Source organism: Capricornis sumatraensis, chromosome 11, assembly GCF_032405125.1.
Source record: "Capricornis sumatraensis isolate serow.1 chromosome 11, serow.2, whole genome shotgun sequence".
In the NCBI taxonomy this organism is placed as follows: Eukaryota; Metazoa; Chordata; class Mammalia; order Artiodactyla; family Bovidae; genus Capricornis; species Capricornis sumatraensis.
This window is the reverse complement of record NC_091079.1, coordinates 45305986-45443299: the sequence shown is the minus strand read 5'-3', so window position 1 is coordinate 45443299 and position 137314 is coordinate 45305986. Positions and strand designations below refer to the sequence as shown.

The 137314-nt window shown below is 42.2% G+C and overlaps 1 protein-coding gene and 2 pseudogenes across 1 annotated transcript; 1 reads left to right on the top strand and 2 right to left on the bottom strand.

The window, feature by feature from the left end:
• Window positions 1–17458: 17458 nt before the first annotated feature.
• On the bottom strand, window positions 17459–82658 carry RAB2A (RAB2A, member RAS oncogene family). Its single transcript, XM_068983350.1, has 8 exons — window positions 82350–82658; window positions 57795–57866; window positions 49337–49404; window positions 41371–41453; window positions 40851–40943; window positions 34757–34868; window positions 20780–20848; window positions 17459–18766 (listed from the first exon to the last, which is right to left on the bottom strand). Exons 1-8 carry the CDS (start codon window positions 82393–82395, stop codon window positions 18671–18673), a joined length of 639 nt encoding a protein of 212 aa, XP_068839451.1. The 5' UTR covers window positions 82396–82658; the 3' UTR covers window positions 17459–18670.
• Window positions 82468–92365, bottom strand: LOC138088306 (elongation factor 2 pseudogene; annotated as a pseudogene).
• A 43661-nt stretch (window positions 92366–136026) lies between these two features.
• On the top strand, window positions 136027–136580 carry LOC138088604 (large ribosomal subunit protein uL22-like; annotated as a pseudogene).
• Window positions 136581–137314: the final 734 nt, after the last annotated feature.

The window sequence follows — 137314 nt, the reverse complement described above, 5'->3', positions numbered from 1 at the left end:
CTCCCCACACTTCGTCCTTGGTCACCAGGCCTCCTTCGTCTCCAGCGAAATGCTGGCAGGGAAGCCCCTCAAGTGAGCAGCATGCAGGGCGGCACAGTGCCAGGCAAGCCCAACCCACTGAGTCCCCCTGCCACCAGTGGGTGACAAGCACGGCCACCATCAGTGTCTCACCAACTCAGGTGCCCAGACAGGCAGGGGAGACCCTCTGCGGGCCCCACAGAGAATCATCTGGCTTCTAATTAACCAGTGGTTGTCTTTTTATTTACGTGGTTTTTCTTTTTTTTTTTTTTTAACAAACGTCCATAATTAAGCTATTATCGTCTGATATTTCTCAAATCCAAGTATTAAGAAAAATATTTTACACATTACAGTTGCTGTTAGGTGACTAACAAGTCCCTGTGCTGTGCTTACTCATGTCCAACTCTTTGCAACCCCACTGACCGCAGACTGCCAGGCTCCTTTGTCCATGGGGATTCCCCAGGCAAGAATACTGGAGTGGGTTGCCATGCCCTCCTCCAGGGGATCTTCCCAACCCAGGGATCCAACCCAGGTCTCCTGCATTGCAGGCAGATTCTTTATCCTCTGAGCTGCCAAGGAAGCCCCCAAGAATACTGGAGTAGGTAGCCTATCCCTTCTACAGGGATAGAAGGAAGTTCCCTACGGGGGAACTTCCCGACCCAGGAATCGAACTGGGCTTTCCTTCATTGCAGCAGGATTCTTTACCAGCTGAGCTACCAGGGAAGCCCTACCTGCTCTCTCATTTCTTCCTGTCCTAGTACCTCTTAGCATTCCACATATGGCCACCGTCTCTTCCTGGGCTCCAGCACACAGCCAGATTCTGGAAATTCGGCCTTCTTTCTGTGATCCGCAGCCTACGCGGGGATGCTGGTCCCCGGGTGCCTTTCCTTGTCAGTGAGTCCTTTCAGTCTGCCCACACTCCTTTTTATTTGTTTATTTATTTATTTTTGGCTGTGCTGGGTCTTCATTCCTGCATTCAGGCTTTCTCTAGTTGGAGTGAGGGGAGGCTACACTCCAGTTGTGGTGCACAGGCTTCTCATTGCGGTGACTTCTCTTGTTGCAGAGTGTGGGGTCTAGACGGTGTGGACGTAACAGTTGCGGCACACAGGCTTAGTTGCTCTGCAGCATGAAGGGTCTTCCTGGACCAGGGATCAAACCCGTGTCCCTTGCGTTGCAAGGTGGCTTCTTAACTGTTGAACCACCAGGGAAGCCCCCTGCCCAGACTTCTTAAAAGTCTTTCCAAAAAGCCCAAATGAGTGTGCCTCTTCTTTGCTCCGTTCTCTCCCACCTCCCACATCCATCAGGACCTGGCCCCAACCCACTCCTCCAGTGTAGCCTGTACCTGGCCCTTTCTGTATCCTTTCTCTCCCACAGTAAACTCCTCTTCCTCTTCCCCACATACTTGGACCCTTGAGTCCACTCCTCTTTCTGTCCCAAAGACACTATGAACACAACCTGGGTGCCTTCCACATGTGCTGTCGCTCCTGTTCACTGACCACATCACATTTGAATTAATGTCCTACCATTCCAAGATGGAGGTTCCCTGAAATCAAGAGACCACGTTTTATTCACCTGTGTACCTTGGAGCTTAGCACAGTGTGGAATGCATCAAGAACATCAAGAAACTGCTGCTAGACCCCAGCTGAAAAGGTTTTGTCTCCTTGATTGATCCATTCGGGATATCAGCTTTCTAGCTCTTCAAATTTTAATCAATTCAAAATTGAAGAGTCATTTATTTCAAGTATAAGTATGTGTGCATGCGTAGTAAGTCGCTTCAGTCGTGTCTGACTCTGTGTGACCCCACGGGCTGCCAGATTCCTCTGTCCATGAGATTCTCCAGGCAAGAATACTGGAGTCGGTTGCCATGCCCTCCTCCAGGGGATCTTCCCCACCCAGGGACTGATCCCACATCTCTTTTGTCTCCTACACTGGCAGGTGGGTTCTTTACCACTAGCGCCACCCGGGAAGCCCAATTATATCTTACAATTAATATTCACATGATAGCATGCTCACACTGTACACAACAGACATGCTCTCAAAGCTTGAGTAGATTAATATTTCTAATTCAAATGTTTAAAATTTAAGATAATGTGATTTATTAGTGGTGAGGCTTTCTATTTTTCTTTTGTAGAGCAAATAGTCATACTCTAGGTTATTTATTTTGGAAATGCTATTTCTCTTACATCAGATTTACCTTAAGAAAAGTAACTCTATGTTGTACTCTACAACACTACAAGTAGACTGAACTGAGAAGCGTCATTTTACTGTAAATATAAAAGTAAAGGTAACGACGTAACAGTTGTATTTTCTCTCAAGACAGCGCATCATCTGTGTGTGTTGAGCAGTTGGAGAAGGGCGGGGGCACGTGCCCCTCTGTCCCTCCCCGTGCTTCTCCATCTCCAGCAGAGACGTTTTCTGTAATTGGTTTTCCACATTTGCCAAGAGTCTGTTTCCTCTTAACATTTAACACGTTTAACAGAAGTCTTGTAATAGTTCCAAAGACAATAAAACCGGTCCCAGCCATACAAATGATACACATACACAACACGTTGGGTTGTTTTTTTGTTTTTTTTTTTATCATGGCTTTGGTTTTGTTCTTTTCAATAATTTTCAGTGTCAAATCATGCTACAGAAGTAAAAAGTCTTCCTTCACAGTAACAAAAGCCCCGAAAGAAATGCCATCCGAGGGCTGTCTGTACAGAGGCCGTCCGGGACAGAAGGCCTCTCACTGTTCCACCCTTCTTCGTAATGATGAAGTGGGGTTATGGTTCAGTTTAATGCTGTCTCATCAGAAGGAACTAAAACTTGTTTGAGATGCATGCTTCTGATGCATTGGTAAGGCAGTCCTTAATTTGACAAAGTCCATTTCTCACACTGTCAAATGTTAGCATAAAAAAGCAATGCTGTCTTCTATTTGATCCCACCCACCATCACTCCTAAGAAGGGGGTTCAAACATCCCTAAAACAAGTAGATGTTGGACAGGTGAAAACAGTGTAGATTTCTTTTTCAATTATGATTTGATTGAAATATTACAAGTTGTATTACTATTAAAGCATCTTTATTTTAAGTGCTCCAAGGAGCTGGATTTAAGAAGGGCTTTGAAACCCCAGAGAGGAATCAGAGGTACTGACAAGCTGGAAACTGTGGCACTGATAACAAGATCTCCTCGATCTCATGCAAGGCATTCTAACCCTGTCTTCATTAGTAAACTGGAATCTAAAAGATAAGACTTTGGCAATAAAAATAAATAACCCTGGAGAAGGGATGTTGTCCCCTGTCACTGCAGCAGGGAGCGTCCCAGAGCTGGCAGGGTTCTGTACGCCCTGACTCAATGCATGTCAGGGAAGCCCGTTCTTACACTCCCCCATCCAGCCTGGCTGTTCTCTCAAAGAGCCCAGAGTTTTCTATCTGACCCCAATGGGCCGTGAACTAAAAGCCCTCTGGTACTCCAAGCCTGCTGGGAGTGACCGACAGTACAGCATCGGGTGATCAGTGGAAATGCAGAGGCTCGGGTGAACCCCGACCTGCGGAATCTGAGCCTGCATCTGAACCTGGTCCGCGGGGTACCCCCCACCCCGACCTCCCAGCTGAAGACCAAGCAAGAGCTGGAGAATAGGGAACCACCCCCTCTCCGCTCCCCGCCTTGGATCCTGTGGGTGTCATGTGAGCAGCCGTGGCCCAGGAGTGGGAGACTTGAGGGGGAATAATAAAGGGGTACTTACCTCACAGCGCCCCATCAATACATGGAGTTCAAATTATATCATCACTCGCAAGGTCAAAAACAAGACAAAACAAAGAATTGGCAGGCGCGCTTGTCAGCTAGTGGAGAAATCTAACATTTCAAACCTGCACCCATTTCTTAGGGTTGCTGTTTTAGCAAAGAACTGGTTGACTCTGCAAGCCCAGCTTCTTTTTTGAAGCCAAGGCGCTGGTGGGCGGGGCCGCTCCGCCCTGGGCCCTGGGCGCATGCGCGCGGCCTGGTCCAGCACAGTGGTTGGTACCTGCGGTCCTTGGCTCGCTGCCCCAGCACTCCCTGCTTTGTCCTGGGTGGCACGTAGCCTCTCCTGGGGGTGTGCTTCTTCACAGGCTGTTTTCATCCTCTGGAAAAATACAGTCGTGTTGGATTAAGCTCCCCTCCCGATCCCCCAACCCTAGTGTGACCTCACATGAAAATATGTCATTTTTAAATAAGGTCACGCTCTGCCAGCCTCGGGGATGCGTAGGTGAGAATACAGGGGAGAGGGATGTGGGGGAGAGGGCAGAGCAGCCTGAAAGTCTTGCAGGATGTCTTTCCAGCCGGACTCTATGACCGCCCCCATTTCAATCCTGTGGCCCTGGAACAAGCCCCAAGCCACCCTGACGCAGACAAAGCCTCACTTGCCACCCAGCACCATGGGCTCCAGGATCCTGGTGGGGGGCCCACCTTGCCAGCCCGCACTGCCCCCCAGCTGGGGAGGCCCCAAGGGTGCAGGCCTCGTGGGGAATCATTAGAGTATAGCGACAGCGACAAGGTCGCTTAACCGCATCCCGACGCACACTTTTATTGTTCTGAGGTCCCTACACCAACCTCAGTAGTTTCAGGATAGAAGCTGTTCACTGACTCATCACATATTTTTTTTCTTTTTCTTGGCCTTGCCATGTCACAAGTGGGATGTATTTCCCTGACGAGAGATGGAACCTGTGACTCTGCATTGAGATTGCACTGGACTGCCGGGGAATTCCCACACTCATCAAATATTTGATGCAGAGTTTGTGCAAAGCCTTGTATTCAGTGCTGCAGGATTTGAGGGTTTTGCTATTAAAAACAAACATCAAATTAAATAAATTTGAGAAATTAATCCAAGGTTGCAAACAATTTTTTTTAATTTTGCCAATTATATTTAAAAATTGCCATCATAAAAGCAAGGACTTCAATTACTTTATTTTTATTTAAAATTTGCATTTCTTTGAACAGGTGATAGGAAAAAATACTAAGGATGATCATGAAAAATAAATGTACCTCCCACAGGGGCAAACACTATTTCTTGAAAAGAGCCATTTCAACAGCAAAGAGATAGGAAGAAAATATTCTTAGAGAAAAAGAGATTTTTCAAAAAAGGAAACAGTTGAAAAAAATATATGGATGAATAAAAATATAAGTGGGTGAATAAAAAAGGGAAAATATATTTTTTCAATATATATTTTTACAATATACTTGTATATATACAAAATATATATTTCAATACATATTTTTACAATATGTATATGTATACATATTTTTTTTCCTTTTTTCTTCATCCATTTTTTTTTACAAATATTTTTTACACTCCTCTTATGAATGAGGCATTGTTTTAGATGAGGAGATACATCAGAGATCAAAACAGTTAAAATAGCATTCTCTGCCCCCTTGGACTTTATGTTTTGGTGAAAACTGAATCTGAAATTGAGACACAGGAGTTCAGGTAGTTGAGGCTATAGGAAGAGCATGTCTCTGGCCAAGAGCCACCTGGTGGCCTGCGGGCCCACGTGACATGACGATGGTGTGAGTTTAGAAGTAGCCCCCCTGCCTTCCCCAGGACTCGTCAGAGCTAGGCCAGGCGGGCCAGCTGAGAGTCTTCATGTGTGGTGCTGAACAGACTCAAGAAACAGCATCTGACAATTGGTCCAGGTGTGAGTGAAGATGCAGGAAGTGGGTGTCGAGGCGGGGGTTGGAGTGATATTATGGGGCCGGGAAGAAAGTGATGTTTAATGTTTTGATGGGGTTTCTGCACATGCAAAGAAACCAGCTAAATCTGTCTGCCATTTGCATGCTTCCTTCTTCCTTCTTCAAGCATCTGGGTGGGGCTTTAACCTAGGGAGCAGTTAAATTGTGATGATTACTAGGCTCTGCCTGTGATTCTCCCATCAGGAGATCTGGTGAGAAGCATGCACCTCACCCTTCACATTTTAAAAAAATTAATAGACTTAAAAAATATATGTTTTAATTGGAGGCTAATTATTTTACAATATTACAGTGGTTTTTGCCATACATTGACATGAATCAGCCATGGGTGTACATGTGTTCCCCATCCTGAACCTCCCTCCCACCTCCCTCCCCATCCCATCCCTCAGGGTCATCCCAGTGCACCAGCCCTGAGCACCCTGTCTCATGCATCAAACCTGGACTGGCGATCTGTTTCACATATGATAGTATAGATGTTTCAATGCTATTCTCTCAAATCATCCCATCCTTGCCTTCTCCCACAGAGTCCAAAAGTCTGTTCTTTACATCTGTGTCTCTTTTGCTGTCTCGCATATAGGGTCATTGTTACCATCTTTCTAAATTCCATATATATGTGTTAATATACTATACTGGTGTTTTTCTTTCTGACTTACTTCGCTCTGTATAATAGGCTCCAGTTTCATCCACCTCATTAGAACTGATTCAAACGCATTCTTTTTAATAGCTGATTAATATTCCATTGTGTATATGTACCACAACTTTCCTATCCATTTGTCTGCCAATGGACATCTAGGTTGCTTCCATGTCCTGGCTATTGTAAACAGTGCTGCAGTGAACATTGGGGTACACGTGTCTCTTTCAATTCTGGTTTCCTTGGTGTGCATGCCCAGCAGCGGGATTGCTGGGTACTATGGCAGTTCTATTTCCAGTTTTTTAAGGAAATAGACTTTTTTTTTAAGTAGAAAGTTTAGGTTTATAGAGAAGTTTCCATGTACTTCCTCAGCCATCCCCATGTCCCCTATTAGCATCTTGAGTTAGTGTGATAAGTTGTTACAACAGATAAATGCATACTGATATATTTATCATTAACTAAAGTCAGTATATTGGGGGCTTCCCTGGTGGCTCAGATAGTAAAGAGTCTGCTTGCAATGCGAGAGGCCTGGGTTCGATCCCTGGGTTGGGGAGATCCCCTGGAGAAGGGAACGGCAACCCATTTCAGTATTCTTGCCTGGAGAATTCCATAGACAGAGGAGTCTGGCAGGCTAGGTCCATGGGGTCAAAAAGAACTGGACATGACAGAGCAACTACTGCTACTTCAAAGTCAATGGATTACATCAGGGTTCACTCTTTGTATTGTACATTCTATGGGTTCTGATGAATGTGTAACGACATGTATCCAACATAGTAGTGTCATACAGAATAATTTCCCTGCCCTAAAAGTCCCCTGTACTCCATCCTTCCCTCCCCAAACCTCTGGCAATCAATGATCTGGCTCTGTAGTTTTTGCTTTTTCCATAATGTCTTATCATTGGGACTATTCAGATATGTGGCTTTTCAGATTGTCTTCTTTCACTTAGCAATACACAGTGAAAATTCTTCCAATGTTTTTCCATGCTTAATAGCTCATTTCTTTTTAGCATTGAATACTCTTTCATTGTCTGGATGTCTCACAGTTTGCATTTCCATTAATCTATTAAAGGACACGTTGGTTGCTTCTGTGTGTGTGTGTGTGTGTAGGTCACTCAGCTGTATCCAACTCTTTGCAACCCCATGGACTGTGGTTCACCAGGCTCCTCTGTCCAGGGGATTTCCCAGGCAAGAATACTGGAGTGGGTTGCTATTTCCTTCTCCAGGGGATCTTCCCAAACCCAGGGATCGAACCCAGGTTTCCTGCTTCGCAGGCAGATTCTTTATTGTCTGAGCCACCAGGGAAGCCTGGTTGCTTCTAAGTTCATAAAAGTGAATGAAGTGAAGTCGCTCAGTCGTGTCCGACTTTTTGCCACCCCATAGACTGTAGCCTATCAGGCTCCTCCGTCCATGGGATTTTCCAGGCAAGAGTGCTGGAGTGGCTTGTTATTTCCTTCTCCAGGGGATCTTCCCGACCCAGGAATCGAACCCGGGTCTCCCGCATCACAGGCTGACGCTTTACCGTCTGAGCCACCAGGGAAGCCCTCTAAGTTCGTACATTAATGAATAAAGCTGCTATGAATATTTGTGTGTAGCGTATCCGTATGAACGTAAGTTTTCAACTTATATGGGTGAGTTATTGCAGGATCATGTGATCAGGTTATGTCTCACCGTTATGTTTTTCTTTCAAGAAATTCTTTCCTTTATATAAAATTTCAAATACCCCAAAAAAGCAGCATCACATTTTTATCTTAAAACATTATGTTGCATGCAATCTCTTCCTTGATATGAGTGTGTCACTATTTGATATCAAACATAGAGCTAGAAATAAAATGTCCCCCTTCATCATTTTATGAACAAGTAAACCTTTAATCTGAGATGTTACTAAGTATTTGTATTTAATTTCTGCAGCACCGTGCATCATTCAGGATCTTAGTTCTCTGACTAGGGATCGAACCTATGCCAGTGGGAGCGTGGAGTCTTGACCACTGGACTGCCAGGGAAGTCCCCAGAGAACCCATCTTTACATTGTCTCTAAAGTGGAAGGATGGGCCGGGGAGCCAATCAGCGCAATTTGTCCTGGTGACAGAACTAAAAGAGCCCACCTGCTGGGCAGGACACCATGTGGAAAACTCAATTAGGCCATAATCGAGGACTCCCATAGTCATTACTTTTCAATGATTTGGAGGCTAAATATGAAACAATATCTCATTATATTATCTAGTAGCATATTCATATGATTCACTCTATTTACTTGGCAAAAATGCAGTATTTGCTGCATGTTCATTTACATTGAATTGAATCAGGTGCACACTGAGTGAGTATCTGCTGTTTATTCCTGGATGACATTTCACAGCAAAAAAAATGAAAGGCTGTATTTTAGGATCATGAACCAAAAGAAGTATAGAAGAGAAAACAAATAGTCGAAAAATAAACATAAATGAGAAATGATTAAAATAAGTGGAAATCATAAAATGCCTAAGATTTGATCAAATAAAAAGCAAAATGAGCAGAAATTTCCTCCCTAAAATGCACTGAATTTAAAAATGCAGAAGTCAGATTAATTTTAGATTTTTGAAAACAAACTGAGCTCCTTAAACTTCTGTTTCTGGAATGAATGTCATTATCATAAAAGTCCTTGCTGCACAGATAGACATATCTTATTCCTGGATGACAGCATTTAATCTCATAAAACTGTGGATTTCTGTACCAAATTAAACGGTACATTTAAAACACTCTAAAAAATTTTAAAAATTCCCCATAGAATTTTGGGAGGTTTTGAGAGATGGTGCTAACACAGAAATGGAGTCATCTATGACATGATAAAAATGTCAGAAACAAGTCAAATACGCACATAAAAACTTTTGTCTGAAGTCAAAGCAGTTAAATGGAATGAGAGAAAGAAGAACTGCTTAATATATGACACTGAAACTAGAGATTTTCAAGTTGCCAAAAGTGTATTTTTTAAATGAAAATTCCCACTGTCAGTAACTGAGTACAGGAAACAGGGAGCTCTCATGGTCTGGTGGGAATACAAATTGGTACATTTCTGGGGGGAAATTATTTATAGAAAAGCTTTAATAAAATCTATATTATTGTTGAGTCAATGGGCATGAGTTTGAGCAAACTCCTGGAGACAGTGAAGGACAAGGAAGCCTGGTGTGCTGCAGTCCATGGGGTCACAAAACAGTTGGACACGACTGAGCGACTGAACAAGAATTTCTGCCTAAGGGCAAGTGTGCCTCGTCCGGGGCAGGCCTGGGAGCTGAGGTCCTGGCAGCAGTGCTCACCTGTGAAGGAGGGGCCCTTGGCTGGGGCATGTCCTTCTGTTCCTCAGAGGGTCCCTGGTGGGCAACGAGCCTCGGGCACTTGCAGCAGCAACACCTCTGATAACGCTGCCCATTGCAGGCATGGTGTCCTCTCCCCTTCGATTCTGCAGGTCTTCACTATACCCCCGACATCCTCTTCCTTAAAACTCTCTTGTAACCAAATCTCTTCCTTGTGGGGTATCCAAACTTGGAGAATAGTTTCACAATTTTCTTTTGTTTACATTTTCTGCAGCAAATAGATTGCACTTTAATGAGTTATAAAGGAAGGCAAAGTTTTTTGAAAAAAAGGAATTCACTGGGGACTTCCCTGGTGGTCCAGGGCTTAAGGACTTCACCTTCCAATGCAGGGGGTGTGGGTTTGATCCTTAGTTGGGAAACTGAGATCCCACATACCTGGAGGTCAAAAAGCCAAAACACAACCTGTAACATATTCAATAAAGACTTGGTCCACATCAAAAAAAGAAAAATCTTAAATGAGATAGATTGAATACATGCATTTACCTCCTCCCCAGTTAGTTAGTCATGTTGCTCAGTTGTGTCTGACTCTTTGCGACCCTGTGGACTGTAGCCCACTAGGCTTTTCTGTCCATGGGATTCTCCAGGCAAGAATACTGGAGTGGGTTGCCATTTCCTTTTCCAGGGGATTTTCCCGACCCAGGGATCGAACCCAGGTCTCCTGCATTGCAGGCAGACACTTTAACCTCTGAGCCACCAGGGAAGCCTTACCTCCTCCCCAAGGTCTCAGCAAATGGCATTAAAGATAAATGGACAAGCACACAGGGCAAAGAGGAAAGGAAAGGAAATTGGCCGTGTACAAGAAATGTCCACAGGACTTTGACTGAGTAGAGGGAAGGTCTGTGAGCAGGGAGCCAGTCACTGGGGAAGGGGAGCTGGAGGCACGAGGCTGGCTCCCATCATCTCCCACTGATGCTGAGCCGGGGTGCCCATCTCCATCCCTCTGAGCACAGGGCCTGGAGATGGACAGGGATGCCAGGCACCACAGAGCAGGCGAGGAGCAGGGCTGAGAGCTCCAGGGAGGGGGTTATCAGAAGGGGACGGGTGGGATGGAGGATGGTTGTTTTTACCTATGCCTTCTAATACTGTTCGTCTTCCTTTTTCATTATGTATTTATTTTTGGCGGTGCTGGGTCTTCACTGCCGCACGGGCTTTTCTCTAGCTGCAGCAAGTGCGGGCTGCTCTAGCTGCAGTGCTCAGGCTTCTCATTGGAGTGGCTTCTCTTTTTGCGGAGCACAAGTCCTAGGCACGTGGGCTTCGGTAGCTGCGGCACATGTGATCAGTAGTTGTGGCTTGCCGGTTCTAGAGCATAGACTCAGTAGCTGTGGTTCATGGGCTTAGTTGCTCTGCAGCATATGGAATCTTCCTGGACCAGGGATCAAACCCATGCCCCCTGAACTAGCAGGCAGATTCTTATCCACTGAGCCACCAGGGTAGTCTGACTATTCATCTTTTAAAAAATCTATGTGCAAGCATCATTTTAATACTTAATAGAATGTCGAAGCCATGTTTTTGTTATTTAAATGCAGGAAAAATCAGAACTAGGTTGGCGCCAAGTACTATCAGATCATCAGACTGATTCACACACACACACTTGTCCATCGTAGATGTCGTCACAATAGCCACAAGGTGGAAACTGGCCAAATGCCCAGCAGTGACTGAATGGACAAGCAAACAGTGGTTGATCCACTCGATGGAACAGTATTCAATCACAACCAGGAATGAAGTACTGATGCATATTACAACGTGTGGACCTCAAAAACACACTTAATGAACAAATCGGACACAGATGGGCACATATCATATGATTCCATTTATACGAAATGTCCAGAATAGGTAGATTCACAGCTACAGGACACAGATTAAACGGTCACCAGGGGAGGGTGGAGAGGTAAGGGAGAATAACAGATGAATAGGTATAGGGTATGCTTTTGGGAGCGTACTGGCCTGTTCACGCCCCATGTGACCGCCAAAGCCTAGCTTCATCATAAACACAGGTGAGGCTGATTAAAGGGCCAATTGGCTCCCTTTCTTACTGTCTAAAATCCACAATCCAAAACCACATTGGTTATGGACTTAATTGTGTAGCTCCCCTCCCAAATTCATGTTGAAATCTTAAACCCCAGTGTTTTAAGATTGAGTGTGACCTCATTTGGAGATACAATCTTTACAGAAGCCATCCAGTTACAATGAGGTCATTAGGGCGGGCCTCAATCTGTAAGACTGGTGTCCTTGTGCAAGGAGGAAGTTTGGATTCGAAGACAAACACAAAGCAATGATGATGCGAAGAGATACAGGGATGACAAGGCCATCTACAAGACAAGGAGAGAGGCCTAGAACAACCTTCCCTTACAATCTGCAAAGGGGATTAGCTCTGCTGACACCTTGACCTTGGATTTTTAAGCCTCCAGAACTGTGAGATAATACATTTCTGTCACTTGAGCCCCCTAGTTTACAATACTTTGTTATGGCACCCCTAGCAAACTAACAAAACATTGTATAATAATCCTTTTTACCTTAAAAGGCACATTAGTTGCATAAACACATCACCTATCATGTAATGGCTGGTTGCATGGAATAAACTCGTGGTCCCCTGAGACAGTAAGTTTCCAGTGGACAGGTTCCATGAACAGGTAGTTTTGTGGCCAAAGCCCCTGAGAGAACCGTCTCTGACTGCAGTCCTTAGCAAAGGCTTTCATAATTCTGACCGCAAAGAGGATGCTGAATTTTAGTGCTTTAACATAAATCAGCACCAGCTTGAAAGCCAGATATGACACGAGGTATGTATATTTGTACTGGCCACTCCCAACACACACACAGGTGCATGAAAAGACACAGCCAAGGGCTCACTCTGCGGCCAGTTTCCACGTTCTTATGTGAATTCAGTATAGCGGCTCCTGGGGACTGGAATGTGGCAATTTGAATGCAAAATTGATTGTCAAATATAAGACTGCAGCGGTCTTCTCCCTAGTGACCACCTCACCCTCCAGCTAGTTGTTTTCACTCTTGTTCTGGATGCTCTGTACCTTGTTGGCAATATTCAAATGATCAAAAATGATCTCAGGATCCCAAACAACCCCTCTTGATCGGCTTGAACCCCCTTTTCATTTGTTCTCCCTTATTTTCACAACAGGAAGGATGTCATTGCTGAACTTGCTTTATCTCCACTTCCACAATCATAAGATCACTCTTATACACATTTGACAACTACTTCAATTTTAAACTGAATTCTGGGCTTAAGTAACATTAAAAACTGTATCTTTAATATCGTATCAAGGAAGTCCTGCATTGTATCTGATTTTTCATGCAATCTCTATGTACAAATGTTTCATATTTTGAATAGCAGCCGAATGCGTATTCCAAAGCAGGAAAATGTAAAAATAATATTCTGCTTCTCTCAGGATGACTTTTACGTGTGCCACACAGTGAAGCAGGTGGTACGTTTCCATGACTCCAAACTTCAGCATGACCTTTCACCGAAGGGACACAGACAAGCCGTCAAAAAATGTCTTGATTCATCAGATATAAGGGATGTATTAATTTCCTAGGGCAGCTGTAGCAGAGTGCCGCTGAGTGACTTGAAATAGCAGGAACTTACTCCACAACTGTGGAGGCTCAACCCCTGAAGTCAGGAGTCGACAGGGCTGTAATCTCTCTGAAGCCACAGGGGACTCATCTGGGCTGCCAGTGGTTTGGTAGCCATCTCTCGGGCTCCTGGGTTTGAGGCTGTCTCGTCACACAGCCTTCTCCCTATGTCTTCACATGGCCACAGTCCTGCTTTCATATGACTTCATGTTAACTCATCAGATCTGCAGCCATCCTATTTCCAGAAAAAGACAAATTCTGAGGGACTAGGGGCTGGAACTTCAGTATATTATGGGGGCAGGGATAGGGAGCACGATTCAACCCTCTGAAAGGGGATAGGGTAAACTTCACATATGTAACTTTTGAGGGCAACTCATAAGGCAGCATTTTTGTTTGATGGATACAAATTCTTATTTACAAGAAAGTGCATACTGCACATTGTTTAGTTGCTAAGTCATGTCTGACTCCTTACAACCTCATGGACTGCAGCCCGCCAGGCTCCTCTGTCCATGGGATTCTCCAGGCAAGACTACTGGAGTGGGTTGCCATTTCCTTCTCCAGGGGGTCTTTCTGACCCAGGGATCGAAACTGTGTCTCCTGCATTGCAGGCGGATTCTTTACCACTGAGGAACCAGATTAGCCATACTGCACACAGGTACAAAGAATTATAAAGCAAGTACCCCTGTAACTCCCTTTCAGGCCAAGAAACAGAACACTGCTACACCAGAGATGCCCCGCACACCCCTCCATCAACACCCCATCTAGGACTCATCCAGCACCCCACATTGCATCTAGTTGTCATGTTCGTCTCTTCCAATCTGTGGCTGTTCCTTATCTTTCACAGCCTTGAATTTTTTTTTTGGCTATGCCACATGGCACGTGGGATCTTCCCAGATCAGGGATCAAACCTGCACCCCCTGCAGCACAAGTATGGAGTTTTGTAAATCATTGGACCACAAGGGAAGTCCACAGCCTTGATAGTTTTGAAGCGTACCGGCCACTTACCCTGTAAGATTTTCCTGTTTGGGTTTGTCTGAGGTTTCCCCACGGCTGAGGTTATACATTTTGGGCAAGAATTCCACAGCATTGTGCCGTGTGGTCATGTCACTTTTTCATACTATAGAGGTCCAATCATTAGTTTTTATTTCGAGTTCCTGGTACATTATGCTTGACTTTGGTTATTTTCAGAGTATGTAAAATATTACTATAGTTTTGAGTCAAACAAAAATGTATATTGAAAGGTGCTACTTGTCCCAAATACCCCATTCCAGTTCCTCTTTACTTGCTACTCTGACCATTCTCTGTAGGTAACCAGTCTTTTTAGTTTTTAGTTTATCCTTGTATTTCTTCTGCACAGATGAGCAGGTACATACATGTTTTCTTCTACTGCCTTTCTTATTAAAGGATGGCAAACTGCAGACATGCTTACATGTTGCTTTTCTCACTGAACAATATATCCTGGGAATGATGACATGAGCGCGTAGAGCTCTCCCACACACTTTATACAGCTGTGGACTGTATCCTGTGATGTTCCAGGTCACTGAATCACTATGTGTAGACATTTAGGTCAGTTTCAATGATCTTGTCATCACAGCCAATGCTGCATTGAGCAACCTTGTGCACATGGGCTTTCACACTGCTGGAAGGTATCATCCGCTATCTTCCTAGAAGCGGGAAGGCCAGGTCAACAGCTAAGTGTCTTCTAGTTCCATAGAGATTACGAGTTCCTCTCCAGAAAGGGAACGTTAAGTCTGCACTTTAACCAGGAACACAAGACATTTCACCGACAGAATGTGTTGTCATACTTGTGTATTCAACTTCTTCCAATCTCATAGGAGAGAAATGTTATGTTTTAATTTGCTCTTCTCTAATTGTTTGAAGTTTATTTTTTGGCAGCACCGTGCAGCATGTGGGACCTTAGTTCTCTGGCCAAGGGTCAAGCTTGTGTCCCCTACATTGGAAGCATGGTCTTTTTTTAATTTGGCTATGACGCTTTGACACAATGGGTCTTCACTGAGGCACGTGGGATGTAGTTCCCTGACCAGGGATCAAACCCAGGCCCCCTGTGTTGGGAGCAGAGTCTTAACCAGCGACCACCAAGGAAGTTATAAGTTCCGTTTGAATTTTGAAATACATTTTAGGGGCACTTCTGTTTATCTTTCTTTGGTGAACTTTTTCCTAGCAGGTTTTTGCTTCTTGTCTTTCAGTTTTTAAGAGCTGACCTGATGATTTTCCAAAGCTAATGAATGAACACCAAGTATATACACTGGCACCTTATTTCCTATCCTGACTCCAAGCAAGTGAGCCCTGTTGTCTAGTATATACCAACACGACACGAGAAACTCTACTTCTGGGGTTAGGCTCTATTCTCATTTGAATACCAAAGCACGTGTGAACTTTTTCTAAGAAACACAGGGAGGTATATAGTCAATTAATATCATGGAAGAGGGTCATCTTTTCCATTATTATGGTTTCCTTTTTGTATTTTTTAACTCACGGTCAAACCTTGGGCTGCCAACTTTAGTACTGTGCTTCACTAGCTATGAGAAAATAAATGTTTAATGTTTTCCAAAGCCAAACAGAATTTTTGGAGTGATTAGACATTTTAGTATCATATAAATTCCTACTTTCCTATTAGAAGAAAATTATGGACTATTTTCCTGTGACAGGGCTACTTTTAAAAAGCATATATACACATGTATGTGTAACCAAATCATTTTGCTGCACACCTGAAACTAAAACAGTACCTAAATCAACTATACATCAATAAAAAATTAGTAAGTGTATGAAGATATAGTTTTGCTTTCACATATTGTTTGAATTATATATCTAATTATATGCTACTCTTTCAAAAATTTGGTCTTCAGTTTTGTTAAATCCAGAAGGCAAATTATAATGCTGTCTTTATGAAGATTATCACTTTGTAATGTTACATGTTGAGATATTAAAAGTTGTATTTTTTAGTGACTGATTTTCTAGCTCTTAAAACATGTCCATGGATGCTACAAAAATTGATCAAAGATCATCTGAAGACTCAAAGTTTTAAAAGGTTCGGTTCCAGGCATCACCATTACATTATTTGTGAAACAGGAAAGCAGAAGCTAGACAGTAATGCTGCTTTGTTGACTGAAGTAAAGGATTTACCACACATTTCTTACTGGCAGGTGAGGTGTACAGAGAAAGCGGTGTTAACTACAGAGAGGCCCCTACATGCCCCTGCTGCCCAAGTCCCGAGGCAGGGAAGGCTGTTATAGGGGTTGCATTTGAGGGCTCCAGCTCTTCTTAGGGCTTTCCTGGGGCTCAGATGGTAAAGAACTCGAGTGTGACGCAGCAGACTTGGGTTCGATCCCTGGGTTGGGAAGATCCCCTGGAGAAGGGAATGGCAATCCACTCTAGCACTCTTGCCTGGAGAATCCCATGAACAGAGGAGCCTGGGGGGCTGGTCCACAGGGTCGCAAACGCCGGCTGTGACTAAGCACATATGCATGCTCCTCTTAGGTTATTAAAATACATGTGCTTTGTTGTTCTTTTTTACCATTACTTTCTGTTTTTATACTTGATTTATAGAAGAATTAGAGGAGACAGCGTGGGAAAGGAATATGTTAAGCTTCTGGAAAAATTAATGGCAGTTGAAGAATCATCCTCTTCCTGGTTGAGTGGAACAAGCCCCCGTTGTTTCAACTTGTCCTGCCCACCACCGATGAGTGAATGGGAAGACTGGGAATTTGGTAACACCACATTCAGGGAAAAACAAGTATAGTAAAAATACTCAGGAACCTCGATTTCCCCTCACCTTTCCCTCTGCCCTCGAGGAGCTCGTTAAAACTAAGATAGCATTAGGTGACTTCTCCCAAGAGCACTGTCAAAGCTTTGACAGAGCATTGCTGAATCTTCCGGAAAGACGGGCAGAAAGCTAAAGTCAGTGAGTAGATTGAAAATAGCTGCTTTCATTCTTAAAAATACTTGCTTATATATGTCATCAATAACAAAGAATCTTAATACTGTTGAAAAGATTTTTATCACATTCTAGCAAAATTTTTAAAAAGGGTAGTGTTAAAACATTCTGACCCTTTAAAAAAATATGCTTAAATACACATCAAAGCTGCGGATGGACTAAAAAATTAACTTCTAAAAAAGGATGTGGTCATAATAAAAAAAAAAGAACATTTTTATACATAGGATTTTATTTTGCACTGCTATAACAATTTCATTATAGACCAAGGGAGATAAAAGAAAAAGGGTAAAACCACCACACTGAGTAAATTACTAAAGCTTTTCTACATTTAACAGGATTTTCCATCTGGTAGATTTATTGTCATATCCCCTTCAAAACAGACAAGATGCTTACCATATTTTAAAGATTATAGGTTGCCACTGAAAGAAAAATTTTACACATTTCACTGTACATCAAGGTTGAAAAACTGTCCTGCATGAAAAATATACTTAGAAATCATGTGAATAAAAGGAAAAGAAAACATTATTGTTGAAAGAAAGGTTAAAGTCCTCGCAACGTGCCATCTACACATGGACACTCGTTCCTCCTGCAGTCGCTCAGGGGGAGGAGTCCTTGCTTCTGCGCAGCTCTCTCATCATACTGTGTTCCTACCCAATGGGATACATTAAGGCAAACAAATCCTTCTCTGAAGAGGTCTTACAGAAACTGTGGACAAATAGCAAACTTTTGGCATCAAAACAGGTTAACACATACATAGCCTTTAGTAATAATGTACATTTAAGCATATTTCTCTTGGACTAGTGACAAGGAAAAATGAACATGCTTGTTAACAATGTCAAAAAGTTTTAAAATTCAGTGTCCAAGCAATTCCTAATGATGCTTCTGTAGCTTTAAGCTCTAAACAGTATAGAATTTATGCAAATGCATTAAAGAATTCAAGCTTGGCAAATTACACCCAAGCAGGTTATTAAACTATATATACAGAAAGTAAATGATAAATACAGAATTAAAAGAGTCCTTCTGTTTTCCTTAGAGCCTTGAAAATTGACAAACTTTTGAGGACAGTTCTATAATATTAAACATTAGGTAACCACGCATGTGGGGAAACCTAACTCCACAAACTGATTTAAAACTCAGGATGACTCTGTAGTGTTTCATACAATTCAGTTTGTAGGTAGGGGCACGAGACAACATTTAACAAAAATAATCACATCAATTGACCTAGAAATCAAATGCAAATAGATATGAATACAATCTCCAAAATCTGTCTTTTTAAGTGAACATTAACCATTTATTCAAAGTTATACAAGAATTGAAGGATTAAAGTCTTCTGTGACATAAAGCCATTTCAAACAGTTTCATGTCTCAGCTGAGCAGGAGGAGAGGGTGAAAGGATAGGTGAGCAGCCCCTTTTGGGCAGCAAGACCGTACAAACAGACTCAACAGCAGCCTCCGCCGGCCTGCTGTCCTCCCTGACTGCCTGCATGTGTGGCATTGGTAGCAGCATGCTGAGGGCCAATTTTAATGCCATTTGCCTGCAATAAAAGAGAAAAGGATAATATAAAGGTCAAGGTTAAGAAATCCTTTGGTTTCTTAATGGTACAATATTACCAAACAACTAAAATATATTTTTAAAACACATCTATTATGCAAATTTTTGGCAACAATTAAGACAGTATCTCTCAGGGAATGTTTCTTTCTTTTAAAGTAATACTGTGGAAATATTCCTAAAGACTATTCCTTATCACGGTCAGGTACTAGGTTAACAGAAACCGGAGTGCTGCTTTTAAGGGAATTCTCACAATGGAGAGACTGTTTAAAACAAAAGCATTAAAGGAGGAAAACGTGCAAATCTTAGGCCGCTCCCACACAGCGGACAACCTTTCCTCTAGACAGCGTTTCTGCTCCATGTTGAATCAGCTGTACAGGCTAAGGGCATATGAGTGTTCTGTGTCATCAATAATTTCTATGATCCCCAAAGACATGGCAGCTTGCCAGGAACCCACACACAGAGTGGTTCTTTCATTCATCAAACTCACACTTATGTCTTAACCCTCACTCCCTCAAGTGGATTTTACCTAAAAATACAACGCACGGAGAAAAGTAATACAGTAGCTTCAGAAATTAAGCTCTTAAGGAAACTTGACGTCACAGTAAATCTCAGATTTATAGTGCTTGGCAGTTGTTCTGCAACAGTAGTAGCCTTGGGGTTTCTGGCACTGGCTCAGTATTGACAGCAGCTGATGTGGTTTCTTTTCGCTCTTTTGACTCCTCTTTAATAAAAAGCATGCCCTATGGCTCATTGGTTTTGCCCCCTCTGGGCTGGTAGCAACTTCTTGAGGAATCAAGGAGTCAGACTTGGCAGTAGGCCAAATAAATCGCACGGCCTGTTGGCTCCTGACAGCACGTTACAATCAAAGCCGCACCAGGCACAGTAAAGCAGTCAGCTACTATATGAAACCAGACAGACACAATGAATGTGCCCTTTTTCATAGGGGTCCAATTACTGTTCAATTTATACGGCATTAGTCTCTGAATGGTGTCACCGCGAAATTAACTCAAGATCTACTGCCATAGAAACTTTATCACTACAGATGAAACTCTATCACTACAGATTAAAAGAAATCGAAAAACCAAGTACTTTTTGGAAACCTTGGGTGAACTGTTGCTTGTGTTAGCAAAGAACACTGAGGCAAATAAAAAGAGCCTCTTGCATCCTGGCCAAGAGAGACACACATATAATGTCCTCCCAACACAGGGCCTTCCTCATTGCACCTGGGGGAGGTAGAAAGGGTTTTCTCTCGGAAACAAGAAAACCTAACATGGACTGGCAAAAACATTTATGTAAAAGTAAATAATATACCCTGTTCACATAAAAATTCTAAAATAAGGATAAATGCATAGTGGGGATTTAGGTCAAAATAACGGCTTTTGGTAAACACTCTGAATTATTTGCTTCAAACTTTTAATATTTTATCCTAATCATCTTGATCAAATCTGGCTCAGAATAATTTTACAAAGAGAGAAAAGAAAAGCTACCCACAAAAACGAAACAACCAGCGCCAACTGCCAATTACATGTATTAACTTGGTCTCCTGAAAACACGCTATGCCGAACTGGGACTAATTTCCAAATTGGGCATTTCCCTCTTCCGCACCAGACAACAGAGAGAGCATCCTGCACTAGGAACACTGCACATGCACATTTACACACTAGGAAATTATTCCCCAAGGCAGGCGACACCATATGGATGTGTGGATCAAAGTAGATTTTCTTCTCTTTGGAGGATTTCTATTATTTCGCACTGCTTGCAATAAATGGATAGAGTCACTTACTTTAATCTGTTTTCATAGATAAACTGATGCTTTACAAAACATAAAGATTCAGCTATTAAACAACACATAACAAACTTTCAATTACATGATTATAAACTAATGTTTAACTGACAGCACAGATCCATTTTAGGAATTTTTAAAAATATAAATTCTTGACTCCAAGTAATTAAAATTCAATTATAGATTAATTATTAGCCAATTATATGTTTATACCTCATTATTAATGTCAAAGACTCCTTCTTGGATTTTTTCATAAATTTCTTTTGCTGTATTAATAAATGCCTGAAATATAAGATAGAGAAGTTAATTTATTTAAAACCACATAGTAAGAGAACATTATATAAAAAGGTCTATAAAATATCACAATGTTCAACATAAGAAAATCAACCAATGTAACACATCATATTAATAAAGGACAAAAATCATATGGTTGTTTTAATAGGTGCAAAAAAAGCATTTGACAAAATCCAACACCTTTTCACAATAAAAGCATTCAACAAACTAGATATTGAAGGGGACTTCCTCAACCCGATAAGCCATATCTAAGAAAACCCAGAGCCAGTATCAGACCCAGTGGTGAAGTGTGAAAGCCTCGCCTAAGATTCAGAACAAGATGAAGATGTGTGGGAACTAACACAGTCAGCCACAGAGTAGAAACACCACACCTGTTCACCAGCTGGTGAAAAAAACCAAAATGTGGTGCAACTCATACAATGGAATAATATTCAGCCCTAAAAATATAAAGAACTGATTCATGAGACAAGGTGGATGAACTTTGTGAAGTAAAGTAAGCCCAATATGAGAGGTCACATAATACAATTCCATTTACGTGAAACGTGCAGAAGAGGTCAATCCACAAAAGGAAAATAATTATTGGCTGCCAGGGATTATGGGAAGGGAGGAATGGAGTGATGAAAATATTCTGGAAGACAGTGGAGATGGCCGCATGACTCTGAACATACCAAAATCCACTGAATCATACCCTTTAAAAAAGGGTGAATTTTATGATATGTGAATTATATTTCAAAAGAAAAAAAAAATCATGGCTGGGGAAAGGGGAGACCAAAACGTAAGAACAGCACACATATGAAAACCACATCAACTAGATAAGCTGCACAGACACCCATGATGTAACCAGCTTATTCTTGGAGGTCACTGTTCCACATAGGATCCTGTTTGCCTGACAATGTGTTACTTAACAATCAGTTCAGGGGGGAAAGGATCAAAGGGTGCTTATTATAAAGAGATAAAGGCAGTTCAACTTCTATGTCATGTTGAATCAAGTTTCATCCTTTTCCCACATAGCATACTACTAAATTAATTCAGAAACAGCTTACATTTATGTTAAGATAATAAGATATTTTACACATTATTCCCAGTGCTACAGAAGATGTATACAAACTCAGCTTTTAAACCACCAGATTTGAGAGGTAATAGTGTTATTATATTCAATTAGCATTCTATGAAAATTCATAAAAGAAGGTTGTTCTCCACTACTACTGATACAGACAATTCAAAATTTAAAAAGTAAACAGGTCCATGGAGCAGAACACATCATACCTTCCGTCTTTTCTACACTGGCAACAACTGACTGCTGAACTTGCCACCAGAGCTTTTGTTTCCTAATTAACAGGACTGATATGTTTTCACCTTTAAAGGCCTTACAGCTCCCCAGAGTAATCAATCTCCTGCAGCTCAATTACTGCACCAAGAACACACCAGTCGGTGTCGGGACGTGTGCGACAGTGGCGGAGGCACAGAGGTATGAATATGCATCAGCTCTAAGTGGCTGATCGAATCATCAGAGAGGGTCATGAGAACTTGCAGCAAAATAATGAGAAGAATTAATCACTGCAGATTCACAAGGCACTCAGGAAGCCAATGTGCTTTTCATGTGTGCACACTGGAGTTAAAGTGAAGGAGCAATTGGCTTTCAGCCAACTATGAATTGATTCACATTCCTCAAAATGGAGGTTATCCTTATAAGTAAGGGAAAACCTAACTCTATTTCCAATAACATGTCAATTACAGTGATGGCCGGGCTAACTAAACATTAAAAGTCAACAGATTCATAAATTCACAGGGTTATAATCCTTTTCAGGGGCACCACACTGTGTACGTTTCATTAGAATATCAGACAGAACTACAAGGTCACATAAATGAGCTATAACTTCATATAAACAAGGATTTTTATTATGAAAATCACTACATGTGCCGATGGATGTAAATAAATTGACTTTTTTGCCAATCTGTTGATGAATTTACTTAAAAAACTGGCTTAAGAAAGCTACATTTTTATTTATGCTAAATTTTCTAAATCACTATTAATTTTATCATTTAAACAGTACATTAAGCAAGCACCTTCAAGAATAGTTGTACCCAGTAGACGTAGGATGTATTTTATATCTGAAAGATATGCAATTAACTCAATTATAATTAAATATAACAGTTATCATTTATACTTCCTATCATTTCAATGAAATGCTATTTGGACAATACTACATTTACTTGTCATCCAACTCTGATTACATATTAAAGACATGGAAATAAAAATATTTCCCACTTCTTCCAGCACATTATAGAGAGGATACTATATAAATGGCTTGGTTCATTTATACCATACCAATGATTAATAGTTAATATATCTTACTAAGTGATTAATGATTAATTTTAATGATACCTCAAGAGTTTAGAATCAATGTAACAGATGTAGGCAGTAGTATACTTCTTTTATGCACTGAAATTGAGTTCCCAAATATAATGACACATTAACAAAATACTGTTAAGGTTTAGTAGCGATAAAACTTTTAAGAGAAGAGCCTTGCCTGTCACAGACAGTAACTGTCCACTAAAGCTGCAAAGCATTTCAAAACTCAGAAAGACAAGAGATACATTATCTGTTATAATAATTGACTAGAATTTTCTTTCATTGCTCATTTCACTCTAGTCACTAAAAATCAATCTCCATAAATATTTGCCTTTTTTTGCTGGAGGATAATTGCTTTACACTGCTCCTGCTGTACAGCAGTGTGAATCAGCTGTATGTATACACATATCTTCTCCCTCTTGAACCTCCCTCCATCCCCTATCCCACCCCTTCATATATATATTTTTAAGGAACAGATGTAATAGTGTGAAATACCTCTAGAACATAGAAAAAATCGAAGTAATTAAAATTAAATCATTACAAAGCCTTTATACCAGGCTCATGTTTTGCTTTTATTTTTTTTTTTTCGGTTGCACTGCATTGCATGCATGTTCTTAGTTTCCTGACCAGGGACTGAACCCGGGGCCCCGGCAGTGAACGGGCCAAGTCCTAACCACAGGTCCACCAGGGAATTCCCTAAAGCTTATGCTTTAATAGGACAGTCTTAAATTGAAATTCCTTCCAATTTTAGACATCATTTTAACTAGTTTTACTTTTTCTATTCCCCAGGCTACCGAAGCAAATTATGAAAAGGAGGGGAAAGAAGACCGGGAAAGCGAACGAGTGAGAAGCGTGTATCTTGAGTGGCCGGTGGGGATGTGCACGCACAGCATCGGGGACCGAGCCAGGCTCTGGATTGGCTGCGGAGCCGTGGGCCTGTGCAGACCGGGCTCACCGCTCCTGAGGGGAGAGGGCACCTGTTGACCAAGATAGCCCAAGTCATCAAGGAGAAAGAGACTCAGGATTTGCTGTTTAACATAAAACAAAACACATTTTTGAAATGCCTTCATCATTCTTACACATTTCAACGTTACCAGGGAAAGACTGTGTAACAATTAACTTATCTGGAATAGTTATTTCCTTACTCTCAGAAAAATGAAGCAAGATGATGGCAGAACTCCAGAAAATTTTCAGCACTAGTTAATTAACATAATACTTTGAAAACATGACATCCTAAAGATCATTGCAGCTTTCTGCAACACATTAAGTCAGAACCACAAATGTTACATTCATCTCTATTCCATGTTTCAAATAGTCAAATCTGAATAAATAGGTTACAGGACAGGAAAAAAAACCCTGCTGAGAAACTGATGTGAAAGGATTTCATTAGGCCTGTGAGACAACCCAGGCACATCCATGGTTAAGAAGTATAAACAGATTTCCTCGCAGCCAAGCTACCCTGGCGAGGCCTGGCCTCCCATACAGGGCCTACGCTGGCACCTGAAGCCCAACTCTCTCCGTTTCCCATTAGCTCTCCACTCTGCTCTCTTTAATTAATTGCCATGTCCAGTTCCTTACCTTTATTAGCCATTAACTGCCTTCCACTTCAGACACTGATCTTTCAACCCCTGGCAGTAGTTACCTGAGTGATGCTTGATAATACCTTGCCTTACTGAGGTTAAGTTTTCAGGGACTTCTATAGCACAAATTAAAATACACATAACCCCAAGAAATAAAGCGTATATCCCACCTACCACCTGGCCTTTATCTAAGGGTACCTACTCCATTGTTGACTGAGCTGGTACTTCTCAGGGTATGGATGAAAGGTTCGGGGATAAGGACGATGTAGATAGATCCTACTGCTGCTGAACTGAACCAGTTTAGTCAAAAGGATCTCAGCATGAGTCCTGATATTTCAGCTGCAGATGCAGGAAACGTAAACCCTCTGCCCTGACTGACAGAGGGAGGGTGTGTGCAGGGCAGGATGGGGGTAGGGCCGGCTGTGGACAGTGCACCCAGAGTGCCTTCTCAGCCAACAACAGGGAGCACAAAGGGGAACACGGAATCATGGTTTGTTTTTATTAGGGGTTTTACAGTTTTTAAGGCAAAATATTGAAAATAAATTGTCTACAAGAGTAACATTTAAATTACTTCCTTGTGTAACATGCTGCCACCTGGTGGCTAGATAAAAGTTACAGCATCTGTTAGGTGAGAATTCAAAATAAATAGAAGTACCTCAGTTTTACTTAGACATCTAGTATAGATGTAAAGAGCAAAGTGTCCTGTAAAATAAGCGACTCTTTGGTTCTCCCTGAGAACTGGGAAAAGGAACTAGAGTGTTGCTGAATTCTCACCTCCATTGCTTAATCAATGCCATGGACAATACTGGTGTTGACTTGCCAAAGCTTCTATTAACCCATATTTACCAAGTATTTACTGTATGGGCTGGTTACTATGCTAAGTGATTTACACAGGTTCTCATTATTTCTGAAAAGAAGTTCAAAGTATGTATAAAAATGAGGAAGTTAATTTTGTCGGTTGAATCTATACCTGTAAGCTTGTTAGCAGGACAGAAGGTGGGGCTCTGAACCAGGCTTGGGGTTGGGGGGTCAAAGGCCAGTGTCGCCTCTTACCACATGCAACCTCTCTGTAAAATGGGGGCCACAATGATGCCTACGCCACAGACTTGTTGGAGGAAGAAGGTTAAGCACTGAGACCAGTGCTTGGCTTGTAGGTAGACCTTGGCGCAGCTCCCACCACCACAAGGATATGAGGGCAAGGGATAGCTATGGGAACCATAGGAGCAGCAGGTACATAGGAGCAGAACCCCCAGTGAATGAAAACATCCTGATTAAATAAAACTAAGTATCAAAAGGTACACTAGCAACACATAATGTGTACACAGTGAGCCCTCCAGAAGAAAGTGCATTGAGATAAGACTTTGATATTATGCAGAGTTAGGACAGTCTTGTGAAAAGGATATCAGACTAGAATTCAAGATGGGGCAGTTCACACATGAAGCTTCTTCAAATTCTGTGACTGATTCTATCTGCTTTAGCTTCAAGGGGAGAGGCCTCCCACACACAATAACTCCTAACGTGTTTCACGGACACCCTCCGCAGGGGCCACCCCTGGGGGGATGAGTGAGGAAGGAGGCGGCCACTGGCAGGAGAACCAGGGCACAGCGCCTACTGCACAGTAGAGCCATTCTGCTCTTTCTTCTTTCATCTAGCTTCCTGTGTTGTATTAGAAGAGAGAACAGCTGCTGAATCTACTGACCTGTAATAATTCTCACTGTACAAACACCACAGACTGAGTTGCAAAAGGAGAAATGACTTGCCCAAGAACAGGCAGGCAACACTGGAGCAGAAGCAGGATGAAGATCCTGCCCACATTTATCCTCTTTTTATTAGGATTTTTTATCTTCAATACAACTCAAAGGAATTTTTATTTATTTTGCTTACGTGGCCATTACAACTGAACATAAAAAGCACACACTTCTCATATCCTTAAAAAAAAAACTTCTAGCTAGCTAGAAGTTGTTTTGGATGGCTAAGTTTGTTTCCGTGTTACTTATAACACAGAGATATATTCTGTGGTTAATTTAGTTCTTCCATTCAACAAGCACGCTGAACACCTGATTGATACCCAGCACTGAGCATGCCGTCGCATCCTCAGGTACATGCACGTTTTGATCTCAAGGATGTGGCAACACAGGACAGATGTGAACCCAAGACTGGAACACAGCCCAGAAACTTCCAAAGCAGTTGTTTAGAAGGGTAATGTGGCATGACTGCTTCTACTGGTAAAAAAAAAAAAAAAAAAACTGTCCAGAGAAAGCCCTGTGAACAAAGGCCTGAAGGATAAGTAAGCTCCCACTCATGTATTAGAAAAATCAGGGGAGGAAAGAGCACCCTGGACAGAGGGGCAGGTTTTAAGCTTAGTTAACGTGGAAGCTGGGTACAGTGAGCCATGGGAGATGAGGATAAAGAGGTGCCCAGGGAACTCTGAAAAGGGATGAAGTCTGGGGACAAAATCAGAGGGTAGCTTAGAGGAGGACTTAAGAGGAGGCAAGGCTGGTGACAGGAAGGCCAGTAAGGAGTTTAGGACAATAATCAAGGTAAGAGGTGAAGGCCTGACAAATTGTAACAGCGGCAACCAGAATAGAAAGCAAAGAACAAACTTAGTATCTCCTCTGGAGAAATTAACAGGACTTGATAAAGAACAGGGATAAGATGATAAGATGTTTAAGGATGACTCCATCTTTGGCTTAAGTGACTGAGATGGAAGGGTATGTCGTGATTCAGGTTTTAAGGAGGGAATGTAAAGTTTATTTCAGACACATGGAACTCTGCTGCTGCTGAGGAAGCCTTGAGAGCTGGTGATCTATAGAGTCGTGTGAATGTTTAAGTGTGTGACATGCACACAGCAGCATGACTGTCTTCAGAAATGTCTAGCTTCCCTGGTTTAGAAGCAGAGAAAATGGATGTAACTTTGAAAAGTTAGTCTGGTTCTGATCATTCCTGAAGTTCCCTAGGATGATGGCCAAACAGGGGGTGGGGAGTGGAGTGGGGGTGGGGGTGGGGGAAAGAGGAGAAACCTTCTAATCTTTGGAAGGGAGCAGTAAACATTTATTACACTAAATCCCCCTAGAGGGATGCTGGAAACTTGCTAAGGTCAGGTCAGATTTACAGTGAAAAGCCCTGTGGAGAGCACATCATTCGAAATGCCAGGCTGGATGAAGCACAAGCTGGAATCAAGACTGCTGGGAGAACTATCAATAACCTCAGATATGCAGATGACACTACCCTTATGGCAGAAGTGGAGAAGAACTAAAGAGCCTCTTGATGAAAATGAAAGAGGAGAGTGGAAAAGTTGGCTTAAAGCTCAACATTCAGAAAACTAAGATCATGGCATCTGGCCCCATCACATCATGGCAAATAGATGCAGAAACAATGGAAACAGTGAGAGACTTTATTTTGGGGGCTCCAAAATCACTGCAGATGGTGATTGCAGCCATGAAATTAAAAGACATTTGCTCCTTGGAAGAAAAGCTATGACCAACCTAGACAGCATATGAAAAAGCAAAGACACTATTTTGCCAACAAAGGTCTATCTAGTCAAAGCTATGGTTTTTCCAGTAGTCATGTATGGATGTGAGAGTTGGACCATAAAGAAAGCTGAGCTCCAAAGAATTGATGCTTTTGAACTGTGGTGTTGGAGAAGACTCTTGAGAGTCCCTTGGACTGCAAGGAGATCAAACCAGTCAATCCTAAAGGAAATCAGTCCTGAATATTCATTGGAAGGACTGATGCTGAAGCTGAAACTCCAATACTTTGGCCACCTGATGTGAATAACTGACTCACTGGAAAAGACCCGGATACTGGGAAAGACTGAAGGCAGGAGGAAAAGGGGACAAGAGAGGATGAGATGGTCAGATGGCATCACTGACTCAATGGACATGAGTTTGAGTAAGCTCTGGGAGTTGGTGATGGACAGGGAAGCCTGGTGTGCTGCAGTCCATGGGGTTGAAAATAGTCAGACATGACTGAGCGACTGAAGTGAACTGAACGGCCCTGTGGAATTCACGACACTGAGTACAGGGCTAAGGGGTCAGAAAACCCCTCAGTTTACACCCACATTCCAGCTCTACGAAACACCTGTTCTACCACTTACAACACAGCCCAAGGCAAGGAAGGTGTCATCTCATTTGGAATTCAGTCTGCAGATCTCCAAGGACCAGGAGCGGACACCAGTATTAACAAGAGGCCTTGAAACGGGTCTTCTTGGTTACTGAAGTCTTATCGTCACGCGCTTCCCCCCAAGACACAGAAATCCACTGATCCTTCAGGTTAGATGGCCTGGCAGATTACTACAACCTGTCTCTGGGTTAGCAGGCTGTATTTTCAGTTATCATCTTGGCTCTTATCTTTAGTACTTTAGCAGCTAAATCAGGAATTTTCAGCCCTGATTTTTCAATAATTTAAGATATTTTTAATTACTAAACTTTTGCCTCAATTTTTTTCACATTTATGTATTTTTCCTGGTTTCCCACAAATTTCCAATCTTAACTTTAAGCAAAACTGATGAATATAGGGGAAAACCATCCATCAAATGGCTAAGAGACTGGGAAGAATATCTGACACAGTGACAGCAGTTTGACAAATAATATTTCACTGACACCACAGTCACCTTTGGGCCCTAGAGGGAAGGCAATAATGTCAAGTTTTGGTAATTACAACTCTGAGAAAAAGAAATTTTAATGTAGAGAGGAAATACAAAGAAAAAAACAAGGTAGGAATTATAGAAGCAAATATATCACTTCTAGAGCATTTGGACATCTTCAGAAAGTTGGCCTGCTGCTTCTGGGAAGGGGTATTTTCTCTCGCCTGCCGTAATCTTTGAGGCAGTTATTCCTGGGTCTGAAAAACCCTTTCAAACCACAAAGACTCCAGGAAGCTACCAGAGGGAGCTCCCCATCAAAGGAGAAGCCAGTCTATTCATCAGTGTTTTCAAGAATCTCACAGGTTTTAGAACACTTAGGGCAAAGAAGGTTTTGGACAGAATTCCACCTACAGGTTAACAAGCAGGACCAAAGCAGAAGTTGACTAAAGACTGCAGCGAGGGGAGAAGGGCTAAAGAAATTAAGGAAATACTTAACCATCCACACATTTACCTACTGTGTGGGGGAAAAAATGGTGCTAGATATTTGGAGATGCCAAGATACAAAGATGGTCTAGGTTTTCAAGGACTTCTGTCCTTAGTTGAGCCAACGTGAAAAACCAGAGTCGTGACGGAGTCCTTAGAGTGTGAAGATGAAGCCATGGCCAGAATGACGCAGGAATGAGTAAGCACCAAGAAGCAAGCACATCAGGGGACTGTGTGGAGGGCGGGTGACGGTGGAGGGGGCGGGCTGTTTGTGCCTGTCCCATGTCACGGCATTCCATGAGGAGGAAGGAGACTCGATGACATCCTTGGAGGCTCAGGTTGGAAAGGGGGGATTTCAAGTGCCGAGAAAACTTTCTGTGAATGCACTCTCAGTTTAATAAGAAGAGCGAGGAGGGGAGGACTGGCAAATGAAGGGCCTGTCTTCCAAGCCAAGGAGTTTGATTCTGAAGTGGTGGGGAACCACTGGAGGGTTTTAAAAAGCTGGAGAGTGACATTCAATTTTCCTTTTTTAGAAAGGTGTTATAGGCAAGAGTGTGGAGGACTGAAAAATGAAGATGGGGAGTCCAGTTAGGAAGCAATCATAGAAGAGGAGAGTGTGGAGAGATACTCAGATTAAAGGCAGAAATAGTAATACACATGTGGAGAGCAACACATAGTAACTGAGTGTGAAGAGGCAGGGAAGGGGCTGCTCTGGGACACAGGAAAGGGGACTTCGCAGACTAGAGGAGAGGAGGGGCAGCAGCAGTGGAGCTGGACACAGTCTAAGAAGCGTATTCCTGGGTTCAGGTGATAATTTCAACATGGAAATGAAAGACAGTAAAGGAGTCTGGAAGGCACAGATAAAAAGATTATGATTATCACGAGCTAAGAGAAAAGACAGGTTATAGAAGAGTGAGTGGTCGGAAGTATCACATACCCCCCAGGGACTGTTAACGTTAAGAAGAGAAAAGTTTTGTTAGGTGAGGCAACTAGGAGGTCCAGCAAGACCCCGGCTGTGTGGCTGAAGTCAGACTGGGAAGCTAGCTCTGGAAAACAATGAGGAAACGGAGTGCGGTGCGCAGGCTGCTCCCTGCAGTGGCTTCCCACGCAGCGGAGCTCAGAGTCTAGGCCCAGGGCTTCGGCAGCTGCAGCTCTTGGGCTCTGGAACACAGGCTCAGTACACAGACTTAACTGCCCCATGGCACATGCAATCTTCCCAGACCAGGTATCAAACCCGTGTCCCCTGCATTGGCAGGTGGATTCTTATCCGTTGTGCTTCCATGAAGTCCCCTTTTTGTGTGATTATAGATGACACTGTATTTTAAATTTTGGTGTTCACTGTAGATATATAGAAATACAGTAGATTTTAAAATATGCCTTGTATACTATGAACTTGCTGCACTAACTTATTAGCTCTAGTTTATTTTGTACATCCCTTGGCCAGAGGACTGGAAAAGGTTAGTTTTCATTCCAATCCCAAAGAAGGGCAATGTCAAAGAATGTTCAAACTACCACACAAGTGTATTCATTTCACATGCTAGCAAGGTAATGCTAACAATCCTTCAAGCTAGACTTCAACAGTACATGAACCGAGAACTTCCAGATGTACAAGCTGGAGTTAGAAAAAGCAGAGGAACCAGAGCTACCAGAGATCAAATTGCCAACATCTGTTGGATCAGAGAAAGCAAGGAATTACAGACAAACATGTACTTCTGCTTCACTGACTATTCTAAAGCCTCGGACTGTGGAAAACTTGTAAAGAGATAGGAATACCAGACCACCTTACCTGCTTCCTGAGAAACCTGTATGCAGGCCAAGAAACAACAGTTAGAACCAGACATGGAACAATGGACAGGTTTAAAATTGGGAAAGGAATATATCAAGGCTGCACACTGTCACTCTGCTTATTTAACTTACATGCAGAGTACACCATGCAAAATGCCAGGCTGGATGAATCACAAGCTAGAATCAAGGCTGCCAGGAGAAATATCAACCACCTCAGATATACAGATGATACCACTCTAATGGCAGAAAGCAAAGAGGAACCAAAGAGCCTCTTGAGGAAGGTGAAAGAGGAAAGTGAAAAAGCTGGCTTAAAATGCAACATTCAAAAAACAAAGATCATGGCATCAGATCCCATCACTTCACGGCAAACAGATGGGGAAACAATGATGGACTTTATTTTCTTGGGCTCTAAAATCACTGTGAATGGTGACTGCAGCTATAAAATTAAAAGATGCTTGCTTTTTGGGAGAAAAGCTATGATAAACCCAGACAGCACATTAAAAAGCAGAGACAACACTCTGCCAACAAAGGTTTGTATAGTGAAGCTATAGTTTTCCCAGTAGTTATGCACTATGGAAGAATTGGACCATAAAGAATGCTGAGTGCCAAAGAATTGATGATTTTGAACTGTTGTGCTGGAGAAGACTGTTGAGAGTCCCTTGGACAGCAAAGAGATCAAACCAGTCAATCCTAAAGGAAATCAACCTTGAATTTTCATTGGAAGGACTGATGCTGAAGCTGAAGCTCCAATACTTTCGCCACTTGATGCGAAGAGTCAACTCACTGGAAAAGACCCTGAGGCTGAGAAAGACTGAAGGCAGGAGAAGGGGATGAGGATGAGATAGTTGGATGGCATCAATGAATCAGCGGACATGAGTTTGAGCAAATTCAGGGAGATAGTGAAGGACAAGGGAGCCTGGCGTGCTGCAGGACAAGGGAGCCTGGCGTGCTGCAGTCCAGGGGGTCACAAAGAATCGGACACGACTGAGAGACTGAACAACAAATTATTCTTGGGATTTCTACAGAGATAATCATATCATCCACAAATATAAACAACTTATTCCTTCCTTTCTGAGCTGTATGCCTTTATTTTCATGCCTTTATGCCATGTACTTATATCTTCTGGAAGGAACAAAACAGAAGAACAACACAACTTTCTGGATTGCCACTTACTCTCAAACCCAATCTGAGGTATATGAGGCAAAAATAAACCAAGGGAACCCCTGATGCATCGTTCCTCAGATCCCAGGGTCTCTAGCTGGTTGGCCGCCTTCTTGCCACCTTTCTGTCTTCTTATAACTGTTTTACATATAATGCTCAGAGTTTTAGTTGTACTCAGCAGGAAAAGTAGGTGGAAAGTCAGTCTACTCCATGTTCCCAGATGCAGGAGTCCTTTGGTTATTATTTTCATGTTCAAATGATTTCCTTTGGATCACAGAATGGACTTCCATCTTCTTATTTTATCATGAAACATTTTTAGCTTTTAGGTAAGATCTCACATGTTATATTATGCAATGCTTACCTATGAATCCTTTAAAAATGGAATTTAAAAAGATTATCTCTTAATATCCTTGGCTTCTGAGAGGCAAATTAATTTACATGATTAAGAAAAGTGCTGTTCTCTCAAGACTGTGGAAAATTCCTGCCCTGATCAAATTTAAACAATTATTTTCATTATTAACCACAGATAACAGAATTTTTGTAATAATGCTGCCAAAACATTAATGAAATATACTTCATTTAAATGTTCAGTCAAATGACAATAGTAATTTTCTACTTATAAATAAATACCTATTGTGACTTGTTAAAAATAAGAAAATGAACACAAAGGCTTCAGAGTTAAAACTAGAAATTCAGAATTACTTTCCGGTAGTGGCTGTCTTGTCATTTGACTTCATAGGACAGCTCTTTCATAAAATACAAATAGTTCTGGTTTTAAGGTTCTCAAAATCAACAAGAAAATCCACTGTTAATAATCAATAAGGATATGTTTCATATATCTTGAAACCACCACAACACACTAGCCCCTCCAGTTTCAAATCCAACACCTCTAGGAAAAGAATGTATCACTGAAACAGGCAGCTTTCTATTTTAAGTTAAACAAGAAGACAGAATGGATTTCTCTCTGGGTTTGCTGTGTAAAGTAAAACATTTTCATATGTCTTCAAGTTGCAATTAATTGGTAACACAGGTAAAGCATTAGTTGGAGCCTGTAAGAAACATATTAAGGACAATCACAGAGCACCTCATTAAGTGGAGATGAGCAGGATATCTTACCTAAGAATTCTTCAGTGAAAATACCAATGCTGCTGAACTACTACAGTCAACTTCTGGGTTCAACAGGTAATTAGACGAGTATTATTCTTAATAAATATGTATTCCCTGTTTACTATGTGGAAGGCACAGGGCTAGCTGTGTCCTAGGACCCCTATCCTTAAAGCACGTGCTTCTCCAATCATTGCAGAATCCCTTTCTGCAGCTGCTTTTAAAATTCTTACCCAGAAGGCAGAAACTGCAGCATTATGCTGTGCAAACTACATATTTTCTTAGGTCTCATTTCTCCTTTTAGAGAGGATTAACTGCCTACTCCTGCATGTGTAGTAAATAAATACCATATCCCACATACACAAAGCACAGGAAAATATGGTGTGTTCAGAAAACTTCCACAGTTCAGGCTGACAACAGAAATAATTGAGATACCACAAATCTTATTTATTAAATATGGCCATGTTGTATATAATGTTACATAGCAATAATACTTCCTCTATTTAAGCAGAAGTGGATGCAAACAGCTACAAATGTTTAGTGTCTTGAAACACTTCCAAATTTCATTACTGTTCTTTTTTTCCGTCTTCAGCCACATTAAAAAAGATTTTAGGGAAAGTATATACAAAGATCCGTTAAATCATTCTGACTTCAAGAGAAGTGGCAGAATATAATTTAAGAATCTAATATAACATGAATGTTACAAGGTATTTCAAAGGAAAGAAATTTTCTACTTTCAACAACTATCTGTGTCTAAAAAGCTTATGGGGTATAACCAACAAATGATTAACAAATGATTGCTATTATGTAGAATGATAAACATTTTTAAAAGGCCTTTTATTTACCTCTTCTACATTAGAAGCAGTCTTAGCAGAAGTTTCCATGAAGATAAGTCCATGTTCTCGTGCAAAAGCTTCACCTTCTTCCTTTTTAACTTCTCTTCTAGATTCTAAATCACTGAACATGGGAAAGAAAGGGCTCAGTTATCAAGCAACACAGTACAATTAGATTCAAAGTTGTGCTGACCATTCTTCCAATTAATTTTTCACACACAATCATCAACTGCATTATCCTGCGTATTACAAGAGTCGAAGTGCACACTGCTGAGCTTCAAAGAACAAACAATCCAAGCAAAGAAAGATTCTAAGTTAGAGTCCTAGAATGCTAAACCCAGAGAAACTCAAAGGGAACATCAAGCCTTAAATCCCACCTTTGAGTACAGCAGGTTCCGAAAGAAGGAACTATCTTACTCAACATAGTTCACTAGGCTCCTCATCCTGCAGCCAGACTCAGAGTCTGAATATGATTAAAATAAGTCACACAATCCTCAGAGACTACAGGAAGTTGACTGATAAAATTCAAAGTACTACTGAAACATTAATTATTATTCATCCTAGTTGGTTTAATTCCCAATAAAACTGTTAATGAAAGAAGAGAGAGAGAAAAATAGAAGTCTAATTTAGAAAGTTTGGACAGAAGTATGGTATTCATTTTTATCATACTGGAATTGTATTAGTTAAGGTAGGGGTAAAAAGTAGCTGTCTCTTCTTCAAGTATGTTTTATTGTTAAAAAAAAAAATTAAACTCAGTCTGCATAACTGGATGAAGATAATCTATCCAACAGGATCTGGGGACAGACCACTCATCAAATCAGACATAAAACACCTTGCCCCCACCCACCCCGGCCACCTCATGGAGTTTATATTCTAGCAGGAATAAAAAATAACGGTTGGGGTACACCCTCAACAATGATATGGCAGTGTGCTACTGTCAGCTCCCTTTTCTGACAATCATTCTTAAGACTTTTGTTATCTGAAATTAGCCTTAAGTTACACAAAATCTTCAAGAAAATACTTTCCCTTAACTGCCCTTCATCCCATTTTATGTCCAGTTCAGTTGCTCAGTCGTGTCCGACTCTTTGCAATCCCATGAACCGCAGCATGCCAGGCCTCCCTGTCCATCACCAACTCCCAGAGTCCACCCACACCCATGTCCATTAAGTCGGTGATGCCATCCAACCATCTCATCCTCTGTCGTCCCCTTCTCCTACCCTCAATCTTTCCCAGCATCAGGGTCTTTTCCAATGAGTCAGCTCTTAGCATCAGGTGGCCAAAGTACTGGAGTTTCACCTTCAACATCAGTCCTTCCAATGAACACCCAGGACTGATCTCCTTTAGGATGGACCGGTTGGATCTCCTTGCAGTCCAAGGGACTCTCAAGAGTCTTTTCCAACACCACAGTTCAAAAGCATCAATTCTTTAGCACTCAGCTTTCTTTATAGTCCAACTCTGACATCCATACATGACCATTGGAAAAACCATAGCCTTGACTAGATGGACCTTTGTTGACAAAGTAATGTCTCTGTTTTTTAATATGCTGTAGAGGTTGGTCATACCTTTTTTTCCAAGGAGTAAGTGTCTTTTAATTTCATGGCTGCAATCACTATCTGCAGTGATTTTGGAGCCCAGAAAAATAGTCAGCCACTGTTTCCCCATCTATTTTCCATGAAGTGATGGGACCAGATGCCATGATCTTACGTTTCTGAATGTTTGTGTATGCCATGTTTTATTTAAATAATCCCTTATTTGGGGATATTTCAAGTTACTCACAAGTTTTCCCTACCAGTATCTCTGATGATGTCTACATTTGCAAATGTTATATTAGCTGAGGGTTAAGGATGTATACATATAAGGGGTTGTTTGAACAAAAGAAAGTGGCACTTCCTTGTTCAGTTCTTCTGTTTTAGCAAGCATTTCTTCAGTTTTCCAGGCATAAAATCATATTATTGTCTTTGAGTTTTCACCCCATTAATCCCACTCAAATCACTTTTACTACTTAAGTATCTTTCTTTCCTAAACCATTTTCTTAACTTATACTTTCTTGTTTAGGGTATTCTAATCCTTTAACTATTAAAAACTTTCATCTTTGTAGACTCTGCTTTCTAATTTCCTGTATAATCAATTCCCAATGCCACAGTTAAGAAATATCTATGTCATCTGTCATTCTGACTAGGTCACTACCTTTCTCAAATGGTTCCACTGGCTCCCTACAGCTTAATTCACCTAACTCAAAAACGGCTTACTCTCTGTCTCCAGGTTTACCCCAATTCCCCTTATCTGATGATAATCCCATTTATCTCTGTTCATTGCCCATTCACTCTTTGAATGTCATACATTTCTCTTTTTTCTTAGTTTCTTACCTAAAATGTCTTTCCATAGCTAGTGTATCCTAAAGAACTACCCTTCTACAATCATTAGAAACATGTTTGGTATACACTATATTTTGCTCTTTCTTTTCACAACTGAACTTACAGGCAGCAACCAAATTTAAGCCACCTAAGTGGCTTCCCCAGTGGCTCTGTGGTAAAAAGCTGGCCTGCCAATGCAGGGTTCGCTCCCTGGGTTGGGAAGATCCCCTGGAGAAGGAAAGAGCAACCCACTCCAGTATTCTTGCCTGGCAAATCCCATGGACAGAGGAGCCTGGTGGGCTATAGTCCATGGGGTCGCCAAAGAGTCAGACATGACTTAGTGACTGAACAACAAGCTGCCCCAGTCTCGTTTTAGACACAAGGAAAACACTGGTAAGATAAAAGTGTGAAAATTTTCTTTATTCCTCAAATATTCTCCTCTTATTATTTCACACATATGGTAGTATGAATACTTCCGTATTACTGAATACAAAGACCAAAGCTTCCTTCCAACAGCCTTAATCTTAAAAGAATTTTGATATCTGAGGGGAATGACAGAATCAATCCCCCATGGATATGGAGGGACAATTTTATGTTCTCCTAACAGCAAACCTCAATTAAAATAACACTAAAAAAAATTTAATCTACTCAGTATAATATTTACTTGTTATATTACTTTTTTTAAAACAGCTTTATAGCAATATAACATAAAAAAATACATTTAATAGAAAACTTGATGAGTTTGATATGTGTATACCCTGTGAAGCCACCATTCCCCACTGTAATTCACCTGTTCCTTCCCCTGTGCCCTAGGCAACTAATGATCCGCTTTCTGCTATTAAAGAACAGTCTGCATTTGCTAGGGTTTTACATAAATGGAACAACATAACATGTCTCCTTTATCCTCTTTTTTCTTGGGTAAATACTTAGGAGTGAAATGGCTAAGTGGTATAGCAAATGTGTGTTTATTTTCTAAAAAAACTCCTAAATTGTTTTGCAAATTCATTGTATGATTTTATATCCCCACCAGCAGTATGAAAGTTTCAATTTCCTCTAAATCCTTGCCAATACTTGTTAAGTTGATCATTCTCTATGTAAGTAATGTTTGACAAAATCAGAATCCCTAAAATTTAATATGCTTTCTTCTAGAGTTTTTTTAAAAATATCTTTAGCTCTTACATTGAGGTCTATAATCAATTTCCAATTAATTTTTGTATATGGTGTGAGGTAAGGATCAAGGTTAATCTTTTGCACATGGCTATTCAATTGTTCCAGCTCCATTTGAAGAAAAGATTACCTCTTCTCCTACTGAACCATGGCATCCTTATCAAAAAACAAACTATATATGTATAGATTGACTTCTGATTTCTCACTCTGTTTCACTCATCTATGTCTATCTATGCCAGTATCAGAATTACAGTAGTTTTACAATAAATCTTGAAGTCACTTTACTGAAACCAGCAAATCCTCCAATATTAGCTATTCTATGACCTTCACGTTTTTAAAAAAATTTTAAAATCAGCTTGTCAATTTCTACCTGCTTAAAAAAGGCTGAAGCATTTTGATTGGGATTACAATGAATCTGCAGATCAATTTGGGAAAAGCTGACATCTTAAAAATATTTATTTTCCAATCCATGAACATGGTATCTCTCTCCATTTATTTATTTTTTGGACTAAAAGATTCTACAGATAAGAAAGCAGTCATCTAATAGAGGAAGTTTACAAAGACTATGGTAACTACAGTTTAGAACTGGGAAATCAAACAGCTGTGAAAAATATATATTTTTAAAATTGTTTAGGGATTACTTATTTTTTGAGACACGGTTGACATATAACACTGTAAGTTTAAGGGATACAATGTGTTGACTTGAAGCATTTATATAACACAATATGACTACCACTGTAGCATCAGCTAACACTTCCATCACATCATGTGTCATTTTATTTTACGGTAACAATGTTTAAGATCCTTTCACAGCACCTGGTACACAGTGCAGTACTGTTAACTATAATCGCAGTGCTGTACATGAGGCACCCAGAACTTACTCATCTTCTAACTACAAGTCTGCACTCCTTTAACCAGCATCTCCCCAATCCATTTGTTTACACTACTCTCTTACTATCCCTTTAATATCTAAAGGATCTGTGGTGATGATACTCTTTTATTCCCAATATTGATAATGTATGTCTTCTTTTCTCAGTCTTCTCAAGAGCTAGCTTTTAGTTTTACTGGTTTTCTTTTTATTAACCTCCTTATTTATTTTTGTTTACCTTAGGTTTAAATTGCTCTTACCTTCCTAGTTTTAATCTTAATGTAAAGTTTAGGTTACTGATTTGAAATTCTTCCTTATAAAAGTGTTTTGTGTTATAATCTCCCTCTAAGCACTGCTTTAACTGCAACCCTCAAGTTCTCAAGGATTGTAGATATACTAAAGAGAAACTAACTTATGAAAAACAGGTACTAATGCAAGTAATTCTTGTCCATGGAAATGCAAGCTGAGCCCTGGTGGAATACAGCTATCAGTCTGTGAATTTTGTTCAGTTTTGTATCCATCTGTAAATTCACTTCAGCATTCCTTATTTGATTATCAACGTGTGATATTTTGAGTTCTCTTTTGAACCAACTGTATTATCTTACTGGTTCCCTCATTAATGGATGAAATAAATAAAAGCTTTGTTGGGTTCATTACCATGTAACAGTCATGCTTTTACATTTCTAAAAATATTATCTTTTAATACTATTTTATAAACCTGAAGAATGAATGAATTCTGTATCTAGCAATTTTAAAATACTAGTTTTAATTGTTACCACTGTAATTTTCTACTAAATTAGTGAAAAATTTCCTACACTCTTTAAAGTTTATAGAAACTATGGTCAGGAAACTGTTTTCTGATGTATTATACTATCATTAAAAACATAAACACAAGGACATTCATTGTAATTAACAATACCTAGAGATATAAAGTAAAATAAGATTGTGAAAACAATATTAAGATGACACTAATATGTAAGTCCTAGAGGTAGGCTTAAAAGTACTAAACATGGTATCTATTAAGCAATATTATTAATAAAAGTGGTTCAGCCTTCAAGTAGAAATACACCTGATTAATCCATGTATTGCATTAACTCATATAATACATATTATTAAATCATTGAAAAAGGGAAAAAATGTTTTTCTGAGTTCTACACAGATCCTTATTTCTATTGCCAAGTATTCTGGATAATACTGAACTTAGCCACCAAACAAATCAGTGGGTTTTATTTTAAATTACTTATCAGATCTGGTGGCTCAGATGGTAAAGTCTCTGCCTACAATGCAAGAGACCCAGGTTCAATTCCTGGGTCTGGAAGATCTCCTGGAGAAGGAAATGGCAACCTACTCCAGTATTCTTGTCTGAAAATCCCATGGACGGAGGAGCCTAGAAGGCTACAGTCCATGGTGTTGCAGAGTCAGGTACAACTGAGTGAATGCACTTTCACTTTCAATCAGATAAAACTCCACAAAAATATTCTTTAAAATACACCTTCCAACAAAAATTATTTCAAATAATAATAAATTCCAATAAAGCTTATGATCTGTATTTTAAAAACCAAAAGAAACCTCTTATATTCTAAAAATTTCATCATTTAAGAAATCAATTACTTATATTTTGGACAATGTACAAGACAGGCACTTTAACAGTTACCACATAAACAGCTATCCATCTTCACCATTATGCAATAAAGATTTAAAGATATAGTCTTTTTACCTTTTATTTCCAATAAGCATAATGACCATGTTGGAATTGGAATGCTGGCGGGCATCTTCTAACCAGGTTGTCAAGTGGTTGAATGTGTCTCTCCTAAACATAAATGATAATCTGATGACTATTTTCAAAGTATTTTCCCTAATGCTATACAGTGAACAGTATACATTCCATTAAAGATTATTTTTAGCCATATGCAATGATGAAACAAGAAACAGATTTTAAGTACAGTATCTGGAGTCATGGCTCAATGACTTTAGTTCAGTTCAGGAATTAAATGTAACCTCACTTCAGGAAATTCCAATGTATAAATATCATTACCAAACTGATCAACTTGGAATGCTTATTTATATAAGAGAGAAACTAAGTTACAGATTTCTGTAGGAAATTTAAATTTAATTCAAGATACACAGGTTTTAAAGTCAAGCAGTCAGGACAAAAAGGCAAAGTTATACTTTTACTACTGATACTCAGAAAAATTCTCTGCATTGACCACTGAGCGAAACAATCTGCAAGTTCTCACCTTGTAATATCATACACTAGCAAAGCCCCTGCTGCTCCTCTGTAATATGACCTTGTGATGGAACGGAAGGACTCTTGCCCCGCCTGTGAGGAGAGAAGAAAAGGTTGAGAGTTGCCTTTAATAAGCAGTCCTCTACGATTTCTTATTATTCAAATGTGGAATATATGGACAGGGAGAGAGTACATAAAGGAAAAGAAGAAATCCTAACTTCACCAGTCTTAGGAAAAAGTCACATAATACCACTACTGCTCAAGTCAACAAGACGCACATGCAATCCACACCCCCCACCCCCCAAAACAAGACCTCGAAACCTTTTTTGGCAATCCCTGACAACCCAATTTACTGAATGGCTTCACAATACATGAATCATTATTAGAACACAGAATGGACTCCTAGCAACTAAGCTCAGAAGACAAATTTGAAAGGAAGCAAATAACCCAGAGCCTCACATTTGAATTCAATAACCCACTCCCTGGGGCAGCTGTTGACACTAGAATAAATAAAGTCCATTGTAAATAAATGATGAATGACATCTTTACGCCCACCATCTGCTGGTGTAAAGGTTGTTGGAAGGCCAAGGATGCAGATTTTATCAGTTATATCATAAACTGCAGTGAGCTTTCAACAGCGATCAGATGGAATTCTTTGAGCAATCATTTTATTATGAAAAACAGAAAACGGTTCTGAATTTATGAAATTCTTTTCTCTACACTTAATCAATTTTCTCTGTATTTGATATATAATGCTTGTCAAAAGGCAGGAGGGCATAAAAGTCATCTTAATACCCACTTGTGAAAACAGACTTCAGAGATACTAGTTAATTTCTCTCTTCTACTACTGGCACTAGTGTTCTGCTTTTTAAGAAAGGCTGGTGTGGGATATGCCTTTTGCCTCTGAGTTTAAAATTGAGGCAGTTCTTATCGAAAGTAACTTCATTTTTAATCATTTCAAACTTTGAGAAAAAAATGGCATGTAAATTAAGTACACAACAAAGCCTGTTTTCACAATTTTTTAATTAAAAATCTAGTAACTCCTTGCATTCTGAGTTCTGATCTTCCAGCGTAAATATTCAGTCCATCCCACCCTCAGAATGCACACGGACAACTCAGGTTCTGCCCTGTTTTAGTAGTAATACTCAGGTGCTGTTACTGTGGTTCTTACTATCCTCCCAGGGCCTAGTACTGAGTCCGGCACACACCAGACATGCAGAGAAAGCCTGCTGAGTGAAAGAATGAATTCTAATGTCTCAGGCAAACGCACCACACGATTATCACTCCATCCTGATGTCACATCCATACTGATGTCCACCTAAATGAGTGGACATCAGTAGGTCCTAACATACTAAGATTCAGTAAAAAAGAACTCCTCCCAGTGGAAACTAAAGAATGAGACCTTCTTTTGGTAACTTAAAAGTAATTCTGGCACTATGTCTTGCGATAAATTAGATACTGAGAAAGCCATCACATAAAAGGGCTGTAAAAAGAGCCAACTCATTTCACAGAGTTTGAGGTTAAAACACTAGATACTAGCTGGAAGTATGAAACTACTTATAATTATTTTTATAAAATTTACTGGGACACAGCTTAAAAAAATTCTCTCAAATCCAAGTTCCAAAGGCCAGTCTTATGGGAATTTCCTCTTTAACTGCTTAGCATGGGAAAACTAAGGACTAGATTTTTAACAGATTTACTTCACTGTGAATGATATATACCAAGGAAGGATTATGTGGTAAACAATACAAAAAAGGTAAGTATTTTATGTGTTCAAGACAAAAATCACGTTTAGAGCTCTTCTATCTCCCAAGTCTATACAAAGAGCAAACGTAAAAGTTCTTTAGATCGATCTTGGTGGGATCTTCTGTGGGATGAATTAAAATGAATATAGTTGACCTTTGAACAACATGGTTTTGAACTCTGTGGGTCCACTTATACGTGGAACTTTTTCAATGGAAAATAGTCTGAGGTTGGTTGAATCCACGGACATGGAAGAACCAGGGATAGGAAGAACCATGGAGAAGAAGGGCCAACTATATATCCAGATTTTTGACTACGGAGGGTTGGCAACCCTAACCCCACACTGTTCAAGGGTTAACTGTACATTGCTACAGGTCATACAGAATAACTCTTATGAGATCAGCACATATCTGTATATCATTCCCATTCCTCCTAGATTGTTTTACAAAGAACAAACATGTTGCAATATGGAAATAATGTATATTATGCATCACTTTATACTAAATCCACTGGATCTGGATCTTGCCATAATTACAAAATCAAACAAAAATTCAAGCAAAAAATGACAACATTCCAAGTGATTGTTATGAACGCAGCTATGCATCTTAAAATCTATGATTACTCTGTAATAAGCAAACATCAGTATTCACAAGTTTCTTGAGACCTGATTTGTAGGAACAATATTCCATACTCTGGCCTACTAAACAACTAACTGCAGAAAGCTAGCCCAATGGTTAATTATCTTGATCATATTAAGGCAAAGTAATCTAGTCTTTAAAAAACACTTTAATATAAACCTGTCCAAACTGTGATCAACTGATACTGTTTTAAGTGAAAAGAAAATCAATTTATGATATATAGATGTTTTTCATCCTCTTCACTATAAGATGGTGGCTTAAAGAGATTTTAGAAGTTTGAAACTGAACAAGATACAGCATTATTTGCAGAAAGGGACTCCTAAAAGCAGCCAAGGATATAAAGATTCCCCCAAATTGGCTTCTCTATGTGCCTTTCTGTTGATAACAATTTTTGTAGTAACCCGTTTGGTAATTTAACTGCTCCTTCTCTTCTGTTACCTCCATTAATATACAACTCTACATGCATCAAGCTAGCGTTCAAAAATCCTTACCCTGAATGTAAATCCTAACCTCTTGGGCATCTGATTTCTATTTGTTTCTCTAGAATTTTATATTATTTTTCAATAAAAGTCTTATTCATACAGCCATTTTTTCCCTACTGGTTATCTATCCATATTCTGAATTTTCCTGCTTCTGTGCCTCTGTTTTAACTCTTTGTCTGAAAATTTTTCTCTTCTACTTCCCCACTATCTATTCCCTCTGAGGACCAGTCCAAGCTCCATAATCTTCTCACAAAGCTAGGAAGCTCGTCCACCAGAGCCTATACTTAGCCTTTCCCCCTCACAAATCCAAAAACAACTTCATGTGATCATTTGGGTCTAATACTATTGACTAGATAAAATGAACACACTATTCACATGCTTATCTTTTTTCCTCCTTAGATCTCCTTGTCAGATAGCCCAGTTCAGAATAGTGAAGTTTATTTATAGCAGACACTCAAATGTGTCATCTTGAATGATCCCAAACAGCCAATAAAGTTAGAAAATTAACATTTGTGAGAATCAATACTACAGTAATACCTTTTAGTTTCATTGTTAGTCATTTATCTAACAACTCCAGCTACATGGAACACAGCTGAGAGCCAAAAAGAAAAAAGGATTTCTAAGTAGCCAACTGAGCTGTCCAGGGCCCAAACATGGAATCTCAGGTACTTTACTCAACTTAAAAATCTAGACCTGTGATCAAGGACTGCTGTTATCAAGGAAAAAGATTCTGAAGTTTACATGCAAGAGTAAGACTTCTCGTTTGGATGACGGCACAATTAACAAGAATAACAGTAATTTTTAGGCTGTCTTAGTGTCAACAGCCAATGGCACCCCACTCCAGTACTCTTGCTTGGAAAATTCCATGGACGGAGGAGCCTGGTGGTCTGCAGTCCATGGGGTCGCTAAGAGTCGGACATGACTGAGCGACTTCACTTTCACTCTTCAGTTTCATGCATTGAAGGAAACAGCAACCCACTCCGGTGTTCTCGCCTGGAGAATCCCAGGGACGGGGGAGCCTGGTGGGCTGCCGTCTATGGGGTTGCACAGAGTCAGACATGACTGAAATGACTTAGCAGCAGCAGCAGCAGTGTCAACAGCAAGGATGGAGAAAAAGTCAACTGGGACTATTTAATTCTAGGTTTTTAAAGGGAATTTCATATAGAAACTTAAGAAGATTCTAAGAAGAAAAATAAAGGTTGCAAAGATCTAGGAAAGAAGAGGTGTTGAATGCTTTGACAAATTTAAGAATATTTACTTTGAAAAAAGACTTAAGAGGATGTAACTGCTGACTTCAGATTCTTTTAACATTATCATGTAAGAAAAACAGGAGACCACAGGTGGGAGGTAGACACTAATGTAGAGTGACTTCAAGCAAAGCATTTATGCAAGGCACAATATATGAAAAACATATTAAAGAATAATAAGTAGTTTAGTTCACACTACAGTAAAGGATTTGGGTTGCACAAGAATGTTTTATTAGCTAAGGAAGCAAACTGGTTTCTGTAAAACAATCACTTCTGGAAAAGAAGAAAAACTATCAATACAGAAGTAGACAATAATTTCCTTTTGGTTCAGTTCAGTTCAGTTCAGTCGCTCAGTCATGTCTGACTTTTTGCGACCCCATGAATCGCAGCATACCAGGGAGTTCACTCAGACTCACATCCATCAAGTCAGTGATGCCATCCAGCCATCTCATCCTCTGTCGTCCCCTTCTCCTCCCGCCTCCAAATCCCTCCCAGAATCAGAATCTTTTCCAATGAGTCAACTCTTCCCATGAGGTGGCCAAAGTACTGGAGCTTCAGCTTCAGCATCATTCCCTCCAAAGAAATCCCAGGGCTGATCTCCTTCAGAATGGACTGGCTGGATCTCCTTGCAGTCCAAGGGACCCTCAAGAGTATTCTCCAACACCAGTTCAAAAGCATCAATTTTTCGGCGCTCAGCTTTATTCACAGTCCAACTCTCACATCCATACATGACCACAGGAAAAACCATAGCCTTGACTAGACGGACCTTTGTTGGCAAAGTAATGTCTCTGCTTTTCAATACGCTATCTAGGTCAGTCATAACTTTTCTTCCAAGGAGTAAGCGTCTTTTAATTTCATGGCTGCAATCACCATCTGCAGTGATTTTGGAGCCCCCCCAAAAAGTCTGACACTGTTTCCACTGTTTCCCCATCTATTTCCCATGAAGTGAAGGGACCAGATGCCATGATCTTCGTTTTCTGAATGTTGAGCTTTAAGCCAACTTTTTCACTCTCCTCTTTCACTTTCATCAAGAGGCTTTTTAGTTCCTCTTCACTTTCTGCCATAAGGGTGGTGTCATCTGCATATCTGAGGTTATGGATATTTCTCCCAACAATCTTGATTCCAGCTTGTGCTTCTTCCAGCCCAGCGTTTCTCATGATGTACTCTGCATAGAAGTTCAATAAGCAGGCTGACAATATACAGCCTTGACGTACTCCTTTTCCTATTTGGAACCAGTCTGTTGTTCCATGTCCAGTTTTAACTGTTGCTTCCTGACCTGCATATAGGTTTCTCAAGAGGCAGGTCAGGTGGTCTGGTATTCCCATCTCTTTCAGAATTTTCCAGTTTATTGTGATCCACACAGTCAAAGGCTTTGGCATAGTCAAGAAAGCAGAAATAGATGTTTTTCTGGAACTCTCTTGCTTTTTCCATGATCCAGCAGATGTTGGCAATTTGATCTCTGGTTCCTCTGCCTTTTCTAAAACCAGCTTGAACATCTGGAATTTCACAGTTCAGATAGTGCTGAAGCCTGGCTTGGAGAATTTTGAGCATTACTTTACTAGCATGAGATGAGTGCAATTGAGCGGTAGTTTGAGCATTCTTTGGCATTGCCTTTCTTTGGGACTGGAATGAAAACTGACCTTTTCCAGTCCTGTGGCCACTGCTGAGTTCTCCAAATTTGCTGGCATATTGAGTGCAGCACTTTCACAGCATCATCCTTTTGGTTAGAGATCATTAATTAAAATCTCTAGGAAAGAAGGGAGTTTGCATATTTTACTTTTCTCTTTTCTACGCAGTTTTGAAGTCTCGTTGCTTGAGAGAACATAAATCCTGAAAGTTACGAGATGCTACAAGTTGGGGGTGGGGGAAACACTAAGAAATGGTGTATGCATAAATCTGCACTGCAGAAAGAGGAAACAAGGAAGCATAAAAAGAGAGTCCCATATATGATTCTGGAACAGAGCAAGGCAGAAATTTAGGGTTTCGCATTTTGGGATGACTGTGTGGTACACAGGAAAGATAAGGAAACCTAGGTCTCGTGACAGCCTTCAGAAATTTGCTTGGCGTTCTTGAGAATCCAGTCTGTGAGACTGAATATTCTTCAAGGTACCTTCCTTCAGTAACGGCTATTAAAGGTGACAGGTGAGACACTAAGACTGCAAGATTAGGAAGAAGAAGAAAAACCAGGGGCATGCAGCAGTAAAATTCCCTGTATTTTCCATTTCATTTACTAGTTTAGAGACACGCTGTTTGTCGTCTTAAACCTTTTGGGTTTTCTCAACTAGGGTTCAGTGAAGAATGAAATCCTAATTGCCCTAAGGTAGTGGTGCTTACAGTGGGATACCTGGACCCCTGGGAGTCCCCGAGACTCCTGAAGGGCCCATGAGGACCCCATTCCCCAACTACCTATTTGTGTGAGGTTGTATTCTCTTCATCAGTTCAGTTCAGTTAAGTTGCTCAGCTGTGTCCGACTCTTTGCGACTCCATGGACTGCAGCATGCCAGGTTTCCCTGTCCACCGTCACCAACTCCCGGAGTTTATTCAAGCTCATGTCCATTGAGTCGGTGATGCCGTCCAGTAGCATACTGGGCACCTACCGACCTGGGGAGTTCATATTTCAGTGTCTTATCTTTTTGCCTTTTCATACTGTTCATGGGGTTCTCAAGGCAAGAATACTGAAGTGGCCTCCATTTCCTTCTCCAGTGGACCACATTTTGTCAGACCTCTCTACCATGACCCATCTGTCTTGGGTGGCCCTACACGGCATGGCTCATAGTTTCACTGAGTTAGACAAGGCTGTGGTCCATGTGATTAGATTGGTTAGTTTTCTGCGACTGTGGTTTTCAGTCTGTCTGCCCTCTGATGGAGAAGGTTAAGAGGCTTATGGAAGCTTCCTGAGGAGAGAGACTGAGGGGGAAACTGCGTCTTGTTCTGATGGGCGGGGCCATTCTCTTCATAGACTTCAAGAAAACAACACACAAAAGACTTGATGCAGAGGGCGACACAAGAATCCAGCTGTCTTCTACTAAGCAGAGTGTAAAGACAATTTTCAAAATGTAACAAAATGACACTCTTCACACTGGAAAATAGCTTTTTGTCTTGGGAAAATGGTCAACTTCCATAAAAATTGCATTGTTTACCCTAATATACAATGAGCTTAATCAGGGTTATTCTATAATCAATTAATAATGAACTGTTTAATATGTTTCTCAGCTTTAATCTCTAGTGATAGTGATAGTTATAAGCCACATAAGCAAAGGCTCTTTGAGGTCTCTACATATCAAATGTATACAATAAAGTACTTCTCTTTTATGCAGAAGATGGGAAAATAAAGAAAATAGTCATGCAAATAACTTTCCGTGGTTCAGATGAGAAACCGCCATTAAAAACTATGTGATAGGATATTGAACTGGCATTCGATGAATGTAAACGACAGGACTGGGAGCAAAGCAGCGTCAAGTGCTCAGGACTAAATCATACTTTTAGAATAAACTAATAAACTATCAGATCAAGCGACTCTATGGTACTGACATTCATATATTTTAATTCACATGTATACTTTAGACAGACTGCTTGTTTCTCTTAAAAACATAGTTTCTGGAGCACTTCTATTTATATCCCATAGCCTGAGAATTTGCTCAAATATGTTCCCCTATACCTGACACCCAGCATACCTCTGTTGAAAATACTGCATGATAAAAATGAATCTTTTCTGTTACCACATTTTATGTCATGGTTGCAGGAACGTCGGTGTCTAACAAACCATAACAGTCATAAGATAACATTAAAACTGAACAAACACACAACAACGTACTTTTACAAAATGACTTTACTGAGGTCATACAAGGTATTTTCGCTATACTTACCGTATCCCATATCTGAAGTTTTATCTGTTTTCCATCAATAGTTATCATTCGAGCACCAAACTCAACACCTGAATAGAACAGAAAGTGTTTTGTTAGGCAAATTAGTGGAAATATATTTCACATTTAAGGATTTTTTTTTAAAAGGGTATTTCTAGGACATGCTATGCCAAATAATACACAGATTAACAAATACAACTCCCATCCTTAGAAAATGTATAAGTTAAGGCAGAGGTATTCATAAGACATAGGCTAAGAATATAATTTAACACTAAGATATCTGAGTCTTGTGTAGACATCAACTGTGGCCTTCATGTTTTGCAGGCTCAATAATATTAAAAATAACTAGAAATGAGATTCAAGAACCAATTTCTTAAAAACTATTAATGTGGTTTAACAATCACTAAAATGGACAGATGAATTTCAACCTCATAGTCTTAGTTCCATCATGGGTTATCAACTAGGAAAGAAATCTGCAAGTTCATTCACTAGAGATGACCACTGTTTAAACATATTTTCAGACATCTCAGCATGAATAAATACACATAGAAGCATAGTTTTATATAAATGGGAATACATAAATGCTGTCCTGCAATTTGCTTTTCAGTCACTATGTCATAAACATTATCCCATACCACAAAGTACTTTTCAAATAAAAAAATTATATAAAACTATACCATTATTTTTAATGGCCACATAATAGTCCTGTGTGTTATGTATCTTTAGATATACATGCATTTTATTAAGTTGGTACTCTATTGCTACAAATTTTGGTTGTTTTCAAATCTTCACTAAGTAGTTAATGCTGAAATGAATTTTCTGCATATATTTTTCAACTTATGATTATGATTTTTGGCAAATTACAGGAGACAGGATTGCAGGTTAAGGGAATACAAACTTTACACTCATCAGCTTACTACTATGGCTTTTTTCCTTGAATTTACCATCTTTTGAAAATACTCATTCAATCATCAAAATAGGAGGAGGAGAAAAAGAGGGGATAATTTCAGAAGAGCAAACAGCTGTGAAGGAGACTCTGCAAGAAGTCTATCACTTACATTACACCAAATCATTACTGCTTGGAGTGTGTTCTTTCAGTATTTAGATCAGAGTCAGGGTGACGGGGAGACACACATGGTCCCCAGAAACCAGATGTCATCCTGGCAGAAAAACAGCTTTTAGTTGCCCGGGGAAGGGCACACTGCCCAGTGCCAGAATTTCATTTCAGCATCTCCTATAATTCCCCCAACTGTGATCAGGAAGGTGAGATAGAAAGGTGATTTACCCTTTCAGGATATGTAACTTGACTGAGTTTTTATTCTGTATTTTATTATTTTTTCCATACTAGGGGCAAAGTCAATACAAAGAAACTAATGGTATGTTTCTCAGACTCAGAAATACAGGAAAAGCACAGAGAAAAGACCTAAGAGTCAGGATGTACTAGAAAGAAAAATGCAAAACTGTACAATTAACCTCATATAAAACCACTACAGTGTTTACACATCTACCTATCTATATACATACAGTCATATACCGTCTATGCCACAGGGTGGGGGGATACCCAAAACAACAATCCACTAGCTTACTCAGTGACACGAAAATGAGTGGCTGAGGAAAGAAACTAGCGGCTAAGGACAGTACAGATGCTCTTTGAAATGCCCACTATTTAAAAGGAATGTCCTAAAGTACAAAATTCTACAGATCAGCAAGACAGTTGAGAAAATGGAAGCCTTTTCATGAATCTATTGTAGCCACAGAGAAATCTCGGTTTTCCTCCCACTGCCATGGGAAGGCTTTTAACCACTATCCAAAAACATCTGCACTGCTCAGTGGGATTCAAGATTTCTTAAATCCAATATGTAACGTCAAATTTGATGAAAAACAATGGCAAATTAGAAACAGACCCTTGACTGACACCATGGATGGGCAGGCGAGGCAAGCAAGGACCAGCACCCTGAGCAGAGGGATGAAGGTACTCAAACTGACACAACCATTCCGTCCTTTGACGGGAGGATGGCTGTTATGGTTTCTGCTTTCTAGCCTCTTAGGATGCTTCTCTCCTGCCCATTTCCAAGTCCATGTCCCCAACCTCTTGTGAATTCTACATAGAACTCCAGACACTTTAATATCCCTAATAATCTAGATACTCTAATAATCCCTTTGCTTAACTTAATCCACAGTTGAGTTTGGGCATATTTAGCCCTTTATTCAAAGTACATACAGAGACTACTGATGCTTAAAAAGTCTTCAAAGATTTTGCCTCTAAAAACACACTAAGTTTAAAACCACGTTATATGAAAATCAAGACTGTTCCTAAAGCAGGAAAATACAGAAAGATTGCCATTTTAACTTCACTTAATAGGATCAGGACACAGAACAAAAACAAGAAGCCAAGAAACTAGTTTTAAAAGGCTACTACTATATTATCCAGGAATGAGATAAGAAAAAACTGACAAGCACAGTTGATTACTGAAAAACTATGATTTCTGTTTTCCTATCAAGTGAAACAGAAACAAAGAATTCAAGTTTAGCTTCAAAAACATAACTCTTTCCAATTTACCTTCTCATAACTGGGTTCATTCAGTGCTGGCTTTACCTTTGTATTCTATATGGCAAAAGAAAATGCTGAAAGCTGAAGTGTCCTAGAAATTTTAGAAACAAACAAAAACCCCAAACCTTACACATCTCTGGACTGAAAAAATTTTAAATCGTTTTAGTTAGTTTGTATGTGTGTGTGTGTGTGTGTGTGTGTGTGTATGCTTAAGAAGCTTATTTAGAAAGTTTTCTTTTTTTTTTAATGAGATAAACCATCATCCCCTACGCCCTTGAGCCTCTCTTCCCAGATACATTTTCAATTAACAGCCAATTCTGGCTGCCAGAGAAATTATCTGTGGAGCCAAAGGCCAGGCCTCATTTACCTGACACTGTCAGGGAGTGATGCTTATTTTTTCAGATGTTACTCACTTCCAACCCTCCAGGACAAAACACTCTGAGCGTAAATACACACTTTCTAAATTACCTCTGGATCGTGATCATCCTTGTAGAGTAAGTGCTTGCATCCTTGCATAGTAAACATTTATTTAGTATTTAACAATCAATACCAACTAATTGTGTGACCCTGAGAAAGTTACTATATCTCTTCTGTTTTAGTTTTTCTTATGTGTAAATCATATTAACGATACCCATCTAAAAATTTCTTCAAGATTAAGAGTTATTACATATGTAGAATCTAAGAAGTGATACAAATGCACTACAGACACAGAAAACAAACTTATGGTTATCAAAGGGGATGGGGGGTAGACATAGATTAGGAGTCTGGGATAAACACATACACACTACTATATTAAAATAGGTAAACAACAGAGACCTACTGTATAGCACAGTACTCAAGATCTTCTAACAACCTATAATGGAAAAGAATCTGAAAAAGAACACATATATGTATATATGTATGACTGATTCACTTTGCTGTACACTTGAAACTAACTTAACATTGTAAATTAGTTATACTTCAATTTAAAATAAAGTTACCACATGCCTTAGTTACCATATACTTACTGCCTGGCACACAGTAAGTATTTTGCATGGATCCATTATTATTTCATACTATACTCCAAGATTTCTAACTAATGATGACACAACCTCATGAGGTGACTGCTGCTGACAGCCCCAGTGAGAAAGGGCCCCCTGCCAGAGCCAGGGCACGTGGAGGTGCGGAGGCAGGGTGAGGCTCCTCCCCGCAGATGGCACTGCCAAGGCAGACAGCAGGGCTGGTATCAAGTTAACAGCCATAAGGAGCCTTCCTTAGACCGTCTTGAGAAAAAAAAAGGATGTACTCCTGGAACTCAGAAACTGCAGAAGTTCAAAACAGAGACTGGTAGCAAAGAAGGCTGATACTCCTAGAAACAAAACTATAGATACTAGCAAAAACAAAAGGTATAGATATTAGCTAGGAAAAAACTATGACTTACAGATAAGGCCAAAATGTCTACCTAGAACATGCAAAATAATTAAACAGTAATAATGGTGGGAAAAACCTGTTTACAATAGCAACAAAATCCATAAAATACAAAAATAATGTCAAAGCACAAGACCTTATATAAAACTTTACTTAAAAGCATTTTAAAAGCTGGAATAAAAGAAAACATCTTATGTGTATAAACTGCTAATCTTAATACAGTAAAAACATAAACTGTCTCCAAACTAGTCCATAAATTTAATATTTCCTACCAAATTTTAAAAGCCTCACTAAATTTTTTGCCATTTGGCAAACAGACTAAAGTTCAACTGGAGAACAAATATACAAAAATAAGAAAATTCAGAAAATTTTTTAGAAATTTAGAAAATTTTTAGAAAAGGAAAACCGTCAATCACCCATTAAGTAACTAGAAAGTGACTGTAACTGCCAGTATGATACTGCCTCATGAAATAGAAAAAAAAAAAAAAGAGAGAGAGTCCCCAAACAGGCTGACATATATACAGAGATTTAGCACATAACAAAGGCTAAATCAAATAAGAAAGAAAGAATGGCTTATTTAATTAATGATGTGGGGCCACAAGTTATGTAGGGATTAAAGAAAATAACCTACATGACCATATACCAGATGAAGTATAAATTTATAGTATGAGAAGAATATTTTAAAGAATATGTATATAACTCATACACCCGAAAGGGGATCCCTTCCTTAGTAAGGCTTGAAAGTCAAAACAAAAAGCATCAATGAATTTGACTAAAGAAAACTAGCAGTAGAGAGGGCAAAGATAAAACCACATAATTCAAAGAAAAGACACAGAAGTGTTTCTTAAACATATTTTAAAAAGTTCAGCCGCACTAAAAACTAAAGAGTTGAAAAGTCAAATAGCGACTTTTCTCCCTCCAATTCACAAATATTAACGTCATTCACAAGCTGCAGTCAAGGCAAAGGTAAGAACAGGTACTTTAGTACATACGGGGAGGAAAAGCAAAAATGAGAACAGCTCTGTATGTGTGTTTATAATATATTTAAAAACTCTAGAAGGTGATACACATACCAAATTCTTCACAGTGGTTGCTGGAGGGCCAAAGGCAAGTTTACGTGGGGAATTTAACTTTCTTTGGATTTTTACAGTGTTTTCATAACAATCACAAGGAGAAGGCAATGGCAACCCATTCCAGTGTTCTTGCCTGGAGAATCCCAGGGACGGAGGAGCCTGGTAGGCAGCCGTCTACGGGGTTGCACAGAGTCGAACACGACTGATGCGACTTAGCAACAGCAGCATAACAATCACAAGCCGTCAGGAAAGTATCCTTACGTTCTAGGATCAGGAAAATGGTCTTTGTGAGATCTGAACTGGATGCTCAGAAGGTTTTTTAAGCTATCTTCCTAGTTCTCGGCAATGACATTCTAAATAACTTTATCAGAAAACTGAACCCCAAATAAATGAAGCATACTTTTAATTGATCTCTTGTGGGGCACCTGATATGGGAAACAATACCACCTTTTCCCCAGGAGTATACTTTCACTTTCAGCAGTCACTTAGAAGCTGATGTTTTAAAGTGGGGGAGAGAGGAAGCAAGGTGTAATGAACATGTAAATGGCCTAGCTTCTGGATCAGTATTTGTCAAACTGTCCACTAGAAAGAAGTAAAATAAACATAGTGGGAATGAGTGGGCTATAACTAAGAGGGAGGACAAGGCAGCTGAGGGTGTACACAGGGGTAATTATAATGATGTAACTATAAGGCTTAGAATTAAAGCTGGGTAAGGGGAGAAGTAAGAAAGCAAGAGAGGTGAGAGTCCAAAGATGGCAGAATCAATGGATTCTACATCTGATGGGGAAAATAAACTTTTAGTGTTAGGAACCAGGTGTGTGAGCTGAAAGGATGGCAGGGGTGGTCAGATAGCCAGTCGCATGAATCCAATCCAGAGTAGTTCCAGACTCTGGTGACAGAAAGGTCCTGGGCAGGACTGTGCAGATGAGGAGCTCAGTGGAAGCAGGATCTCAGAAGAAGCGCCAAGTAAAGGAAGCGAGGGGCCAGGATGTGTGTGGGCGTGTGCACAGGGTCAACAATATGAAGCCTATTTCCACCTGGGGAATCCACACACATACTCACAAAAGCCACTGATCCAGTGATTCTCAGCCTTTAATGTTCATGTGAATCACCTGGAGACCCTGTTGAGCTGCAGAATGGGAGCCAGTAGATTCTGTAACAACTCCCACACAATGCTGATACTGCTGGTCTAGAGAAACAGCCCCTAAGCCATCCTCTGGATGGCAAGGCTGGAGTCTGGATCCTCAGTGAAATTGTGCCCAGGAAGCTATTGTAGATGGCTCTTTGATTCTGGCACAATTCTCACTGAGATAGCAGTCAAAGGGTAAGGAACATTTTATATAGTCTTCCCTTGCCTTTTATTTCCTCTTTGCTATCAGTTAATAATTCTTCATCACGACCCAACCTTAACCTTGTCACCTTCCTCTATTCATCAAGCAAAAGGAAAGTATGCAGCAGGATCAAGACACTGCCTCATGCCTACTTTAGCAATCATTCTACACTCCTTGAAAAAGTATGTACTAAGGACCTTCTAAATGATTTCTGTGTCAGAAAAAGAAATTCTCGTGATGGGTGTCATGAATATAGTAGTTGGCGTCCAACCAGAAAAATAGAAACCATACTTATGCATTTAAAACAGAGGGGATTTAAAGTACGGAATTGGTTACATTGAAGGAAGGGCTGAGAAACCCAAGGAGCAGAAGGTAATGCAACCCAGAGATCAGTAACAGCCGGAAGTTGCTGCTGTCCCCAAGCTGGGGGTGGGGGGGGGGGGCGGTGTGCGCAGAAAGAGAAACCAGGATTTCCTGAGCCCAGGAACCAGACAGCCAGTGACTCTGACAGGCAGGGGCTTGTACTGAAGCCATGGAGGACACACAGTAAATCCTGGCAGAGAGGGGAGAAGACCCTCAGCTTTTTTTTGCTTTTCTCCTCTGAATTCCCAGGGCCTCCCATCAGCGAGCCCAGAGGGAAGCCGGCCAGTGCAGTCACATGAGTTATGGTTTGCTGAGAACTCCTTCCGACCTCCTTCCCTATCTCTCTTCACAGCACAGCCTATCCTCTGACAGCAGTGAGGCTCAGGCCTATCCTCCCTACAGGGTGTGCTTCAATGAAAAGGAAGACACTTTTGACAGCACCCTATAAAAAAAACAACTGGCTAGCTGTCTCAGGACCTAGTCATGCCTAAGAGGTGGCCTCAAGGTGCAGACCTATTAAAGAACAGATCCTACAAAAAAGGAGCTCACCCAAGTTAAAACGCATCATGAGAACCAGCATGAAAGAGCAACACCTGTCTTACCCATCATTAGCAGATATAATTAAAACTACCAAGATGAAAATGGAATCTGCATGTTCTTACTATAAGTAGCCAGTAAGGAAAGATGTTTAATATATATGCACAAAGTACATTAGGCTTGAGTGAATACCATCAACTGATCAAATAGTCTGATTTATAAACTGTATCTTCGACTTGGTACTTTAAAAATACACAGGACATGAGAATCAACTTATTATGAATAGTGAGTTAATGATACCTATAGAAAACAAGCAGACACTGGCTGAAAACACACACTAAGCTATCAGCTGCAAACTTTAACTAGATTTCCAATTACCTTATTTATACATGGCTGACTAATCTCTATTGCAGCCATAGAAGAAATCTGGATTCTTTAGCTTTCGGGGTATAATTTTTTAAAACAGAGTAAGAACTCTGAAAGAGCACACTTACTTCAAGTTTTTTGTTTTTCACTTAATTTTATACTTTTGCATATTAATGAATAATATCACTAAAAACAACCAGTAGAGCTAACAGTAATAATAGCTAAAATTTGTTGACCATCTCTTACCAGGAACTCTCATTTATTCTTCACAATTGAGGAAACCAAAAAATGCTTGATGGTAGTTTTTCTGGATTAATAATTACAGGCAGGCCTGGAGCACTTACCACACTGCTAGGCACTGCTTCAATGCATCACATTTATTAACTCACTTACTGTTCACAACGATTTTGTGAGATGGTCCTACTACTTTTCTCATTTTACAGACAAAGAAACTGAGGCATGGAGTGGGGAAGGGGTGTGTCCAGCTAGTGGCAGAGCCCTGATCCAAACTCCAACAAACCGGTCCACAGTCTCTGCTGTTACCCAGCCGTCTTGAGATACACTGTCTCCCAATCTTCTGTTCCATCGTTAAATACAATCAAGATCAAGTATGATTGTCTGCTGCATTCCAACCACTCTTACAGAGTTGTGTAATATTATTTTTACTGTAGATACAGTTATTTTAAACCCAGTGATGGAGACTAAACTCTGGTACAGCAACAGATCTAGTTTCACTGATTTCTGACTCCTTATTAATGCAATGAGCTCTCTAGCATATTCCATGTCCACTATCCCAAATTTGTGAATGCGTCTCATCTCTTTACAACACTTACCAATAGTAAGGTCATGCACTGGCTGAAACCTCTTGTCTGTAAACTGTAGCAATAAGCATGATTTACCAACACCTGAAAATTAAAAAAAATAAATAAGTAAGAGAAAAATTCACAGAAATTAAGAAATACTTCATAAAAGCACTTGGAAGAGAGACATTCAGGGTTCCCAGTGCTCTGAGAGCAACGTGCCACGCTTTCTCAGTGCTCTACCACTGATCTGAGCGGAAGGTGGTGACCAACCCAAAACAGCCTTTGCATCCTTCATGTTCATTCAGCGTTTCAACCTGAAAGATGGGAGTGGCAGGAACTCCCGGAAGACAACCAAGCAGCCTCTACCCCAGGATTCATGCAGGGAAGTGTTCCTGCACTCTTGCTTTTTCTGTAGTAGTGAAAACATTTAAAAAACAGCACTTTCCTCTTTTTACAGCTTATTTTACCTTGGTCTCAGAAAACAAAGAAACAAGAAGCAAGTGTCCGGGATCTGCTTCAGTGGGAAAAGCAGCTTGTTCTACCTTCTCGCTGATTCACTTTGAAAGTGAAAGTCGCTCAGTCGGGTCCAACTCTTTGCAACCCGACAGACTACACATTCCATGGAATTCTCCAGGCCGGAATACTGGAGTGAGTGGCCTTTCCCTTCTCCAGGGGATCTTCCCAACCCAGGTCTCCCGCATTACAGGTGGATAGATTCTTTACCAGCTGAGCCACTAGGGAAGCACTGATTCACTTTGGAATCGACTTTAATCTGAATGGTATTCCTTTACTCTTATCATTGAAGTCTTGAATAACTTCCCAATATTCAAATTAAAGGCAAAATTTCTATATATATCCTACTTGCCCTCTGAGAAGAACTGAATATTCATACCACTTCCTACTCATTTTCAGGCCCATAACCTTACAGGAGACCAAATCTGCTTACTTGGTAGCATCGTGCACTTATGAAACACAAAGGCAGTCACCATTTATTCATCCATTCACTTATTCAAAAAGTCTCTGGTGAATGCTAACTATGCACATGGAAAACTGATTTGCTTGCTTCCTTACAGCCCAGCAGAGGGAGAGAAACTGAGCAGAACAAATGCCCGAATAATCTGTATGAACTGGAACTTAAAATAATTATAATAACTGCCATCTGAAAGAAGAAAATAAAGTACTATGAAGAAGGGTAACAGAAAAGACTTCATTTAGACTGAAGGGCTGAAGACGGTCTTTCTTAAGTGACACAAACTGAACGGTTCAATGTCTTCTAGGTTATTCACTCAATGAGAGAAGGACAATGAATACCTTGTCACTTGCTACCTGTCTTAAGGCAGAGAGAAATCACTCAATAATTTTGCTGAACTGTCAAAATGAACAATAACAAATCAAAGATAAATTCTGTGTGTGTGTAAGTTATGTAAGTTCTCTCTCTGTGTGTGTATATATATATATATAGTGCTTTTTTTTTTTTAACTTTTCTTTTAAAAAATGTTTTGGCCTTAAGGGGCAGCATATGAGATCTCAGTTCCCCTTGCAGTGGAAGCATGGATTCTTAACCGCTGGACCACCAGAGAAGCCCCCCATATGGCTGTGTTTTAGGAATTATTTTATTTGCTCCAAGTTTTTTGAATGTTTTAAGATTCTAGTTAACTGAAAATAAGATGGAATTTCAAAACATTTGACTTTTTTTCTCTTGTATTCACAATTTCTCTTTTACATCACAAAAGGCACAAACCCATTAGATTTCTAATACCCCTTCAACAGCCTTGCAGGTCTAGGAGAGAAAGGAAAATTATTAAGTGTTAAAGTACAAAATAGGTGAGCAACTGAGATATGAATCTTCCATTCTGCTTTTAAAAAGAGACTGTATTTTGGGGAGCAGTTTTAGGTTCATAGCGAAACTAAGCGGGAAGTACAGCAGGATCCCATAGCCTCCCTCCCCACGGGAGCACAGCCCCCTTCACTACCAGCCTCCTGCACCAGAGCTGTAACACCTGTCCCAACTGATGAACCTGCCTTGACATACCATCACTCAAAGTCCGCACTTCACATCTGGGTTCATTCTCGGTGTTCTCCATCCTATGGATTTTGACAAATTATCATGTATCCAGTTACAGTGTCACACAGAACTTTCACTGCCCTAAACATCCCCACTGCTCTCTCAGTCCTGCCCCCTCACCACTCATCTTCTTCCTGCTCCGTAGTCCCGCCTCTCTCTGACTGTCACATAGCTGGAATCATACGGTATGTAGCTTTTCCAGACTGGCTTCTTTCATTTAGCAATATGCACTTAAGATTCTTCTTTTTTCTTCATTTCTATTTTTAGCATTCAAAATTTCCCCATATGGTAGAGAAAAAAGTTATAATTAGAAATCACAGATTTTATTACTGAGGGACCTCAAGAATCATCTCACAGTCTGGTAATTACTCTAGTGATACAAGAACCTGAAACCCTCTTATCATCTCACAACAGAGTATGGATTGCTCTGCTAATAGCAATACCACTTACTCTGGCCAAGTACTGACCTCACTTTCAAGACACCACATCCTTTCTTCAGGGAATCAAAGTATCTTTCAAAGCAGAGACTATATCCAAGAGCCACTATGGTGTTTCCCAGGCCTCCTTAGTCACCCACCTACTGATCATTTGTCAGGACCAGTTAAGTTTCCAGATAGCTTGTCTTATTCAACATATGTTGACTTCTACTATTTTAATTCTGGATAAAATACTTGGGGGTTCTGGCTCACAATCACGAACACTTTTCCAAATTGCCAAATTGAATTAGCTAGGCTTTTTCTCAGTCCTCAATTTATTTGACCCAGAAACATGATCTATTTGTGCCATAAAATATTTCTGTAATATTTATCTACCTACAATCTCCTTAAAAATTACCACTTCTGGCTTTTTCAGGCTGTAATCATCTCCTTGGTCCCTTAATTCTGTGACAACTGCTCCTTTTCTTAAATACTGGAGGTTTCACCACCATTTCATCTTTGGTTATCTTTTCTCTTCAGCTGATAGAACTAACCCAGGCCTATAGCCCCAACATACATCTATAAATTAGTGATTGCCAAACACATCTCTCTAGCCACCATCTTAATTAATTTCACTCTCATTATATCCAACTGCCTTCTGAACATGTCTACTTTAACTCTTTCAGGTTGGGAATGCAAACTTGTAAAACCTAATCCATTCTGTTTCATGTTCCTGCCTACCATTCTTCCAACAACTCAAGAGTCACCTTCAGTATTTCTTTATCTCTGGAGTTGGTTCCCAATGGATCACATCAACAAGAAAATCTCTTAATTCCTTTTCTTCCTACAGCTAATGGCTCACCAATCTCATCAGTTTCTTCAGAAATACCTTAAATTCCATGCTTTCCCCTCTTAATCCTCAGTGCTCCATTTCTGGCTCTCAATAAGACATGGTCTTGGCTTCCCTGGTGGCTCAGAGGGTAAAGCATCTGCCTCTAATGCGGGAGACCTGGGTTCAATCCCTGGGTCAGGAAGATCCCCTGGAGAAGGAAATGGCAACCCCCTCCAGTATTCTTGCCTAGAGAATCCCATGGATGGAGGAGCCTGGTGGGCTACAGTCCACGGGGTCGCAAAGAGCCGGACACGACTGAGCGACTTAACTAACTTTCCGCCTTCAACCTTTGCCTCAAATCTATTTGTATAAACCTCTGAAAATTTTTGCTAAAATGCACATATATAAAATTTAAGCCCTCCAAAACAGTAAATGATGTTCTTTGAGAAATTGTTATCCCAACAGATCATATTATCACACCATGGTCTACAGCCTGTGGTTAAGCACAACACATCACCTTCTGTCCTCTGAAATGACACTACATTCTTCCTCTGGCATCTCTTACCAAGGAACTTGTCACTCCTTGGCAACTCTAAACTCATGCTTAGAGATTCCAATGCTTTCTTCACTAAAGCATTCCTGTTCCAAAGATGCTATCAATTCCCATGCAGAACTAATATGGGGATTTGTTCCTTGGCTTTCCATAGTATTTCCTTTATGCCTCAAAATCCTGGTAAGAATCCTAGCTCTGTCACTTACCAGCTGTAACGTGGGGCAAGGAAATTGACCTTCTGAGCTTCAAAATTCTATCTATAAAACTGGGGAAATTCCTATACTTTCTTTGGTGCACTGTTGCAAGAATCAGATGAAATAAATTTAAGAGGGCTCCTGTACAGTAAGAGTTACCTGTGTCCAGTTTACAAATCTTCTCTGAGCTATATATTTAGGACATGTGCCTTTTTCTATAAGCACAATATACTTTAATAAAAATGAAAACACTGTGATGATCTTTCTGATGCATCAGCTTGACTAGGCCTTCCAATTACTGGGTGCTGCTGTGAAGGCATTTGGTAAGATATAAGTCCACCCTCAGTTTCATATGGTCTAAGTTTCATTCTTTTGTATGTGGCTGTCCAGTCTTCCCAACATCATTTAATGAAGACTGTCCTTTCCCCACTGTATATTCTGGGCTCCTTTGTCAAATTAATTGACCACATATGAATGGGTTTACCTCTGGGTTCTTTATTCTGTACCATCGATCTATGTCTGTGCCGATACTAATACCATACTGTTTTGAGTACAACAGCTTTCTAATATAGCTTAAACTCAGGGAGCATGGTGCCTCCAGATTTGTTCTTCTTTCTAAAAACTGCTTTAGCTACTCAACCACTCTTTAATAGAAACTGCTGCACTTAACAGCTGTTAGAGTTTCTACTGTGAAGTCACCTTACCTTCTTCCTTTGCTGCTGCTAAGTCGCTTCAGTTGTGTCCGACTCTGCGCGAACCCACAGACGGCAGCCCACCAGGCTCTGCCGTCCCTGGGATTCTCCAGGCAAGAGTGCTGGAGTGGGTTGCCATTACCTTCTCCAATGCATGAAAGTGAAAAAAGAAAGTGAAGTCACTCAGTCGTGTCTGACTCTTAGCGACTTCATGGACTGCAGCCTACCAGGCTCCTCCATCCATGGAATTTTCCAGGCAAGAGTACTGGAGTGGGTTGCCATTGCTTTCTTTGACCTTCTTCCTTTACTCAGGGTCCAATACACTGTCCTCAGTAGGCCTCAGTGATGTGGTGAGAACTGACTACCTGATTACATCAATGCCAAACAATTATAAGTAACACTCATTAAAATTGTAGATTCCTAAAGCCTCGCCCCAGAGATTCTGATTCAGTCTTTGGTTAGACCCAAGAATCTAATTAATAAACCGCCAGCGATGTTTTTAGGCAATGGAGCCTTCTCCACAACGAGGATTGGTAAAAGTGCTAGGTATTCTACTGAAGTTTATTTTTCTAGTCCTAAACCAACTTCTACCAATTTCAAGATAATTTAAAAAAATTGATGATTGCTCCATTTTAAAAATCATAAGACAGTTTAATTTAAAATATGTGGGGGAAGCAAAGATCTAAAGTTTCATCAACTTTTATCCTGAAATCATAGCTACACACTGTCATCTACGATGTTGGGTCCCCCAAAAGCAGAATGAACCAGATGTTCTACAAATGAATGACCTGTCTTCATGACTAAAAGTAATGCATTGAAGAACTCTATGTTTTAAAGTCATACCAAAGAACTGACAGACCTCAAACACAGACTATGCAGAGAGGTGGCAATCTGGTGTAAATATTTGTGGCTTATTTTGCAAAGAGAAAATTTTATTCTTCATGTTAACATTCCAAACCAAGAAACCCGTGAAACATGACAAAACAATGAGGTCTGCTCTTTTAAACAGAAAATTAATAAACTCAGCAAGATACATTAAAAAGAACATAAGCTTTATAGTTGTGACACCAGGGTTCATCTGCATTATTTCATAACTTGTAACCTCAGACAAAATTCATTATAGAAACTAAGCTCCATTTCCACATTTGTAAAATGGGAAAAAGAAAAACATGGCATTTCTACTTCAAAGGAATATCATAAGGTTCAAATTCCAAACTTTTGAGTTTTTCATATTCAAAATTTTTAATGAAAACAGTAGAGGATTCTTCAAGATGAATACAGTTGAGAAGCAAAATCTCCAACCAAACTGATCTGACCTTGAGTTCACATTTTTAAATATCTAGTTTCTACAACTGAAGAAAATATTCACAATCTATAATTATCTTTTAAATAAAATGACTTCAGAGTTGTTTTCATGCTGCTGGTTTCCCACACATCATCCCCCTCAAATCTGAGACAGCAATCCTTTCATTTACTGCTATTAGATACTGATCTGATGCTGACTGGAGTGGGTTAAAGAGACATGTCTAAGTCCCAACTCCTGGAACTTCTGAATGTGACCTAACTTGGAAAAAGATCTGTTCAGGTATAATTAAGGATTCTGAGATGTGATCAGCCTGCATTCAGGTTGGGCCTAATTCCAGTGATAAATGGATACGCAGGGGAGAAGGTTGTCTGAAGACAAAGGAGGAGACTGGACTTGTGCTGCCACAAACCCAGTAGCCCCTGGAGCCACCAGAAGCTGAAAGAGCAACAAGGATTTTCCTTGGCACCTTCAGAGGGAGCACAGCCCTGCCCACCCCTAGATTTTGGACTGCTGGCCTCCAGAACTGTGAGGGAATAGGTTTTTGTTGTTTTGAGCTCTGAGACAAGTTTCTTAAAATGCTTAAGTAGCGCAAGAAACCCTATAAAAATGCACTCGTGAGGAGCAATTTTTCCTTCCTCCCCTTCCTTGGACTCCTTGGTCTCTCAGTCTTGTTGACTCCATCTCCAATGATTCCTACTGTGGTCAGTAAAAAATAAAGAGACTCAAACACCAGAAATATTAAAATAAGGGAAGAGGCAACAGGAAAGACAGAGCATTTATTTGAGAAACCTCTCAGTGAAGGCTAAGAGGGCAGGGAGGAAGACACTCTGGACCCTTCTATGAAATGGCCAAGCCATCTCCATCTCCAGAGCTCTGATGGACTCTACCAGCACTGCCAGACCTGCAACCCCTAAGGACAGGAACACATCTAATTCACTTTGGAAATTCTTCTCAGAAATGTGCTTTACACTTGGTAAACTTTTACCATTGCAGCCTCCTGTATTTCAATGTGCACCACCAATTTAAGAGAGAAACACTGGACTATATTTGGATCCCACATGTGACAATGGTAGAAAAAGTTGTTTCAGGTCTCAAGGCCTTGTTTGCTTATCATATCACAGTAATCATACATTCACTTTACTCAGAAAGCTACTGCAAGGAATAAAAGAAATGGCACGTAAAGAATAAAGGTAACAAACACATCTATGCTTCCTTCCCTTTCCTGGCACAAATTCAGACTAACACTTCACTGCACGCTGCGGCCATAGTGCTCTCTACACACTTCATTAAGCACCTCCTGTATCATACTTCTATTATCAATTCACACATCTACCTGCCTCCCTTAGGAGCAGTAACATTCTGCATTTAGAAAACCACTCTGCTCTGTGGCCTGGCTTAGAATTAATAGATGCTCAGTGAATGCAGAATTTATGTCCTGAATGCGCGCTGAAAGGATCCAACAGTGACATACTCGCATTTTCTATATAATGACAAACAAGTCTGAATTTTAAGAAGTCAATTTCTCAAAAAAATTTTTATTCCCAACAGTGGCTTTTTCAGGTAGAAAAATGATGTTGGAGAATGAAATCATGACCACGTGACATTAACAACTGTGTCTCTGACACTATCCGCCCCTGATTTAAGTGTAATTTCCCTCTGAAAACGTGAGGTCTCCAAGGAGTGTTCCTCCCACACTCTGCCTCTGTCTTAGGGACAGTGGCTGGGCCCTCCACCTGTGTTCTGTATTCTTCAGAATTCTCTTAGTCCACTTCCCCATTACTCTAACCCCACATTAAAGTCAGTGGTTCTTTATACCAGACTTCCCCTGTTCAAAATTCTGTTTGTAATTTCCATCTCCTACGGACTCTTAGAATTAGTATGATTAATACATCCTTCATCAGAAGAAAATCTTAATTTGGTGAAGCTGAGGGTTTTTTAATATAAGCTGAGTTTAGATATTCTTAAGAAAGACCTAGCTTGTGCAATATTTTCATGAAAACAAAGATAGGTGCAATTTATAACTTTTTAAAACTTAAAAAATAAAATGGAGCACTAGCTAATTTACATAGAGAATAAATGACAGAATATTAAATTTAATAGCAAGTAACATAGCAGAAATGTGGTTAAAAATAGCATCCCTTTCCTTTTTCTCCTCCCACTCTTGGGATTTTCTCGAACTAGTTTGTTTTAATGGTGGAAAATGGCTTAGAGTGAGAAGAATCAGAATGAAGAAACTGAAGTATACCTCTCAGAATCTTAGAAAGTCACAGTATGTCGGAAGCAAAGGGGCCCTCTGTGCAATGTTCTCTAAATAGTAGGTTGTAACCAGTGAAATGAATTTACTGGATTACAACTAGCATTTAAAAAATGAACTAGAACAAAATAGCAAATACTAGACTGCAGGGACTCAATAAAGATCGGACAAGTGCTATATGCAAGCTATTGCCATACACATACACACACACATATATGCACTTACACACATATTTAAACCCTGGGCTGCAATGTAAGATGTACCTCTTATTGTGCTGATAAGACACAAATTTGGAAATTATTCTCCAGCATCTCATCCAATCACACACCCAGGGAAAGAACCCATCCACAATATTTATGCTAGGATTCACAGCAAACAAATCAGCTGAAGAATCTAGAACACTTCTGTTCTCTTTTAATGAATATTTACAAGGACAGGGATCAAGGAAAAAACAAGACTAAATCATCACAGTTGGGAATTTAACATAAACCAACCAACCAACCAACCAACCAACCAACCTACTAGCCAACCAACCAACCAACCACCCAACCAACCACCCACCCACCCAACCAACCAACCACCCACCCAACCAGCCAGCCAAACAACCAACCAACCAACCAACCAACCAACCAACCAACCTTGGGTACCATGAGTCATCTACTAGGTGACAATTCTATTGCATAACCCTCTTTGTAAAGATTTTTCAAACAGGTAAAATGAGGATGACACTGTATCCTTGTTTGCCAGGGACAGGCTTAGTTACCCTGGTGTCCTGATGAATTAGGGATCAGCCTAGATGATGAATTACATGCCTTCACTAAAGCGCTGATTCCCTAAAGTGCGCTTCTCCAGAACAGCAACATCAGCAGTACCTGGAAACTTTTAGAATGCAAATTATCAGCTCCACCCCAAACTTAATGAGTCAGAAACTCTGGGGTGGAGTCCTTAAATCAGTGTTTCACCAAGCTCTTCAGGTGATCCTGATGTGCCCTGAAGTCTGAGAATCACGGGCCTAGCTATAGTCGACTAAAATACTGGTCTCAGTGTCCAATCCTCTTTAGTTTTCCAGCTACAACAAATATGACACCATTACCTGCTTGGTATAACAGATAAGTAACAAAAAATAGTGAAGATATGCTGCTGTACCTTGGTACAGGTTAAGTTCAAAACAGGGTTACCCTGGTTTCCACTTAGAATCTCTGGCGATCACTGAGCTTAGAACAGTGAGACTACCTGATACCTGCCTAATTCCCAAAGGACCCATTTCAATATGAACAAGCAGTTTTTACTGCAGCAATGGACTTCTATAATTGAGTTCAAGCTAACACACTCTTGTCTTAAGTAAAATATATGCATGACTTTTGAGATTTTCATGGTGAAAACAAGCTCTCTCTTCACACACAATCTTATTTGACCATAACAGTAAGCCTATGACATCAGTAAAGCAGGAATGATAATCCCTCTTTTTTTTTTTTTTTTTTGCCACACCACACAGCTTGTGGGATCTTAGTTCCCCAACAAGGGATTGAAACCAGGCCATGGCAGTGAAAGTGCTGAGTCCTAATCATGGCCTGCCAGGGAATTCCTGATAACCTTATTTTAAAGATGAAGGAACAGAGGCTTAAATGACATGCCTCAAGTTAAAGCACAGTAAGAAGCAAAACTGAAACTCAAAATAAGGTTTTAAAATTTACAATATAAGTCATATTTTTCCACTGTACCACCCAACCTCCTGAGTTTGTTCTCTGATACATATTACTACTTGCAAACAATACCTCCTCTAACTAAAAAGAAGCTATCTCCCTCACCATGTATTAGCATCAATAGTAAGATAAAGAAAGGAAATATTCTATAAGCTTAAAGACTCTGACAGAGCAGAAATTTAACAAAGGAAGGTTTTAAAAAAGTAATAGATCAGGTGTGTCAACGTATTTTAACCTGACCATTTTCCTGACTGTTTCATAAAGTAAAGATCTCACAAATAAATTTCAGTGAAGGAGCTTGAAGAGGATACTTTCTCATGATGCTATGAAAGGAAGAAGGTGTCTGGATGTAAATGTACAATATAATCACCATACAGTAAGTTTACTGCACATGATGTCTAAGTAGTATGTTATGATGTAAATGAGTCTCAAAATCAAAGACTGTAAGCAGAACGATCCATTTCTTGCAGTGCTAGGTTAATAAGAAGTACATGATAACAGTAACTAAATCAAGCTCCTTAAATCCCTGCAGACTTGGTATCAGTCGACACAGACAATGTTGAGGCTAGCCTGTTGAATTTAAGTATTGATACGTGAATACTTAAATTCACAATTAAATACTAATATCCTTTCTAAATTCCTATTCTTAATGGAAGATGATTTATGACCTTCCGTTGTGGTCACATTTGACCTCGGCTGAGCCAATCAGATGCACGTGTTCAGAATTTGGAATCTTGAAAGAATGCGTCAATATCAGGAACCAGAAAGAAAGAATCCACAGTGGCTACAGAGGAGGTGCCGGAGGACTGGCATGCACCAGCATCTGCTTCAGCAGGTTGTATTGACAGCAGGAGTCTGGCTGTGTCTTGCCTTCCCTGGTTGTGCCATTTTCAAGCTTGATTATACTGCCTTCCTATCAATTCTATGGAGCATCCTATCTTTCCAATAAAATGCTGCTCTGCTTAAGTTGACCACAGCAGGTTTCTGCTGTCTGCTAGCACAGACCAGGACTAAGAAAACTGAGGACTGACTGAGGTAATAATGATTCAGCTATGCAGGTTTTTAAAAAGAATGAGATAGATTCATTCGTGATATGTTAAGACACCCAAGATTTACCCTTAAGCAAAAAAAAAGGTGAAGAACAGCACAATTTATATAATCATATTGGTGGGACTGGGACGGATGGACATACACACACAAACACACACAGACATGTTTAAAGATGCACAGAAAATTTCTAGAAGGATACACAAATCATTACTATTCTACGTAAAATGATGGAGTATTTAAATTTTCATTTTTCACCATAAACATTCATCGTTTTTCTAAAAAAAAATCTGAGTTTTTTAAAGGATCTATTTTAGCATCAAATACTATATAAGCAATACTTTCACTAGCTCCATCCAACAACCTCCAGTGTGATGTGGCATTTAAATAACTAGCACAACGTCTAGTGTGACCATAAATAGTCACATTAAATACTGGTCTGCTAAGAAAATTAGAAGCCTGAAAGTAAAATAATGCGTTGTGAAACTGAAGATTTTTATTTCCTTTTTTAACTCCTAAAAGCCACTAAGGAATAACTAATCAGTAGTACTTTTATGGCTAAGGCTCAACATTCACAGATTCACATTCAAATCCAATATGACTTATCCATTTCTTGGGTAAATTCTCCAAGAAAGGAAACTGTAAGCCAAAATGGATGGGGGGTGGGGTGGGAGGTGGGGGAAATCAAGAAAGAAAAAAGGTTAAATGGTGGAAAGGCCTCAATAACTCCTGTCAGAAGTCTGAGTGAAGAGTTAGTTATCCCATTCAGAGATGGAGAATAAAGCTTCTTTTATGAAGCTGTACCCAGAGCATATGAAACCAACTCTTTATACCACACAATGCTCTTCACAGTGTGGTCCCAAGATTCCTGTATTTCTGAGCCTCCACAAATTCCAACAAAAAGCTCCATAGGACCACACTCTGAAGAACATTCCTGGTATAGAGTCATCCCACCTTCCTGGCAAAACAGAAGACTGAGGAGCTCAGTTCCATTCTCTGTTCTCCATACACAACAAATACATAAACGGAGGCAAAAGCACAAACTGATTCTACAGGATTATCAGGTAGGGAAGTTCTCAAAGCATCTGTGTCACATTTGACCATTTGTAAAATGGGGTCAAGAGCTATCTAGGATTACTGTCAGCAATGTATGGAAGCTACAGCACAGTTCTCAGCATGCAGTGGGTCCTCAATAAATGTTTACTGCAAACCTGAATGTCATGAGCTGTTCACTCCAGGGAGAATGAATGAGTCTTCTCCATGCTCCTTTGGTACTCTGCATAGACAAGTCTCTATTACACCATCCTGTCATTGTGGCAAACTTGTCTCCCTCTTAGGGTAGGGCAGTCCTGCTCCTTTTTCTTAACTCCAGCACCAGGAATGCCCACATAATACCTTAACTTTCTTTAAAAAGTAAAAAAAAAAATTTGAATCCAATCCCCTACTGGTTGCATAAATTTCATCTTCCATGCCCTAATGTGTCAATCAAACCTCTGCCTGAACAGCCCCAGTAACCGACCTACTCACCACTTAACACTCTTTCCATTTCACAGCGAGTCGTCTACTTGTAGTCCTGATTCTGTCTGCAAAAAGCCACAAAGGGTAAGTTGAAGCCCCTTTTTAATATAACAGTCACCTAAGTATTTGAGGTCATTGTTATATTCTCCTTTAACTCTTTTTTTGTTAAAATGTTTCAGTTATTCTTCCTTTCCTAAATATGTTGGGAAATATGGTTGACACACCTCTGTACCACCCTGACTGGTCTCTCAGCACAGATTCCAATAAGCAGATGTCCCTCTGAAACAAGTTTCCATAACTGAACTGCAGTTGAGTCCTGACTGAGTACAACTACTACCTGCCTTGTTTGTACATTACACTTTTCCTGAGAACCACACTTCTTCCTTTGTGGACTCCTACTGGACTTAGTTATGTAAAACTTCTAAGTTTTTAGACATGTGTTGCTATTTAACCAGCTACCTCCATCTTTTATATATATATATATTTTTTTTTATTTTTTTTTAAGAAAAAAGTATATAGGGCTTTCACTTCATTTTTATTAAACTCCACTTTGCTAAATTTAGTCAGCCATTCTGGATTCTGTCTGGTGTAATCTACACATTAGCTCTTTCAACCAAAGTGGAGTTTATCCAAGTTGTTGCCAATATAAAATGTAAAAATCTAGGATTGAATATAGCAGCATTCCCTCTCCAAGTGGACTAGATGGACAGTACTTAAGGATAGTTATTCAACCAGTTAAAATTCCACTTAGCTGCAAAACCAGAAGAAATTCTTCACCCCATACCAAAGGTCATCCTGGAAAAGTGTAAAAAATATTTTTCTTAAAGGATTGGTCAATTATCTCACCAGGCAAACAACTACTACTGCTTCAGTTTATAACCTAATAACTAATTTCCCTATTTATTAATATCTGTATCAAGTAAAGCTTTTAACATAAGTGACTGTGGACAAATGTACTTTTACTTTGCCCTTTGAAACGGTTAAAACTGAACCAACAATACTTGGGCCAAACAGAGAAGATAACTTTTGATCAATAGATTCATTTATATTGAAGATTCCTGCAGATCTATAGAACTGCCTCTTTCGAAAGGGGTTCAAAATTAAGAGAAACCTTATCAAGGAACCTCAAGACACCATGAGTGAGTATAGGAAACAACTCTCCGTCTTACAACCTCTTTTCTGGACACCAGTGAAAAAGAGCACCTCCTACCCAATATTCTTCTCATCCAAGTTTGGAAAAGACTTTTTCTTTTATAGAGTCCAGAAAGAATTTCAAGATCAAAGAACTGCCATTTTGCAGGTTAACATGTTGTTTTGCTTCTTTCAACTCAAGTAATTATAGTTTAAAGTCAACATGCTGCTAAGTCACATCAGTCGTGTCCAACTCTGTGCGACCCCATAGACGGCGGCCCACCAGGCTCCCGTCCCTGGGATTCTCCAGGCAAGAATACTGGAGTGGGTTGCCATTTCCTTCTCCAGTGCATGAAAGTGAAAAGTGAAAGTGAAGTTGCTCAGTCGTGTCCGACTCTTCGCGACCTCATGGACTTAGCCTACCAGGCTCTTCCATCCATGGGATTTCCCAGGCAAGAGTACTGGAGTGGGTTGCCATTGCCTTCTCCGTAAAGTCAGCATAGTGAATACCTTTTTCCATAGGCAAGACACCCCCTCAAACACACAACTTAATTTTAGGATACTCAACATATAAGAAAAATTATCTCTAAAATACTACCATTAATAAAGTACCCTGCAGCTTCAAAGCATCTGTGTACAAGGTTTATTTCAAGCTAACAAAAATCCTGTGAGGTAGGTAACTTAGACAGTACTACTGACATTTTCTAGATGAGAAAACTGAAGCTAAAGATGCCTGAACTTTACCAAAGCAATGAGTAAGCAGGAGCCACCATGCCAATCCAGATATTTTTCTAATCACAAACAGCAGGCTCTTAAGAAATTTTTAAGAGTGCAGTCTAAGCTAAAATACCCAAAAGGACTTAGAATAACGTATTATTTGCCTCCTAGATGCATAATAGTTACTGCTGCTGCTGCTAAGTTGCTTCAGTTGTGTCCAACTCTGTGCGACCCCATAGATGGCAGCCCATTAGGCTCCGCCGTCCCTGGGATTCTCCAGGCAAGAATACTGGAGTGGGTTGCCATTCCCTTCTCCAATGCATGAAAGTGAAAAGTGAAAGTGAAGTCGCTCAGTCGTGTCCGACTCTCAGCGACCCCATGGACTGCAGCCTACCAGGCTCCTCCGTCCATGGGATTTTCCAGGCCAGAGTACTGGAGTGGGGTGCCATTGCCTTCTCCAAGTAGTTACTGCTAAAGGTGGACAAATGTTAAGGGGGAGCTATCCATCAATGTTAATAATGTCAGAGGCTGCAGAGCAGACATAAATGCACCACTTACACTGGTTTTATCTTATCAATTGTAAATAAATGAAGGGAAACAAACTACTGACACTTGAGTTTCAAAGACAGCTACAAAGTTAGAGGGAAAAAACCCAAAAACTTAGAACACTGGTGGACAACTCTATAGAGTACACTAAGCCAGTAGTAGTACCCACGTTTTACAAAGAGAAAACTCAGGAATTTAAATGAATTGTTCATTTGCACAAATAAGTTGTGGGCAGGTATCCTCTACCCAGATTGTCCTACAAGGACACTACACAAGCCTGGGAGATCTGTCTACCATACTGTTTCCTGTGTGGGACAAGTGTGTCTCCCCAGGAAGTCCACAGCAAAGGGGCAACCTGGGACCTAGGCCGTGACCCCTGCTCATGACTGAACTAGGCTGGTGCCGGATGGCAGGAAAAAATTCAGATTCACTATTGATTACATTCTCCTGGTAAAAGAACCTCTCAGACTGAATTTTTTAAAAAAATAAGAGTACTAGGCTATACAAAAAATAGACTTTAAAAAAAGTGAAATAGTAGGGCTGAAACAAAGATGAGAGTTGCCAGAAAACCACTCTGGAGAAATGAGAGTCAAAGATGGCAGACTCTTTCAAGTTATCAGCTGGCCACAAATGAGCAAGCTATGCAAGGAAGTGAAAAAAAAAAAAGTCAACATAGTAACTATTATGTGAACATATCAGTTCACACGGAGGGTGAAAGAAATGATTTTTGCTATGAACAGCATTATTCAAACACTATATAGCATTGGTCAAGTTTGGTTTTTCAAATGCATATGGGGAAATTCTTGAAGACATTCAAAGAAGTATAAAAATGACAAAAAAGACAAAAAATGAAGACGAACTATTAACCATTTATTTAGTCAGGGTCACACACAAAATCTCATTTAGTCATTTCATTTTATAGATGAAGACACTGAGATTCAGAGACTGAAGAGGCTGCCCAAGCTCACAGAGTTGCTGAGGAGCAGTAAACAGACTATCCTTGTTTTATTGATAGAATATTTCTGCTCAGTTTTGCAGAGTGGAGGTAGTTTCTGTTTTAGTATAAAAGCGAACTGAGGGACTGTGTACTTCCACATCAACTCAACAGACCAAGCAGCTGATAAGCCAACACAAGAGGTATGATATGGAATATGTGGGAATTAAATATGTATGACATGGGAGAGAGAGCATGGCCTTTGGAGTCAGAAAGATCTGGGCTCAAATTCCAGCTTGGTCAGTTAACTAGCTGTGTGATATGACAATCAGTCCACCTTTCTTCACTGTAAAGTAGAGCCTTCCTCATGGATATAACTGTTCAGATTCAATGAGTTGTACCCCTAGAAAAGGCCCCATACGTTCAAATATGCGAGTGTGCATACTAAGTCACTTCAGTCGTGTCTGACTCTGGAGATACTATGGACGGTAGCCCGCCAGGCTCCTGTGTTCATGGGGATTCTCCAGGCAGGAATACCGGGGTGGGTCCCATGCCCTCCTCCAGGGAATCTTCCCAACCCAAGGATCCATCCAGCATCTCTTATGTCCCTTGCATTGGGAGGCAGTTCTTTAGCCCTAGTGCCACCTGGGAAGCTCATGTTCAAATATACTACTTGTGTATCTACATTTTTCACCATACTGTATTCTTTTTAAGAGAACCAGAAGAAAATGTCTTTCAAGACTCAAGGACTAAGTATATGAGTACACATACTTTTAAAAATTGATGATTACTGTAAGTAAGTAGATGAGAGAGAGTTCTCTGCAGTGCAGTTCACTTTAGCCCCCGAGTTGTGTCCGATTCTGTGACCCAATGGACTGCAGCACGCCAGGCCTCCCTGTCCGTCACACCTCCCGTAGTTTGCCCAAGTTCACGTCTACTGCATCGGTGATGCTGTCCAACCATCCCATCCTCTGACATCCTCGTCTCCTTCTGCAGTGGTGCTAAATACAGTGTCCACTTCAAAAAAGTGTACAAAGCATGGATATTAATGCTATTTCTGACTTCAATTTGTTTCTACCTACTGCTTCTCCTCAGCCTGCTGTAGTAGGGAGGATAAAAACCCCACTCCCCCCCTTCAAGATACACACACTCTAATCAATCCCCAGAACCTATGGGTATGCTACCCTACAAGGCAAGGCGCCCATACAGATGTGATTAAGATTACAGACCTCAAGATGAGGAGATTATCCTCGATTATCCAGGTAAACCCAATCTAATTATATAAGTCTTTAAAAGCAGAAAACCTTTCCAGGCTTCAACGAGAGATTGGATGACTCAAGAAGAGTCAGAAACACGTGGCACAGAAGGACCTGACCCACTGTTGCTTTGAAGATGAAGGAAGGGGGCCCTGGGCCAAATCACGTGACTAGGTGGGTAGACTCAGGAAGCCAGGAACTGATGACACCAGCAAGAAAACGGAGACCTCAGCACAGAACAATTCCGCCAACAACCTGAATGAGCATGGACCCTCCAGAAGGGAACCCAACCTGCCAAGAACTTGATGGTAGTGTAGTGAGACACACATCAGACTTCTAACGTGTACTGCCACGTACATGAACTTATGCAGAACTTCAGAACTCTAAGATTTGCATTGCTGGAGCTGCTAAGAATATGGTGGTTTGTTATGTTAGCAACATAAACTAATATACTCTCTCTTACTTGCATTTAAAACTGTAGAAAGGGCACTTATGTAAGTGCCCTTAAATCCTTTTTGAAAGGAGAAATAAACTGGTCAATGTGTGCAGCCTAAGTAGCAGAGGCTGCCTAGCGCACGTTCATCGTGTTTTGAGGCACTAGCTCTGTGCCTTCAAGAACTTCACTCATCATCCATCAACATTCATTTTCTTCTTTATTCCCTCAGATTGGACCAGAAACACAGTAACAGTCAGCTACCCCTGAGAATGGCAACACTCAAGAACGAACTGGAGAAACTTAGAGGTACAGCATAGCTATGAAAAGTAGAAGAGCTTGTGGGAGAGAAGAAATAGTTTGCCCCAAAGGACACAGCTCAGTTTCTTCATCTATGAAACGGTTACTTCACACAAGGCAGTTAAAGGATTAAAAGCTTTCGATACTGCGCATGAACTAGAAAAAGTATAGAGAATTCCTAAGAATCCACTAGGTAGACAGAGTGCCAAAAACTAATGTGATGGAGATTTCTCCAGGATATGCCTCAGTGGTGGTAGTGTTAGTCACTGAGTCATGTCTGACTTTCTGTGACCCCACAGACTGTAGCCCACCAGGCTCCTCTGTCCATGCTCCAGATAAGAATACGAGAGTGGGTTCCATCCCCTTCTCCAGGGGATCTTCCCAATCCAGGGATTGACCCGAATATGCCTTAGCAATTACTTGAAATCCCAGAGATCAGAACACCTGACAGTAGGAAGGAATTAATTTTAGAAAAAGTCAGGCAGAGAGGCTCAGCACTGGCAAGGAGAGGAGCGCCACACACCACTGCAAAGGACGGTTTCAAAAAACACAGACGTCCAGGACTCGCTGCAGAGCCACGAAAACAGCATCTCCGAGGGCGAGACCCAAGTTGTCTGAGTTGAGGAACACTGCAGGCACTAAAGGAGAAGGCAATGGCACCCCACTTCAGTACTCTTGCCTGGAAAACCCCATGGACAGAGGAGCCTGGGGGACTGCAGTCCATGGGGTCTCGAAGAGTTGGACATGACTGAGCGACTTCACTTTCACTTTTCACTTTCATGCATTGAAGAAGGAAATGGCAACCCACTCCAGTGTTCTTGCCTGGAGAATCCCAGGGACGGGGGAGCCTGGTGGGCTGCTGTCTATGGGGTCGCACAGAGTTGGACACGACTGAAGCGACTTAGCAGCAGCAGGCATTAAAAAGGGTGACTATGAGTGTATGACAGCAGAGGGAACTCTGCATCTCTTTGCTGGGTGTCCTTTCCTTACAAGAGAGGAATAACCGCTAGAATGTGGAGTATTTTAAAACCTGCAAATGAACGTGACTGATAAAAACAAATGGGGAAGTGTCACAGAAAACGAAAAGTCAGAGAGAGGGACGGGGCCAGTCAGTACGTGGTTGTATCTTTTGTGGCAAAGGACACAGCCTCCCAGACTGAGGATGAGCGCAGAATAACAAAATGGAGCAAGCACAGCTGGGCCAGAGTGAGAGGGAAAAACAGCTGAGCTGGCAAAACTAGGATCTGCTCAAGTCAAACAGCAAAACGACAGGCTAAGAGGAGAGCTGTTGAGATAACATGGGGGAGGAGGAGCAGGGGGAGAGATAAAGGAGGAAACTAATTTCACGTTGGAGTGGGAGCAGCAATGGGGTGGGGACAGAAAGGACAGGAGCACTAGACAGAAGTGGGGCATGACCGGAGATGCGGAGGCAGGTCCACCAGGAAAGAAACGGGCAAAGGGATGAGAAACCCAGGGCCGCGGCCTCTGTGGCTCAAAAGGAAGTCTCAGGAGCAATATAAATATTAGGGGAAGCAGGCAGCAAATACACTGTGGGAAGCAAAGGGAAAGGGGAGTCAAAAATCCTGAAGGACAGTAAATAACATGCAGAATGCAAAAACTTCAAGTAGATTCTGGGTGACATTAAAAGATATGTTTCAGGAATGTAGCTCTCATTTAATAAAACAACGAAACACATCCAAAAATGGGCAGAACTAGGCACTATAGTTTAGGGATGTGTTAAGTGAGACGTCTACGAAGAAAAGCTAAGGAAGGACTAGTAGAGAATTCAGGTGAGAGGAAGCCTTGTGGAGACTCAAGTGATGAGGCTCTTTATTTCTCTCGCATGGGTTATCTGATTCAACTCTATTCTCTAAACTGTGTTAACATATACTATGAATTTGTTTTACATGTATGATATATCTTATAATTTCTAAAAAGTTAATGAAATTTTTCTACCTCCCAACTTCCCAGTTTGTTTTCCTACTGTGTGTTTTCCGAAACAGTCTAACAAACTTGCTCATATAATTATATAAAACGATTAGTGTTTCTGGCCTTAGGTTTTACAACATGAAGCTCCACTTCAGATTGAGTGACTCAAAATCACTGAGGGTTAGGCCCTCAACGATTCCTTAAAAGAAAAAAAAAACACCAAAAAACCAATACACCAGGTGACTCATAAGAATCTAAAGAAACTCAAATTAGAGTGTCCCAGAGGAAGACGTCTTCCTGCTGTTACAGTTCCAAACCTACAGAGAATCAAATACTGTTCTTTCCCAGAATCCTCTGGGATTTAGCCCCTGCCCTTTCTCTAGTAATTTCAAACTTTTGACCTCAAGTCTCCCCTATCCGAATAAACACACACACACCAGCCAACTTGATCTTTCAATCAACTCTAAACTTCTCACTCTTTCCTTCTCTTTCACATGCAAAGTCTTCAATAAAATGGCCCATGGTACAGCTCTGTTCTCAACTTCCCAGTATCACAGGGAGGTCTGGCGTGCTGCAGTCCATGGAGACACAGAGTCAGACAACAACAAATATCACTATGTTTTAAAAACATCAATGACTGAGCTACAAACATGTACTTGCAATTATCTATTAGATATCTCCCCTTTGCCCACCTGGCAAATCAAGTATTATCTTCCAGGCAGAGCCCTGCAGCACCTCCCCCAAGAGCCCATCCACTTATTTATTAAACATGTCTGATACTGAATGCCTACCCTCACTTTTAAAACAAAGTCAAAAACATTCCAAACAAACAAATAGATTATTTAAAGACACTGTAGCAATGGCACCCCACTCCAGTACTCTTGCCTGGAAAATCCCATGGACGGAGGAACCTGGTGGGCTGCAGTCCATGGGGTCGCTAAGAGTCGGACATGACTGAGCAACTTCACTTTCACTTCTCACTTTCATGCACTGGAGAAGGAAATAGCAACCCACTCCAGTGTTCTTGCCTGGAGAATCCCAGGGACAGGGGAGCCTGGTGGGCTACCGTCTATGGGGTCGCACAGAGTCGGACACGACTGAAGCGACTTAGCAGCAGCAGCAGCAGCAGCAGTAAAGGTGATCAAAAAGTACAAACTTCTAGCTATAAGTCCTGGGGATGTAATGTACAGCATGATGAATACAGTCATCAACACTGTATGGAACAGCTGAAAGTTAGGAGAGTATATATCTTAAAAGGTCTCATCACAAGGAAAAAACAACTTTCTAGCTATGTGTGATGATGGATGTTAATGAAACTTATTGTGGTAATCATTTCGCAACATACTTACTTACCAAATCATTACAGCTGTGTGCCTGAAACTAAAACACTGTATACTTCAATCATATCTCAAATTAAAAAATACATTCAGATGTTATTAGGATAAGGTGTGTTCAGGCTTGTCTTGTTTATTTCAACTCCACTGTCGGTACCCATCAGGCTTCTCTGTCCATGGAATTCTCCAGGCAGAAATACTGGAGTAGGTTGTCATTCCCTTCTCCAGGGGATCTTCCCGACCCAGGAACTGAACCCAGGTCTCCTGCTTCGCAGGCAGATTCTTTAATGACTAAGCTACGAGGGAATCCCTTCTCATACAACACTTGTCCTTAAAAGTTTTTAAGCAAAAAAACAGGCAAACCAAACTGTGGGGGTGGTTAAATAAAGAGAGGAGGGAACTAGTACAGGGAGCTAGGGAAGGGTGGGGTTTGTTATCACCCTGCAAGAATGAATGAATGAACAGGAGCTGCTAAGGTAATAAAAAACTCTGACCTGACTTTCAGTTTGGCTCGAGTTGGGTTTTGGGGAGTGGAGCCCAGAAGAAAGGGTATTTCAGATAGAACACCACTAGGTTTGTGCTTCTGTGTACCAAGATGAGAGGCAGGAAACAAGAAGGAGGGCAGTGATGAGACTGAATGGGAGGCAGATGCCAGAATTTAGAAGCAACAATTAAAGGTTTATTATAATTTTTCTCTCCTTCTGCATTTGATAATTATCTGCTTATGATATTAGTCCAGGCTTGTTAAAAACCAATTTCCACTTTATATCTAGGTTTAAATGACACATTTTCCTAAATGATTTTTCAGGAATAAGGCGTTACCCATGAAAAAATTTAAAGCTATATTTTAACTGCCCTTGGCCCTATAGTAAGAAAAGGAACATTTCAGCAATATCATGATCACTTGCAGTGTTTTCATATCTGTCCTTACTTAATCTATGGGGGGGCATGATAATAATGACTGTTTCAATAGGGAGGAAAACTGAAAATCAGGAAAAGGAGTGACTTTCTTCATTTTAAAAATGCATGTTTTCCACACTATGATGTAAAAAAAAAAATGAGGATGGCTCTCCCACTATTGATTTACTATCATTCTTGTGTGTGTGGGGCCACATTAAGTGGGTCTACTTTGAATTAAGAAAACATGGTAAAGGGGTCTGGTCAAAGTTGATATAAATAGAAAGTGGCAGAACTTGGCTAAAAAATTCTTCTGTCAAGTTATCAATGTATACTAATAGGAACATTATGGCCTGTTTGGCTATTCTTTCAATAATGAAATTCAGTATCTGGGGCCTACCTTCTACTAAGCTCTTCCTGGCATACAAAACCATGCAAAAACACCTTTTCCGCCTGCAAGAGATATGTAATCAAACACAAATGCCCACCCAAGTATCTACAAAACAGTCAGGAATTAATACAAAGGGGGATACATTCAGATAAGGAGGTGGAGTCACTTCCAGTTGGGATACCAGCAATGCCTAACACATCAAAAGAACTTAATAAACGCTGACTGTGAAATCATTATGTAAGACTCTAGTCAAACTTTGAGGACAGACAAATTTGAACAGAGAGGCACCCCAAACAAAGTGCAGGAGCAGCAGTTACCAGGTAAAAGCACAGGGCCTCACCGGCAGGAGGAAGGCAGAGACTAGTAACAGCGGGAAAGAAGACCAGCGTGGGAAATCATGCTTAGACCTGGAGGTCCCTGAAGGTCAAACAAACGAATGGAAAGGGAGGGATGGCCCCTAAGAGCCCTGTCTGCTCTTCCTGGAGGGGGAGAAAGGCGGTGCAGTGGACAGTCTATTGCCAAGTGTACCTGAACCAGGTGGCGACAGCAGCAACGGCAAGGATGAATGTCTTCCCTCTGAACTGCCTGGACGCTGTTTTGGCATGAGGGCAAATTCCCAAAGAACCCAGTACCAACTTGCTAACATTTGCAGCACCACTACTCCCAGCACAACTCTTCACCCACAGTAGATGTTTGGTAGGTATGCTCAAAGAGAGAGACCTGCAAAGGCTAATTTCAACGGTCACTACTGCTGATGTCCATCATCACCCCTTCCACTTCCCAAACCCACTCGTATTACAGTTATTGGGAATTTCCTCTTCCAATCTCACTGATACAACCTAAATTAAAATGTACCAGTAGGCTTCGAAACCCCACTTCCTTCAGCATTTTAAAAAGCATATAAATTTGCCACTTGAACATCTGCAAAACATTGCTTTATCCAGGATTCTGCATAGAGAACCATCAGGTTTCCACGCGCACGCCAAAAAACACTGCTGAAACACTATTTACAGCAGAAAATCTTTCTTTTAGGCAGCAATCAACATGCTCTTGTGTTACTTATTCAACCTGACATATCACTAGTACAACCACAAGCTGCTGCTTACATTTCCAAAGCTGTGCAAAGGGTCCAAAGTTGTGCAAGAGTCATCACTGAAATCAGACTCTGGTATATTAATAGTTGTAACACCTGAACACGTCTTAGTTTTATTATTAGATTCACAGTAATGCCAAAAAATCCATAATTAAAAAATATATTTTCAATGAGTTTGACTACTTTGTCTGCAAAATACACTGGGATGTCATTTTAAGTGAAAAATAGCTGTATGTCTTTCTGCTTCAAATGGACATTAGGTCACCTGATTAACTGGCATTTGTGGGCCTGGATTTCATGTATCGGAAAAAAAGCCAGTATCCCCAACACGCACACGCACCCGAGAGCACTGAACGGCCTTGCATTACTATCAAATAACGCCAGTTTACACGTGGCAAAAGTCGACAGAGACAGAACTCTTCCGTGTTTTAATGACCTCGAAAAGCATTCCCCAGGCGTCAAGTAATGGGATGTTACTTATTCTGACTTGGCAGTTCAGTGATAAAAATACATATATACACACACATATATATATCTTTTTTTTTTTTTTAATGTCTCCTTCTCAGCTAGCTGGTCCCACGCCGCGGAGCGCTTTGCCCAGGCCGTGGCAGATGTGAACGGGTAGGAGAAGGTGGGATGTGTCAGGGAAGCCAAGACCCTTCTTCCATCCCCTTCTGCTCTCCCTGGGCCCCCCTTTTCCTTTCTCGGGGGCGGCGGCGAGGCCCAAGGTGAGAGGCTCCGGGCAGGGCGTGCAACCCTCAGAGCCAGGCCAGCTCCTCTATCATCTACTCCCCAGACCGGGCGGTGAAACGGCTGCTGCGGCCCCCGGTTGCAGGCCCGGCCTGGGCCGGGGCGGGGGCGACGGGCCAGGCCGCGGCCGCTCGCAGTGCCCACGTCACCAGCTCCAGCACTGCGGAAATGGAGCGGCGGGGAGGCGCCCGGCGGCGACCGAGGCTGCGCCGCTGCCCGACGCCGTTTGCCCCTCGGCCCCGGCCCCCGGGCCGCCACCTCCCGGCCGGTCGGCCGCCGCGCCCCGGGCCTCACCTGTGTCGCCGATGATGATGTACTTGAAGAGATAGGCGTACGCCATGGCCGCGGCCGCTCGGTGCCAGGGCACACGGCTCCTCCTCCTGCTGCTGCAGCTCCTCCTCCTCTGCGCCCCTCACCCCGGCGCCACTCGGCCTCGAAAAGCCAGGCCCCGCCCGCCGCAGCCGCCGCCGCCGCCGTAAGCCGCCGGGAGTGAGGGGCCGAGGGGAAGCTGGACAAACTGACAACGACCGAGCCAAGGGAGACAGCGCCCGGCCGAGCACACTCGAACAATAACAGCCGCCGCGGCTCCTCCGCCCCGCCTCCGCGCCGACCCGGAAGTGCTGCGGCCGCTGGCGCCGCCGGAGGAAAGGGGAGGAGCCCTGCACGCCGGCCGCGCCCCGCCCCGCTTGCTGGAGCCCCGCCCAGCCAGAGCCCCGCCCCCGCCGGAGCTCCGCCCGGCGCCGCGCCTAGCCGGCCGCGCCCATCCTCCCGGTCCGCCCAGAACCGGGCAAGGCCGGGCGTCGGTCCTTCCGGCGCCTCTGAGCGGGCGACGCCGGCGGCCGAGAGACGCTAGGGGAGGGGAGGGGCGGGGTGGCTCCGTCGCCGCGACGCGCGCTGTGCCGCGTCCTTCCGCTCTGCGGCGGGGACGCGGGGTACGTGGTGGAAGGCGGAGATCGCTTTCGGCGCTGGGCCTGCCCTGGGCTCGTGACCAGGGGTTTGAAAATGATGGAGCCGCTGGGACGGCGGGCGGTGGGGAGGGGTTGGAGGGCGAGGGTATTTCTGCGCTGGGGGACCGGGCTTTGACAGTGAAAATAATGGAAGTGTAAATCTGAAACCCTTAGTCAGGGAATGTGAGGGGAACCTTGGTGTACCCCTACGGTGGAATACTGCGTTGTCTTAATTAAAAGGAAGAAAAAGCCTGTCTTCTGCCAAGTGAAAATAAGGCACAGGACTCAGTCTATAAATATATACTTATGCAATGGCACCCCACTCCAGTACTCTTGCCTGGAAAATCCTATGGACGGAGGAGCCTGGCGAGCTGCAGTCCATGGGGTCGCTGAGAGTCGGGTACGACTGGGCGACTTCACTTTCCCTTTTCACTTTCATTCATTGGAGAAGGAAATGGCAACCCACTCCAGTATTCTTGCCTGGAGAATCCCAGGGACGGAGGAGCCTGGTAGGCTGCCATCTATGGGGTCGCACAGAGTCGGACACCACTGAAGCGATTTAGCAGCAGCAGCATGCTATATGTATTTATATATACAGCTATTATATGTAATAAGTGATGTATAATATATATTTGTATATAAGCTGTATTGTTATGCAAATAAAGATAACTTTTTTTTTTTACTATTGTGTAGAAAAATGACAGGAATACACTTAAATAGTCTGAAAGGACACAACTGGGACCAAGGGTCGGAGGGAATATAGTTGGGGGGAGATCTGATCCCTGGGTCGGGAAGTTCCCTTGGAAAAGGAAATGGCAACCCACTCCAGTGTTCTTGCCTGGAGAATCCCATGGATGGAGGAGCCTGGCCGGCTACAGTCCATGGGGTCGCAGAGTCGGACATGACTAAGCGAGCTCACTTCTACTTTTCACTGAGTTTTTCGAGTGCAGTTTGGATTTTCAGTGCTCATGAATTACCTATTGAAAAATGCACTCAAAAGAACACAATGACTTCTTCATTCATTCAACTAACACCAAGTACATACTATATTTCCTGCACTGCTAGGCATTGGAACTAAAAGCAGAGTCTGTTCTAAAAGAGCACAGATTTTGGAAGAGGAGATGGAGAACAGGATAGTGTCAGAATAGGTTATCGAAAGTATATCATCTCTGAACTAGACATATGAAGGATGAGTAAGAGTTTGTCAAAAGGACAAAAGGTCTGGAAGGGAACTGAAATTTAGGCACAAGAAACAATGTGCAGAGGTCCTGAATCTGTTGAGGGAATTCAAAGCTGCCTAAGGGAGCTCATTTGCTAACCCATGGCTTCTGCCCTTGGCAGTGGAAGGAGAGTTGTTGTTAGGGCAGAAGTGACTGGGAGACAGTGGCCCTGGTTCCTGTTGCCTAATACTTTCCTCTCCCTTTTGAAATCTGTCATTCTACTGCCACCTTCATGTGGGGCTGGCAGTGGTTGACTGGTATGTGGTTGAATGGCCTTTCTAAACATCAGCTCAGAGGGATTTTTCTTCAGTGTTTGGAAGTGGTTTTCAGAGATAGCACTCAAAAATTTGTCATGAAAAATTACCAGGCATTTCATAACCTGGTTCACTTATCTTTGGTTTGGGAGGTGGGAGAGACGGTCTCTGCTCGAGTCCTCTGGAATTTCAAAGGTCATTTTGTCCCTCCCATCTGAGTGCCTTCACTCAAATCTTTCCTGACAACAGACACCTAGAAAGTCTCCGCCTTCCAGAAGAGAGTTCCCTGCTGTTCCCAAAAGTATGTTCTTTATCCATAGTCTGCACAAGACCACTCTGTGAGGATGTTACCCAAAGGGCTGGCGTCCTTAGAATCAAAAGCATTCCCATGCAGTTACAGGAAGTGAACAATGGGAAAAGTCACTGGTGTCAGGTCATGCGGGGGCTACCAGGGGTTGGTAGCTGCGTAGTTGGCATGCAGCAGTTTACTCAGTGAACACAAGGGGAACTGGGGAAAGAAAGGTCAGAATTGCATATGCAAAAAAAATTATGGAAAGGGTATGTATGGAGCTATAGAGGCAATGAAGTGTAGAGAGAAGGATTCAGGAAACCTGCCTTTGACCCTGGCCCTACCACAAACAGATAGAATGATTGTGGCAAATCTTTTGGCTTCCTAGAGAGTTTTGATGCACTCATCAATAAAGTGATCAAGTTACCTGAAAGGTCTATTCCAAGTCTGAAGTCTTTCAGTTTTATGTCTGTCCATCTCCAGATCTAAAGCACCTGTAAAGAGGTCGTAATCCTCTCATGAAGATGTCATGGCCACAGGAATCAAGTGTTTGTTGTTCTTCCACAGAACTGAGAGGCATCAGTTACTGGTTCGCAGGAATTGTAACAATCAGTGGCACTGAAAAGAACAAGGACTAGATTTTCCAAGTCCCTCCCTGAGCCTCGGTTTTCTTTTCTGGACAATGTAAAGAATAATTGCCTCAAAATTATTGCCTTTTCAGTTTTGGATCAAATGAGATAATGTATATGAAGGTATTTTGTAAATTCTGAAAAATATATACTTAATATGAGAAACCCTTCAGTTCAGTTCAGTTCAGTCTCTCAGTCATGTCTGACTCTGTGACGCCATGAATCGCAGCACGCCAGGCCTCCTGTCCATCACCAACTCCCAGAGTTCACTCAAACTCACGTCTATCGAGTCAGTGATGCCATCCAGCCATCTCATCCTCCTGCCCTCAATCCCTCCCAGCATCAGAATCTTTTCCAATGAGTCAACTCTTCGCATGAGGTAGCCAGGGTTTCACTGGAGAAACCCTTAGTGCTGCATATATTTTTAAAAATTACCTTGAGGAAGTAGAGGCCTTATCAGTACATAAATTCATGTTATAAAATCAGCTCCACTCCTGTCTCTCTAGTTTATGTCTCTATGTTTATTTTCTTCTATGTGTAATTCATATTTTATTTTATTTTCTCTAAGCCTATGCGCTATCTTGAATTCTCTTTTAAATAATACAGAGTATAAATAAAAACCACACAAACTTCATCTCAAACATTTTATTTAGCCCCCAAAATCCAAAGACATTTTTCAAGAAAAATTTCTTAGGCAAAAATGATAGAAATAAACCGTTCTTCCCTTAAATCGTAGGATAATTCCTAGGATTTTCCATTCAGTTTATTTTCAGCTATTTCACTCCCCTGAGGATGAATTCTGATAACCTCATCTCTCAGTCTTACCTCACATGTGATCTGAAGATCATGACTATGAAATTTAAAGATAGTCTACATTCTCCAAGGTCTCCTTGTTCAAATTTTCCACGACATTTTTAAGTAGAGCATTACATTAGAATTTTGAATTTGCTCTTCCCAATCAAACTTTTCATGTGTTTAAACTTTCTCTGGTTTTGATGGCTCTCAGACTGTGGGAAGAGAGGTAGGGAGGAATAGGATAGGAGAAGAGTGGTTTGGAGTACTGTCATCATAGGTTCTTACTTTGGTTTCCATGGTTTCCTTGGCTAGCCCTTGATGCGCTCTGGGAGCCGTGTGATCCTTGTGAAATGGTATGCACAATGCTGTGTGTATTTGCATATATGTAATTTTATGGGAGAGATCCCTGCATGAGTCCATGACCCAGAAATAATTAAGAACCATGGTGAAATGCTTTCAGCCATTTCTAAACACCACGCCAGAACTAATTTTCCTGCAAATACTAATAAGCTCAGTACCAGTTTTGGAGGAAGAAAGAGGTTCAAATCCTGAATTTATCTCCTATCAGTTGAGTGATCTTGGATAAATTACTAAACTCTCTAAGCCTTAGATTCCTCATGAGATGACACAAGTGCAGTGTCTAGCAAAGTGTCAAGATCGAAGGAGACGCTAAGTCAACACTGAAGTCATTTCTGCCTTCCCTTCATCCTCTGCCTGTCCTTCACCTCCAACTCATTGCTAAGAACTGTAGGAGTTAAATAAACCCAACCAAGACACTGCCTGGAGGAAGATTAGAGTCTCTTTGCGCTAAGTCATGGGTAGTTTTGGCTTGATGAAGGCTAACGGGAGAGGTACAGTGTTATCTTAGAAGACAGAATTTTGTTCTGGGAAATAAGGGTAGATTTTATAGGAGAGCCATCTAAACTGAGCCTCAAAGGACATTATCTTTCATGGTTACTGCTTTAAACCTAATCATTCCAAATGCTTCAACAGCCCTCTCCACTGTACTTCATTCACCTTACCCATCGCATCAGCCATTTTTATTCTTGCTGGGTAACACACTTAGCACTCCCTATCTTACTTTTCTACTTGTGACCTATTTCTGACCACTTGTCAAAGCCAAAGATGACCATTTTCTCTCTTCCATTCCATTCTGCTCCTTCTTTAAAGGTTTACTTGAAGAGACAAAATGGAATGATTGCAAATTCACATCCTTAATCAAAGTGTGTGCAAGTGAGTGAAGAAGCTTTCTTTTATATGTTGTTCAGTTGCTCAGCCGTTTCTGACTCTGCGACCCCGTGTACTGCAGCACGCCCAGCTTCCCTGTCCTTCACCATCTCCCGGAGCTTGCTCAAACTTTGTTTGTAGGTTAGTTTTTTTAATCAGTGGACTTAACATTAATGATAGAACAGGATCTATGTAGGTGCGTGAATGAGAGAAACAGTGAATATTAGAATAATAATAAGCTCATAATAAGCTCAACCAAAATTGTGTTCTTAAATTACCCACTTTTCTAAGTCCTTAACAGTCGCCTGGGGAAAGGCCCTATATTAGATTCCAGGAGGTCTAAATTATAGTCTTTCTTGCCACCAACAAGCTGACCCTGAGAATTTTTGTCATATACTCAATAGAAATAATAATTCCAGTTGCTAATAGAATTGCTGGGAGGTAGATGTGAGGGAACTCTGAAAAGTACGTTATTCCTAGTAGAAAGTCTATATACCAAATCTCAGTTGAATGATTTTCTGCAAATGTATCTAAGTACATTAGAAGACTGACCCTTACAGAACCACATTAATGTCAGCAGTATTTTACTCTCTGCATTGGTGGGTTTTGTCAGCAGAGACTAGACCATGCAGTTACTTCAAACCCTTCCCTCCACTTATCCTTGCTATGTTCTATGTCCTGTGTTTATTGGTAGGGACCTTTATTTTGGAAAAGTCAGGATCATTATAAGAATGAGGAAACATGAGACATATACCTCATGTAGTGCGAAGAGAGAACCAATTATCACTCCCATGAGTACTTCAATTTATTTTAATCATTACCCATAAAGGTCTTTAAATTTTGATAAAGGGAAAACCATTTCTCTCCATTTTTGAGGACATGATAAGCTAGCTATGTCCCAACGGGAGATGTGGACACAGAAAACCTTCTGTCACTGATATCTTTTGTTAGAGATGGGTGCCAGGAACTATGAGATCACATGTCAACCTTCTTCCACTTCCCCTTCCTCCGGTATCAGGAAGATCCCCTGGAGAAAGGAATGACAACCCACTCCATTATTTTGCCTGGAGAATTCCATGGACTGAGGAGCCTGGCATGCTGCAGTCCTTGGGGTCTCAAAGAGTTGGACATGACTGAGTGACTAACACTGTCCTCCTGTATACCCTTTATCTCTGCATCTAGCGATCTTATTATCAGAATATTCAATACATGGAGTGAGAGAGGAAAACGATCTCAGAGAGTCACATTTTCACTTCTAAAATGGAGAAAATAGAAGTCTATTTCTTCCAGCTTTTTGATTTAAAAAGTTATTAAAAGAATAAATCTTTTCTTCCAAAACTGAGATTACCTCTAAAGACTCACATTTAAAAATCTGCAAGGTTAATTTAGATTTGCCTAAGAATCATTGCGGCACTTTTACTCTTTTAAATTTCTCAATTTAAGGAATCTGGGGATCAATTCTCAACAATTTCTTCAAATAAATAGATTTTAAAAACTACAGTATAACCTTAAAACAGCAACAAACATTTATTCTCACACGAAGTTTGCACATCAGAAATCTAGGAGCAGCTTAGCTCAGTGGCCCTGGCTTGGAGTTTTCTCACGGGGTTTCAGTTAATCTCTCAGCCAGATCTGTAGCCTACAGACACCTGAAGCCTTGACTAGGGCTGGATGGTTTATTTCCAAGGTGGCTTATGCACTTGACTGAGGCCTTAGTTCTTTACGACCTGGACCTCCCAGAAAACTGCTTACTATCTTTGTGACATGGAAGCTGATTTCTCCCAGTGGGAGGGAGGTGAGAGAGTGAGCAGGAGGCCAAAACCTCAGTATCTTTCATGACCTATCCTTGGAAATCACTTCTGCTGTATCCTAGTTGCTCAAATGAACAGCTGGACATTTGGGTTTGGAGCTTAGGGGAGTGGTCTGAGCTCCAGGCAGAAATACCATATAGCTGGTTATGGTTATTGGGGCCAAATGTTTTTTTCAAGTGTCTGGTAGAGACTTGTGGTTCTTTTATTTTTGTTTTTAAACCTCTTAATGCGTTTATTTAAAACTGTTTTTTGGACATTAAGTTTCCCTCTCAACAAAAAAGTATTGGTTGTCCCATCCGCTCCCCCATCCCCACCAGCCAGATCAGTCCCTGCTGTAAGGGCACTTCTGTTGCCCCTGAAATCTGGAAATAAATATCAAAAGAAATGGCATCAAGTCTTCATGTTGAGCGATGGCACGAAGTGGGCCCCAGAAACCTGTCATGCAGGGTGTTACCAGGTCTGGACAGCCTCAAGGTGTCATGGAGAATGTGGAGGCTTGTTGCTGTGGTTACCTGTCCCTGGGCGCGGGGGCTGCGCTGATGCCACCAGGTGGCTGGCTGCTCGGAGGCTGCCTGCAACCTGTCTGGGAAGTTGTCCAGGGCTGGGATGCCTTCCTTCAGGCATTTGTGCTTGCGTGTCTCCACCACCACTTGACTGGGCAGTTGGTGTTTTTGAAGGGGTCGCCAGGCAGGATCTGCCTGTGGTCGAACACACACTGGGGGAAGGCCTGGCCACTCGTGTTGGACCTCAGGTCAGTCGTAAAGCCAAAGGACTCATTGACAGGCAGGTAGGCCTTCCACTACAAACATGGGGGTGCCAGCCATCTGGGTCTCCTCGAAGACGTGGCCCCACTTCCTGTTCAGGACACCATAGATACCACCAGCCACTTGTTTTGGACACTGGATCTCCACAAGGTAGATGGGCTCCATGAGCCGGGGATGGGCGGTCAGCACACTGGCGTACAGGCAGCACCAGGCCATGGGGATGTTCTGGCCACCCCCACAGTAGATGGCATCGGTATGCAGTGTCACATCGTGAACGCCAAAGCACACGCCCCACATGTACTTCTCGCGTAGCACCCCCTCCTTGGTGGCCCACTGGAAGCCAGCCACCACACTATCCTTGATTTCACTGAGGTATTGCGTGCCCTTGGCGATGTCTGTGAGGATGCTGGTGCCCATGCCGTCAGGGCCAAAGCACCAGATCTTGCGGGCCTTGGCCACATCCTACTCATAATTCTCGGCCAGGTAGTGGGCTCCCTACTTGAGCTCCTGGCGGACAGACACCTTGCCCTTGTCGATGTCCTTGGCCAGGCCATTGGGGAAGGGCCATGCCTTCATGTAAAACCTATTGTGCTTGATGGGGCACTTGGACAGGCAGAGCATGTTCGACTGCTCGCTGACAGTCTTCTGGTATGACACAACTGGGTCAGATTTCTCTTGATGGGGATGCAGACATGGTCCTCCTCCACGTCCTTGAGGCAGATCTCCAAGTGCAGTTCCCCAGACCCCCATGATGATGTGCTCCCTGGACTCCTCGCTGATACACTGCACCATGGGGTCCGACTTGGCCAGCTGCTTCAGGCCCTCCACCAGCTTGGGCAGGCTGGCTGGGTTCTTTGCCTCCACAATGACCCTGACAACAGGGCTCACACTGAACTTTATCACCCATGTGATGTGGCTATGCTCAAAGGTGGTGATGGTGTCGGTCTTCACCAGGAACTGGTCCACGCCCACCAGGCCCATGATGTTGCCACAAGACACATCCTCGATGGGCTCTACATAACAGCCCATCATCAGGATTGTCCTCTGGATCTGCTTCAGGTACAGGTCCTCCTTCTCCCCGGAGTTGGGCCCCATGATGCAGACCATCAGGCCAGTGTACACTACCCCCAAGAAGACCTGGCCAAAGGCATAGAACCGACCTTTGTCAGAGGTTGGCACCATTTTGGAAGTGTACATCATGAGAGGACCTTTGGAATCACAGCTTTTAATGCCCATGGCTGCCTCATCGCCTAGGGGCCCCTCATACAGGACCTCACAATGGTACTTCTGGACCATCACAGGGGAGGGCAGATGGATGGTGATCATCTGTAGCAGGGTGTCCCCAGCAGGCAGCCAGCAGTGCATCACAGCCTTCAGAAGTGATTTGCCCTCCTTATCCTTATCTTTGCTGTCCAACTTGATGTCTAGTTTTCCAATTAGTTTTGCTATCTCCTCTTGAAGTTCGTGATTGCATCAGACATCTTGAAGATGGGGTCCAGGATGAGCTGGCAGAACGTTGGCGGCAGCTTCTTATCATTGGGCTCTTGGCTGACTTGCTGAATTTGCTGGTGGGTGGATCAAAGTACCAGTCTCCCCACAGCTGTTTCATTATGTCCTCCACCTTCTTGGCCTGCTCAGCAGGCCCCAGCTGGCCTTCACCCTTGGCAACAAACTTGGCCACATACAACTCTGCAAACTACTTCAGGGTAAAGGCCCAACTGTGGAGACCAGACCCGAAGCCAACAGTACTGAGGATGGGGTTGATTATGATATTGCCCATGGGGCCGCTCTCGCCCTTGCCATAGGTGGAGATGATGACGTTGATGTTCTCCACAATGTGCTGGAAGGGCTTGTAGAGCTCCTTGGGCTCCTGCTGCAGTTCAAGCAGGGCCCAGTCCGTCTTGTTCATCATTAGCACCGGCTTGATGCCCTTGGCGACAGCCTGGCACAGCACCGTCTCTGTCTACACACACATGCCCGACACGCAGTCCACCATCACCAAGGTGCTGTCGGTGACACGGAGCACAGCTGTCACCTCTGAGGAGAAGTCCACGTGCCCAGGGGAGTTGATGAGGTTGATGAGGAAGCCAGAGCCATCCCTGCTCTGCTTGCTGAAATTCAAGTTGTTCTCTGAAGGCTTGTAGAAAAAGGAGATGGCCATTGACTTGCTGATGCAACACTCCTGCTCATCCTTCCGGGTGTTCGTGAAGCAGGTCTCCCCAGACCGGGCAGAGGCAATGATACCCACCTTGCACATCAGGAAGTCCATCAGAGTGGACTTGGCATGATCCACGTGGGTGATGGCGCCCGTGTTCCTGATGTTGGCTTTCTTGTCCATGATGGCCCAGATCTGGTTTACTGTGAAGTTCACCATGGTGGTGGATGGTGGTGGTTTCTCCCAGGCAGATCCAAGTGAGCTAGTTCTTGCCAAGGATGGTGACGATGATGTTGGAAGAGAACCAGATCTTCTATTATATGTTATCTATGTGTATGTTCTGTGTATCTATTAAGTATCTGACAATTATTGTTAAACTTCACATACATTTAATACAATTGAAAATGTGTAACAAACCACCCAAATCATCTAATCTTAACAAATCTGGTAGCTTTTAATTTATGTATTTTTATTTTTTGCATTTTACCCTGAGAGTTTTATTTTAAATTGGAGTATAATTGACTTTCAATGTTGTGTTGGTTCTTGGTGTGCTGCAGAGTGGTTCAGTTATACATGCATATGTTCTTTTTCAGATTCTTTTTCCCTACAAGTTGTTACAAATATTAATATAGTTCCCTGTTCTATATAGTTCCTTGTTGGTTATCTGTTTTACACATAGTAGTATGTATATGTTAATCCCACTGATAGTATTTTTTTATTTAAATACTTATTTAAAAAAAACAATAATAAGCAGAAATGAAAAAAATGTGAGAAAGTGAGAATTCTTTTGTAAAACTTGAAAGGGCAAATTGATTTTTACAAAGATGGTGAAATGAGTATCAAAATGCTTTAATACATACAAACTCTTTAACCTAAATTTCCAAGTTCTGATAATATAGCTAAAAAAATACAGAATAAATATACAGAGAAAAAAAATTTTTTGATAGAAAAAGGGACTGAGGCTTAAAGAGATTAAGTAATTTCTCATATCATGATAGCTAGTAAGTGACAGTGCTGGGGGAAGCTGGTTGTGTGGGTCTAATGAGAGTTCTGACCTCCGCATACAAATTTAGAAGTCATTAGCATATAACACGTAAGAAAAACATATTTGTCCTCCACAAGGAATTGATGAAAGCTTTATGTTCATGAAAAAGGGTTATATTCACTGTCCCAAGAGAACTCACAGGATGGTATATATAGTAAATCAGGCTTAGAAACCTGATTTCTCTGCGCATCAAGACTGAATCCATCTTTCAGAAATGGCTCACTTTAACCTAGTTTATGAATCTGATTTTTAAAAGTAGAATGTCAATTGCAACGAGAAATCACTCTCCCAGAGATGGGAATACATAAAATTAATGCCACTAATTTTTTCTTATCCTAGACAAAGAGTAAAGTGTATGGAAATATTTGATGACTTTAAGCAGAGGGAACATGAAACATTCATCTTATGTTTGGGATGGCCTTTCTGGGGACAAGAATCTGTGACTCCTAGTGCCTTTCATTCTCTCACTCATTTCATCAGCCCGACTATACCCTGATGTCTCATTCTGATCTGAAAGCTGTATCCATTTGGCCTCCAAAAGCATTTGTAAACCTGGTCCAATGCCCTTATGCCTGGGCGCTCAGTCTCTCAGTTGTGTCCAACTCTTTTCAACCCTAATGGCCTTACTCAAGTACCAAATACTTGGATGAGTCAAAAACTCCCCTAAGTAACGTTTCAGTGAAAGTGAAAGTATAGTTGCTCAGTCGAGTCTGACTCTTTGCCACCCCATGGACTGTAGCCCACCAAGCTCCTCTGTCCATGGAATTCTCCAGGTGAGAATACTGGAGTGGGTTGCCATTCCCTTCTGCAGGGGATCTTCCCAACCGAGGGATCAAACCCGGGTCTCCTGCACCAAAGGTAGATTCTTTACCTTCTGAGCCACCAGGAAATCTATAATATTTCAATAGATATATCAATTTTTATCTCCAAGATTTTCATTTTTTGAGTCTCTAAGACTGACTAATCCTCCTTCTGACGGACTTAGCTGATTCAATCAAATTACCATCAAGTTCTGTCCCCAGGATTCAACCTGTGTTTTTAAGTCTCTCCTGTAACTTCATTTTGCAGTATATTAAGCCCCCAACTCATTAATTACCTGCCATCTGACCTACCAAAGACATCAATCCCATCTGTACTTGAGTTCCTTAGTCTGTAGAATGGGAAAAATAGCATCAGAATCATAGGATGACCGTGCAGCACCTTGGGCATGTGAAGCTATCTGTGTGTTATCACTGCGTGGTTGTCATCATTGTTAACATGTTGAATTGTTAACATTAATTCTCAGGGCACAAACTTACACCTAAGTTCTTAGGTGAATGCTTGCTGTAAAACCCAATGGTTGTAATGTCTGTCATATGTAGTTCTGATGCTAAGAAAAAAATGGTACAGTGAGCTCTGTAACTTGAGCATCAAAACTGAACTGAAAAGCAGTAATCAGAAAGATTTTTAAAATTAGGAAACATGGTGTTTTGGTGTTTTCATTTTTCTTTTAGCAGTAGATCCCATTAGTATTCAAGTAAAGTTCATGGATAACTGCTCAGAATAATGCTTTAAAAGGTATAAAAAAATAAGGATTACAGGAAAAAAATTATATTAGAATTATATTAAAATATTCCCCAAATAAATTTCTGTTAGAGTAATATGTGCACTTCTTTATGAATATATTAAAAACCAAGATCTAAGAAGAGATCTAATAATGACCATAACTTAGTAGCTGGGATGTGTGTAAATAATACGAGATATTCGTATTGATTGTACTGTTAGGTGACAATATCCATATTCCTGTTAGTGACAAAGCCATAGATACTGCTAATATACCATAGTCTTGGCAACAATCATAACTGAATAAAATGTTGAATTTCAACTAGAGTTAATACAAATAAAGATCCCCTCATCCGAGGGGCATGTTCTTTATAGAGAGACAGCAGGACCTAAGAGCCTAAGAAAGATATTATATCAGGTAGGTTACTTGCTGTGGTAAACAACAGAAAATCAGCGTTTTGAGATTTATTATTGACTTAAGGAATACAGGTGATTTATAGCCCTCGCTCAACAGAAAAACTCCAGAGAGGAGCAAAAAGTTTTATAAGAAAATTTCCAGGGTAAAAAAATCTATTTCTTCCAGATGTACTCCCTCCAGAGAACTCCCTAGCAGACCTCCGTTTACACTTCATTGACCCAAACTGCATACTTATTCCTGGACCATGTCCTGTGGCAGAGAAATTCCATTCCATTGGCTTACCAACCGCTGGGTGAGTTCCTGAACAGTCATTCACAGGAAGCACCGTGCTCCCTCTGGACCAGTTGCTCAAGCAGAGCTTTAGCATTCAAGTGTGTGTTGGGCATTTTAGGTTGCTAGAACAACTGCAAGAGGAAGTTAGGGGTGCAGAACACCCCAAGATGCCTGAGACAGTTCTGCAAAGAGTTGCCCAGCCTCAAATAGCATTGTGCCTGGTGCTAAGAAATACTGCTGTAGATACCACCCTTGAATGTCACTGGCTTCTTATAGAGCTGGGGTATAATAAGAAATACTTTTGGTTTGTCTCCATTTGTGGCACATAGCTCCTAAAACCCTTGGAATTTCCCGAGTGATCAGAGAGTCCTTTGTTATTCATGTGTGTGTGTGTTTTGTGTGTGTGTGTGTGTGTGTGTGTGTGTGCTTGCTTAGTCACGCACACACTGTTTGCCACCCCATGCGACTCTTTGCTACCACATGGACTGTAGACTGCCAGGCTCCTTTGTCCATGGGGATTCTCCAGGCAAGAATACCGGAGTGGGTTGCCATGCCCTCCTGGGGATCTTCCCAACCCAAGGATTGAACCCAGGTCTCCCACATTGCAGGCAGATTTTTTACTGTCAGAGCCACCAGGGAAGCCATTGTTATCCATAAAGAACTTCTTTTTTGATCACCTGGGATTTTAAGCTAATGTGATGACTTAAAGCTGTGTCCCTACATAGCCTCAGGATTGGGCTGGTCACCAGAGAGACTGAGTGATTAAAATGGTTGGAACTTTCAGGCCCACCCACAAACCTCTAGGAAAGGGAGAGGGTGCTGCAGATTAAGCTCTATGTAAATTTTTGTTGTAGTTGTTTTTAATTTCCTTTGGAATAGAAATTGCTTTACAAAGTTATATTAGTTTCTGCCGTGCAGCAAAGTGAATCAGCTGTATGCATACAGGTGTGTGAGCATGTGCTCAGTCCTCAGTCTTTGCAACCCATGGACTGTAGCTCCCCCATGGGATTTCCCAGGCAAGAATACTGGAGTGGGTTGCCATTTCCTGCTCCAGGGGATCTTCCCAGCCCAGGGATTGAACCCATATCTCTTGCATTTCCTGCATTGGCAGGTACATTCTTTACCAATGTGCCACCTGGGAAGCATATATATATATCCACTCTTTTTTGGGTTTCCTTCTCATTTAGGCCACCACAGAGCACTGAGTAGAGATCACTGTGCTATATAGTAGACTCTCATTAGTCATCTATTTTATACATGAAGTGAAGTGAAGTGACAGTTGCTCAGTTGTGTCTGACTCTTTGCGATTCCATGGACTGTACAGTGCATGGAATTCTCCAGGCCAGAATGCTGGAGTGGGTAGCCTTTCTCTTCTCCAGGGGATCTTCTCAACCCGAGGATCAAACCCAGGTCTCCTGCATTGCAGGCAGATTCTTTACCGGCTGAGCCACCAGGGAAGATTTTTATATATCGTAGTAGTAGTATATATATATGTCAATCCCAATCTTTTGAACAATGAGACATTGATGAGCTTCTGGGTTGGTGAACACATGGAGATGCTGGGAGGGTGGGGGATGAGGAGAGTGCCCCTTTTTCATCTGGGCGTTCCTGAGTAGTATCCTTTTATTTATTTATTTTTTTTTGAGTAGTATCCTTTTATAAAAGCCAGGTAAATGTTAAGTAAATGTTTCTCTGAACTTTGTGAGTCATTCTAAAAATTATCAGACCCAAGGACCCCTTGGCTTTCTGGGAACTCATTTATGACTGGTGGGTCAGCAGGAGGCCCCTGGACTTGAGATTGGCAGTAATTCAAGTTGGGGAATCTGGTGGGACTGAGCTGTTAACCTTGGGATGTAATGGTTTCTCCAAGTTCAGTTCAGTTCACTCGCTCAGTCATGTCCAAGTCTTTTCGACCCCATAGATTACAGAATGCCAGGCTTCCCTGTCCATCAAGTAGAGAGGATCAGAAGTGTAAGAGTTACCCCTCAGCCTTGTCTGACTGTTTGTGACCCCATGGGCTATAACCTGCCAGGCTTTTCTGTCCATGGAATTTTCCAGTCAAGATAGAGTCAGAATTGAATTAAATCTGTAGAACATCCAGTTGATTATCCACTGCACCTTGTGGAATTGCTTGGAGGTGATGGAGAACACTTTCGGGGGGTGAGATATGGATATCTGAGCAAAAGTGTGGAAAGAATGGTAAATGGGTTTGGGGAAGACAACCGACTACAGCTGCTACAGATATTATAGATTTCAGAAGCAGAGAGCCTGGGGTTTAAATCCTGGTTCTTCCTTTCCAGCACTGTGTGATCTTGAGCAAGTTAGTTAATGTTTAAAAGCCTTATTTTCTTTAATAAGTAAAAATGGAATAATAAAACCTACCTCTGAGATTTCTGAGAGGATTGATTAGAGAATGTATGCAAGTCTGTCAAACGTCCTGGTCCCTGGAAGGGATGCCGTAGAGTATCGGCTTCCTTTCTTCCTGCTCTTAATATGCCTGAATTTCCAGGATAGCTATCTGATAGGATCCAAAGGGATCAGTACCTTGCTGTTTCCAGCAAATGTTTTTGAGGTGCTAAGATCTTCTAATGACAGCACGAGCCGTCATTTAAACCATTAGATTAGGAACATTACAGATGGTCCCAGCACAATGTGTTCAGTGTCACAGATGGCTCATAACAGCAAGTCAGTAGTAAGAAGCAAGAAGACATGTATCAGTTTTAGCTTTGGGCTTTCAACCACTTCTTAAATGTACTAGTACTGTATAAAATAAATAAAATAGGTATGTACACGTATGTTTGACTTTCTGTATACTTCATTTTAAATTATTTTATTATTATTATTTTTTGGCCTGGCTATGTGGCTTGTGGGATCTTAGTTCTCCAAGCAGGGGTTGAAGCCAGGCCACAGCAGTGAAAGCTCTGAGTATAACTACTGGAACACCAAGGAATTCCCTCTATATGTTTCATAATCAGGTGAAGATGCATAGGAAAATGAGCTCAGTTCCATTTTATTTTTAGTTGGAGGATAATTGCTTTACAATGTTACGCTGGTTTCTGCTGTACAACAACATGAATCAGCTGTAAGTATACATATATCCCCTCCCTCTTGAGCATTCCAATTTTGAAGGCATCTTCTTTCCTTCAAACAGAGGTCTTTGTGCACCCTGCATCCTGCCCTCCTTGTCTGGAAGAAAATTCTTATTTTTCTTTCAGAGTCCACATGAACGATCAATTCCTCTGGAAAGTCCTTCCGATTTTCCAGACTAGGTAGGAGCTCCTGTTTTTGTTCTCATAGCCTCGCATTTCTTGTTATCTACTGATGTATTACAAACCACAACTACATTCAGTGGATTAAATACTCATAGGCTATGATTTCCCATGATTCTTTGGGTTGATCCGGTGGTTCTTCTGCTTTGTGACACTTTGACTGTAGTGCAGAGATAGCTGGAAAGTCCCAAGGCCGGCCTATCACACTGGACACCAGCTGGGAGCTCAGTTGGAGTTGCTGATCAGGGCCCTTGGTGATTCTCCATAGGGACCATCCATTTCCAGAATGGCAACTGGATTCTAAGAAAGTGCATTAAAAGAGGCCCAGTCCCATTGAGCAAGCACTCATCAAACCCCTACTGGTTCCATGTATATAATGTCCCAACAGTCACAGTTAATTATGTGGCCAAACCAATGTCAACATGGAAGAAGATGGCACAAGGTTTGGTTCACTGGGGGCCAAAGTCTGCCACATCCAGTGAAACTTTCCTTTGTAGGACTCATCATTGTCTGCAATCATGTATTATGTATATGCCAGTTATTGTGAAACAGAACCTTAAATGCAATTGAAATGATTTGCTGAGGCCCATGCATGCATGGATGCTCAGTCACTTCCGTCATGTCCCATTCTTTTTGACGCTATGGCCTAGCCTACCAGGCTCCTCTGTCCGTGGGACTCTCCAGGCAAGCATACTGGAGTGGGTTGCCATTTGCTCCTCCAGGGGATCTTCCAGATCCAGGGATCAAACTCATGTCTGCTGTGTTTCCTGCACTGTAGGCAGATTCTTTACAGCTTAGCCACCAGGGAAGCCCTGCAGAAGTCCAAGTGACCGAGAAACTAACAGGAGGTGCCACAGTGCAGGTCTTACAAGAAGGACTGGTCCTGTCCACTGTTAGCTGATCACCTACCACCACACTATTTCGAGGATAGTCATAGGTATTCTGTGTTCCCTCTCATCTCAAGCCAAGGGAGAAGGATTTCAAAATTTATTTGGAGACCTTAACATGTGATCCTTGAATTTTGATGCACCATTCCTGTGAGCATCCCAGTGCTTGCAAGCACCAGGATTGTTTGTGGGCATCAGACCCTACAAGGGGATTGGCCCAGAATTGTCCTGCCAGGAAGCCCCTCTGAATAAAGGAATCTGTCCATGTCCTTGACAGACACCCAATGCTGTTTTCTACCAAAAAACATTAGCTGCATTTATCAAGGGCCTCTCATTCCAGGATATCACATACATTTTTTTTCTAATGTGTAGGACAACCCTGCAAGGTATGTAGATTTTATTCATGTTTTACAGATGAGAAAGCAAACTGAGATTGAAATACATGCCACCATCATATAGCTGATAAATACCAGAGCTGTGTTTCCACCCTAGGTCTGTCTGTCTTCAAAATTCCAGTCCTTTCACCAGCGCCCCACTGTCACAGTTCAGGCAGACACGGAGAAGACAGCCCACGTGCAGCAGTGAAGACCCAGCTGGGTCTGCCCCAGTTGTGGTGAGGAGGGGCTACTCTCTAGGTGTGGTGCGTGGGCTTCTCATTGCGATGGCTTCTCTTGTTGCAGAGCACGGGCTTTACGTGTGTGGGCTCAGTAGTTGCAGCTTCCGGGCTTAGTTGCTCTGAGGCAGGCGGGATCTTCCCAGACCAGGGACCAGACCTGTGTCCCCTGCATTGTCAGGCTGATTCTTCACCACTGGGTCATCAGGAAGGTCTGACGCATGTCTTCAAAGGCTGACATGGAGAACAAGTTCGGGGTATATTTGATAGGGATCAGTGCCTATAAAAAGAAGCAGGTGGAAGCAGCGTTGGGCAGATGGAGAAGCTGCAGTGCAGGCATCAGGAACCATGTAGCAGCTCTGGGACATGTAGTGTCCACTGTGTGTCATCCTTCTGGCTGGAAGACTGGACCTGATACCTCTGCCTTATGCAGGCACAGGATGCGCGTTGCCCCCATGTAATAGTTAATTTTGTCAACTTGATGGGGACATGGGGAGCTCGCATACTTGGCCAAATGTTATTTCAGGATGTGTCTGTGGGGGTGTTTCTGGATGACATTAGCATTTGAACTGGTAGAGTAAGTGAGGCAGATTGCCTTCCCCATGTGGGTGGGCATCGTCCCCTCAGCTGAGGACCTGAATAGAGCAAAGGTGTGGGGGAGAGGTGGATTTGAGGTCTCTGCTTGTGGTGAAGCTGGGATGTTGGTCTTGTGTACTTGGACTGGGACTTACATCATCACTTCCTCTGGTTCCCAGGCCTTGTGATTTGGACTGGAATTGACACCACTGTTTTTCCTGCTTGCAGATGGCAGATCATGGGTTCTCATCATGTGAGCCAATATCTTGTAATAAGTCAGTCTCTCGCTGCGTAATTTCAGTCTTTTTCAGGGCTTTCCTGGTGGCTCAGTGGTAAAGAATCTGCCTGCCAATGCAGGAGATGCGGGTTTGATCCCTGGTCTGGAAAGATCCCCTGAAGAAGGAAATGGCAACCCACTCCAGTATTCTTCCCTGGAGAATCTGCACGGACAGAGGAGGGTCAAAAGAGTCAGACACAACTTAGCAACTGAACAACAATCTTTTTCTATCTCTATATCCTATTGACTCTGTTTCTCTAGAGAATTCTAATACACCCAGGAAACATCTGTCCTCAGGCAGGGTTCTCTCTGCAGCTGAGACCAGCCCCAAAGTGGCCAACAAGTGGTGTTATCTGCTATCTGCACACCCCGCAGCTGGCAGCTCGTCTTTCCTGCGCTTGGCAGCACATCTCCATGTCTACCACACATCTGAGCTATTCGTTTGTGGCATTTTTATTATTTGACTTAAAATTATACCTTATTAGTATTTATGTTTTAACAAAAGTTATCTTGACATTCATTTACTATTTTATCAGGTTTGAGCATGTGATTTAAAATCTGACTGCTGGTTAAAATGATCACTTTCATGTTATGTATATTTTATAACAGTAAAATAATCTATGACTCCTACACATTACTTATATGAGAGTCTAAATTCCTTATCATGGTCCATGAAACCTATCAGAGTCATATCTGAAACTATATTTACAAGCTTCTACTGTTGCTCAGTCTTGCCCCATTCTCAGCCTCCCATCCCGGACTGCTCCTGCTTCTGGACAATGCTTCAGTGATACTCAGCTTTTCACTGATCCCCAAACAGTCCATCTTCTTCATCTAATTAGCGTTTTTGCACAGCCTAGATTATTTGCATTATGCTTCCCTGACTTCTCTGCCTGATGAAATCCTACTGATACCATTCAAGACAAAACATAAAGGGGTCTTCCCTGGTGGCTCAGAGGTAGAGAGTCTGCCTGCCAGTGCAGGAGACATGGATGTGATCCCTGGTCTGGGAAGATCCCACATGCTGATGGGCTACTAAGCCTTGTGCCAAAACCCGTGAGCCCGGGAACTGCAGCTACTAAGCCCATACTCCCCAACTACTGAAGCCCGCACCCTGGAGCCCATGCTGTGCAACAAGAGAAGCCACCTCAATGAGTAGCCCATGCATTGCCACTACAGAGAGGCTCACCACAGCTAGAGAAAAGCCCGCACAGCAGTGAAGACCCGGCACAGGCAAAAATAAAAATAAGTGAAATCACACTGATAAGACAAAATATAAATATTATTTTGACTCTTGGCAAATGTTCTATATCCTTGTGCTTTCCTGTTATGTAGCGTCTAAGTATTCTTGATTTACATATACATGCGTGGGTATGATTGCATTACATATACATGTCACATCATTGCATTGTGTCAGGATGGTTTTGGCTGCAAGTAGCAGAAAAATAGAGAGGTTTTGCTTTTCCATTGGTTCCATTCTTTTTAACCAATGATTCTATTTAATGTAAACATTGGATATCTAGTGGCTACATGACACAATTTGGCACCCTCCGTCTAAGGTCATCTTCAGTGAAATCTGGCAAACGTCGGTAAGGCACCATGTTCCATCCTGTGTAGAATTTGAAGAGCTGAGAAAGTCAAGATGAATGAGGCAGGGAGGAGTCCAGACAACCGAGCGGTGACCTGGGTGACAGAGATACAGGATTGTTGCCCTATGCAGCGAATTAACCGCTGATTCTCATCTGAGAAGCAAGAGGGATCGGGGGAGGATTCCAGGTGGAAGGAACACAAGTGAGGCATGGAACAGGAGTTCAGGCTGTGGTTGGGGATGATGAAACCCTTGGCTAGAGCACAGAGCATATGCAGGTGGGCACCAAGCAAAACAACTCAACAGAAATCTGGGGCGGCATCGTGGAAAGCATTGTTCAGAGAGAGCTGAGTCATCGAGGCTTTTGAACAGAAATGAGGCTTGCTCCCAGTCCTGCTCCATGACTATCTCCTGGGGAGCATCATGTCAGCTCTTGACTGCATGGGCATCTTATTCTCATTCTTTCCTGACAGCAAAGGCTCCTTTTAAAATAAAAAACAAAACAAATAAACCAAAAAAGCCCTGTCCTTGAACTGAATCTCTTTCTAATAACTTTCTCCTAAACAACCGAGCCCATGAGAACAGGCTAGAATCTCTGTGTTGGAATCCCTTGCTTTTTTGTGTGTTTTTATTTTTGAGTGGGGGCCTCAGCTGGTGGCTTGGGGGTTCCCAGGTGGCCTGAGTGTTAAAGAACCTGCCTGACAATGCAGGAGATGTAAGAGACGTAGGTTCAGTCCCTGGGTCAGGATGATCCCTTGGAGGAGGGCATGGCAACCCACTCCAGTATTCCTGCCTGGAGAATCCCAAGGACAGAGAAGCCTGACAGGCTACAGTCCACAGGGTCGCAAAGAGTTGGACTTGACTAAAGTGACTTAGCATGCATACACTGTGGCTCGTGGAGGTTTTATTTGCCCACAAGAGGTTGAGTCAGAGCCCTTGGCAATGAAAGCCTGGAGTTCTAACCACTGGACCACCAGGCGGTTCCCATCCCCACTTCTGTTATACCTATATATCTATCGACTGTCTATGCATGTGTGGTTAGCCACTCAGCCATGTCCGACTCTTTATGACCCCATGGACTGCAGCCCACCAGGCTCCTTTGTCCATGGAATTTTCCAAGCAAGAATACTGGAGTGGGTTGCCATGCCCTTCTCCAGGGGATCTTCCCAACCCAGGGATTAAACCTAGGTCTTCTGCATTGCAGGTGGATTCTTTACCGTCTGAGCCACCAGGGAAGGTGGCGGATTATCTATCTATCTACCCACACACGTGTGCGTGCACACACACACACACACACACATACACACACACACACATCTTACTGGTTCTGCTTCCCCTTGCCATTTCCTTCTCCAGGGGATTTTCCCTTTCTCTGGACCGCCTGAACCAACAGCTGCTGCAGCTCCTGCTGCTGCTAAGTCGCTTCAGTCATGTCCGACTCTGTGCGACCCCATAGATGGCAGCCCACCAGGCTCCCCCGTCCCTGGGATTCCCCAGGCAAGCACACTGGAGTGGGTGAACCAACAGCAGGGGATCTCAAATTCCAGGTGTGTTAGACTCACGCAAGGTATCTTTCTCATAATGCCAAAGATACAGTGAGTCTCTTTCACACAGTTTGGCTTCAGTAAGTCTGGGATGGGCCTGAAAATGTGCATTTTCACAGTCTCTTCAGTTGATTCTCACACATGTGGCGAGAGAGTCACATTTGAGAAACACTGCTCTGCATACTCTTTCTGGAGGATCTCATCAATTCTCCTGTCTCTAATGTTGTCTATGAGATGATTACTTTCAGATCTATTTCTCTTGGCCAGAACTCCCCTGATTCCAGGTTTCTATAACTGTTTCACATTCAGCTACTTGTTCCTTAAGCAACTAATCTCACTATTTCCCCTATAACATCTTTTTATTTTTTCAGCTGACAAGTTCACTTTATTTTTAATATTTATTTTTATTTATTTATGTATTTGTCCACACAGGGTCTTAGTTGCAGCACATGCAATCTTCCATCTTTGTTGTGGCAAGTGAGATCTAGTTACCTGATCAAGGATCAAACATGGGCCCCCTGCATTGAGAGCATGGAGTCTTAGCCACTGGACCACCAGGGAAGTCCCTGTAACATTATTTCAGTGAAGGACATCAACATGTATCTGTTCATTTAAAGGAAGAACCCGGGAGCCCTGCTGAAACCCTTCCTCCCGCTTCTCTGCTTCCTCAGTATCTTTTGTATCTTCCTCATCTTCCCACCCCACTGCCATTGCCGTGGTCTGAACCCCTAAACCTCTGGAACCCGGGCAGTTTTAATTAACTCTACTCCCTACTCATCCCCTACCCTCCCAGTCCAATCTCCCCTGTTTTGCCAGATCCATTTTCTAAAATCAAATCTGATCACAGTTAAACCCTTTAATTGCTTCTACAGCCCACAGGATAAAGCCTCAATTCCCAGGATGACGTAAAATCTGCCCTCTTCTTTTAGCCTTGCTCCCCTTTAGGGTAATGCCTCCCTTCCCTCTCAGGCTTGTGCTGTGCTCAGCTGTTTGCAGCTACCAAAACACACGAGGCTGTTCTTGGCATTTTTGTGATACTGGTTAACCTTATTCATCTGCCTAGAATGTGCTCTCTGTTCATGCAAAATACATTTCACTCATCTCACAAGACTCACGAATCATCTTTGCCGTCAAGCCTTTTCTGATATTTTCAGGTAAAATCAAATGTTTCCAGTCTTATTTTGATCATATCACCTGAAATACTTTTTTGCACATATTTATTCACATTTGTGGTGTGGTGGTGGTTTAGTCGCTCAGTTGTGTCCGACTCTTTGCAACCCCATGGACTGTAGCCTGCCAGGCTCCTCTGTCCATGGGATTTACATGGGTAACAGGAAACAAATGACAAATAATTTCCTATCAGATTGGGAATTAATTGTTCACTTTTATATCCTGGACACCCTGTACAGAGTCAGACATAAAGTACAGATTATGTGTGTGCCTGTTGAATATATATGAATTAAGCATAGTGGAAAGTACATTATTCTAAATAAGGTCTGAGGATCTAATATATACCATCATGACTAGGGTTGATAATACCATATTGTATAACTGAACTTTGCTACAGAGTAGATCTTAAATGTTCATACTCTTCTCCAGAAAAAGAAAAAATATATCTAAGTATGTATATGAGGTGACTGATATGTTCATTAATTAGGTGGGAGAAATCTTTTCACAATGTAAATACATCAAATCTCGATGTACACTTAAAATATCTTAGAATTTTATTTGTCAATAAAACTGGAGAATAGTTAAAAAAAGAAAGAACATTGTTCTAGAAGTTCAATTACATGAGTCTACTCCTGGCTCAACGCTAATGAACTTACTGCCTAGGACAAGTCATTAATTCTCATGCACTCCAGGTAGCTTTGTGGTTTGCTGGAAAGGAAGTAGTAAAAACAGCAAAACGATGACAGAATTGGCATGTGATCCTGCTGAGACTGTCATGAGCCCCTCTAAAAATTATTGTCGATACTGGTTGATGTACCAATAATCCATGTTCTGTGATGTCAATAAGGTTTTTAGCGCTAAAAGGATTGGGGCAAAGAATGACTCATGGTGCAGAAATAATACAGATCTCCTTCCGATCAATCCGGAGGGTATGAAAGGAGAGACTTGGGGGTAATCAGAAGTCAGGTGGGGGTGTTCAGCCCTCAGAGGGATGGAGGGGGCCTCTGCATCACACAACGTGCAACTGGTATAGCTGTGGGGAGGGGCTCCCCCTTGTCTCCCATGCAGGGCACATGACCGCAAACTGCCCATCACTGATCATGAATTAGAGACCCTGGGTGGCAGTTGGGTTTTCTGATTCTATGCCGGGTTTAGGGTGGATCTATTGTTTGAAAAGAACCCTGTGTTCAAGCTTCCTTTTGCTCAACCACTGGAGGAAAAGCAAATGAAAAGGAGAACTGGGATTCTCAACTAATCATTGTTTTGATTTCTTTTCCTTGATTCAGGCACAATTCCCCTAAAAATTTAAAGGACACTTTTTACTTGAAGCATGAGTAGGAATGTCCCCCTTTCTTTGGGAGGGGGCAGGGAAAGGTGGTTTAGAATTAGCTGTTAACCTAACAACAACAACACAACACAACAATGGTAGCAGCTACTGTTTGGGGGACATATTGTTTTCTAGGCTTGGTACTAACCATGTGGCCCACATTACTCACTTAATATCTGTGATAACCCTATGTGATAAGGTCACTTGTTACCTCCCTTTATAGATGAATAAATAGGCTCAGATGGATTAAGGAACCTACCTGAAGCCACACAGTGAGTTAAGAGGCAGAGCTGAGAAACAATCCAGATCTGACTCCAAATTCCTCCTAACTACAGTCTTCTCTGAAATTATCCCAATCCATAGCATATGCTCAAAATTTTATATTGAGGATTCTATCAATATATTCTTTGAATTTCATCTTTGAATTGATTGAGCAGTTATATGCATAGACATGTACATGATGTATAAGAAAACGTATGACAACTGGAAAATATGGGTGTTTGGATTTTTCTGATTAAAAAACCCCTCAAATGTAGGACCTCCCCAGCAACTCAGTGGATAAAACTCTGCCTTCCTATGTAGGTGGCATGGGTTTGATCCCGGGTTGGGGAACTAAGTTTCCACATGCCACAAGATTCAACCAAAAAACACCAAAACCATCACCAACAAAAACCAACCAACAAACAAAAAAACCCCAAGACAACCAACTAACCAATCAACTAACAAAGATCTCTTATGATAGAAACTTTCTCAGTACTGGTGAAGCCACAGGTTCATGGACTTGTGAGTCATCTGTTGAATCATTTTTACCCTCTAAAGTACACTCCATTCTCAAACACTTTATCAGTGAGAGATTAATGCAAGAACTCTGAAAGTCTTAAGAATTATTTACTGTACATCTTACTTGCTCATCAGCTGTTTTCCCCATTTATGGGTCTGACCAATCATTGCTTCAGATATGTTATATTTCCAGTGATAATGTTGTTCACTCACTACTCATACAAGTTCATTTCTTCTGAGCCCTGTCTTCCACTGAGTGCTCCTTTTAAACATTGTTTTGTGATTAATAATTTTTCACTGCCGACTGCTGTGATTCATGGGTAATAAGCCTGGAAGTTGAAGACATTTTTTTTTTCTTTAATATTTATCTGTGGGCTTCCCCTCTGGCTCAGTGGTAAAGAATCTGCCTGCAATGCAGGAGACACAGGAGACATGGTTTCAATCCCTGGGTCAGGAAGATCCCTTGGAGGAGGAAATGACAACCCAGTCCAGCATTCTTGCCTGAAGAACCCCATGGACAGAGGAGCCTGGTGGGTTACAGTCAAAATATTTATTTGCATTTACTTATTTATTTGTTTGACTGTACTGCATCTTTCTTGTGGGAAATTAGTTGAGGCATGTGGGATCTAGTTTACTGACCAGGGATTGAACCCAAGCCCCTGCATTGAGAGCGCTGAGTCTTAGTCACTGGACGATGAGGGAAGTCCCAGGAAAGATATTCCTATTTTCCCCTTAATGTGGCTATTCCAACACTGCCTTCTGGTTCACCCGTCTCACTCCTATACTCTTTTCAGAGCCCGATTGTTGTTGAAATCGTAAGCTCTGTGAGTTATACAGAAAGATCTTTCCCTGTCTAAACACTGCCTCCATCCAGACGCAGATGATTCATCCAGAAACACTGGCTATACCCGTCACCCCCCAGGACCAGCTATTACTTCCCAGCCTTGGGAATCAACACCTCCAGGCTTCAGAGATTTGTGGCTCATCTTTATCCTCTTGAAATTAGGACGCCAGGTTTCACGCTGCTGCCATCCGTGACAGACTCTAAATTCCCACGGGACACCACCATAAAAATTGCTTCCAGGCAGAGCCCTAGGCTTCCCTGGTGGCTCAATGGTAAAGAATCCATGTGCAAGGCAGGTGACTCGGGTTCAAACCCACGTCTCTTAGGTCGCCTGCATTGGCAGGAGGGTTCTTTCCACTGAGCCACCTGAGTGTGTGTGTGAGTGTATTCATAATGTGTTTCTTATTATATTTTGTATTAATAAATGGGGGTTCTCAACTTGCAGGTGAAGATTATGATTTGATGGATCGTATCAGGAAAATATCGAGTCCCTTGGACTGCAAGAAACCAGTCAATCCTAAAGGAAATCAGTCCTGAATATTCATTGGAAGGACTGATGCTGAAGCTGAAACTCCAATACTTTGGTCACCTGATGCGAAGAATTGACTCATTAGAAAAAACCCTGATGCTGGGAAAGATTGAACGCAGGAGGAGAAGGGGACAACAGAGGATGAGATGGTTGGATGGTATCACGGGCTCGATGGACATGAGTCTGGGCAATCTCCGGGAACTGGTGATGAACAGGGAAGCCTGGCGTGCTGCAGTCTATGGGGTCGCAAAGAGTTGGACACGACTGAGTGACTTAACTGAACTGAAAGGCATATCAGTCTCTGGAGGATTGGGGTAGGTATGTGTGTTTGTTTTATTTTATATGAAAGTGAAAGAAAGTGAAGTAGCTTAGTCATGTCCGACTCTTTGCGACCCCATGGACTATAGCCTACCAGGCTCCTCGGTCCATGGGATTTTCAAGCCAAGAGTACTGGAGTTCTGCTCACAGCAAAGTGATGCAGTTATACAAATACATACATTCTTTTTCATATTCTTTTCCATATGGTTGATCGCACGATATTGAATATAGTTCCCTGTGCTACACAGTAGGACCTTGTTGTTTGTTATATGTGTAAAGTTCCTGATTATAATATACTTCTCTTGCTACTTCCCCAGCACTGGCACGGGTATGCATGCACACACACACACACACACACAGAGTTATACACACACACACACTCTGCTGTTGTTGAGAACAATCATGTCTTATGCATCTGAATAGCCCCTATTCCTGAAACAGTGCCTGGTGCTTAGGGGTACCCAAACAATGCTTATAATTGTCAAATGGCAAAGCTTTGAAGGGTAAAAGGTGGAATCTATGTAGTTTTCTTTCACCATGCTCAGCACACACTTGGGACTTGATAAATCACTGGGTGTGATCGTGATGACTTAGTGAAAACAAAAATATAGCCATGAGAAGCTCTATGAATCAAGGGCACAGGTGTGATGAACAGCCGCAGAGCGGGGCTGGCCTTCACAGCAGAACAAAGCTCTCTTTACCCCTCAATGCACTTCAACAAACCCATCCAAACCAGGAAACCTCAGGGACAGAGTGGCTGTCATCTCCCTAAGTAATAGAGCCTATCTCCTCTTAACCTTTGTGACCCTCAAAAACCAGTAAATTCCTTCTTTTATCTATCCCAAATCCTTTATATTACCCTCTAAGCCAATTTTCTGTTGTACTGTATTCAATGGGAATTGAAAACAGCTGGTCACCATCTGCTGTAGATTAATTCTTCATGTACTTGAAGCCTCTAATTAGGTCATTGCTCAGCCTTCTCTTCTCCAGGCTAAATATCTTATTTCCTTTAGCCCTTCCCCAAAGGTTTTATTTTCCAATTATTCAATTGTCTTCCTAGTGTTACTCTCAATATCAGGCTTTGTGTTCTCTGCACACCTCAGGTGGAGGGGGGCTGATCAGTGTGAAGGGTTATAGGTGTTGAAGGTCACCCCTGCCACTTCTGAGGACCTTTTTTTTTTTTTCCCCTGTGAGTTGTTTACTTTCAGAGGGCCATTTAGAAATGAATAGCAGCCTCTGACTGCCATGCTGAAATTGCAAACAGAGGAATCAGACAGTTGTGCTTTGCTTCTACACTAACTTCAGACATGCTAGCCCATCACCTTGATGGCACACCCCGAACTATGAGATGGTCATTGCAAATTTACAAGCAGTAACTTCACTCCTGTTTACAGATGCATCACTAGAAAGGCACTGTGGAAGTGCCTTGGGAGCCTGGAAGTTCAGTGACAGCTGGAGCAAGAGTTTTAACTTGACCAAGCTCAGGAAACAAGAGTCTGGTAGAGAGAAGTGTCCTCTCTCTTAAGTTCAGGAAATAGCCCACACAGGGAATGGCCCAGATGTCCAAGCACCATTCTCCAAGGCAGCGGTTCTATTACCTGTCTCCCTTCTGGAATTACATACATGCAAGGCATTCCCTAGTGTCCAGATTTTTTATGAAATTCAGAAATATTTCACGGATCGATTGATTTTTGAAATGATTGCAATTGTATCTTCACTTCTGGAGCTTTCTTGCTCTGTCTCTCAAAAGTGTGTTGAGGGACTTTCCTGGTGGTCCAGTGATTAAGACCCTGCCTTCCAGTGCAGGGGGTGCGGGTTCAATCCCTGGTCAGGGAACTAAGATCCCACATGCCTTGAGGTCTGAAAATGGAAACACAAAGCAGAAACAATATGGTAACAAATTCAATAAAGGTTTAAAAAATGGTCCACATCAAAAAATAAAATAAAGCATGTTGGACTTTTGGTTGGAAGAAGTTATCCCCTGTTTATCTGTCCTGTAAAGGATCCGTCATTACTTAGAAATGATGACCAGGCTAGATGTACTTTGCTTAACGCTATAGGCCCTCCCTGCCAGCTGAGAGCACCAGGGCTGGGTCAGAAACAGCCCTGAATGCATGGATTCTGTGATGTAACGTGCACAATCCCTTCAAGAGGTGAATAAGCATCACTCTCGTTTTTACAGATGACACAGACACAGAGAAATTGTCTTTAAATGTGTTTCAGTTCAGTTCAGTTCAGTCGCTCAGTCGTGTCCGACTCTTTGCGACCCCATGAATCACATCATGCCAGGTCTCCCTGTCCATCACCAACTCCCGGAGTTCACTCAAACTCACGTCCACCAAATCGTGATGCCATCCAGTCATTTCATCCTCTGTCATCCCCTTCTCCTCCTGCCCACAATCCCTCCCAGCATCAGAGTCTTTTCCAATGAGTCAACTCTTCACATGAGATGGCCAAAGTATTGGAGTTTCAGCTTCATCATCAGTCCTTCCAGTGAACACCCAGGGCTGATTTCTTTTAGGACAGACTGGTTGGATGTCCTTGCAGTCCAAGGGACTCTCAAGAGTCTTCTCCAATACCGCAGTTCAAAAGCATCAATTCTTCTGCGCTCAGCTTTCTTCACAGTCCAACTCTCACATCCATACATGACCACTGGAAAAACCGCAGCTTTGACTAGACGGACTTTTGTTGGCAAAGTAATGTCTCTGCTTTTTATATTTGTGATAGCTTAGCTTCCCAGGTGGCTCAATGGTAAAGAATCTATCTGTGGTGGAGGAGATGAGGGCTCCATCCCTGGATCCAGACAACCCCCTGGAGGATGAAATGACAACCCACTCCATTATTCTTGCCTGGAATATCCCATGGACAGAGGAGATTGGCGGGCTGTAGTCCACGGGGTTGCAACGATTTGGACATGAGTGAGCCACTCAGCGTGCACATTTGGCTGCTTAGGCGGCAGAGCTGAGATTTGGTTCCTGGTCTGTTTGGTCTCTAGTGTCATTATGACTTCCTCCATATACTTGTTAAACTTCAGACCTCAGGATCCCGTCTCAGATTCTGAGTCAGGAGACGAGGCCCAGGAGTCTGTATTTTCAATCCAGTATTCCAGCAGAGCCGATGCAGGAAGCCCAGATCCCTTGTGTACAAAAACACTGTCTAACTTGGTCCCCGGATGAGGAAATCTAGGTCGCTCTTCCTTGGACTCTGTTGTACATCTGCCCAGGAGCTGGTTGGGAAGAGGCTTGGATTCTACTTCCCAGCTACTGAGTCAGAAGCAAGGAAGGGTTGAGTCCAGAAGCTGTATTGTTACTGTGCAACCTGAGGTCTATTCTGTCGTTATTCAGTCGCTCAGTCGTGTCCGACTCTTTGAGACCCCATGGACTGCAGCACGCCAGGCCTCCCTGTCCATCACCAACTCCTGGAGCTTGCTTAAACTCATGTCTATTGAGTCTGTGATGCCATCCAACCATCTCATCCTCTGTCTCCTTCTCCTCCTGCCTCCAATTTTCCCAGCATCAGGATCTTTTCCAAAGAGTCAGGGTTTATTCTAAGTCATGCTGAATACTGAAAACTGCTTCTGTCAGTCTCCCTGCCAGAGATTTACTATCCCCAGCACTTCTAGATGCTTTGTGGGAGATGGAGTCTGGTAGGGTGAAAGACAAGAGGCTGTGGGCTTAGGGGTCTTGGCTTCCTGATTGTGGAAGGAGCGCTTGACTAAGAGAACAGTTGAGGTAACCCCTGAGAATGCCTGTTGCCTCACCTCCCACAGAAGAAACCTTTACCCTAAGGATGAAAAGCCATGGTTTTGCAAGTCAAGTGTTATATTTGATATCAAAAGTCCAGCAAAGAGATAGCCATTCCTTGCAGTGATGTAGCAGGTAGTGTTGCCTTGGCAACATGGCAGGGGACTTACCAAGAAGACAGATGACAGATGACAGGTGTCATTACTTGGAGAACGCAGGGGTGACAAAGAGGTTTACTAAAATGAGCAACTTGAAAAAAGACTTGGCACCCTTAGAAATCCAGTCATTGAAGATGAAAACTCACAAGTTTTGGTTCTATGAATACGTTTTAAATCTAAAAAATATGTTTTAACAGCAGGAGCAAAAGTGTCATCACAGACGTCTGAGAAATCTTTATTCTACGGACCTCCTTTGCAAGTAGCTTTCTAGTAAGTCACGTTTTGTACCATGTGTGGGGAGAATGAGTGGAGTGTTTGCACTTAAAAGCCAAAGCTATGCCAAGATAATTAAACCGTCACTGGAGGACCTGAAGAGGATCAATTTGATTCAACACAGCAGTTTCTTGAATCAGTATTTATCAGGTAGGTAGGTGGTAATAAGTTTCAAGGTTCGGGTACACTTATATTTAAATTTCAGTTTTATTATATTCCGTTTAAAAACAGATCTAATTTTAATTCCCTCGATGAATGCTGACTCCTATTTATTTAATTCATTCTTACTTTGAACTAAGAAAAGTTTATTACTTGACACTTCAACATTTATACTCCATCAATTTCCCAGATACATGATAACCAAATCAAGATTATTGCGGTGAAGGGACCCTCTGGACGTCAATAATTCAGCTTCACTAGTTCTTAACGTACCACATTTAAATTGTTTAAAAAGGAAACATATGCATTCTATACAAATGTTTATCTCATCACTTGATAAAGATCAAGCAGGGTTTTCTGCTAAGTTAGGCAGTAAACAGATGCTGACCTTATCAGCTAGGGCAGGGGAATTCCTTACATTTTTCTCTTTTGAATTGGTCTCTGAGCTCTAAGGATGCAAAAAAGAAGGACACTTTACACACATGAATGAACTCGCCTCTGAACGCTCCTTGGGATACACGGAGAGAATGCTTCCTGTAGGGAGGTGCGTAGGGCTGCTCCTCAGCCCTGTGCAATTGTACTCTTCTTCCTCGTGACTCAATGTAATTTACCTATTCAAAGTCTCCCTTTGCCTCAGAGAAATGAAACGAACACCTTCCAATCAGAGCATCTCTCTGCCTGGCGTGTCTTTGGGGGCATTAGGTACTGCCTTGGGTCCCTGTGTTCCAGGCTGCCTCACAGATCACACCTTCAGCTTTCAAGGATGAATCTCCCTCACTGCTTCTTCCTGTGAGATGTGGAGCTCTTCAAATCCAATTCTGAAGCAGGCAGACTTGCTCAGGACATCAACGAAGAATGGAACTAGGCTCATGACTCTGTGGGACCCACGCTGTCTGTTCCCGGTCACCAACCCCCACCTCCTCCAAATCCCACCCTTTCTTTATGTCAGCACTGAGGAGGGTAGTCGTGGTGAAAACTGAGACCAGCTTTTAAGGTGTGACCGAGTGAGGGACTTGTAATTCCATGACACAAACAGGTTGGGATAAAGATGGTCAGAGTGAGACTATGACCTACTTAATGACCTAACATGCTCCGCCTGTCTTTCTAGTGAGTCTGTGTTTCTAATCATGCTGATGGCTTCAGTCGTGTCTGACTCCTTGTGACCCCATGGACTGTAGTCCACCAGGCTCCTCTGTCCATGGAATTTTCCCGGCAAGAATTCTGGAGTGGGTTGCCGTTTCCTTCTCCAGGGATCGAACCCAGGTCTCCTGCACTGCAGATGGATTTTTTTCTAACCACTGAGCTACCAGGGAAGCCCTTCTAATCATTCCTGTAGCCTTAAAAGTCTCAAAATGGAGCTTGTTTCTACAAAAAAAGGAATGCTTCAAATTCTGGAATGAATATTTGTTACTTAGGACTCTTGCTTGCAAATCACAAAAACTGATTAGAGCTAGCCTGAGCAACAGGGGAGATTTTGTTTTCAGGTGAGGGAAATCAAAGGGCAGGGCTGCAACCCAGGACTTGGGTGGGTACGAGAGAATGGAGTCCATCGAGGGTCAGTCTATGCTGGCCCTTGCTGGTCTACAGTGGAGTCCATCGAGGGTCAGTCTATGCTGGCCCTTGCTGGTTTACATTCTTGCTCATCCCTTTCTCTGTCGACTGGTTTATGCTGCTTTTCTTTCTCCATGTTGGAAGTGTGGGCATGGCCACACTCAAATTGTCCGGTTTTGTTTCTTCCATTCAGGAGGGAGCCTGGCTGAAGCGTGCACACATCTGGCACAAAATTGAGGAGGGAAGATGGGACTTTGTTCTTGTTTTGTTGCTAAGTTGTATCTGATTCTTTGCGACCCTGTGGACCATAGCCCGCCAGGTTTCTCTGATCATGGGATTTCCCAGACAAGAATACAGGAGTGGGTTGCCATTTCCTTCTCCAGGGGATCTTCTGGACTCAGGCATCGAACCCGCATCTCCTGCATTGGCTGGCGGATTCTTTACCATGCCACCAGGGAAGCCTCAAGATATAAAAAACCTCCCACTTAGAACACAGAAAAAGAATAGTCTTCACTGGTGAAGAGTCCAGAGCCTGTGCCTTCTATCTCTAAATAACAGGAGCCCAGAGTCTCAGGAACATCAGTGCCACCTGCCTGGTGGTGGTGCTGTGAGTTCTCTGCTCAGTGGATCTGGAGGTCCTGAGCAGGTCCTGACTGCTGGGTGCCCGTGTCCAGTGTCTTTCCAACCCTACCGTGGACACACATGTGTGTGTTCAAAGCAGCCCACTTTCTATCAGTGAAAATACTTGGGCTTTGGGAGTGGTTTAGAAACTGAGAAATTGTGGGGCCTCCTGCACTTTTTTTTTTGTTCAGTCGCTCAGTCATGTCAGACTCTTTGTGACCCCATGGACTGCAGCATGCCAGGCTTCCCTGTCCTTCACCATTTCCCGGAGCTTGCACCAACTCATGTCCACTGAATTGCTGATGCCATCCAACCATCTCATCCTCTGTCATCCCCTTCTCTTCCTGCCCTCAATCTTTCCCAGCAACAGGGTCCTTTCCTGTGAGTCAGCTCTTCCCATCAGGTGGCCAAAGTACTGGAGCTTCAGCTTCAGCATCAGTCCTTCCCTAGATCTGAGTATTCTTGGGTTTTGTTTTTCTTTCCTGTTTCCAATGTAACTCCCTTAAATCATTCTTTTAAATTCTGGGGACTCCATTTGCTAATAACACTGGAAGAAATCCTATGTGTCTGTCTCCTAGCATGGGGGCAGGGCACGCTCTCCCTTGCCCCTGGCTTTCACCTGGAGTGATGAGTTTCCTTCTTAATCTCCCCTGGAGTGTTGCCCCAGCCTAGTCTGTGAGCTCCATCACCTGTGTCTGCCAGGGGAGACTTGGGTCTAATCCCCTGCTCCTCAAAGGCTGTCTTCAGAAGAGTCTATCCAGGTCTCAGGAATGAAGGGTTGAACAAAGAGCGGCGATTATTCATTCACTCCACTCCCCAGCCCTGGAAACTGGACAGACTAGCCACATAGCACACATGGGCTGCCTTTCCAAAGCAGAATGCACGTGGTTCTGGTGGAAGCAGTTGCATATTCTAAACAATATAACAATATCCACCATTAAATACAGTTTAAAAATATTTAAGGCCTATCTAATCAAAGCTATAGTTTTTTCCAGGAGTCATGTACAGATGTGAGAGTTGAACCATAAAGAAGGTTGAGCGCCAAAGAATTAATGTTTTTGAACTGTGTGCTGGAGAATACTCTTGAGAGTCCCTTGGACAGCAAAAAGATCAAACCAGTCAATCCTAAAGGAAATAAACCCTGAATATTCATTGGAAGGACTGATCCTGAGGCTGAAGCTCCAACACTTTGGCCACCTGATGTGAAGAGCCGACTTATTGGAAAAGACCCTGATGATGGAAAAGATTGAGGGCAGGAGAAGAGGCGGAAGAGGATGAGGTGGTTGGATGGCATCAATGACTCGATGGACATGAGTCTGAGCAAACTCCAGAAGATAATGAGGGACAGGGAAGTCTGGCGTGCTACAGTCCATGGGGTCACAGAGAGTTGGACACGACTTGCTGACTGAAAAATAACAACAGTGACAACAATAAGATTTAGAGACACTTCCTTGGTGATTCAGTGCCTAAGACTTTGCCTTCCAATGCAAGGGGTGAGGCTTCAATCCCTGGTCTGGGGGCTGAGATCCCACATGCCTCATGGTAAAAAAAAACAAAAAACAAAAAACAGAACATAAGCAACAGAAGCGACATTGTAACAAATTCAATAAAGACTTAAAATAATAATATTTAAATAATGTTCTCTCTTCCTCCTCCCAAAAGTCTGCTCACACTCACTGTCTGGTCTTCTGGGCTGAACTCTTAGCCCTGGAGTCAGAATTCATTCTCTGTGTCCTGTAACTCTGGGCTCCTTTCTTGGCTGTGTAAATGGTGGCCTTGCTATTGTTTCCATGTGTGTCTGTGGCCCCAGTCTTGCCCTTTTCCTCATGATCTCTGATCTCACTCCAGCCCTATAACCCAAGAGATTTTGGGCATCCTCAGGCTTGGGGTGAGGGGAGGGAAACACACAGTGGGGAAACACTTCCTTGTCTTCATTTTTGCCGAGTCTGTACTCAGCACTCGGGTATTGGGTCCTCCCTACTGTGGTCAACCTAACTGTGGTGTCCTTTTTTTTTTTTTTAATTATTATTATTGTTTTTTTCTTTGACTGAGCTTGGTCTTTGTTATAGCACATGGGCACATAGGATCTTAGTTCTCTGACCAGGTATTGAATCCACATTCTCTGTGTTAGAAGGCAGATTTTTTAACCACTGAACCACCAGTCAAGTGCCTGGTTTGTCCAATTTTCTAAAAAGACAAGGGTATCATGGTTTGGTTGTTGTCTCCCTCCTTCCCTCTTTAACGTGTTTCTTCTTCTAAAGATTTGTGCTAAGTCACTTCAGTCATGTCCAGCTCTTTGCAACGCCATGGACTGTAGCCCTCCAGGCTCCTCTGTCCATGGGATTCTCCAGGCGAGAATACTGGAGTGGGTTGCCATTCCCTTCTTCAAGGGACATTCCTGACCCAGGGATCGAACCCAGGTCTCCTTCAATGCAGGCAGATTCTTTACCAATTGAGCCACCAGGAAAGCCCATCCCCATTTTACAGTTAACGAAATGAAGGCTTAAAGAGTTTAAGTGGGGACTTCCCTGGTGGTCCAGTGATTAAAAGTCCTCCTTTCAGTGCAGGGGATGTGGGTTCAATCCCTGATCAGGGAAGTAGAACCCCACATGCCGTGGGGCAACTAAGGATGTGCACCTCAACTAAGAAGAGATGCAGTCAAATAAATAAATATTTAAAAAATTTAAAATGGGATAAATTGAGAGAGTAGCATTGACCTATATATACTACCATGTGTGAAATAGATAGCTAGTGAGAAGCTGTTCTATAGCACATGGAGCTCAGCTCAGTGCTCTGTGATGACCTAGAGAGGTGGATGGGAGGGAGGCTCAACAGGGAGGCAATATGTGTATACTTATAGCTGATCCCTCGGGTGCAGGAGGGCCGGGAGGAGCTACTCCACGTTCAAGATCAGAAGGGGCGGCAGTGAGGAGATACCCCTCGTCCAAGGTAAGGAACAGTGGCTGCGCTTTGCTAGAGCAGCCGTGAAGAGATATCCCATGTCCAAGGTAAGAGAAACCCAAGTAAGACGGTAGGTGTTGCGAGAAGGCATCAGAGGGCAGACACACTGAAACCATAATCACAGAAAACTAGCCAATCTGATCACATGGACCACAGCCTGGTCTAACTCAATGAAACTAAGCCATGCCCTGTGGGGCTACCCAAGACAGGTGGGTCATGGTGGAGAGGTCTGACAATGTAGTCCTCTGGAGAAAGGAATCACAAACCACTTCAGTTTTCTTGCCTTGAGAACCCCATGAACAGTATGAAAAGGTAAAATGATAGGATACTGAAAGAGGAACTCCCCGGGTCAGTAGATGCCCAATATGCTACTGGAGATCAGTGGAAAAATAACCCCAGAAAGAATGAAGGGATGGAACCAAAGCAAAAACAATACCCAGCTGTGGATGTGACTGGTGATAGAAGCAAAGTCCAATGCTGTAAAGAGCAATATTGCATAGGAATCTGGAATGCCAGGTCCATGAATCAAGGAAAATTGGAAGTGGTCAAACAGGAGATGGCAAGATTGAAGGTTGACATTCTAGGAATCAGCGAACTCAAATGGACTGGAATGGATGAATTTAACTCAGATGACCATTACGTCTACTACTGTGGGCAGAAATCCCTTGGAAGAAATGGAGTAGCCATCATGGTCAACAAAAGAGTCCAAAATGCAGTACTTGGATGCAATCTCAAAAACGACAGATTGATCTCTGTTCTTTTCCAAGGCAAACCATTCGATAACACGGTAATCCAAGCCTATACCCCAACCAGTAACGCTGAAGAAGCTGAAGCTGAAAGGTTCTATGAAGACCTACAAGACCTTTTAGAACTAACACCCCAAAAAGATGTCCTTTTCATTATAGGGGACTGGAATGCAAAAGTAGGAAGTCAAGAAACACCTGGAGTAACAGGCAAATTTGGCCTTGGAATATGGAATGAAGCAGGGCAAAATCTAATAGAGTTTTGCCAAGAGAACGCACTGGTCATAAAAAACACCCTCTTCCAACAACACAAGAGAAGACTCTACACATGGACATCACCAGATGGTCAACACTGAAATCAGATTGATTATATTCTTTGCAGCCAAAGATGGAGAAGCTCTATACAGTCAGCAAAAACAAGACCAGGAGCTGACTGTGGCTCAGATCATGAACTCCTTATTGCCAAATTCAGACTTAAATTGAAGAAAGTGGGGAAAACCACTAGACCATTCAGGTATGACCTAAATCAAATCCCTTATGATTATACAGTGGAAGTGAGAAATAGATTTAAGGGCCTAGATCTGATAGATAGAGTGCCTGATGAACTATGGAATGAGGTTCGTGACATTGTACGGGAGGCAGTGATCAAGACCATCCCCAAGGAAAAGAAATGCAAAAAAGCAAAATGGCTATCTGGGGAGGCCTTACAAATAGCTGTGAAAAGAAGAGAAGCGAAAAGCAAAGGAGAAAAGGAAATATATAAGCATCTGAATGCAGAGTTCCAAAGAGTAGCAAGGAGAACTAAGAAAGCCTTCCTCAGAGATCAATGCAAAGAAATAGAGGAAATCAACAGAATGGGAAAGACTAGAGATCTCTTCAAGAAAATTAGAGATACCAAGGGAACATTTCATGCAAAGTGGGCTCAATAAAGGACAGAAATGGTATGGACCTAACAGAAGCAGAAGATATTAAGAAGAGGTGGCAAGAATACACAGAAGAACTATACAAAAAAGATCTTTATGACCAAGATAATCACGATGGTGTGATCACTCACCTAGAGCCAGACATCCTGGAATGTGAAGTTAAGTGGGCCTTGGAAAGCATCACTATGAACAAAGCTAGTGGAGGCGATGGAATTCCAGTTGAGCTATTTCAAATCCTAAAAGATGATGCTGTGAAAGTGCTGCACTCAATATGCCAGCAAATTTGGAGAACTCAGCAGTGGCCACAGGACTGGAAAAGATCAGTTTCCATTCCAATCCCAAAAAAAGGCAATGCCAAAGAATGCTCGAACTATCGCACAATTGCACTCATCTCACACACTAGTAAAGTAATGCTCAAAATTCTCCAAGCAAGGCTTCAGCACTACATGAACCGTGAACTTCCAGATGTTCAAGCTGGTGTTAGAAAAGGCAGAGGAACCAGAGATCAAATTGCCAACATCCGCTGGATCATGGAAAAAGCAAGAGAGTTCCAGAAAAACATCTATTTCTGCTTTCTTGACTATGCCAAAGCCTTTGTGTGGACCACAATAAACTAGAAAATTCTGAAAGAGATGGGAATACCAGACCACTTGACCTGCCTCTTGAGAAACCTATATGCAGGTCAGGAAGCAACAGTTAGAACTGGACATGGACCAAAAGACTGGTTCCAAATAGGAAAAGGAGTACATCAAGGCTGTATATTGTCAGCCTGCTTATTGAACTTATATGCAGAGTACATCATGAGAAACGCTGGGCTGGAAGAAGCACAAGCTGGAATCAAGATTGCCAGGAGAAATATCGATAACCTCAGATATGCAGATGACACCACCCTTATGGCAGAAAGTGAAGAGGAACTCAAAAGCCTCTTGATGAAAGTGAAAGATGAGAGTGAAAAAACTGGCTTAAAGCTCAACATTCAGAAAACGAAGATCACGGCATCCAGTCCCATCACTTCATGGGAAACAGATGGGGAAACAGTGGAAACAGTGTCAGACTTTATTTTTTGGGGCTCCAAAATCACTGCAGATGGTGATTGCAGCCATGAAATTAAAAGACGCTTACTCCTTGGAAGGAAAGTTATGACCAACCTAGATAGCACATTGAAAAGCAGAGACGTTACTTTGCCAACAAAGGTCCATCTAGTCAAGGCTATGGTTTTCCCAGTAGTCATGTATGGATGTGAAAGTTGGACTGTGAAGAAAGCTGAGTGCCGAAGTGTTGATGCTTTTGAACTGTGGTGTTGGAGAAAACTCTTGAGAGTCCCTTGGACTACAAGGAGATCCAACCAGTCCATTCCAAAGGAGATCAGTCCTGGGTATTCATTGGAAGGACTGATGCTGAAGCTGAAACTCCACTACTTTGGCCACCTCATGCAAACAGTTGACTCATTGGAAAAGACTCTGATGCTGGGAGGGACTGGGGGCAGGAGGAAAAGGGGACAGCAGAGGAAGAGATGGCTGGATGACATCACCGACTGGATGGACGTGAGTCTGAGTGAACTCCGGGAGTTGGTGATGAACAGGGAGGCCTGGCATGATGTGACTCATGAGGTCGCAAACAGTTGGACACGACTGAGCGACTGAACTGAACTGAACTGAACTGATAGCTGATTCACATTGTTGTACAGCAGAAACTAATACAACATTGTAAAGCAATTTTACCCCAGTTAGAAAAAAGGAGCTTGAGAAACTTAAGGTCACTTAGCTAGCAAATGATGACGATAGCCACTCTCGCAGCCATCCATGAAATCTTTATAGTAGGACAGTCACTGTTACAAAGCCACGTTCTGTGCTTCTTGGCTTTCATTATAAAATAGGTCAAGTGTGTCCTTTTTTGGACGGTGGTTAACAGTGTCATTCATACTGTGGCAGTCTGTGACTAAAAATATGTACATTAGTTGAAAAAAATGGGAGAATATCTTTAAATCTGTAATAAAAATCACTCAGAAAATACATTTGAAAAGTCAACTCTCTTCTCAGAAATCGTTTAACATTGTATACAAATATAGCTAGAAACTTCCCTGGCTGTCTAGTGGTTAAGATTCCTCCTTTCAAAGCAGGGGACATGGGTTCTATCCCTGGTTGGGGAACTAAGGTCTTGTAGGCTGCTCGTGCAGCCAAAAAAAAAAAAAAAAAGCTAGAGAGTAAGGCACACTTGCAACAGTTGAACTGTGTTCGGTTTCAATTTCCTAAAGGATTTCACAGTTGTACTTATGGATATGATTTCACATTGAAGTATTTGGATAAGAAAATGCTTGTGATTAATTACATATGGACTGAGTGTTCGTCTGTGAACTCAAAGAATCACTGTTTTTACTTATTCCTTGCTTCTCAGTAAAACAATCAAAATCCACTATATTTGGGGACCACATGTACACATTTCTGCATAAGTACTTCTTTTCCTTCCTACCGCTAAAGAGAGAACTCAGAAATCACTCCAATTAAACTTTTCCAAAATGTTATCTGTGAACTGTGATTCAGAATGCTTCACACACTCCTGTAGCACTCTGCTTTTAAATGTCTAAAAGTATGGAATTGAAATGCAAGATTTTAATGGTTTAGTGGGAAGAAGGCAAGATTTATAATCAGAAAATTAGTGTTTGCATTTTGGCTCCAATATCTACCAGCTTTGTAACTTTCCAGCATCAAGTTCCTTTTCTGTCAGATGGGGACTTTTTTTTTTGTTAGTTTAAAAATATGGAGTCTAGGGAAATAAGGAGTTGATAGAAGCAGGGGGTAGGGAGTGGGGGAAATTGGAAAAGGTGGTCAAAAGGTACAAACTTCCTGTTATAAAATAAATAAGTCCAGGACATTAATGCACAACCTGGTGATAATAGTAAATGATACTGTATTTATATTTAAAAGTTGCTAAGAGAGAAGATCTTAAAAGTTCTCATTACAAGAAAAAAATATTTGTAACTATGTGAGGTGATAGATGTTAGCTAGAGTTACTGTCGTGATCCTTCAGCAATATATACAAATATCTAATCACTATGTTGTACACTTGAAACTAATATAATATTTTCTATGAATTACAGCTCAATAAAAATCCCATTAAATATATATATATTTTTATATATTATGTACATATATATATATATTAAATAAAACCTATTGTCACATCACTTTTGGTGGATTAGATACCTGGAGAGTTTCCTAACCACAAAAATTCTTCATAAAAATATAGTGTATCTAATCAACAAGGACCTACTGGATAACACAGGGAACTCTGCTCAATGTCAAGCGGTGGTGTGGATGGGAGTGGACCTTGAAAGAGAATTGATGCATGTACATGCTTGGCTGAATCCCTTCACTGTTCACCTGAAACTATCACAACATTGTTAATTGGCTATAAGTTTAGTTCAGTTCAGTCCCTCAGTGTTCGTGACTCTTTGCAACCCCATGGACTGCAGGACCCCAGGCTTCCCTGTCCATCACCAACTCCCAGAGCTTGCTCAAACTCATGTCCATCGAGTCGGTGATGCCATCCAACCATCTCATCCTCTGTCATCTCCTTCTCCTGCCTTCAGTCTTTCCTAGCATCAGGATCTTTTCCGATGAGTCAGTTTTTCGCATCAGGGAGCCAAAGTATTGGAGCTTTAGCTTCAACATCAGTTGGCTACACTCCAATTTTTTTAATTGGCTATGTCCAATACAAAATAAAAAGTAGAAAAAATATAGTGTATCTATATTAAAGAAAAGAAATATGGAGGTCTGGGGAAAGAACAAGTGTTTCCTAAAGACTCATGTCAGAAACATCCCCTGTTAAGTCCTTCACGTCTGCAATGACATTAAATCCCCATGATGCTTCTCCATGGTGAATAATGTTATCCTTTACTTATAGACCAAGAGGCAAAGGCTAGGGACTTCCAGACATGCATGTGCTTATTAACAGGCAGGATCAATGGTGAAGAGCATTGAGACCACCTCTCGATAGGAGAAGGAAGCTCACACAGCTGAATTTTGTTGTGGAATCTTGTGTTCTCTAGCTCTTTGACCGAGTTTGTCTTCAGTGCACAGCCCAGGACAATGTCCGGCAAAGGCTTCCGTCCTGTCCTGGTCTGAGTCATCCTCCTCTGGGGCTGCAGATAAAGGCAGGCCCTTCTGCTAAACTTCTGGTTCTTGTTGGCCCAGGTTTGTTATCTCTCAGTCCACACCTGGGGTTGTATATTTGTATCCCTCTCCTCCTGAGTCCCATCCTCAGGCAGATTTCCTTCTTGTCTGGGACTTCTTCCTTTATCGTGAGGTATCCATTCAGGATCGTCTTACAACATTGTCTGAAAAACAGACACACGTACATAGGAAAACACCCCCTCTTTCTTTGTGTAGATAGAAAATTATACTCTTCACTCTAAGTTTGTGAATTTATCTTTCCACCTCTTCACTTGACCTTCCGCTCTGGGTAGCTTTAGAAAGTGGGCTTCCCTGGCAGCTCAGTGGTAAAGAATCTGCCTGCCAATGCAGGACGCTCAGGAGACGCAGGTTCGATCCCCTGGAGAAGAAAATGGCAACCCACTCCAGAATTTTTGCCTGGGAAATCCCCTGGACAGAGGAGTGACATTGGGTTTCAAGTCCAGCTGCAGTGCTGGGGTCTGTGGGTTGCTCTGTCCACTCCCTTCATGCGCGTGTGTGTGAGTACCATCCCCCAGTGCATCGTCGCGTTTCCTTATTCTGTGTGTGAAGGCGGCTGGCTTTCAAGCTCACGATTTCTCCAGATAGGGTTCAATATAATTGACTAATTCTCCTGATTGCCTAATTACAGTCACACCCCACGTTGGCCTCCTGCGATACTTCTCGAGTCCTCTTGGATTGGCATTTTGGGTGTTTCTGATCACATTTCAACAGTCTCTTAGATTAACCAAATGACTCTTACATGGAACATAGACTTGCCAGCAGAGCACTTTGGGGACAACTTCTTCCCATGTTCTGGGAGGGGGGCCCCTCCGTATTGTCCACCCGGCTTTATACACTGTGGTCCAGGGAAAATGAGGAGTTTTGGTCCCTTTGTCCGTCAATTCCTGGCATCTTCTTGCTGCCCCTCTTGGGAATTTTCCTCCTTCAGACAACTGGCCTTCACCTTTCTTGGCAAATGTCAAGCGGTGCACATTTAGGTCTTGGTTTCCTTCCTTCAAAAGTCACATGTGAGGGAATTTCCTGGTGGTTCAGGGGTTAGGGCTCTGCGCTTGCACCCCAGGGGGCTTGAATTTGATCCCTGGTTGGGGAACTAAGATCCTCCATGCTGTGCAGCACGGCCAAAAAAAAAAAAGTCCCAGGTGAGCCCTCCCGAGCTAACATGAGTGGCCCAGACTGACCTGTGGGGCTATGCGGGCCTCTAGCGGCTCCATCTCAGCGGGATTTCCTGACTGTCCCCTCACCTGTCCCCTGCTGCTCACCTCCGGTGGGCCACCCTGCCTGCCTGCTCTCTTGCTGGGTTGAATCCTGGCCTCATGCCTGGCTCCCCGACCCCAGAAAAGGTCTGCCAGCTGCTCTCTGATGGATGATACTCAAGGACACGCTGGCAGTTTGGCCCCATCCCAGGATGGTCTTTGTTAAAGCCAACAAAATGAAATGTGCCCGAGTAGAGAATGAGTTACTTTGGGGAGAAAAGTTCAAAAAAGTATGTTAAGTATGTTCTTAAAAGTATGTTAAGAATAGTACATTTCACAATATTTTACAATGCCCGGCACAGTGCCCTGGGCTAATAAATAAAGAAACAAAAGAGCAGGAGTGAATTGTTTTTCACTGTAAAGATATATCGACTGCAGTTAACTCTTCACAAACATCATGCTGAGCTTCCCCTCTGGCACAGAGGTAGGTAAAGAATCGCCTGCAATGCAGGAGATACTGGAGATACAGGTTTGATCCCTGGGTTGGGAAGATCCCCTGGAGGAGGAAATGGCAACCCACTCCAGTGTTCTTGCCTGGAGAATCCTGTGGACAGAGGAGCCTGATGGGCTACAGTCCATGGGGTCCCAAAGAGTGGGATGCAACTGAGTAACTGAACACACACACACACACACACACACACACACACACACACACACATCCTGCCAAAATAATAGCGTTTTTGTTATCAGAACTCTGTGAATTAATCAGAAATTTATAAAACTTATCAGATGTTGCAGCTGTAAAGTTCATCTCCTGATTCTAATATTTTGTTGTTAAGAACACAGCAGGGGCCAGAGCCAGGTCATCTAGAATGCAGATCTTCTTGTTCTGAGTTCAAGGCTCTTTCTGTTATAATTGATGGCACAGAATCACTTCCTTCAGTGATCAGCACCTCAAAGGCAAGTTTGTGGGGAGGAAGAGGTGAGTAATTAATTGGCTTAGAACTCAGCCCAACCTGAGATCAAACCCTGGTTTTGCGGGTGCCAAGTTGAGGGACCATGAGCAAGGTAATTCACCACTCTGAGTATCAATGATTTTCCAGCTGAGATGTCGAAATAATAATAACAAATAATGAGAATTATTACTATGTAATAAAGTAAATGGTGATAATGCACATGAAGTACACAGAGATTAGTCAAATAATAGCTTTTATTACATATATATTTATTCAGTTCAGTTCAGTCGCTCAGTCGCGTCCGACTCTTTGTGACCTCATGAATCGCAGCACGCCAGGCCTCCCTGTCCATCACCATCTCCCGGAGTTCACTCAGACTTACATCTATCGAGTCTGTGATGCCATTCAGCCATCTCATTCTGGGTTGTCCCCTTCTCCTCCTGCCCCCAATCCCTCCCAGCATCAGAGTCTTTTCCAATGAGTCAATTCTTCGCATGAAGTGTCCAAAGTACTGGAGCTTCAGCTTTAGCATCATTCCTTCCAAAGAAATCCCAGGGTTGATCTCCTTCAGAATGGACTGGTTGGATCTCCTTGCCGTCCAAGGGACTCTCAAGAATCTTCTCCAACACCACAGTTCAAAAGCATCAATTCTTTGGCACTCAGCCTTCTTCACAGTCCAACTCTCACATCCATACATGACCACTGGAAAAACCATAGCCTTGACTAGATGGACCTTTGTTGGCAAAGTAATGTCTCTGCTTTTGAATATACTATCTAGGTTGGTTATAACTTTTCTTCCAAGGAGTAAGCATCTTTTAATTTCATGGCTGCAATCACCATCTGCAGTGATTTTGGAGCCCCCCAAAATAAAGTCTGACACTGTTTCCCCATCTATTTCCCATGAAGTGATGGGACCAGATGCCATGATCTTCGTTTTCTGAATGTTGAGCTTTAAGCCAATTTTTTCACTCTCGTCTTTCACTTTCATCAAGAGGCTTTTTAGTTCCTCTTCACTTTCTGCCATAAGGGTGGTGTCATCTGCATATCTGAGGTTATTGATATTTCTCCCGGCAATCTTGATTCCAGTTTGTATATATTTATTACATCATCATATATCCACCATTCCATCAGCCTAATCAGTGGAGACAGCAAAACTGGATGGTTGGTCAAGGCTTGTGAGGATGAATAAGAATTCTGTCTCTCTCTCTCTTTTTTTTTATTTGGCCTCACTGCACAGCATGTGGGATCTTAGTTACTCCACCAGGGATCAAACCCACGCCCCCTGCATTGGAAGCACAGAGTCTTAACCACTGGCTCACCGGGAAAGTTCCAGAATTCTCTTGTAGAACAGGGTGTCATCACCTTAGCTGGTGGCTCTCAGGAGAGCTTTTGATTGGAACCTCACTCCAGTGATACTGATCTATTTCATGGCATTGGCTCCAATCAGGTTTCTATCTGAATTCCTGAAAAGAAAATGATGAATTTGCAAAATAAGTTGGAAAAAATAATTAGATTGAATGTAGGTCATGGTGAATCTGACATCCATTTTTTGGAAAATGTCCCTTTTTTTGAGAATATAAACAAATCCTATATTTGTATAGGACTTTGAGTGTATAAGGGGCTTCCCTGGTGGCTCAGATGGTAAAGAATCTGCCTGCAATGTGGGAGACTCAGGTTTAATCCCTGGGTTGGGAAAATCCCCTGGAGAAGGGAATAGGAACCCACTCCAGTGTTCTTGCCTGGAGAATCCCATGGACAGTGGAGCCCGGCAGGCTACAGTCCATGGGGTTGCAAGGAGTCAACATGACTGAACGACTAACATTTTCACACTTTTCACTTGAGTGTATGAAGTACTTTCCTACCTATGATCTCGTTATATCCTTATGATACCTTATGAAATAAGTGTGTTAGTTACATCTCCATACATGGAGCAGTCGAGCTTCAATTTATTTTTATTAGATTCCCGTCTAAGATGCTAATTTCAGGGCTTTCCCTCCACACGGTGACCAGCCCTGGAGAAACGATGCCTGTATGTGGCTAATGAAAGGCAGGCTTCTTACAGACACGTACTTTTCTTGCCAAGAGCCTTTTATTGGGCTGTTATGTTTCATGATCAACAATCACAACGACACGTGTGAGTGGAACACCTCCAGTCTGAGACAGTGTCAGTGTTTTCAAGTGTGTGCGCCAGGCGTGGTCTGCTTAGACCCAGTGTCACCCTTGTTCTCTGCTCTGTTATCTCCAGAAACCACCCTTCCTAGGGCCCTCTGTCTTCTGACTTCCCCCTCCTCCAGGTGGTGGAGGGGAGGGGGAGGATGCCTTCTCTCCGCTCGCCTCCTTGTGTGGACTGTCTCCATCTCAAGCTAGTTCTTCTCTGTGGCGTTAGTTCTCCTGTCCCACTGCAGCCCTAGCTCCTGCTAATTAATAACCCTGACTCCTGGGCTCTGTACAACCCCCACCTTCCTTTGACCTGCCAGCAGCCAGTCTCAGGATGACCTCTTTATTCTATTTGGCTCTTTAGCTCTTCCATCTCCTGTGGAACCAAATTTCCTCCTTGAATCGCAGCTATTTTGTTTCATGACCCGTTCATGCAGCTGCAACATGATATTATTACCTCTTACCTTTACAACATTCCAGGGAGGAGGTTATACTATCATCTCCATATACAGTTATGGAAATGGAAGCTCAAAAGAGACAAATGGCGTGCCAAGCCTCATATGATCCATAAACAGGAGCTCTGGGGCTTGAAGACAGCATCTCCAGCTGACAAGCGACTCTGACTGAGTGAATTCCAGTGTCAGTTTCTGGAGCCCGAGTGTGTCTGTATACATCACAGCCCTCACAGCATCTCCCCAGTTACAGATGAGGACACAAAGCTCAGAAACATTAGTTCCACAAAGGCGTGAAGCTAGTAAGTAGCAGAGATGGAGTTCAGACCAGATCTGTCTGACTCCAAGCTTGTTTTTGTCTACCGCTGCAAGTGCTTCCCCCAAAGTCAGGGTATATCACCACTGTGGAGGTGTAGGGTAGTTGCAATCTAAACTTTTAGTCCTCAGCCCCAGAAGTTCCAGTTCAGTAGCTTTGGGAAGGGGCCCTGGAAACAAGCATTTTGCACATCTGCCCTAAGAGATGCTGAAGCCAGGGAGTGTGGAAACCTTGGGAGGCCAACCTTGGCTATCCTCCATGCTCTCCCCACACCTGTGACACCCCGTGTGCCTCTGTGTGCCTCTCCCGCCTGCCTCTTTTCCTCATCTGTAAAATGAAAAGTTGGATTGGGTAATCTCCAAGATCTCTAGGCCTATGCTGAGTCCCCTATGCCTGTGTGCTGGAGGAGTGCAAGACACGTGGTGTCATCCTTCCAAGGAGATCACTGCTGTGCCACTGAGCCCTTCAAGTGCACCCCTGGGCACCAGGGGTCTGGGGTTTCTCAGGGATCCCCCAGGCTCTGAGATCTGATAGGAACCCGGTGGCTTGAGAGTAAAGGAGAGCCCTGTTTATCTGTTTGCAGTGGTTGGCAAACCGGCATTTTAAAAAGGAAATGAATTGTGTGGGGTGGGGGTTTCAATTCAGGGAGATATTCGAAGACTTCAGTGTTTGCTCTGAGAGGTCATTAAATAAGTTTTGTTCCCACACCCTCTGGAAAAATGATGCTTCATTAAAATGGCAACATGAGGTGTAGAGAAAACGGTGAAACGGGGAACACTGAAAAGACACATTCACCAGATTCCACTTAAAATGTAAAAGGAGTGTAAAGAAAACAAATGGACATTTTCTTGAGGCAGCTGAGCGATACAAAACACAGGCATCTTTGTCTCCTTCTTGAAAACTTCCACAATGTGCTCTCCTTTCTTCCTCTTGACTAATCTCTGCTTCTAAGAGGTGTTGAGTTTCGGCCAAACTTTCTGCTCCGCTCGCATCAAAGGCTGCCATCCAGTGAATGGCCAGCTCTCACCTACCGATCCTCTTACTCACTCCTGCCCAGCAGACGCAGGCCATTCCCCATAATTAGCTCACAGACAGAATTTCCAGGCGGGGTCCGGGAGCATCAATCACAGGATGAATGGGAGATCGGTGCGTGGGAACCGCGGGAAGAGCTGGGTGCAGAGCTCCAGTGGTCCCTCCGACCGTCTCCCTGAGATGCTGAGATGTTTCCTCAGTTCCCCTCGGGCTACATCTGTGCTTGACAGACAGGTCGTGCTCGTTTCCACACAGACTCAGAGGTGCAGAATACCCCATCGGAGGGAGGCAGGAGAAATTTCTGTTTTTGCTGTATCATGATGTGTGTGTGCGCTCAGGCGTGTCCAACTCTTTGCGACTCTGTGGACTCTAGCCCACCAAGCTCCTCTGTCCATGGGGTTCTTCAGGCACAAATACTGCAGCGGGTTGCCATGCCCTCCTCCAGGGGATCTTCCAGACCTAGGGATTGAACCCACGCCTCTTATGTCTCCTGCATTGGCGGGGGTTCTTTACCACTAGTGCACCTGGGAAGCCCACCTGGGAGACTGGGCTTCTCTGTTTTGTCCTTGTTGTCTTCTGCTTAACGCCCTGATTTCTCAGGTTTCAATTTTTCAGCTATAATATGAAGGCGATGGGTCAGAACTATTAGCTATAATGAATAAGAGCGAGGTCAAAACACTTTGAAAATACAAAATAACGTCAACTATGACGTCCTCGTTTGCTCTTTACTAACATCCTCTGCCGGTGGTCTTGCCAAGGCAAGTGCCCCAGGCTGCCTCGTCCTCCGGAAGCTGGTTCCTGCTCACACCAGATCTTCAGAAGGAACCAGGGCCTGGAAAACGATGAGTTCAGCGCCAACCTCAATTTGGTCAGTTCTGATGCCTGGTATATAATTGTGCATTGATCCGTATGCCTGACATCTTACGTACTCCTGTTCTCGGGGACCACCTCTCCACCTCTCGCCATCACCTGGTTCAAAGTTGAATTCTTTGCTCTGTGTAGGGCTGGAGGAGGGGCTGGACCCCTGCCCAGGGCAGTTCCCAAGGGCTGTGGGCCGAGGTGTCTGGGGCGCTTCCTGATCCTCCAGCACAGAAAGGCTTTCCGCGGGGGAAGGGAGGGCACTTTGACACTAGAGAAAGGCAAGGGCAAAAACCTGGTGAAGTCTAAAGCAGCATCAGGTCTATGCTGCCCCCTGGTGGTCACGTGTTATGCTAAAGCCGGCCCAGAGTCGTAAAACTACAATTACTCTTCTATCTCTGTCCTACAATGTGGAAGTCTAAAGCCCTGAGGAATCAGTCAAGATAGCTTAAGGGCAGTGGAAGCATAGATCTTATCTTCTTGTAGGACTGAAGACAGAACTTTTACTGTGGGAGCCATTTCGTCTTTACCTGGTAATGCGTATAAACTAGTCAACAAGGCCAGAATAAAAATCATACATTGAATGGATTTAAATTGTTTTTGACGGTTAAAAATTAAAAATTAGAATATTTCATCTATTTTGACTTTTACCAATTTGTTTTCGAGTTCCATCTCATTTTTACAGTTTACAATTGTTTGGGGGGAAGAGAATAATGTAGTGTTTTTTTTTTTTAGCTTTTTATATTGGAGTATAGCCAATTAATCATGTTGTGATAAGTTTTAGGTGGACAACGAAAGGACTCAGCCATGCATGTACATGTATCCATTCTCCCCCAAACTCTCCTCCCATCCAGGCTGCTGATAACATTGACAAGAGAGAACAGTATAGCTTTTTAAAAAGATAAAACAATTTTCCTTTATTCTAACTTATAACAAGGCCCTTACAAAGTTGTACCATGATGACTGTTTCAATTTTTGCACTTTGTAACTTTTTATTTTATACTGGAGTATAGCTGATTAACAGTGATGTGAGAGTTTCAGCGAAGGGACCAGCCATTCATATACAGGTATCCATTCTCCTGCAAATCCCCCTGCCATCCAGACAGGCACATAACACTGAGCAGAGTTCCTTGTGCTGTACAGGAGGTCTTCATAGGTTATCCATTTTAAATAGAGCAGTGTGTGAGAGAACAATATAGTTTTAATCCCTGTTTCGCTGACGTGAAACAGAGTCAGGGGCCTAAGATCTCTGCAGAGTCAGGGCTGCATCTGGCCCTGCAGATGGGTCGCTGGGCCCTGGGTCAGAAGTCAGACGTGGGGCAGGGCCATCAGCGCAGACCCAGGGGGCTCTCCTCTCAGATCCAGGGCCCCGCCCCTCCACTTCTGCTCACTCATGTCATTCGCACTGGGAGCTTCTAGTCAGCTGTGTATGCTATGTTAGGCATTTCAAATATGTTTCTGGAAGTTGTCAGAGCTGTTCTCTATGAGGCCTGAAGGCAAAATTCAATGTTTGTAGTAAATAAGTACTAAAATTATACCAGCTCTTGAGAGAATGGATTATTTCCAGGTTGCTTAGCCATATTGGCTGAGTGTTGAATTCGGCAGTGGTGCCAACATGTTATGCACAAGAATCTTGTATTCCTGGACTCTGAGGAGCACACTGAAGGTGACGGTGAGGAATCTGCTCAGGGTGTGGTCAGCAGCATGCAAGAAGGAGTTTATGGAGATGCAAGAGAAGGTTCCGAAAACTTTGGTGGGATGGCACAGCTCTTGGGCTAGTTGCAGCATCAGAAGTTAGATGGTGTTTTACAAACAGTGGGCTCCAAGGAATGTTTATTCCTGGAATCGAAGCCACCTCTATATGGGATTCTCTCTTCCCATCTCTCAGGGTCTCTGTTATGGACTGAATTGTGTTCCTCCAAAGTTCCTATGTTGATATTCTAACCCCAGTATCTGAGAATGTGATTTTATTTGGAGAAAGGGCATTTGAAGAGGTGATTAAGTTAAAACGAGGTCATTAGCATGGACCCTCATCCAATATGGACTTATAAGGACTACCGTCCTTACAAGAAGGGAAATTAGGATGGGGACATGCAGAAAGGGAGGGCCATGTGAGGACACGGTGACAAGTTGGCCAAGCAAGCCGAGGAGAGAGACTTCTGAGCAAACCTACCCTGATGGCACTTTGATTTCAGACATCCTGTGTCCACACCACAGGGAAATGAATGGATGTTGTCTAAGCCAGTCAGTGTGTGGTGCTTTGTGTTGGCAGCCTGAGCAACTAAAACGGTCTCTATTTGAATTTAGGGAACATGGAGTGACTGGCCCATCCACTCAGCATCCACACCAACCAAGTGAAAACCATCAAAGCCACTCCGTGAGGAACTAAAACATCTTGAAAAACAGGAAAGTGACTTGTGAAATAACATCTGGTTGGAATGGCGTCCTGTATGTTTTGCTAGACAAGATATATTAGACTGATTTCTGGAGAAAAGCCCAAATACATGCCACAAATATGTGCACCACGGCAATGATTGAATATAAATCTTTCTCCCCTCCCTCCCCCCAGCTTTCTGGTATCCTATGGAAGGAATCCAAATAGTATGAAAAATATCTTCAAGTCTAAGTGAGTCATCCAGCCAAGCTTAATGGAACCAAGCTATAAAGTTATTACAAGAAAAAAACATTCACCTATGTTACCCTTAATTTTTCTATAGGCTGTTCTGAGGTATCTGATGTTTAGCGTATAGGTTACATTATTTTTTAAAATAATGATTTATTCCTGGCTACACAGGGTCTTCGTTGCTTCATGCGGGGCTTTCTCTTGTTGTGGAGCACAGGCTCTAGCTGCACGGGCTCAGTAGTTGTGGCTCCTGGACTCTAGAGCGCAGGCTTAATGGTCATGGTGCGCCGGCTTAGTTCCTTTGAGACATATGGGGTCTTCCCGGACCAGGGATCGAACCTGTGTTCCGTGCATTGGTAGGGAGATTCTTAACCACTGGACCACCAGGGAAGCCCATCGGTTACATTATTTTATGGAACTCTACAAAAGACTTAGCGCAAAGAAGAAACCTGAGAACCCAAGGCTTGGAATGCAGGTGTTCTGCAGAGTATAGTCAGTGACAGCCATGAGGTTAACATTGGAGATGAGCTGACTTTTACTGAGCATTTCTCATGACCAAGGCACTAAATGAAGTGCTTGGATGTCACTTAGGTCTCACAGAAACACTAGTAGAAAAGATATGGTATAAGCTAGCCCTTCAGTCTTGGTCACAGCTACTCTTCAGCCTCGGCTTCTTGAGCAAACGACTTTACTCTCCACGACTCTGTCTTCTCATTTCAAAAGGTTGTTATTGATGTAGTTGAAAGTGCTTGAAATAGTACCTGGCACCAAGGAAGGTTTTGGTAAGTGTATGTTGCAGGTATTTTTGTTTTTATTTTTATTCTATGGTAGTATAGTTGGTTTACAATGTTGTGTTAGTTTCAGGCTACACAGCTAATTGATTCAGCTATCCATATACATACATCAATTCTTCTTCAGAGTCTTCTTAATGTCCTCATATGAGGGAACAAAGAACAACAGAGATGTGAAGCTCTTTGCTCGGCACCTCGGGTCGTGTTGTGCGGAGGACGTCCAGGCTGCCACGCTGCGCCAGCACATCACATTTGGTGACGTTGTCCTTTGCAGATGTTGTTGTTGTTTTTCAGTTGATAAGTCATATCCGACTCTTTTGTTACCCCATGGACTATACCCCGTCAGGCTCCTCTGTCCATGGGATTTCCCAGGCAAGAATACTGAGTGGGTTGCCATTTCCTTCTCCAGTAGGTTGCCATTTCCTTCTCTTTCTCCTGAGCTAGGAATCAAGCCTGAGTCCCCTGTTTGGCAGGCTGATCCTTTACCACTGAACCACCAGGGGTAATTGTGACCTTATTCTTGACCTTACTCGTGCTGGGACATACAAGTGGGTGTTCTTAATATGTGTGACACATGGTCCTTTAACCCTAAGTTCTAAATCAGTGTGCATTTTCTAAAAATAAGGACATTCTTTTTAAAAACCACAATAAAATGGCCAAAACCAGGAAATTAACATTGATCTGATAATGTCAATCTATAAACTTTAATCAAAATTTGCTGGGACTTCCCTTGTGGTCCAGTAGTTTAGACTCTGGGCTTCCACTGCAGGAAGCAAAGATTTAATCCCTGGTTGAGGAACTAGGATCCCACATGCTGAGTGGGGTGTGGCCAAAAATAATTGCCAACTGTTTCATTTATCTCCTTTACAGGAAAATTGAGTAACCTCAGCTTAAATTTTTTTTTTTTTTAATTTTTTGCTTTTCATGACTTTTGACACTTTCAGAGCATAGGGTTTTTATTTTGAAGATGACCCTTCAATTTGAAAACAGATTTATTTTAAATATGCATTTCTTAGAAACACAAATTTACCTAAAGGAATGAAAAAATAGTGGGAATATATGGACATCACAACAGACACCAGGTGGGAATATGTGGAGGTAGGTGGATCTTCTGACAACATTTAAATTGAAATAATTGGGCTTTTTTCCAGTAAGCGGCCTGAGGTGACTCCTAAAAATGGTGCGCTATTCACTTGACCCAGAAAACCCCACAAAATCATGCAAATCAAGAGGTTCAAATCTTTGTGTACACTTTAAGAACACTCGTGAAACCGCCCAGGCCATAAAGGGTATGCATATCCGAAAAGCCACCAAGTATCTGAAGGACGTCACGTTAAAGAAGCAGTGTGTGCCGTTCCGCCGCTACAACGTGGAGTTGGCAGGTGTGCACAGGCCAAACAGTGGGGCTGGACTCAGGGTCGATGGCCCAAAAAGAGTGCTGAATTTTTACTACACATGCTCAAAAATGCAGAGAGTAATGCTGAACTTAAGGGCTTAGATGTAGATTCTCTGGTCATTGAGCACATCCAAGTGAACAAAGCCCCCAAGATGCGACGCAGGACTTACAGAGCTCACGGTCGGATCAACCCCTACATGAGCTCTTCCTGCCACATTGAGATGATCCTTACTGAAAAAGAACAGATTGTTCCTAAACCAGAAGAGGAGGTTGCACAGAAGAAAAAGATATCCCAGAAGAAACTGAAGAAACAAAAACTTATGGCCTGGGAATAAATGCCGCCAAAAAAAGTGCAAATAAAAGTAAAATTGTTGGTTGTCTTAATTAGTAAATGTATTTCAAGTGTTAGCACAAAAAAAAAAAATTGAAATAATTGGTGGATATTATGGTTGACACTGTACAAAAGTTGTTCTCTGTTAGTCTTATTAAGTCAGTTGCTTCATACCTAAGATTCAGTTCAGTTCAGTTTAGTTGCTCAGTCGTGTCTGACTCTTTGTGACCCCATGAATCACAGCACCCCAGGCCTCCCTGTCCATCATCAACTCCTGGAGTCCACCCACACTCATGAGTTGGTGATGCCATCCAACCATCTCATCCTTACCTTTCTCCTCCTGCCCTCAATCTTTCCCAGCATCAGAGTCTTTTCAAATGAGTCAGCTCTTCACATCAGGTGGCCAAAGTATTGGAGTTTCACCTTCAACACCAGTCCTTCCAATGAACACCCAGGACTGATCTCCTTTAGGATGGACTGGTTGGATCTCGTTGCTGTCCAAGGGACTCTCAAGAGTCTTCTCCAAAGACACAGTTCAAAAACGTCAATTCTTCGGCACTCAGCTTTCTTTATAGTCCAACTCTGACATCCATACATGACTACTGGAAAAACCATGGCCTTGACTACACGGACCTTTGCTGACAAAGTGATGTCTATGCTTTTGAATATGCTATCTAGGTTGTTCATAGCTTTCCTTCCAAGGAGTAAGCGTCTTTTAATTTCATGGCTGCAATCACC

Bases quoted from the DNA above. Each gene is read 5' to 3' on its own strand.
- RAB2A (XM_068983350.1), bottom strand. From the start codon at position 82,395: ATGGCGTACGCCTATCTCTTCAAGTACATCATCATCGGCGACACAG. The intron at 49,405-57,794 runs GTAAGTGTTGTA...TGTTCTATTCAG, and splicing joins AGTGCATGACCTTACTATTG to GTGTTGAGTTTGGTGCTCGA. The intron at 20,849-34,756 runs GTAAATAAAAGG...CTTATATTTCAG, and splicing joins CTGCTTCTAATGTAGAAGAG to GCATTTATTAATACAGCAAA.